The 144,179-nt window shown below is 39.0% G+C and overlaps 1 long non-coding RNA gene across 1 annotated transcript; it reads left to right on the forward strand.

Annotated features, from left to right (window-relative positions):
• Positions 1-922: 922 nt before the first annotated feature.
• LOC126047875 (uncharacterized) lies at positions 923-57,566 on the forward strand. Its single transcript, XR_007508724.1, has 4 exons — positions 923-997; positions 55,176-55,253; positions 55,408-55,465; positions 57,466-57,566. It is a non-coding gene; the product is annotated as an uncharacterized LOC126047875 (long non-coding RNA).
• Positions 57,567-144,179: the final 86,613 nt, after the last annotated feature.

A 144,179-nucleotide genomic window follows, 5' to 3' on the forward strand; every position in this document is an offset into this window, starting at 1 on the left:
CCCTTGATAGTCGAACGTTTATAATCTATAATGTTGATTAGCTTCCCAACAGGAAACTGTGGTCTGTGTTCATTTCCCTCCCCCCCCCTTTTACCACTGCTTCCAAATAATCCCGCATCCTTCCAGCAGAAAAGCCGGGGGAGCTTCTTCTAAAATGTTATTTAACGCGAAATAACGACGCGTTTGAACATCCACAAAGTACTGACTTCCAGGGTCTGTCCTTAATCTATTACCCCAAATAACATCGCACGGTGTCTTCAGGGCAGGGGTTTGTTCTCCCGGCTCTTCCTGTGTCCTATTAATAGGACAAATCCGCCTGCAAATGACCCTTCCTACATATATTTGGCGACAGTTTGCTTTGACTTATCGCTGGTTGCAAAATGGGTCCTTTAATTAAAAAAAAAATAATATTAATATCTCTTTTCCCTTTTAAGGCAGGGAACTTGGGGTGGAAGAGTCGCATGCGTGTATGTCTACGAACCAGGTTAGGCGCGGAGCCTTGCCCGCACCTTGACAACAGAAATCTGCTGGCTTTTATTAAATAAATTGTGTTTAGTTTTGTATTTTTTTTTTCCCCCGAGGAAATGTGTTTTGGTTGGAATGCAAAAAGCAGAGCGGCCATCAGGGACTTGCCGCTTATTTCCCCAAACTTTCTCAAGCGTTGTCAGGGCGGGGAGGTGAAAGCACTTATTTTAAAATCCTCCTTAAAAAAAAAGAAAAAAAAAAAGGCAAAAGCAAACAAACAAGAAAACCCCCACCAAACCCCTCAAACCCTCTCCTTTTTTAAAAAAGCCTCCTTAAGAAAAAAAAAAAAACCAACAAAAAGCCAAAACCCACCAAAACCACACCTGTCTCTTTTTTTTTTTTTTAAAGGTAAATTTAGCCTTAGCTGAGGGAGAAACCCAGCTCCTGCTGCCCCCGTGGAAAGGATGCCAAGAGGAAGAGATGCTGACAAAGCTGAGCTAAAAAACCTCGTTAACTTCATCGCTGTAACCAGGTACCGACGAGGACCATCGCCCACCCATCTCCGCGGGGCTGGACCTGCAGCCGGAGAGCTGCTGTGGGGGGGCTCCGGCTGCAGGTCCACCCCCCACCCCTGCTAAAAAGCTGTACCTGCTTTTTGTCAGGTCTCCTGAAGGGGTTGGAGGATGCATTTGCTGGAAAATGGGCCATTTGGTGAGGTATTAGGAATGAAGAAGAAACAGCTGGTAAAGATGAGCTGGGAAGCTGCCCCCCCCCCCCCCCAACCCCCCCCCACCTCCTTTTTTAGGGGTTAAAACCAGAGTGTATTTCCCCAGCAGGTACCTAAAGGAATAATCCTGTGGTTTGCTTTCCTATTCTGAGCTGTTGGCCCCTTTTCGTTTATAGGTAGGCGCGCGTGTGTGTGTGCTTGTGCGTTTTGTTTCTCAAAAGTAGCCACAAATGACTTGTTATTTATTGTTAAGATCTAAAAAAAAAAAAAAAAAAAAAAAATATCTGATTTTGCAGCCTGGTAAGAGAGAGCCCTCCTCACTGTCCTGGCAATTAAAATAAGGGTGTCGATTGGAGTTAGGCAATATCCTTTAATTTTAAGGGAGAAGTGCTTGAAATCAAGAATGCCTTTTTTTTTTTTTTTTTTGAGGCTCTTCCCCTTTAGTATTAAAGTCATGTAGGAAGAAGACTTTTCTCCTCCGTGCTCGTTTAGGCTAGCCCTCCCTTGGAAACTCCAGACCGGAGGGAAACAGGCGTGCGGATTTTGTTTGTTTTTTTTGGTTTTTTTTTTTTTTTTTTTTTTTTTTTTTTGGTGAGTTGTTTGGTTTTGAGGGTTTTTTTTTTGGTTGGTTTTTTTTTTTTTTTTTGGAAAGATGTTTGTCACGCTGCAACCATTATTCCGAGGAGCTTGCGACGTTTTCATACACCGCCCGGTTTTCAAGGCTCCTTTCTTCCTATCGCAGCCGGCTCAACTTGAGACTCCAGAGCAGAAATAAGAGGGGAAAAATAATCAAGACAAAATAATAATAATAAAAAAAGAAGCAACCTTCCCCCTTCCTTCCCCATCACCCCCAAACTAAGTCATCCCCCAAGCAAGGCTGCCCTTGTCCCGCCTCATCGCTGGGGGAAATTACCCCTCGTTCCGTCGGCACGTTTAGGAGTCATTTTAATCTGTCTGAACTTGGAAACAAAGCTGGTTTCCAGAGGAAATTTCCACTGCTGCTGCTGCCTCGCACCAGAGGGCGCCGGGAGCCTGCCCAGGCAGCTGCCTGCTCTCAAGTGCTGCTGGAAATTAACTCCTTGGGCTCTCTCCCTAAAGGCTTTCTTAACATTTTCTTTTAGAAATATACAGCCTTATTCTAACATTTTTTTTCCTGTAAAATGCAGTGTTTTGGTTTTTTTTTTTTTTTTTTTTTTTCCCCGCCCTTGTATTGCCCTTTCCCAGCCCTGCAAGGGCTTCACCATCCCGCACCAGCCCCCCGAGGAGTCTCAGGAGATTTACAGCTTCTCTCCCTCTCTGCTAACTTGGTTCTAATTAAGTCACTGGATCACGTTTGCGTGACATTATCGTGTTTTCCCTCATAATTGTCTGGGATAAAAGTTTGTCTGGCTGTGTTTAAGCTTAAAGGGTCACTTAGGACTCTTCAAACAGAACAACACTGAAGTACGGCACCAGAGGAAAAGAAGCGAGTAAAATGCTCACAACGATTTTACTTTAACACCTGTAGTGTTTAGCTTTGTTCCTAAAGGGTGCAAAGCCAACCCCTGGTATTAATGCTACACGGTCAAAGTTTTTTACACTGAGACCTAAGGAAATTCGAAGTTAGGTTTCCCATGGCAACTGTCACAGGGACATCATATTTGTGCCTGATGTGTTTCTGTGCCGTAATGACTGTGTCGGACGCTGTGTTGTTCAGCCTTACTTTTCAGACTAATCGGCTGGCATATGCAGAACTGCACACATACAAGATTGCGCCGTGCCTGGCACCGAGTACCTGCATGCTTTTAAACTGGTGAGGGAAGTTCAAAGAGTAGTACAAGAATATGTAACCTCAGCCCAAACAGCAAACACTTCAGGGAATTATAGAAGACTTTACCAGTAACAGGGGATTATAAACCCTAAACTTCATCAAGAGCATTTCTTGTGTTTATCTGCATATGTAAATATTGTTGCTCACCCACTGAGACACAGGTTTCATGGCAATGTAGGTTGATTATTCACTGAAAAAAAAACCAAACAGGAAGGTGATCTGGAAGGTTTTTTTCAGTGTAACATGTTTTATCCATATATGGGGGGTGTGTGTGTGTATATATACATGTATATATAAAAGTACTAACCAGAAATTACAACAAAGAGCAGGTGGGCAAATCTTTATTATTTCTTTATTTATGTATTATAGCAGTCTGTTTCCAAACATCATACTCCAGATTCTGATGAGCAGTTGACTCCTTGAGTACTCATTCTTGCTTGAATATTTAGGAAGCAGTTTAGCTACTTATTCCATACACCTCCCCCTTACTCGCTGAAACATGCTCAGCTGAAAACTACAGTGCAAATATTTCAGAAACTAGTTGCTGCTTACATATTAAAGACAAAAGATGCAGGCCTGAATGTTGATATCGGATGACTCCTGTTCTAATACGATGCATACTACCACATTAAAAAATGCTCAGACTTTTTTTTTAATCTAACTTTTAGGAAGCACATAAACATGTTTTCTTCATGACCAATATACTTTTGCTACATTTAGCAATACCAAACTAGATCAAGAACGCATCAATGTGGGGTCTGGACATACGCACAGTAGGTAGTTTCCAATGGAGCTTATAATTCTAAATAAATGGTCAGGATAAAAATGAAGAGAAAGAAAGTATTATTATTATTCCCATCTGAGATTTGGGAGAAAATTAATTTCATACTAGCCAATGCTTAAGTTTCTACAAAAATATTTGATCAAACCAGCAACTAAAAAAAAATAATCACCTTTGTTGCAGCTCATTGGCTTCATTGCAAGTTTAGTTTTCCTTTAATTTTCGTTAAATATATGAAACTATACAGCTAACTAAGAAATATTATTATTTTTCATTCCTGTGTTTTTTTTTTTTTTTCTTCATTTCAGCTTTAGATGTGACAATTGAAAGTCAGCTGTTTGAGATAAATGTCTGTGGTCAGATAAATCCAGTAAATGCAGTTAAAAAGATGGGCAGATATGCAGTTTGCCTGGGTTATAATTTTTCACTCTGTGAGGACTGATGTCCTGATGCAGTTGATATTTTAAGGGATATCAAACAAGCATTTTGGAAAATACACCACTAAGAAATGCAGTGGAGGATACTTTAGAGAAAATCTTTTGCTGTTACATTAATATTTAGGGCACTGTAGCAGAGGAATATCTAAAAGAGGAGGGGGGGGGGGAAACCCCAAACCAAAAAACGGAAGAAGGAAGAATAAACTAAATATTAGGACATGCCATTTCCATGTTTCCTGAAAACTTTTATCAAGAAGCTAAATATGCTTTTGCTATTCACATATCACTTAAGGCTCAATAGAAATGCAAAATGCATGATCTAAAAAATTATTTAAAAAAACAAGCATAAAACATGAAAACCAACCAAGAAAAACATTTTAATACTGGAGGCTGGTGGAAAAATGCAGTTGAAGAGAAATGGTGTTTGTCCTTGTGTTATTTAAGTTAAAACATGGATTTAAAAAATTTATGGTACTGTTTCTTCATTTATCTCATTTGATTTGGCATCTGTCAATCATAAAAAAAGAAAATAGATCAAAGGCTGCTGAGTTTACTCAAACTCAAATCCCTTTAAAGGATCAGATTTTATCACTTACTAGTTTACGTTGAGTTTTATCTTTGAAGTGTGTGCATAAGGTGAGAATTTTTGTCTCAGAGCAAATAAGTGTGTTGGATATTGTGAGAAAGAATCCTAAAAGGCTACAGAAACTTTCCAATAACAAACTTAGAAACACACTGTGTTTCGCTGTGCCCAATGTGCTGTGCATGGTGGAACTGTGATATTCAGACCCCACTTACTGTTACCTGCGCAGAGGTCTCGATGGACGTTAATGTTTGGCCATGGCAGTGACTGACACTTGATAACTTGCTTGAATTTCTTTTTTTTTTTTTTTTTTTTTGTGGGGGGGGGGGTGGGCTTTGGAGAAACTACTTGACTCTTAGAACAAAATAGGAAAAAAAATATGTTAAAATGCCTCTTGGCCCTTATGCCGTTTCCATTGAAGTTGATGGTAAAAATCCTCTTTGACTTTACTGGGAACAGGACCGAGCCATTTTAAATGCTGTCTTGTAATATAAATCTTTTAAGTCTTAAATATTTCCATACAGTGGAGCAAAGAAGTCTCAAACGTCATCAGAAAGACTGCTTCTTGTTAGGCTGTTACAATGTACTATTTCTGTTCAAATAACATTTACTAATATGAGAGACAAATAGATTTATACAATTTGGAAGTCTGACACTACAGTTGGGTGTTCACAGCTTTTATACATTATGGTATTTATGAAAATAATTTTAACTTTTCGGTTGCATAAAACAAAGCACAGATGTTTCCCAGCAGCATTTCCTCATCAGGCCTTTTAGCTTAGCCTTACTGGAGTGTAGCGTAGGATTTGGTTACAGTTAAGCTCAAATCAAAATATTCTAAGTGTACAGAGGCACTACGTGGCAAGGCAGGGGTAAGAAGAGGGAGGAGGGACATGGAAGGAGGAAACAATCTTCTTCTCCAGCTGTCCCAAGTTTTCCACCTGTGAGACCTCAGAGAACTGTAAGTTCTTGTCTTTGGATCTTCTTCACTCCTTGGTGGTGGCTTTAAAAAGGTTTAAGTGAGAGAACAGTAGCAGAAAAAGCCCTCAAAATATTGTACTCTGGAAAGGTCGGGGAGGTTTCCTTCCCTAGATGTACAGGGGCTCCAGGGTTCAAAACTGAATCTCTCTGTGCTCCTGAGTTGCTGTGATGTCCTGTCCAGCACCCTGTCTTCTTGCCCAGGGACACAATGAGGGAAACACGATTTCCATGACTTGTTTGTTTGTTTTTCCTTGGAGTTAGCTTGGCTGGTTAAGCACAACCGAACAGCATTCATGTAGTCATTCAGGTCTTATCAGTGATCTTCTAACAGGGGAGTATTGTATCAGTGACAATTTACCTGATCTTTTGCCAAATACCACTACAAGTCTCCTTTTTGTTGTTGTTGTGTGTGTGTGGGTTGTGTCCAGCTGTGGTCTCTTGTCAGACACTTAATTGTAAGGTCTTCGGGAGAGGAACTGTCTTTGTAGTTGGTGTCTTTACAGCATCTTGTGCAGTGGCCCAGGTTTACAAATGTTGGTGATAAGCTGCCCTCATCTGAAGAAAGATGGACCGATCTTTTAAATACATACTTCCAAGCAGATGATGATTAATAAAGGGAAAAAAACCCACCAAAACAACAACAGAACAAAAGTGGGAGAGGGCAGTATACATTTTGGTGAGAAAGGAGACTTTCATTGTCTCAGGAAATATCTGCTGCTCTTTGTAGAAATGAATGGCCTAAAAATGTTTGAAGGTGTGCAGCAAGGGAAATCAAGGCCAAAAATGTCAAGCCATAAAACCACACGAAGGAAACATATATTTCTGTGAGAGGGTTTAAACTGTGGCCTTTTCAGAGAAAAAAGAAACACTACCAACAAAGCCATGATGAAAGCAGAGAAAACAGAAAATACGTCTATAATGGTACTTGTGCATTTCATAGCAGTTGAGTAACCTTTCTGTGTGCTTTGGGCCTGATCTTGAAGAACATCTTAACCAGATACCTCTTAGGACCACAGTGGTACCGTATAGATCAATTCCACTTGTGTGGGTCAAAAGGGGTCCCAACTGTTAGAGGATAACTATCAGCAGAAGCTCAAACCCCTTTAAGTCAATAGCAGCTAGCCTCCTCCAGTCAGAGGGGTGAAAATGCTATATAATTGCGTCCTGAAATTGTTTACTGATATCTACCTTTAATCACTGAAAGCGGTTCAGTCTCTCTTTGGGACAGGAGTGAGCTTAAACATTTACAGCTAGTGGTTACAGCCAGTTGTGCCTTCCATACCTTCAGGACCTGAACGGCTGCTGATTCAGACTTGCATGAAGATGTAAAAACTGACCTTCACATCAAAACAGTGGGAAAACACAGAGATGGACATGACAAATACCAGAATAGCTCATAGGATTATAGATCTGCACATAAATGCAAGCATAAAAATGACCAGATTTTTACCAACAGAGCTCTTTGGGCATAATCTAACTGCACTAGGAAGAAATATTGTATTTATTGTTCAAGTTAGTGTGACAGTCCATTTTGACTCCAATCTTTTCCTTAAAAGAAAGAAGGGATTCTCTCTGTGGATATTAGATCGAGTGGGATGGAAGTAGAAATCTGAGTGAGATTTTCAGGTAGGGAAGCAATGCCAGACTGGGCCTGTACACATGCACTGGCATCAGCAGAGTCTCTGTGACTCGTTTGTTGTTGCTTTTTTTTTAGTACCTTGCCTAACCATGTTCGTATGCACAACTGGAACCCCAAAGCACTGTCAAGTAACACAAGTGCAATAGGAGAATCAATACAAAAAACTTTACGTATTACTTGTTTTTCACCTAATATACATCTGAAGCTAAAGCTGCCAAAGTTTTCCTCTTTTCATTACTTCACCGTGGCAAATTCCACTCCTATACCTTAATGTCAGCCTTGTATTCCATTTTATTGTTGGTTTATGGCAACTTTATTTTAGGTTGAACTTACAAGCACAAATACCACCATTTAACAATGCTCCTCTGTCTACATTTGTGATATTTTCCAGTGCACTCCAGTGGAGCAAAAGGTAAAAAATATGGTAAAACAGCCTCCTGTTTTGATGAAAAATTGCTAGCAGTTATAACGTAATTAACTTAACCAACAAGGCAATAAAAATTAAGTGCCCTGTTCATGAGTGATGCATATCCCACATTAAAACTAAATTTCCTAGAAGTTATACACTGAAACATTTTCCAACAGGTCTTTACTGTATAACATTCATAAAATTTTGTATTCAACAATATTGTTTCCTTGGGTCTTTTGGAATGCAACAAGAGGACTGTAATTGAGAGAGAAGCAGCGATATACATGACCAAAAAGTTGTGCTCCACCAGTGGGAAAGCTTAGGGAAAATGCTAAAAGAGTTATACACTACATTTTTCTCTGACCAGACTTTACTTGAATGATCAAACCATAAAGTTGTTATTTTTTGTATTCCTGAGGAAGTAATATTTTTGCTATTTGTGAGTGACTATTTGTAAGTTTTACTATAGTAGTAACTACCTATCCAATCAATATATTTTTTTAAATCTCTTTCCATCTTTTGAACAAATATGTTTACAAGGAAAAGTCCAGTTTGTTTGGAATCATGGAATGATTTAGGTTGGAAAGAACTTTGGAGATCATCTGGTCCAACCTCCTACTCAAAGCAGACCTAACCTACTAAGCTGGGTTGTTTGGGTTTTTTTTTTTTGTTTGTTTGTATTTCAATAGCAGCATTTTATGGCAATAGTTCTCTCCGAAGAGCTTGTTCCAAACTGATTTCCATTTACTAGATTTCCCTTTTTATCTTGTCTGCTATGAACATACCCTGTAGTTACCTTTGGAATCAACAATCCCTGTTCTTCTTTTAACAGTTCAAGTTCACTATTTACTCTGCTCTCGTGTCTTGCATTGACAATGGAAAAGAATAGAGACTAACCTGAAGATCTAGGGTAAAATACAGTTTGGAAAATGTTGCTTTCTCCTGTGTCAGAGGGTTTATAATACCATATTCTAAAGTATAACCGTACCTTCAAATGAAGATTATTGCTTTGATGCTAAAGGTAATTAAACCATTCTTCCATCTTTAGGCCCGGAAGAAAATTACTTAGTTTTACATATATTTCCAGAGACAATGAGCTGCTGATTTATGATTCTTCTCAAGTTGTAGGAGAGCTGAACAAAATGTAAAACTAAAGGCCTAGCTTTGCTCTCAGCTGTTCTAATTCCAGCTCAGCTTCTCTGCTGTTGATGAATTTATTCCAGTTTTACACTGCTGTGAACAAACCAGAATTTATTGTATAGTCTGCATCTAAGAATTGGACCATTTTCTTCTGTTCTCAGAAGACAAGCTTTCTCTTAGTTGGTCTGTAGCGTCTCACCCTTTTCCTTATAATTTTTTTTTCAAAATGTGTATTTTCAAAAGAACAATGACAAACTTTCTACCTGAAAAACTGTGTTACACACACAGTCTTGCAAACTCTTTTTTTTTAAAGAGAAATCCCTTGCAGACCATGAAAATGCCCTGTTGAAGCCTGAGTAACACTGCTTTTAAGCAGTCCTGGACTCCTTTTATTTAGTTTTTTATTTTTAATCTTGCCTTGTCATTGATTTAGTGAATGCTTTTCTTTGTATTACAGATTGTACAGATACATAGAGGAAAAACAGTGAGACCTGCTTTGAAACACTCGGAACCAGCTTTTGCAGAAGAGCCCTTTAAACTTGGGAAGGATCCTGTGGAGGATTTGGCCGTGTTTAGAAACCATCCAAAGTAGCTATGACAACTTAATGTTCCAGGGCCAAGATTTTGTGCACATACCGAATCTCTGACACTATCCAAGATCCTTATCCCATGTGAAGAGGAAACTGTAGAATTAGAATTGCCTAAAATAACCCCTAGAGAGTATTGCTGATTCTTGAGAAGATTTTTTTTTTTTTTTAACATCTTAAAGACAGCTTTTTCTTAAAAGGTCTAAACCAGGAAACTTGTAAAAGAAAAAAAAAATAGTAAAATGAATAAGGTATCCCCAAACTCTGAAAAAACTCTGTTACTTGCTGCAATTTCTTTAACATTCTTAGGTCAGTTAAATGGACTTGGACTATCTTAGAAACCTCTAAAATATACTAATATAATTTTATTGGGTTTATATTTTAAATGGGAGGGGTATCTAATCTGGGTTTCCTCTCCCTCTAATCTGGATCATGTGGGATTAATTCTAAATGCATCCGAGGAAGGAGCACTCGGGGAGGCTGTTCTCAGCCAAGGCGGGTGGTCAGAGTCCGAACCATCACCATTTACCTGGTCCAGGCAGTTCAGATGCTGACTGTATTTTTTTTGGTATTACGTATGGAAGTGAAGCATTCTAACCGATAAAAATCTGCTTTTCTATGTGATGAATATGTTGGCTACAGAGCCTGCAACCTGTGCTTTGTGGTAAAAGCTAGGCTCTGTATTAATTCTCTTAGTTATTGATTTTTAACATTGTTCCTGCTTCCTGTCCCTGCATATGCATAGCAATGAGATTTTTGCATCCTGGCTGCGTCTGATCGCTTTCTGTTTCTCTGTACGTGGCCGGGTTCTGCAAGACAGGTTTTTCGGAAGGAAGAGAGACCTGGAAAATGCATTACTAAAGGTACTGATTTAAAAAAAGAGGTGAGTAAATGATGTTTTGGTTTCAGCAGCTATGCTGAGGTTTTAAACATTGGTTCAGGTAGAGCCAAGATCAAACATTTTAATAATGGCCTATTAACATAACTGTCTTATACAAAGTATTTCTGGCCACTTTTAATGAAAGTAAAGAGAGTGAGTAATGTATCTGAATAAACAGATGGTAATTTTCATTATCCCTCCTTTCCTCTCTCCTTTTACTAGCAGCCCCGTGAGTAGTTACCTGGAGAACTAAAAGACAAATAGTCAAATCTCCTCTTTAGTGAATTTGGAACAGAAAGTGCAAAATAGATATCCTAACTCAGAGGCAAATGCCTTAACCTTTGCCCCGTGGGGTCTTGCCCTTGAATGCTCTTCATCTACTGAATTAGTAGAGCCAACACAGTTTCATCACTGAAAAAAAAATGTTCAGATGTGTTTGCCAGATTTGACATGAGTTAAAGATTGCTTTGATTTGTGAAAACTGCATTTTTAGTGAATAAGTTATTATCCAGGAAAAACTCTCCACCATGATAATGGTTATCTGCAAGTCAGTGTTAACTTGGCAACCTTAAAGTTTGGCAGCAGATTTTAACTTTACATAACACTGAGTTATTATTAATGTACCATATTGCAGATTTTATGAAGTTTATCAAGTTTTCAAGTGGTGTTTTTTTTTTTTTTTTTTTTAAGTCAGGAAATGCAAAAGATAGGCTTTTTACAGGGGTGTGACTTTATGCTCTACATATCCTGTACATTTAATGATTATTCACTTAAAATAACAATCATTAGGTTAATACACATATTTAGTCATCAAAGACATGTAATATACCACCTGAATACAAAGAGTCTCATATTATCTTTCAAGATCTTTTTTGTTTTCCTAATTTATAAAATGACCAGTGTTAATATTGCATTGGCACTCTGTTTTTCTTTATTTGACACCTGACTTAAAATGTCTGACTGGTCTTGGTTCAAGGTACCTGTCACACAAGTTACAGAATTTCTCTCAGTGAAGATTGCTTTGTTTTTAAATCAAGTGAATCAGAAAAAAAAATCTGTAAAAGGCTACAAGGTGCTTGAGGATAGTGGAGGATGCACTTGGTGACAGCAGTTCAAAACAGGGATGGGTAAAGTGGTCTGAGCCTGACACGTATATAGGGATGACACATTACTTGCTTATTCTTTTTGTCTTTTTCTGTTGACTAATCTTTTTATCTGACTCTCTGGAGTTGAGGTATGCTGGATATACTTTGGCTTTTCAAAATGAAATACTGAAGTAACCCACATGTAACTATAAGGAAGAGCAAACTGTCATTACTAACAGAAGGCACATGAAGAAAAGCCCTTTCACATCACTTTGTTTCCTACTCAAAGCTGTTTATCAAACTGTGTAAGATTTCCAGCTTACATTATTTTTCTGAGGAGCTTTATACAAAAAGGGTTTTTTTTTGTGACAAGGCTAATGAGGTCCTATAGCAAAAAGATACTAAATATCAACACGTAAACAGATAATCGGGCATTAATGTTCAATGTGTTGATTAATTTCTAAATGCATATTAATTTTGTGTATTTTTCCTATCCCTTTACTAGAACTGAAAGTAGGACATCTGTAAGCCCAGTAATCAAACAAATTAATTAAACCCCTTTTTAAAAAAAGACTTTGCATGGCAGTGGTCCGACAGGTTCTAAAATAAGTGGGTGTGTTTTCTCTGCTTTCCAAAGCTGAAGCTGATTCTGCTTTAATGTGCATCATGATCCTGTGAAGCAAAAAGCTTCACCGGTTGCCTTTTTAGTGCAGCAATCAAATGCTGCTGCCACAGAAAAACTAGTAAAGCAGTTCTGACGTTCCTGTGATCCATAAGCATTGCCGGTCTTCCCACCTCCTTTTTTGGAGGACACAAATTTATTTTTTTTATAGTTGGAGTTGAGGGACAAGACAGCTTGATAACATGCAGAGGTAACAGAGCTTTTTACATCAGAGATGTTGGAGATGTTCTTTTTAGGACCAGTCCTACATTAGAAAGTTTTGCTCACACAATGATGTTAGCCTGTGTTTGGGAAAAAAATAAATAAATAAAAAAAAAAATCCCACCTGCTCAGTGGAGCTCAGCCAGCAAAGTTCCTGGTGTGGACACAGCTGTGCTGCCGGGAGAAAGCTGCTGCCAGATTAACTTGTAGGGTTCAGAGCCTAGTGTAACTACGATGGCACAAAATCTCCTTCAGTTGGCAAACCTTGCACCCATGCTGCAGAGCTTCACTGTCGTGGCTGTGCTGGTGTGACGCTCACGGTGACTGTAACTGTAGACAGGTCCTAGTGTGAAGCTTACTTAGGCCAGTAGTTGAGATGTACCTCGCACGAGAACAAAGAGGAGACAAAGATACTGAGAACGGGATGCTGAGAACACAGCAAGAGTCATTGGCAGGGCTGGCAGTAGGTGTCCCTTTGGACTGCAAGAGCCCCTTTGAAAACTTCCCACTCCATAAATCAAATTTCCCCCCCCCCCCCCCCGGAAGTTACATTTCTTGTCTGAGCCAGTTTCCACTGGCTGCAGGAACATCTGCCGATGTGACTAGGTTTTCTTTGCCTCAGAAACACAGTATTTTTGCACTAGCAGCTTTCTTATGCTAAAGAGTCTGCCCTAGGAGGATTGCTCTGTGTAGTAGAAAGGAGCCGGGTCTTCGGCCAGATCCCAGTGGGACTGTAAATGGCCCTGGTGCTTAGCAGATACTACACTGAGCAAGAACACTCTCTGCTTGCTTCACAGTCACTGCAAAAGGACTGCACAAAACCATAACCCAGCAGTATATCAGGTTCAAAGTATTTCTTCTGTCATCGCATGCATCTGCCTTAGGTTATCAGAAAACCACAGAGAATTACACCAGTGAGGAAATATTCAAAGGTCAGCCCAGGATCAGTCTGGGTGACAGGTGATGATTGTATTTTTTCTAAGCTTTCTGCCTCTGATACCTGTTGATGTAGGAATGGTTGAGTTCCTGGGAGCTGGCAGCTCCAGAACCCTGTAGTGTATATGGACTTGTTTGGTTACCAAAATCAATTGTGCAATGCACTTCAGCATGGAAAAGAAGTCACTGAACGATGATACAATAGGCATGAGTGGAGTGAAGAAGCTGAAGAGGGATTGGTTGTTCACTGGGTTTTTTCCAGTATGAGTAGAGGGTATCAAATAGAGTTTAAATTACTCAATACATAGAAAATACCTCTGGTTCCTGAGTGGAGTCAGTTGGAGGCTGGATGAGTACTCAGGGCAAGTATTTGTATAATTGCACTGTTCTTAGACTCTAGGCCTTTGTAGGGCAGTTGTTTCTACTGGTTTTTCCTCATTAGGAAATCCAGATCTAAATGCCTTCCTCATCTGCCTCTGGAGGATGCTGACAGAGAGCTCCTCTAGGGACAAGGAGGTGAGGCTGCAGATGGGGAGGGTATCAAGAGTGAGAAAAGATGAGGAATGCTGCCAGAAATTCAGTAAGAAGTTCTGGAGGAACCAGAAGAGGGGCTGCAGCCTAGCACACACCGTGTTCACATGCACCCATTTTCCCTTGTATTGGGAAGTGATGTGGGGCAGCCCTGTGAGCATGCCCACATCTACTGCTCCACAAAGAAGTTTCCAGCTCGTGTCCCCAGTGGACCAAATTCCTTGTAGCTTGGAGTTACAAGCTGGCCAACAGGGGTTCCTCCCCAGCTGTGTGATGGTAAAAGGGAGCCTCTTGTGACGGTGAGAGGGGCAGTCACTTGGTGGTCTAGTTGCTGGAAAAGGGAGTGAGGGGAATATGAGCCTGTGCCACAGTTTTGGGGGCACAGTGTTGGAGGCACACTGGCCAGGCATCGCTGGGGCTTACAGTAGCGCTGGGTGGGAAGTGGCCGGGGAGGCTCATGAGGCAGAGGAAGGAGCTCTTCAGGGTCTGGTCTGGGTTACTCTTGCACAGGAGTTACCCAAGACAGACGATCGTGGGATTCAAAGTGTCCCTCGTCTTCCAGAGTACATTGTGGGATGCGCAGTTGCTGCTCACGCGGTGTGCTGGGTGAGCAGCACGGGATCCACTCAGTCCCACGAAACACAGTCCCACCAGCCCACAGACTGTCGCTATTAGGGACTGGCTGAGGGGGATGGAAGTGGTGGCAGAGCTTTCTCAGCAGCCCGCGCTGCTGGGGCAATTGTCGCCTTTGGCCTGTCCTCAGGAGGGTCTTGGCCAGGGGCCCGGTGGAATCCTTCTCCAATGTTCTAGAGAGGGCTTCTCTTCCCGCCAGAGAAGCATGCATTGGGCTGTGACTTGTAGTTTTCACATCTGCCCCTGAGACGAAGGTCCGCGCTTCCTCGTGGATGTGCCCAGGGAGGCGGGTAGCAGGTCTGGAGCCTACAGGGAAGTGGGGCAGAGAAAGAAATGGTCTCCCATGGGGAGCAGCCCTGATGCCAGCTGGGGTCTTCTTCGGTTGCCCTCTGCAAGGACCAGGAAAAGTGCTAAACAGCCATTTCGATGAAAGTATTAAAGTATCGAAACTATTTTTGTTTGAATGTTAGTAACCAGTCATGCTAGTTATTGATACTGTTATCATACAGATTTGATAACGTAAATATTTAACATCAATATGTTATAGTGTAATGTTTTGACATTATTGAAATGAAATTATTAGTGAGTCAAAGGTAGTACTTTTGACAAAGTTTTCAGTTTCCTATTTCAATTGATTTAAAAAAAAATAAATCCAAGTATCAGAATTTCTGAATTAATTTTCTGAAAAACGAGTTGCTTCAAAACGATATTCAAGTCGTAAGATACAGCAATCAAACAGAGTATATTAGTGGTTCTCTTATTGGGAGCAACCTGTTTGTTGGCCGGAGACTGACAGGTCATCAAGTCTGACTGCAGTCAGACTAGCTTTTGTAAACGGGCAGAGAACGTGGTGTAAGGTCTGCTGCTTTCTCACCATGGAGGAAATGATCTAGCACCAGCCTAGAGAAATGTTAGCACTCCTAGAAGCTCAGAGATGGAAGAATGAACCACAAGAGAACATGAAACAATTTTTTTCCAAACTAGAAAAGCCTTTGCCCCCAAGTATTTTTAACCCACATATTTCAGAACATGTCAGACAATTGATCAGCAATCTGTTGCTGAAGTGATGTATTTATCTGATGCGTGGTTTCACTTAGCAGCTACAACACGTACAGCAAAGAGTTGAAAAAAATGAACTGGAACTCTATGCAACATCTTTTATTCAAAACAGATGTATTATTTGGTATATGTTTAACATTCTCCACATAATCCCAACTTGATCCCTTAACCATCATGCATTAGAGTGTTGCTTTTAAAGAAGATGAAAATGGGCTGCTAAAATGCTGCCCATATAATCTGAATTATTTTCAGTCCTGTTGTTAAAGCTTAGAGATAAAATTCTCTTTTGAACTAAGGTTGAAGGCATTGTGTTTGATATATTGGTATAATTCCTGCAGTATAAATACTCATAAATTAAGTTAGTGGTACGGTATGATTTCCTGTAATCTGTTTCCAGAATCAATATTTTATTGAATGAACTTCTTATTTTAACTTCTCACTTACTGACCCAGTGGCACAGCTGTAATGTGTGCTTGATCACTCACTCTCCTTTATTTTTTTAAAATCAGACTTGACTATGTGGCAGTGTAGACAGGGCATGTTTTTGGAAGCATTGCAGTTAATATTGTGTGGAGAGAGATTGAAAATAGCACTGTCGTGCCCTAATGTACAGGCTCCCATCTAAACATCCTGTAGTAATTTAGAAAATGGCTATGTAACATTACCCCCATTTTATGGGCAGGAAAACTGAAGCCATGATTATTTCCTTCTTAAAGGATGCTTAACTTTAAGTACCTAGTATTACATTTACTTTTCTAAATGTGGGTTTTATTTTTTAAAATCCTTTATACATAGAAATTATCGTTTAATTCATTACCCAAGATTTATTGCAAGCTTCTGCCAGTGAGTGTGTAACTACATGCACACCAAAAGATTGTTTATTCTGAGCAGGTAAAATTATCTCACCGATGGCACCCTGCTGGGAATGTGTTAACAGCTAAAAGCAGCGGTACCTGAAGATGCTCCGCAGTAGATTTGGTGGCTGGGGTGGTCACTGACATGTGATAGCTCAGCCTTCTCCTCTGGTTTTTGGTCCTCGTGATTGCCTGAACAAGCCAAACTTCAAGGAGCATGATTGCCACGTGCTGCTCTGGTTTTAGCCTCCTTCAGTTTGTGTTGCAGTAGCATAAGTTATTTATTATTATTAGTAGTAGTAGAATTAAACCTTTTGCTGTATATTCTCCCCAGCAGGCAGTACTTGATCTACTTCTGATGCAGAGGCAGCAAAAAAGATAGATGGCAATTCGGAATTGTTCCCTCGGTTGACTTTCAACAAAATTATGACTGCAGAGAAGCAGATTTGTGTGCTTTCTTCCCCTCATGTTTCTTGTACGTAATTATACAATTTCCACGTAACTCTCTACAAGCCAGCTGTTGCCTGTATTTAGAAGTTACCTAGTGCAGTCAGTCTTCTAGACTAGAGGGATCGGTAGTCAGAGGCACTTCCCCCTATTCGGTAAAACCCAACGAGAGCAAGATCAGTTGACTCGTTAAGAATATAGAAAGGCAGAAAACAATGACATGCATCTGAGGAACATTTTAGATGACATTGTGGTTGGCTAAAATAAAGTACAATAAAAAATGAAAACTCTATGATGAAGACTTGAAAAAAGCAACCAAAAATACTCAGTGTCGGTTCTGATGGTCTTACACTTAATGGTTTTCTGCATCTCCTGTGAAAGAAACTTTGTTCTGAAAGCAGAATTGCAGTTTTCATGACTTAACCATTCTCGATTATAGAGGAAAGTTGGGTGTATGAAATCTAACATCTGAAAGAAGATCCAAAATGTCCCTCTTCCTCCCCCCCCCAATAATCTCAAAGTTACAAATATAATTTTTCCTTCTAGAAAACCCTGTGATTTTTATATGCACTTAGGACTTAAAATATAATTAATATAATAAAACAGAAACTTATTTAATAAAGACTTATTTAGCACATTTATACCAAATCATGATACTTTCTTCAGCAACATCAGCTTTGTAGTAACGCGTAGCTCCTGTGCTATATCCTTTTCAGGAACACAAAAATTACTAGTAATCACCATCAGTCCACACATACCTTCAGGTACTCCAAGTTGCCCTGGAGCTTTGGGTTACTACAGCAAAACGGGTTGCTACATCTTTAAGCTGCAGAGGCAATGATTTTATGGTCTCCCTCTCTTCAAACAGTTCCTTGCTCCCTTTTTTCTTTGCCCTTTCTTGTTCTGTGTCTGTGCTTTATAGGCTACACCACAATTAAACATACAGCAATCCCACTGTGGGTTTTGGGGGTGGAGGGGGGAATGCAGGGGAAGTACTAGCAGGAAAATTGCTCTTTCTGTGGTGGCCAGAACAACTGTATTAGTTGGAACCACTTTTTTTTATCAGTGTTTAAAAATTATTTTCTGATGTGGTAAAAACTATTATATAGATGGAGTTCAAGGAGGTGGAGGATATGTGAAAGTGTATTTTTATAAGGGGAAAACTGGATTGTTTTATAGTTAGGGGTTCTGTACTTAAAATGTCTCTACAGATGAAATTTCCAATGTCTTTGTCCTCAGACATTTTATTCCAGATGGGCAAACAGAGAATGAGCAAGAAGGTTTAAATTGTTGCCTTCATAGATGCAGTCTGAATACTTTTACTTGCACATCTTGGTCTGTAGGTTTATATCTGGATGATGCCACTATAAAACTCTGAGACATCACAGATATACTGCTTATCCATTTGTAGTCCTATGACTGAGAAATCACCTGAAGCCAGCGAATAGTAACTTTATATGAGCATGATATGAACCAGCCATCTAGCCTCATTTTGCTCCGTAGAATTGTCCAGCACATTGTTCTTGATATCTCCAAATAATTTAAACTCCATGAAGGCTGGTGTCATTTACCAATGGAGTTTAAAATGGAATTTGCAAGATCTGATGTCCCTGAGGGCAGCTGTGTAGTGCTGTAGCACGAAGGAAACAGACCTCTAAAAGGTGCCAGCACAGGAAAAGAGCAAGGAAAAGGCCAGTCCTGGAAAATGCGTTGGCCCAACAAAAAAAGTGCAGTAGTCTGGAGAAAGAATGAATTGGAACAGAATAATATTATATCAGCTCTGTGTGCTTTTAATAAATAGTTGGAAAGTCTTCCACAAGGAGTTTCTGTTCAGTTTTATCTCATTCAGGGATAGAAGTTGTTAATTTGGTCCCACAAAGAGCTCAACTTCCTGAGCAGGCATATGTTAGAAGTTTTGTTACATTGGCATAGGATGTTTTATTTTTGTAAAACATTTCAGATTTATGTTCGCACTTCAAACAGAATTAAAGGCATAGGGCCTGACGCAGAGCCCTCTGAAGTCACTGATATCTGCACACTGGCTTCTATGAGTTTTAGAGCATGCTCTTTTTTTGCGCTCCCTTTTTTTTTATTATTAATTACCATTTATACAACACTTTTAAAAATTCAGACAACTCAAAGCACACAAAGAATTTGCACAGCCTATACAAGGGGACAATGCAATACAACAGTTCAGGATAGAAAGGGAAGGATACCACATCCGACAAAATCCACCCCTAACTTCCCTGCCACTTGCTGACTAAGCATAAAGACAGTTTTCCAGCTCTGCGTTGACTGGATGCAACTGCCATCTTACTGCCTGGGTTCATGCTTCTCCTGGTAAACCACTATTCATCTAGTCTCCAATCTACAGCATAAAGGAACCAGATAATCAATGACACTCTCATCTGTCCATATTTAAACATTTATGGGATAGATGTTGACAGATGATCTCACCATCTAAACTCCCTTTGTAGTTGATGGAAGGACAAAGACACTTCTGCCTCGTATTTTTCCATACGCATTTGCAAATAAGCAAATGTATATACACATATCCAAATTTAAACACTCACAACGGTTATTTTAGATGGTATCATGACAAAAGTTAAGGAATAGAATTAGATGTTCTTTCCTAGGCTTGATTTTTTTGCGTGTGCTTTGCCAATGCAAAGAAAAGCCCATGTGCTTTGAGCAGCCAGAAGTATGAATCTATTAGAACTTCAGCAAAAATATGTACAGCGGATACAAATACAAATAAAATTCAGGGTAGGTGACATATTTCCTGAGTACATATGGCTGGATATTCTCTTTACAAACAGCTGCTATATTATGGGTGTGGGAACATCTACAGATAACTGAGCTGAAGCTTCATTTTGGCCACATTAATAAGGTGTTCGGCATCCTGCTCCTCTTCTGGGCTTTTGCATTACTGGACTGAAAGCTGTACCATCATTACTGCAGAAAGAGATTCTTTTTTGTCCTGTGTCCAGCTGATCAACTTTCCCCTTGTGCTTCATCCTACAGTCTCCCTCGGAAGGAGAGCTGCAACCTGGGAGTCACAGACCCCAGAGAGTCTTAGTTTCCTGAGACCGGATGGAACCACTGCTATCTTTGTACAAAACCAATTGTCTTAGTATAAAATCAGTGTCTTGTTCAGCCCCAAAAGCTTTTCTGACAAGGCTAAACTCAGGAGAAGTCTCAGTCCTCCCTCAACGCCTGTGATTTTGTCCATCATGAAGGTTGCAAAAACAGCTGTCCTGGCGCATCTGGGATCAGGAGACTGATTAAAAACCTGGAGGACACTTCCCAGTCTGAGCTTTCTGTCATGGAAGCAGGCACCGTAATGCAAACCTGACTGTTCTGTTGAAAAAAACAAACCACCAAAACCAAACCAAAAAAACCCGATGGAAAATGTCTTTGTATTCAGTTGCTGTTTCCTAGTTGTTCATGAACTGATGGAGCCCTCTCATGTTTCATTAACGTAATCAGTGAGTCGTCATTGTAAGCTGACGAGACAGGCAGATAGATTTGGAGGAGTTCTTGAATGAAGATAGAAGTAAGTGTTATGTACTTGGGAGATCTGTGTTTGACTGATAACAGCCTAGTCCAATTTGTAGGCCTACGGCGTATCTACACTGGAGTGAAGTGCCATGACGTTTTTTTATTGTGAGCCTGATTGCTTTGGTAGGGTGAGCCAGCAGAGAAAGTGAATAGTGGGAAGAAAACCAAGCACAATGAACTGGCCCGTTCCTGCAGGACGCAGTGTCTCCGTGGGCACGGCTGGGTTCTGCTGCTGCCCGTGATGGTCCTCTCCTGGGCAGGGGTGACGTGAGGACCTCTGCACCCCACAGTTTCACTGTACAGCTCCCGGTGGGACAACAAGTTACGACTGAAAGCCTGTAATTCTCTCCTCTTCCTCATGTCTTGATGCAGAAGAGAGTTCACCAGTCCTGCCAAAAGAGAACTTTCATTGGGGTAGTTAAAAACTACTCATTTAATCCAAAAGTCTCACATTACAGCAAACCGGCTGTGTTGTCCACAGAAAACTGACCATGTTTTCATTTAAGCCATACCCTATTACTGATGTTTTCATATTTGTGCTACATTTACATAAAGTTTACTGACAAAATATGTCTTTCCTCTTGCGTGTTTATGTGTTTCATGGTTCAGCACATCTGTGGAACTGTTTAGCTATCAACAAAACTAATGCAATACAAAAACTCTGATCTCATTGTGGCTTTCTCTCACCAGCTTGGGTATTATGCTTCAGTTATACCTAAAGGTAGGTTTCAGCTCCAAGCTGTTCCCGGCTCTTCTGCCTCCTGGGGAGGAGCACGCATCTCCTGAAGATAGTCGGTGTACAACCGTGTCCTCGTCAGCTGCAAGAGCCAGTGAATATGTAAGAATGAATGCACCTGGAGGTGGGCAACCTGCTAAGCCCTGCATTAGACACATCCATTTGGAGTTTTTTTCTTAGCAGGGATGCAGAATCCCCCTTTCTAGTGCTTGCAGAGCACTGCGTGAGGATGGATGGCTAGTTGCCATTCATCCTTAATGGGAGTCGGGTGTCTCTTATACCTCTGAAAAATCATCCCAATCTGACTGGAGAAAGTGACTTTTCTCTATCTTAGTAGCCAGTTCTCTCACCATATTATTTCACACTTTCTAGCACTGTGGGAACGTCATGTTCATATGTGAGGGAGGAATTTAACTCTCTGAAAGCACCTGGGTGTCATCAGTTTAGTGATACTGTTCAGATAAGGAAAGAAATGCTACATGATGGTGCATATTCATGCTTGTGATAAAACAGTATCACACCAGCTGCTGTACAAGCTTACTTGGAAAATTATCTGTGGAGCAGCTTTCACCTTCATAAAGGCACACAGGAGAAGAATTGGTTTGGTTGTATTAGCATGAGTCTTCAAAAAAAAAAGAGATATGCAACTGATTCTTAGGTTTTAAATCTTCATGGGTGGAAAAGGCATACATTGATCAGGACAGAGACACATGTGAACCAGTCGAATTGGGAAAAAACTTGCAGTGGCTCAGTATATAAGAGCTGATTAAACCTGTCCGGGAATGTCCTGGGTTTAGGGGCCAGTCGGCCTGGAACAGCCCACATTTACGTTAGTAAACTCCCGGTCCCTAAACCAGGATGTTTGCCTGCCAGTTGCCTATTGGGAGCAGTCCCTGGGACATTTCAGCTGCCAAATTGTGGCCAGGAATTATTGGAAGAGTTTTAGTTGGCCCAGGCCAAGCAGCGCCAGTGAATGTGCTAACGGCACAGTCAGTCCTGTCCCAGGGCACACGAACAGCTCAGGCACTGAATTTATTAGTCTGTATGTAGCTACCGATTTCCACGGTTCCTTGGTTCTTAAGCATGTCAAGGCCATGGTCTTACTTATAGGCATTAGTCATTGCTTCACTGCTGGTGGCTCTCTCTAGAGCTCTGAGGTGTATTTTACTTACAAATCATTGCATATTTTAAATTCTGTGATGGTGAAAGTACAGCTTTGTGAGAAGGTATGAAGTTCTTCTTGATAGTAAGCATGCTGAATTGCCTTTCTTTTTGAAAAAAAGCAGAGAAGAGACAGTACCAAACAGGTAAATCATACCTGACTGATCTCCTTGACTTCCAGGATAAAATCACTGGATTTGTGGAGGAGGGGAGAGCACTGGATCTCACTTTAGCAACGCCTTTCAACATTGGTTGTTGAATGACAATATTGTCGCACCCAAGTTAGGGCTTTATGGTCTGCACGGGTGGACAAATAGATGCATAAGAAAATGTTTGGAGGGTCAGGCTCAGAGGATAGTGATTAGTGGGTCGTACTCTAGCAGGAGGTGAGTGACAAGGGGGGCACCACAGGGGTCTCTCCTGGGACCAGTCCTGTACAGCAGTGACCTGGAGGTGGTAGAGCGCGCGTTTATGAAGTTTGCAGATGACACCAAATAGGAGGGAGCAACTGATACACCTGAGGGCAGGACTGCCATCCAGAGGGACCTAGACAGGCCGGAGGAGTGGGTCAACGGGAACCCTACAAAATTCTACAGGAATAAACGTGAAGTCCTGTACTCGGGCAGGAAGAATCCCCCTGCAGTGATACAGGCCGGGGAGCAGCTCTGCAGGAACGGTCCTGGGGGTCTTGGCAGACAGCAAGCTGAGCACAAGCCAGTCCCGTGCCCTGGCAGAGACGATGGCTAACAGCATCCTTGGCTGTATTAACGGGAGCACAGGAAGTAGTTGAGGGAAGTTACCATCTTCCTTTACCCAGCATTCGTTAGACTGCACTTATAACGCTGTTTTACCCACCCCTCCCGATACAAGAAAGGCGTCAATAAAAGGAAGCGAGTTCAGTGGAGGACCACCAGGATGGCCTGGGGCTAGAGCACTTGGCTAGTGAGGAGATGCTGAGGGAACTGGACTTCTTCAGCCAGGAGAAGAGATGGCTTCAGGGGCAACTGAGGGCCTTCCACTACCCACAAGAAAGTTATCAAGAAGATGGAGCCAGGCTGTTCGCGGTCGTGCGTGGTAGGAGGATGAGAGACAAAGGGCCTAAGTTGAAACAAGAGATGTTCGCGCTGGATATAAACCCCCCACTTTTTCACCAGGAGGCAAGTCCAGCAGTAGAAGAGGCTGGTCAGAGAGGCTGTGCAGCCTCCGTGCTTGGTGGCTTTCAGGACCCAACTGGGTGAAGCCCTGACCAACCTGGTCTGACCTCGTAGTTGTCCCTGCATGGAGCAGGAGGTTGGACTGAGGTCCCTTCCAACCTGGATTATTCTGCGAAACAGGGTCAGACCCTCTGAGATTCACTGAGGCTCCCCCTGAAAGGTGATTACATGCTCGGCTCGTGACATTATCAGTGAGGTGACGGCTTTTTTACAGCATCATCCCTACACAAAGGCTATAAATGGATAGGAAATATGTGCAGATTTAAAATGTTAAAACCACAGTGTAATAAATATCTGTTTAATGTCAGTGAGTTAATGCTGAGAGGGTGAAACAGAACATCAGATGTTCTTTTTTTTCCCTAAAGCCCAACTAACTTCACAGACAGAGGATGTCATAGAAGCAGTTTGTGAATAACCTATTTCAACAGCAGGATTTGTGGCTTGCATATCATTGTGGTAACACTACTGCAGCTGCTCTTTCAACAGTTTGGCTTACATGTATGAACTTCACCCAGCAATTAAAATACATACTTTGAGTAGTGTGGTAATTCAACATGCAAAATTTCTTGGGTGGGCTGCAAATCCCTAATTATATGTTTTCACAAGTCATTAAAGTTTCTTAACATTTTTGCATAACTGTTGTTCTTACTCTCCTTTCCACCTTACAGTGTCTCAACACAGATTATTTTTTAGAAAGCTAAGAGCCAGGCAGTGGTTCCAGGGAAAAAAGAACAACTAAAAATGTTTCTATACCGTATTCATTTAGTGGCGGTGCCTTTTACTGTAGTACATGGGACTACTGATCTAATGTAACTTGATATTTTACAAGAATATGAAACATGAGCCCCAAACTGTCATAAGATATGAAAGCGCATACGCCAGACCTAGAAAGTACTGTAGGGTGATAACGTGCCAGTTAGATGTGTCCATTTGTGCTACTTGCAGTCAATGGCAGACAGCATTTCCATCCTTCCTTCCAGATAAACCTTCTGTACTAGTTATGAACGACAGACTGAAATTGTGAATTACTCAGCCTGTTAACCCAGAAAAGCAAGGGCCAAGTTCCTCCCCTTACCTGGCATGAAGCATTACTTTTGAACTTAGTGGGAGCTTCTGGGCTATTCAGTGTAATTAGGGTATCCCAGACAGGCTGGTATCTTCTGAAAATATTTGCCACTATTCCCATTTTGAGACTGTTGTACTGATAAAAGGCAGCACTGACCCTCTGGGGTGGCCACTTAGTTATTAAGAAGTAGCCTAAATGTAAAAGATAAACACCTCAGAACAAGTTTCAATCACTAACAGCCCAAGCTGAATTTGAAAGATGAGCCTAAAGTTAAAATATCATCCATCTCATAAGCCACCTGGCCGTCTTTCCTACTTATTTAAACACAGTTTTGTACAGGCCGTTCTTTTGGGTTTTTTTCCCATTCAATATGGACAGACTTGCCTCTTTTTCCCAGCTCCTGACCCTCCAGTTTCTGGAGGGATGTGGTCTGACCCGGCTGTGCTGCATCGCTGGAGGGGGGGATGAATTCTGCAGCCTTTGATCACAGATCTCCTCTCCTGCAAAATTCTTCTCTGACAGGCTGCTGATGACTCTTGCTACCGTGATTCTCTGGTTTTGGTGTGGCCATGTGTTCAAGCATAAATTGGTAGGCCACTTGGGCCTAATCTATCATTTGATTTTCCTGCTTTTGGGGATACTGGGAAATTTAAATTTACTTACTTAAGTCATACTATGGAAGGATGCAATATAGAGGTAAGCTGACTAATGTAATAGCTGACTGGCCACATCTTGTTAGTAAAAAAAAAAAAAAAAAAAAAAAAAAGTATCAATATTTGATGTAGCTTTTGTGGCCTTTCCACATTGTGTCTATTAGACATCATATTTCTTGTATCTATTAGCTTATCACTAGGAAAAAATTGATTTCTCTTCATTGATATCAGTCTAACAATCATAGGGAAGTTAGAGTGCTAAATTAGGCATACACTTGGGAGTTCTGTATCAAAAAAACCTGTAATACTCATAATCCTCCTCCACTTCACATAGGGTTGCTCTTTCAAAGCCAGATGTAACTCATGTAGCTATCTGATCCTTGTTTCCTTTTGAAACGTCTATCTGTATAATTATACCAAGTCACACAGCTTTAGTTCTCCCCTAATTGAAGTCAGTAGCAAAATTTCCATTGCTTTTAACAGAGAAGGAACAGCTAGTACCAGTGCTAGTTAAAGTATGTAGAAATTTTTCAGCTGGTTTTAGTGGAAACTGGAATATGAAACTCCATCTGAAGTTCTGACCCATTTAGTTTGATCTTTTACCAAAGACGTTTTTCCTGCAGCTGATGTCCAGGTTACATTGGTTAAGGTGTTCCAAATCTCAATTGCTGATTACACTGACTAACCTTGTCTGTCAGGAGAAGGCAAAGGAAATATTGGTGTCTGGCTTTTCAGTCCTTCCTCTCACTATTAAATTAAATGTCTTTCTAATAAAAGAAGGCTTGACCCAAAGGCTGCTGAAATCAGTGGAAAGACATCCACTGAAAAGGGTTTTAAATAAGGCCTACCATTTTGAAGGCAATTAACTCACATAGAGCCATTCCTTCGTGATGGATATTTGCAGCTGGGGCTAATAATAGTCTTTAATGTCCTTTCTGATGAATCTCTTGTAATATGTTTAAGATGTCCACTGTTAACTTACATTCAAGCACTAAATATGTTTATCTCTACTGGGAGTTATCAGATGTAAACACATAGAAATGCTGTGACTATTAACCCCTGCAAACTAAGATCGTTCTGTAGGATCAAAAACTCTGGATAGAATGATTTCCTTTTTTAGCATCCTTCTATGGAAAGAAGTTTTTGATCTTGAAAATGATCTTTATCAGGGTCTCTGATAGATACTGTCATTCTGGTTCTTTGCTTTTGCTTTTTTTTTCGAGCATCTCTACATATTGTATTTGCAAAAATTGCGTATTGATAGAGAGGAGTTTTGAACATGTGCTAGTCATCAACATATTAAACAACGCAAATTTTGCTTGCAAGTAAATTTCTGAATAAAGTTTTACATTTTGCAGGGTCACTTCCTATCTTCCTCTTGTATATCTATTTCTGACACCAGCAAAATCCCACTGATGACTGGGAGACAGGCCTGTACGCTCGCAGCTATTCCTTGCTCCATATGTAGAGAAGAGGAGGTGGATACGTTACTAGAATCTCTTCCTCCTCCTCCTCGTCCGCTCTGTAACCAGTCACGTTTTGCAAAACTGGCATCAGCTGTGAAATTAGAATTGTTTTGAACTGATGGAGGGGTTTAATGTGGGCCCTCTCCCAAGCAGAAACACGTTTTGAAAGCTGAACTTAAAGTCTCTTTCTGAAAGCTGCATTAGTATTAGCAAACACTCTTTACTGTCGCTGTGGGATACAGCACTTTAAATCAGCTATTTCACGATGGAATTTTCCTCCCCTTCCTCAGAGGCTGTGAACTGTTCAATCTAAGTCAAGCAGAGCATTGGCAATGCTTGCAGTCCCCTTTGGCAGGCGAACAGCAAATGACTGTCGGCTGGGATTCTGTCCCAAAACAACTATCCCTATTGGAAACCTTAGCTAGAACAAGGAGCGCCACATCTGTAATCTATACGTTTCTCCTGCAGGCCTCCTAAAATAAGAATGGATAAATATAGAAACCTGCCGGGGCCAGCATGTAGGGACGAAACTTTTATTTGAAGGTGGGGGGAACAGGCAGATGATCATGTCACTGGGTTTGAGGTAAATCCCAGCCCTGCTCCTAACGTGCTGTGCAAACCTAGGTGGCATTTGCACCTAGATGGCTTTTCCAAGTTGCCCTAGAAGGGTCACCAGAGCGGTGAAGGCACAGCACTAATGTTGGGGTGAGGAAATACGTGTCTGTGTCAGACGGTGTTGCCTATTTCAGTGCGTTACCACATCCCACTCTTGAGGAGCTCACAACACTAAGACTAGGAGTTTAGGCATGGGAGGTTAGTTTTCTGGAGACCATAGTCCTGCTCCTGCCACATCCCTTGCTTGTGATTGTAGGAAAGTTGCTTCTCCATTTGGTATCTGCTTCTCTCTCCTCCTTTCACTGGCTAGTGAGGTAGCGCAGGGATGCACACACAACATGCCGCAAGAAGTCTCCACCTCAGTAGTCTCATAAAATCTCTAACATTAATTTGCAGAAAATTATCTGCTTGGGCAAGTCTGGGCATTATGTGCTACTCATGGTGATACATGTGCTCAGGCAGTGCTGTTGGATGCAACGTGGTTACTGATGGAGAATGAAATACAGGAAAGCAGACAAGGATGCTCGCTTGAAAAGCAAAGCAGCCCAGCCCCTATTGAGGCATATGTGTGCTGATGTTATAGAGCTAACAGAAGGCAAGATCCCTATCTGCCTTTTCATTACTGTCCTCAACTGCAGCATCAACCCCCAGGCAACATGACCGCAATACCAGTGTCGGTATCAGAAAGTAGCAGGAAACCCAGCTGGCGTCTGCTCTGAAGGATGTATGGTTTGGGATATTGTCATAGCCTGGATTGTGGCTTTTACAATAGGAAAAAAATCACTCTAAGGGACTCCCAAAGAACCCAGTGACTCTGAATCATGCACAAATTGTCCACTTCATCCAGACAAGTCATAGAAAAAATTGGCATTAATCCCTGTGTTAGGGTGAATACTTGCAAAATGAGGATAAGTAATGCTTTCTGTGGGTGAATGCAGGTCTAATTCATTGTGAACCCTTTGAAACTCTAGAGGGAAGGCACTGCAAAAGTACAGCACATTAGGTCATGGTTTAATCCCAGCCAGCAACTAAGCCACCCCCGTGGGATGGGGGAGAGAATCAGAAGAGTAAAAGTGAGAAAACTTGGGGATTGAGATAAAGACAGTTTAATAGGTAAAGCAAAAGCCGTGCACGTAAGCAAAGCAAAACAAGGAATTCATTCCCCACTTCCCATGGGCAGGCAGGTGTTCAGCCATCTCCAGGACAGCAGGGCTCCAGCACGCCTAACGGGGACTTGGGAGGACAAACGCCAACACCCCGAATGTCCCCCCCTTCCTCCTTCTTCCCCCAGGTTCGCGTTCTGAGCATGACGTCCTGTGGTCTGGAATATCCCTTGGGTCAGTCGGGGTCAGCTGTCCTGGCTGTGTCCCCTCCCAACTCCTTGTGCCCCCCCAGTCTCCTCGCTGGTGGGGGGAGAAGCAGAAAAGCCCTTGACTCTGTGTAAGCCCTGCTCAGCAGGAGTGAAAACGTCTCGGCATTATCAACAGTTTTCAGCACAAATCCAAAACACAGCCCCATACCAGCTACTACGAAGAAAAATTAACTCTATACCAGCCAAAACCAGTACGCATTACCATCTGAAAAATTGGGAGCTGAAGGGATAAAATATTTGAGACAGCAGAACTTCTGTGTATGAAGTATTGCAGTGGAATCTGCTGGACTGAGACTTGGCACTCGCAGAGATAATCACTGGAGCTGAGGCAGGGTTAAATGTTGAATTAATACACATGATAGGTCACTGTCCTTTACTCTTTCCTTCTGGGAGGAAGTAAATAAATGTGTCAGTTTAATCTAGCACATTAACCTTCCTCTTAATCCTACAATTTACTTACTAGGGGATTTGTATAATCTACCCGATAAATAAGGATAGTAATTATTCCTGCTACAGAGGCCTGTGAGAATTATTTGCAATGAAGCTTGAAGCTGGATTTAAAAACTGTTTTGGTTTTGTTAGAAACACAAAACTCTGGCCAGGTTTCCTGGAAAATTCCACGGGGCCCAATGCAGGTGGAAGCTCATTTTCTGTATGTGTATGTGTTTGCTTCACCAAAGTGCAGATCCAGAGTTGCACGTGGTCCTGAATACCGGAGAGGAAGAAGCTCTAGGAATATCTTTGTAGGAGCACACTGGAAGAACAGCCTTGTGCTTCACTGAGGTCCAGCCACTGCACGATCCCACCAAGAAATCTCATGGTGGAGAAAAGCAACACAGCCCCCTCCATCCCTGATCTGCTAACAGGCCTTATTGCCTTCTCCACGCATCCCTGGATGCCCATCAGTCGTATCAAAGCTATTTCTTTAACCTCCCTTTCAGGAAGGGGAATGATCAGAAATCTAATAAAGATGATTAGCAGGACTACAAGGGAAAGTCCTACAGGGCTTCAGCGATTCCTTTGAACTGAAAGCCCTTTTCCTCTCACAGCAGTGAGTGAAGCCATTCCTTCCCTGAAGATAAAAAGCTTCCCAGAGTTTAACACGGTGCCATTTGAGGGCTCAGGACATCAAGAGCAGCCTTTGCATTCCCCTGAACTCCTGTTTTCCTGGATTATGTAGGAAACTCTTCACTCCTTCCCGAACACTGGATAGTACAGGCATCAACTAGCACATGCCTCATTGCAAACACAGCCAAGATCAGCAATTGAAAATAAAATAGTTCTACCTCCTGAGAAGGTTTTTATTTTGCTACAAAATCTCTCATTGCTAAAGGTGTGTTTGTAGGTATGAGAGAGACAGAGAGGTCAGGTTTTATACATGTGATCATTGTAGTCGCTCTTCGTTGGTCTTACTTCATTGACATAGATTCCCTAAGCACACGCTCACACACAAAGCTTGATTTAGGAACTCAGGGCGAAGGGACATTTGGACAATTCCCATTATTAATGTCGCTCCAAGTGTCTACACTGAATACACATCCGCGGAGGACTCCTGGCTGCCCACATTCCCATCCATCTGTTCAGATGGCAGGGTGCCCACGCAGAGACTAGCTGGACTTTTGTCCCAGGATACTGGTTTTCTGCAATAGGGGGGTCACTTAGGCCACACTTTAAACAACTTTAACACCGTCTCTTCAGCAGGACAGCCTTCCTAGTGGGTAATTAATTGAGCTTCCAGCAGCGTCTGTCAGCTGTTTGCAACAAGCTTGTTTGCTTGACTAAGCAGCCACGATGATGCTAAGCGCTCTGTTTCCTACCAGGTCTGAAGGGTGGGGGACTTGGCTGTATTTGAGATGATTATGCATGAATCAGGCTTTTGACTGCTCAGTTCCTGTACCTATGCGTGAGCAGACAATACGAGAAGTTAACTTTGAGCTGGCCTTTACAGAAACAGGAAACCGAGCCTAGGGCAACTGGTCAGAATTAAATGGAAGAAATCTCAGTACACAACGGAGTCAAAAAGGTTTAAAGTTATAAATTCATTCACAGTAAGGAAATTGTTGCAGCTGTTTTCAAACCTCTGTGCAGCAGGGGATTCTTTTCAGGAACTGAGGTGGGGTTGTTTTAGTGCGTTGTCCTATAGTGCCCTATACCATGGCAGCACAGTGCCTTGTAGGTGGGATCTCCTAACCGTCCTCAGCTAACAGTGTTTCAAATATATCTGTAGGTAATGTGATAGACTCCCGTACTCAGTCTTCTACATCTAGAAATAGAGGCATCAACTCTTTCAATAATAACCCCTCAAAGTATATGCTATTTTTACTATTATTTAAAGACTTCAGTAGCTTCCTCGGCATTTATGGCACCTGCCAGGCACTTTCTAATTACTCATTCATACCATGAAAAAAACCCCACCCAAACCAAAACCCTGGTGTGCTTTGTAGACGAGAGAGCGCTGTCTTCAGATGTGTGGGAAGCTGACTGTGATACTGCTCTAACGCACCCATTGCTCATCTCTCTTTTGAAGCAAAGCCAACTTTATGAGCTACTTCAGCTAACCCATTTAGAAGCCCTTTCACAACTGTTATCAACAGTTATTTTCACCTTTAAGTGGGCCAAGCAGGGGTCTGGGACTTAGGTCACCTGAATGAACGAATGAATGATCTGAGGTGTACAAGGAGGTTATTGCTTCCACCTTACCTCCTCCTGCCACCATGTCAGAGGACCTTCCGTGGCTGTGCCTGGACCCTAAGGGCACTAATAGGTCTTAACTGCCCTAAACAGCCACACCTGGGCCCTCCCTCTGGGCAAACTCCAGCTAGCACTCCAGGAGCCCTATTTAAGCTCAGCTTGGGGGTTTGAGTCCTCTCCTGAGCTGTTTCACTGGGCTTCTGCTCTGGTTCCTGCTCCTCCCAGTTTCCTGACTGGTCTTCCTGGATGGACCCTAAAGCTGTGTCTCAGGTAGCGTTGTGTCTAGCCCTGCCTCTGATTCTTTTTCCTGGCTAGAAAATTTGTTATAGGTAGCTCTGCTTCTAGGCTCGTTTCATGCTGTTCCTGACCGTGCTGTCTGGATGGAGCCCAGGCCAGCTCGTCACCTCACCTGGACTGGGAGCACTGGCAGATCTGGGCACTGCCACCGTCCCAGCCCCCTCGCACCCTGAGGGGTGAGGGAGTTGCACTGGGGTCACCCTCAGCTGTTGGCTTGTCCACCCCGGGAGTCCGGCTGTGGCTGGACTCGTGGTTTTTCGTGAGCTGCTTTCCTAAGGAGAGCAGGCCCTGGTGTGGAGGTGTTCTGTGTCTTAGGAGGGATGGGATGGGGACTTCTTTGTTTCTTGCAGGAAAGAGCATTTCTTGCTAATTCTGTCAAGAAACACTCACAGTTGGCGGAAAGGCGCAACAACAACAAAAGGCATAATTCAGCATCTTCTCTGATTTAGGGATTGTCTCTGAATGAACTTTTTAACGATTGTATTTGTTCCCATAATACCCATTAAATGCAGATGGCTGATTTATTTCCCTGATGTTCCCATCAGGATGCAGCTCCAAACTGTGCGTGGCAGGGGGATTACCGTACTTGTTGGGTGGTTGAAGTCACTTGCACTTTAGCCTCTTGCTGCTACCTGAGGCATATGATAATCACCCAACAATGCACCGCCTGTCATCTTGTATTGCTTAGCCGTGTGTCCTACTTAAGTGCACCCTTGTCAAAAGTCGCTTCGAATTATTAGCAGAAAGGCCACCCAGGAGACAAAGATCCCGCAAGCAAAGAGTACAGAGCAAGACATTAATTGGGCGTAACAGTGCTATCGGTGTGCTCGACAGTTTGTGGGCAATATATGTGATAGTGTAGTAGGCTAAAGCTTGTAAGGACTGTGCGCATTGTTAGCTTTAGCCAAGTAAAGGAGTGTGTGGGTCAGGGCAGCTATTATGCCTTTCCCTGGCCAAACTCTGTAAAACCGGAGCTGCAAATCCATCAGTCCTGTGGCTTGCTGTCACAGATGCTTGAAGAAAAGGTGAAAAGACTGGGTTTAATCATCTTCAATGTTTTTCTTAGTTACAGTTCGGGTGGGAGGATCACCAGCAATCGCTCCCTTCATCTCCTCAATGGATAGAGAGAGAATGACCAGACATAGAGAGAGAATGACCAGACATCGCTTAAATACAGCTGTGGACTTACGGTGGGGGAAAGGGCTGAACGAGTCTCTTGTCAGAAGAGCCCAGCGCAGTGTGCGGTTGCCCCATCAGGGCTGTCTCTGCCTCGACAGCTGAGCTGCAGAGAGGTTGCCGTGGCTGAATGAGAGCATCTATAAAGGATCACGGAGATACGTGTTTTTGTAAGATGTTCGTGTAGGTTGTCTCTGTTGATGTGATGGTGTTGAGTCTGAACTGCAGGAGCTCAGGAGGTGCAAGGGGATGTGACGGAGAGGCTGTTTCACAGGTGAAATAATGACAAAAGAATGGAGTTATGAAACCAGATACAAAGAGTACCAAAAGCCAACCTAACTCAAAGGAAAGCAGTCAGCTATTACTGCAATTCCCTGAGGCTCTTGACATAAAGGAAGTGCAAGTGACAACTTCCATAATGTTCTGGGCCAGGGAGATTGCAAACAAATTGTAATTAATACTTGGCAACTAATACAGTTATTGTGGTCAGCCTCTTGAGTTAATGCAATTGGGGATTTCTGCACCTGTACAGGCATGTGACAAAGGCAGTGATAACTGACTTTGCACTATTTGGTGACAGATGAGCAAGTCGTGAAATGTTAGTTTGGTGATATAAACCAGAGGTTTCGCTGCAGGAGAACAGTTGCTTTATACTTTGTCAATACTGATGAAGAGAAAAATCAGCAAGTGTATTTTGCTGTTCTTCATTGTGCTGATTACAGACCTTTTTAACCTGATGCTTTTGACGGATTCTTTAAGTGGGTGGCCACAATGCAGAAACAGTAATAATATGTATAATCTTTCATTAAAGCTTAGGTGAGGCCAACGTACCGTGCATGATCATGAACAAGTTGGCTTGGTTCCCTTTGTGCAGAGCACCAAGGTAGGGTTGTTGACGGATGGTGTGCTGCGTTAGGCATGAATGAGGATGAGACAGTGGCTTGTCTTCAAATGGATGTGAAGGAGGGGAGCGTTGCTGCTGTTTGGGTTTGGGACGGGGGAATTGCTCTTTTTGCACTTTCCTCAGTCCACATTAATTCCTCATTCTGTTACAGAAATCCACCTTGCACCACCTCTAAAAAGGATCAGGAAAACTGGGTAGGTGTCATTAGAATAAAATGGTTGGGGATACTGGACAATAATTATCAAAAGTGTATACTTGCTTCTGTAACTGGAGCTTTGTTTACGGAGAGTTCATCTTTTCTTTGGTGCTGAATTTCTTCAGGGGACCTCATTATGTTTGAGAGTGTCTCCTGAGAGGTGTAACTTTGGGCTTGGAGTAAAGGTGGGGAGGCAGGGGGGGGGAGAAAAAAAAAATAATCTCTTCTCCCATATATGCTTCTATCTAGAGCAACTGAGACCCTGAATCAGTAGGTGTTTTGGGCAGTATCATGGAACAATTAATTGGCTATAATTATATGAAAATACAGACTCAGATGCAGGATGCTGGAGTAGCTCCTTTATTCAAGTACTCTTGGTTTTTTTGTCAACATGATACCCATTTTGAGTGCAAATGGCAACTAACAGGCTGAGCTGTTAGGTTTTTTAATTTTTTTCATTTTATTGTATTTTTTTATACTTCGGCTGCCTACTGTACACTACCAAACTTGTATGTTGTGATTTGGGGCTGAGCAGGACAAATGTATGTGTTTAATACTTTAAGAAAGTAGATCCTTAATACCCAGCTACTAAAGTGTTTCAGTTAGTGGTGTCATTCTAGCATCAAAGGTGGAATCCTTATTTGAGGACTTAAGGTACTATTGCATTGGGAGGTGGGAGGTGTATTGGGTTTGACATACAAACCACTAAAAAGCCAGTGTAGAAAGATTTCTCTTAATGTTTTAGATGTTTTGAATTGTAAGATACAAGAAAGAGTATGCACTAGTTTTAAGAGGTATGTGATCAAAACCCCAAAAGACTTGAATGACGTGGCAGTGTACTTAAGACATTTTTAAGTTATGTACTTGTATGTATTTTTTGGTGAAGTGTTCATTTTGAAAACAAGCTAGTGTATTTAGAAGGGGAACAAACAATATCTATTATTATTTCTTTTCTATATTCTTTGCAATGTTTCTAGAAGGGAAAGGATTTTTCTTTCAGACTTTCATTCTCTCAGCTTGCTCTATGTGACCCGTGAAAAATTAACCAGCCTGGAATTTGGTAACAGTGCAATGTAGCTGGTTTCCTTAACTCCCTGTCAATTTAATAACATCATGGTTAATTGACAGGAGATTGTTGCTCTGGCCTAAGGAAGACCTTACGAATACTTTTTTTTTATAATAAGGATAGACCCATAGCGTACAGCTCTGTTATTGTAGTTTGTCTATCAGTCGAGATGCCAAACTTGCCTAAGGCAACTACTTTTTTTATTTGCATTAAACAAAGAAGCTTTTGAGGCACATTTGTAAGTCTGAGACCTCACTTGCCTGACCAAGTAAACAATGTCATATGTGCACTTTGCCCCTCTGACAAAGGAGGGGACTATCCCATTGCTGTGTTACAACCTATTTAGATCCTTCCCATGGGATGTAAGACTACACAACTTTTCCTCTTACGAAGGTCTCTTGTACCGTACAGAGGCGGACTCTTTCCCACTTAGCCCATACAGTAACCTTAGATACCTCCTCCTTATGGATCTCCAGCATCTACATGTTTGACCCCTATGCCTTCATATTTGCTGTGGATTGAATTTATTTTGCTGAAACTAAAAGCTTTCAGGTTATCTTCTTGCACACTTTAAAAAGCCTTTTAAAGAGAGTGCCTTTTGTTCTGTTTTTGCACAGGACGTGGCAGAATAGGATCCTAGTTCAGAACTTAGAATATTGTTGGTATTTTATTGCTATATAAATACCTAAGCCCCTCAGGAGAGGAACGGGGTAAAGGCAAGATAATTGTGCTTATGGTACTTTGAGACATGTGACTTGTTTAGTTGAAATATCGTAGTCCAAAACCAGAGATTTCTATGCAGAGGCATGGCTAAATTGCAGTAGAAAAAAATGCGTAATAGTAGATCTTTATGTGAAAAGGCAGCATTTCAGTTTAAACTGAGGAAAATCCTTTCCATTGGGGTCAAATTTCTAAGTGCACATATTCTACCTCTCCCCTGCACCTTTACTGTTGTGTCTAAATATTTCTAGATAAAACCTTTTTTTCCCCCCACACTGTAGTGTGTCATTTAGGCAAGAATGTGGGCTTATCTGTGCAGTTCCTCTCCATGCAGCTTCTTCCTGATTACAGAAAATCAACAAACAATAAATACTTGCCATCTCTAAAAAGAAAAATCACTCCCAGGTTAGAGCCTGAATTGGTTAAAAAGGTGATTATAAGTCATTCAAACAACTCTGGTTCACAGTAAATGAAAAACTGGCTCACTGTCTTAATGTCTTCAGAAAACATTTTTGATTCAGAGGTAGCATCACTGTATTTCTTATACAATAAACTTCATTGCCCCCCTCTTTATAAAAGTTATTTGAAGTAGCCTTTCACTTAGGGCTATATGCTTAGTGCCTGATTTTTCTCTCATTATTCTCCTTAGTTCACTGCTAGTAGGTAGCTATTGCAATTCTGTATTCACATACATCCCGGAGCTTTGTTAAAGCTTTAATATATGAAAAGTGACATACTGAAGTACAATTATGACAGCTGTCTTTGTAAAGGAATGGTGAAGTACATTATTACAGCACAATGTATTTCACCTGAAAAGCCTCCTACAATGTGGTTACCTGCATAACTGCTGGAGTTCTCTGTGGTTATAGCTCTTTTAGTTTGCAATCTCTGACATTCAAAGGGAGATGTGGGTGTTGTAGGAAGGCAGCTGCTACCTCAGGTCCTTTTCAGATATGTTTTAATACTTAAGTGATGGATTTCATTTATTGACTGCATCCATAGAGAAATTAAATTCTTTTAGGACCTGGGATGCCCAAGCCAACTTGAAGGCCAATGCAATGTAATGCAGAACTGGTAGCATAGATCTCCATTCCCCAATATGCTTTAGTGAGTAATTATGCAAGAAACTGCCTTCAAAAACCTTCCAGAATGGAAGTGCCATGGTAAAAGAATACTGTAAATGAGTGGGGGTTTTTTTTTCCAGATATAGGCTAGTAGTCCAGTATGTAGACTTTTTTCTCACATCAAGAATGGTACAGCAGCTAGAATGTGGTACTATAGGATGCTACCTCTGAAGTAAAGGAATAATGCTGGGAAGGGTCATCTCTTCAGTTTCTGTGGGCAGCACCTGCAGTTAGACTGGCTTAGCATTAGTGCAAATCCATAGGATTTGAAGTTTAAGCAGTATTAGATGGCCAACACATCTAAACTGCTCAGCCACAGGCACACTTAATTAGTTTGGATCAAAGCAAGCTACTTTCTTAAGACATTCCACCTCCATATCCTAAGTATGCTAAATCTGCTAAACTGGGCATGTCAGGTGGCAGCCTTGCTGTGTGTGGGAAGAAAAGCTAAGGACAGTCTTTGTTATTTTATCCAAAAGTTCATTTGGTAGTGCAGCATCAAACTGCAAAGTATCACAGAATAAAGGCTTGCTGGGTGTGCTCTAGTTCAGATGAAAGATTTTGAGCTCAGGGCACAAAATGTTGGGGAGTTACTGGCTGATCTGATTGTAATGGTCCCTTATGACTTGTATCTCTGGTCACTCTGGTTTCATCAGCTCTGCCTGACAGTAAGCCACAGGACAAAGTGAATCTGAGTCAGATGTGAGCACCTTATCACATTTATATCAGATTAGTCAGGGAGCAGAACGTGGAGGTTGTGTTCCTTCTTGCTTTTGAGCCAGCTTAGTGTTACACCTGCAGGAGGACAGAAGGTACCTGACCCAGTGTGACGTTAGAGTATGGTGAACAGGTAATTGGGCTGGCAACTAGTGCTGAGTTGACGTGCCAACATTTTGGGAACAAATTTGAACTGGCAAAGCGTGCGTAGCAGACAAGTGTGTTATGTCATGTAGGCTGTAGCACTTTTTTATCTAAAGGAGCCCCAATGCCAGAGTGGCTTTACTGTCAGATCCTGGTCTGAGGGCTGTGGGTAGATGGATGGACCATGCCTTGATTGCATAGCTACCACCCGGAAAATTCTTGTGAATTCTCATTTACCAGGTTTGTCCTGGTCACCAGTGTTCACATACCAGCACAAATTCCTTGTGTAGAAAGCCAAAATTGTAACTAATTCTTGAGCTATTTACTTGTGTTTCAGGAAGCACAAGTTCCACCATACTTGAGTGCTGGTGGCTCACAACTGAGCTTTACACTGGAGTAGGTACAGACACCTGAGCATCCCCCAAACTGTGCATAAATCCATATATCTGTCTTTTCTGGTAGAGTCTGCTGGGAAGAGCAGAAGTGGAAAATTGCCTTTCCTTTTCAAAGAAGGTAGCTTCACAGGGGATTTTGACTCTGAGTTTTTTTCTCTAGGATCTTTTGAGCTTTGCTAGTCAAGATCCTTACTGACTATATTGGTTAATAATTCATTTCTCAACATTTGGCCACAAGCTATGGTAATTTGCATGACACCCTTTTGTAAGACTTATTGCAGTCTTACCTTTTTTCCATTGTTTGTTTTCAGGAGGTAGGTTTCCAATCAATAAAGTATGAACTAGTAAGTTCACGAATCAAAATTCACCCTGTGTTGTGCTATTGTATAAGTCTTTTCCCACAATTCCAGACATAAATATATTGGATTGCCATATCAACTATGTGGACTATGGGCCAAAGACCCAAACAGCAAAATGAAGCAAAATCCCCCACAGTCCTATCCAGTATGATGGTAGAAGCATCGTTTGGTGCAAGTGACAGATCTTAATCGTCTTGGCATTCAAAAGTGTTTTAATAGAAAACAAACATTTAAAAAAATTTAAAATAATATCTCCCTTGCCACCTACTAGTTTCTAGTACTGCATGTGCTGTACACATAAGCAGTCCTCAAGGGAACAGGGAGCTTTTTATGGACAAGAATTCAGATTTCAAGGACTTGGAAGCATGTATTTTTCAGATATACTTAGCAATTCTTACAACACTCCAAATCCTGTTTTGTTTTAGTGTGGGTGTTTGTTTTGGTTTTGTTTTTGTTTTTTTTTTTTTTTAAAGGCGCTTGAAACTTAATTTGGTGTCAGTGGCTATAGAAACATCAGTGTTTTTGGGGTTGGTTTTTTTCTCCAGGTTTTCAGAAAATAAGTGTCCATTTTTCTGGTAAGAAATCTGAATCTGAGTCCTTTCAACTCCAGAGTATATAGATATTGATAACTCTTCCTCATCAGAATATTCTAAAATAAAAAGAAAAAGAGAACATTTCTTCTGCTTGGAAGAATAATGACTGAGCTTTAAAAATCAATAACAGAAGTTTGTGCCAACAATTCTTAATATTTTGGGATATTCCCTGAATACATTTATATTCTAATACATTTATTTAGTTTTTCTTTTCTTTCAAGCCTTGTCCTCTTTTGCTTACTGTTGGAGAAACACCACTAAAAGTTAAAGGAGAAAGAGCATGCCAAGTAGTAAAAAAACAACTCTGAACAGAACCTCTATGACTTCTTTTGTGCCAAAAAGTCCATTATAGCTCTGGAGCTGGTGGTGAAATAACTTTTTGTGTTGCACTATTCTTGTGCAGCTACTAAAATTCTTCTTCATTTTAAGAGCTTAACACCTGCTCCACTTTCTGTGAGCTTCCATGATGGTTTGCCAGACACACGTACTCAAGCGTAGGCAAGGATATACTGAACTGACTGGAGCGCCATACGTTGGCTCCTTAACAATAGCAGTCAGATCAATGTGAAGTTCGAAGTCCTCATGAAATACCTCCTTTTCTGTTGCTTTCCGCAGCATAAATCGCCTGTCAAACAACTCAAGGTTTGCGGCAACTTGTGCTTTGTTTGTACAGCTGGCTGGATCACCACATGAAAGGGGTTTTCTTCTGGAGGCGGGGAAGGACTGAAGGAGGTTCAAAGATAATCAAGACCAATATTTTTGAACTTAGATATGTAAATTTGGGCTCCCATGTTGTTTTACATCAGATTTGATGAATACCTGCTGAATTTATCAAAAGCTGTCATTATTTAGTATATTTGAAAAATATGCTGATGCTTTGATTTTGATGTTTTGCTATAAAAACCTTGGCCTATATTCTAGCTCTTTTCTATGAGGTGTCAGCATTGAAAATACAGGCTCAAGCTGCTTGATTGTTCTAGGATTGAAACAAGCTCTGAGGCTCCTCAGCAGTGCTGTACCAATGCTTTTTTTTTTGAACGTGGGAATGTATACACACGTGGCGGGTAAGACAGGTCTAGGAATTAACCTGAGGAACAACGTTGCTGAACTTCTGGAAGCTTCTGAATGTCCCTGCCCTGGTCTGTGGCTGGGATGTCACTTGCTTAGAAAGACAACTTGCCATGTGTCAGGTGTAGCGGTGGCAGCTGTAGCAAGTGTCTTCCCGTGTTCTTTACCGAGTTAGTTGGTAAATGCAGCGTGGAGACGAATCTCAGCCTGGCCTTCTGCAAGATGTTGTAAGAGCCCCTCTGCAAACTACCTGTGAGGCAGAGAAGAGATGGGCAAGATGAGCAGGAGGTCTGTATCCAGTCTTTGCTTGTTACCCTGCCACCACCTCCAGGAACATCTGGCAATCATAGATGCATACAGATACACCCATGAAGGCCTTGGGGAGACTCAAAGGCTTAATAGCCAGAAGGAGCGAATATAAAGTATGAATTACAATGGGAAGCTACATTATGGACACATTGCAAAGATAGGGTAGGTAGAGAACTTGACAGTAGAAATGAATAAGAGTCTCCCGTTTGATCTCCTATGCATCGGAGGTGAACAGCTGTGAGGGGGCGTCTTGATAAATGTCAATAGCGGAATATTGCTGTCACCGGTTGCATTCGCTCTCCTGTCCAGAGCTACATGAAACAAAACGGCAGTGGAACTATTTGCAGCTGAGAGCAGAATGTACGTAGGGAGGTGATGTGCCGCAGAAGCGGCTCTGTGACAGCGGATGTGGGTAGCTCGGGCTGTATGGTATTGACGTTTGGTGCTAGCGTGAATTCACATTTTGCTTGACAACTGTCAACCAGCTTCATAAGCTGTCTTGACATTGATTTCTTGAAGAAAAAAAATGAATGGAAATATAAAGGAGTGTAAGGTAGATGAACTTAACTGGCTCAAATACAGCATAAGCTAATGAGTCATACCAGTGATTTAAACAATGTGCCAGCACTCCTGGAAAAAGTACAGGCAGCCTTAAATAGTCATTGGAAAAGCTGAGGTTGAAAAATACCCAGTAGTTATAAACAGGCTGCCCCTATGAATCTGAAGACATGCAACCTTTCAAACCTGGTAGCTCAAGGGGGATGATGAACTTAGCCTTGGATTACTTGATTTAAGAATAAGAATCACTGATAAAGGCAAGGGGGAAAAAAGTTGCTATTAAAAAAAAAGTCAGGATTATTATTTTTTAAGCAGACATAGGTAGAAGGGGATGCACAAAATGTTCTGTTAACTGTTTGCTCTGACGGGTGTTTCTTGAAATAAAGTGTAGGTGGCAATCAGGTCCTGCAACTTAAGGGCTGGTGGCATAATGACTTGTTTGGGATATCGTGAAGTGTCTGTGATTTGAGCTTAGAGAATGGGATCTCCAGTTTGTTAATAGAATAAAGGAATCCATATCTATACAACGCCACTGCATTCAGAGTCCTCCGAAGAAATCTTAAACAAGGAGAGGTGGGTGCTTACATTTGTTTGGACACGTTCTCATGCTGCTCAGAAGAAAACTTCTCTGCTGCTGCTGTGGGTGAAAATGGACACACCAAATAGTGCACGTGAACTACTCCTTGTATTTCTTACAAGGGGGTAAAAGTGACCCTCTGTTCCCATGTTGTAAAGTGAATGGTGTCCTGGTCAGATTAAAGAAGACTTCTGAGGTTATGCTGTCACAAAGTGGGGTATGAGCAGTTTGACAACTGTACAGAGTTCACTGGGTATTTGAATAGTTACGAAAATGATCTAGTGGAATTATGGAGTCTATTTTTTCTATTGCAAATGGGATATTTCTATGCTGACACTCACTTCAGAACAGTCCCGTCTCAAAAATTCGTGGTGAAATGGACAGTTAAAAGCTTTTATTCATGCTATGGAATTAATAATTGCTGTACTTCACCATGTGTGCTGTAATTCTTTTAATAGCTTCATTCCATTATCAACTATTTATTAAAAAGATTTCACCACAGATACAGGCTTTATGGAGATTACTGTGCACTATACTTAATTACCAGATGTTCAGTATGTTTACAGTATATCTGGTATTCAAGTAAACTTCTCTGTGTGAAAACCATCCAAAATGAACAGTTAAAATACCACTGTAAAGCTTTCTATTATCATAACTTGAAATGGAAATTCCAGCTGGGCAGTGTTATGAAACTAAAACTACAAAGAATTTCAGCCTTACTTCAAAACAACATTATTAAACTCCAGTAAAAATGTGGTTTGCTGTCTGAATTTACCTTGTACGTTCAGTCCATCAGATAAACTATCACCCATGTGATTTTCATACTCTTTTAGTTAGCTTATTCCTGTCTTTCATCAACACTGTATAAACTCAACTGTATGCCCAAATTTGTAACTGAGCTGCAGAGTTTTGTGGTTAGGGGGTTTAAAATGAAGAGATGCCAAAGCCAAGGGCAAGTGTATTGCATTGTCTCTGTTCCATCATGTAGCGTTCTTAAAATGCTTTTTTCCATGCAATTTTTTTTATTACTCTTTAACTCCGATTTTTTTCTAATTTACCCCTTTTAGGAACATGTGACTAGCAAAGATCTCCAAGCCTAACGCCAGTCTGTTGTAACCTCACCTCACCACCTTGAAAGTAGAGAGGTATTTTGCTCTTCATATCTCAAGAAGTTGACTGATCCAGAATCTTTCTAATTTTGAGCCTAGTTTTATTCCTATTTTACATCACTTTGTACTGGGCTGACATTGTTTTTCATTTAAATGATCCTTCTCCTTCCCTATTATTGATCTCAAGCAATGGTAGTCTTTCAGACTCCCTGTTGAGCCTTATTTAATCCTAGGCTAAGCAAGTCAAGCTGTTTTCCAGTCTACTTTGTATTCCTCTGCTAACATGTTTTTCTGTTTTTCATCTTCATGTGACCAGAACAGCATACAGATATTCTGCATGAAGTCTCATGAGTGCTCTTGTAATAAATTTCATAATTCTTTTTCAGGGAAATGTTAATGAATCCCAATATATCTTTCCATAGCTGCATCCTATCAGCAATTCATAGTCAACTTGTGGTCAATTAAAATAACCAGAGGACCCTGTTCTCATTTCTACCTTAAAAGCCACTAGCTTGAATCCAAAATACTTGTCCCTACACTCTGTACAGATGTAGCGCTCTGTATTTCACCCCCTTTCTCTGATGTCACCAAGCACAGCTTGGTGTACTTGATTTCTCCCCTCCCAAATGTGGAGCTATGTGTCAAACTGTCATTAACATTAAATTTAATCCTTCTGCAATTCTCTTTCTATCACACTTGCACTAGTTACCAAAGCCAGCTCTGAAGTTTCAATGATTTCTTGGCAAATACATCTGTTATTCACGTGCTGGAGTAACTGAGTGGAAGAGCCCCAGTAAGGGCTGGAAGGACCCAATTCTTAATATAACCTAATTCCATAACAGCAGTAATAGCTATTTCTGCATATACTCAGCTCCATGCTTCTGTCTGTGCTTGTTTCTGGCAGTAGCAGATCCATCCCATTGTTTCAGCAAAACTTTTCACAGATCTCTGCCAGTTTGAAGCTTGACCAGTTCGCTTTTATTGTTGCTCCTTCTCACTTCTTTCAAGCCCGATGTTCGTGAGGAGCAAACAGTGCGTCTAACCTCTCTTTACTCTCATTTCTGGTTTTGGTGAACTTAAGGGGCCTGGACCTGCTCTAAATGACATGCAGAGGAGTTTTACTGTCGTCCACTTTAAAGAGAACTGAGCCAGGACCTAGGTTAGCAGTGAGCCGTGGCCGAGAGCCACACAGCAATCCCTTCAGCCCCAGGTGCGATTATTCCTCGATAAGCTGCATAATAAGGACATGAGGGTGAATGCTGGGGCAGTGCATTTCATCATTTTCCTGTAGGCTTCTCATTCACATAATAGGTTTCTTCCCTTGTCACGACTTTATTAAAAAGGATATCACCATAGATACAGCATCTAAAGGGATTATCACATAGTAAATGTAATTACATATTTCTCAGCGTGTCGCCAGTATTTGGCAGTGAAACATAATAGATTTGATCCTTGTTGTGAGTATCTTCCAATGCAACTGCTACAAGTCTCAAAGTATCAAATTACCCAAAATAAAAAAAATGTAAAGAAATCAATGCATAGAGGCACAGCTAAATTCTTACTAGCTTGTGTTTCAAACATTTTAGCTTAAGGTCTTGCATTTGCTTTGCAATGGATGTGGAAGCGGTGTAAATGCACTTCAGAGGAATTATTTGTCTACATCCCAGTGGGATAACTTTTGGTTGCATGTGATTTGTGCTGGAATAATTATTTTAGTAGTGTAGCAATAAAGATGAGCAAAAATACCGCGCATCCCTACCTAAGCTATCCTCTCCAGTTCTTGCCACTAATTAGTTCTTGAGACTACCTTGCTACTTTTGGTCTTTTGAAGTAGCATAATCCAAAATGTTCACTACTCTTTACGATAATGAAAATAGCTGAAGTCATAGTCACAAGATTGTTCCTCTAAACTTTGAGACACAATTTAACCAGAATTTAAAGCATGGTCCAAGAAATCAAAACCAAGCGACAATGTTGTGGTTGTTAGCGTTTACACTAACAGCATTTGTACTAACACTGTTGACAGAACTCAGGTGCTATCCCAACAGAACAAAAAGGCAATTTCTGTTCCTGAAAGATTACGGAGTTGTAACATTTTTGGTTATTTTTCATATTAGTATTGGCAATGTCAATTATGACTGAAAAAATTAATTATATTTCTAATTAAAAAGTAAAATCATTCTAATGCTTGTGTTTTGGAGAAAGTTTGAAAAATCCAAGACAAAGGCTCAAAAAAAAAAAAAAAAGAAAAAAATTATGAAATTATTCTACAGTGGCTTTTTGTTTGTTTTCTGGAAAACCTCTGTAGCTCAAGCTACTACAAGGATTGCTTAATGTCTAGGATTGGCAAGACTGTGTTGTTTCTAAAAGGATGCGGGTGAGCTGCTGTTGAGAAATGAGGTAGCATGCTACTCGTGGTGGGGGGACAGGCAGGGTGGTGTAGGCACGGAGTTGTTGGGATACTGGCAGGAACAGTAAGTAGAAGTAGTGTTTTGAGAAGTTAGCTGGGATGCTATAAGAAATTTGGAAATGCTGCTGTAGGGGAGGGATGTATGCTCACAGATGTGCTGGAGGATGTGAAGAGGAAGAAGCAGGCTGAAGAACATGACAAGGCACAAAAGGAAAAAGTGAGGTGTAGGAAACTGAAGAGAGGAAAATGTGAAGGGGAGCTGTTGAGGGGTGAAGAATTGAGGGGAGAGCGTGAGAGAAGTAAAACGGGCAACCGCCTATCTAGGCTAGCCAGAAAGGGGGACAGCGGACGTGGCAATGCTCAAGTCTCCAACCCTGCAAGGGTGAAGGACGGGAGAATTTGTATTCACCCAAGTTATGGCAGCCAGCTGTGTCAAGGGGTATGTATCACAGAAATGATTATCCTGGAGTTTGTCTTGGGAAGCCTCTCTTTGCAGCGCGCTCAGTTGCACGCAGGGTTAAGTGTGGTACAAGTTTTGCATGGGGTGGGGGAACGTAAGCTTTTTCAAAGGAAGAATGGCTGTAATTAGTTCATTTGGAAAAAAGACCCCTCTGGGAGGCGACTTCCTCCCTGCCTTACTAAGAAGTAGTGTGAGATTTGCTAATTTCTGCATAAACTGGGAGTGACGCGGTGAGTCATGCTGTACGTGACACCCAAAGCCAAGCTGCATGTGGCATAAATGACAGCAGAACAGGCCCTGTAGTGTTTTGGGCTTCATGAGCTGGGGGAGCCTGACAGCTTTCTCTAAGGCTAATTCAGCAGTTTCCTTCCAAACTGTCAAGTCTACATTTGTATCTACAACTCTCCATTTCCAAGGCTTATGATGGGGTATTTTAGGTGTCTGTAGGAGGCTGCATGGAATAGAAATTCTTTTGCATCTGTGGTTCCTTGTGGCTAGTTTTTTCCTACCTTTCTCTCTTCTTTTGTTTTCAGTGTGGTCTAGTTACCACTCGTAAGATCTGAGACTTCGGCTGCAGTAATGTTGTCTCTAACTGGAGTAGTGAAGCTTTTGATTTAGATTTGTCAGCATGTGTGGAACTAAATTGGATGTACTAAACGTGTTCATCTTACCATTTCACAGTTCATTGTGCTTAAGCCCTCACTCAAAACTAGAGTGTCTTGAAACAAGGTTACCTGCTTCCATACCGCTCCATTTCAGTCTCTTTTTGGCATGGCATCAGGACAAACCAACCCGAGATATTTATCTCTTCTCATTTGCCTTTTTCCACCACTCCTAGGTGCAAAGGAGGAATGAGAGCAGAAGGCAGTCAGCACTGCTGTAGATGAAAAGTCAGGATACCAGCCTTCTCCTAGCCTTTTCTTATTTGCTTTCTGCAAAGGAAACATGTTTTTCCATCACTTTTTCCACTCCTTCATAAACAACAAGCAAACCAGAATAGTGGCCATTGGATTTTATTGGCTGATATTTTGGTGGGGTTGGGGGGGGGGGGGGGGGGGGGAGCAACTTTTATCATCTTCCTGCGTTTCAAAGCACTAGCTCTCCAGGGTAGTGCACTTAGGAATCTTGTATTCAAACCCTACCTCTTTAATGCAACCTCTACTTGCCCATTAGTTGGGGTGACAGAGGTATTTCTGTTCTGTGTTCAGTGTAATGGGTCTCAGCTGAGTAGAGCTGCCTTTGCAAGGTTAGAGAATAGCATGTTTTGTCCAAAGTTTCCCTGAAAATGTCTACATGGAAGTCCTGCTTTATATCTGCACACTACAAAGAAACACTGAAAAAGTTGTGTCTTATTCTTATTTGCTACCATTTGTTTAGATTTCCTGTCAAACACCTCATGTAGTAACTTTAGGAAAAAAAAAGACTCAAGCATTTGAGAGTACAGATGATAGGCATGAAACCCTGATTTCATTGAGATCAATGCAACAACTTCCTTTGACTTCTGCAGTTAGGAACTTGTTTCTAATCGATACCACATTTTTGATGCAACTGTGTCCTCTTTACCACCTTACAGTTCTTCTTGACACTACATCTCAACCCAATGTCTAATGCAATTGAATCTAATGTTAACCTGAATTAAACTATTTTATTGAATTATGTGGACTTTAAAAAGCCTTCTAGATCCAATACTTGTTTTGGATTTAGATACTAAACAAACTATTTCCACTTTTTCCCCTATAGCCTGGAAAGAAAAAAAAGCTTCCAGTTATCTTGATATACTTGCATATTGAATAGCTCAGTTATTTACATAAAGAAGTTTCTTCAAAAGGAAACTGTGAACTCTGGAGCTACTTTTCCACCCTGTGTTACAATAAAACTTCCAACTATTCAATAACTTTAAGGTGTTGCTCCTACAGGAATATAAAGTGCACGTATTCCAAGAAAGCATAGCAAAATAAATCTGACTAATCCAGTGACACTGTATTTCTTGAAATATTTTCCGTTTTGCTTTATATGGCAAGATGAAAGAAAATTATATACTAGATACTCCCTAAACAGAATTGTTCGTGAACATGGTTTAAATGCCTCAAATCCACACACATTCAACACATCAGTCAAATGTCAAAACAGCTTAATTGCTTTTTTCACAGCTTTGATCCGACCTGTGTTTTATTGGACTGTTCACATTTTCTGTTATAATCACTTGTTATCTTTCCATACAGTTCTAACAAGTACCATCTTCATCAAGATTTGTCATTCAACTTCCCTATTTCATCTTTAATCTGCTAAATGAGCATTTCCTTCCTTTAGAAAAACAAATAAATCAAAAGGGTCAACTTGCTTTTGTGTCCTGAAACAAAGCTCTTTTTGTTTTATTACTGCCCTGTCATTTGTTATCCACAGCATGTTTGATATTTGTGATAATGATTTTTACATGGAATAAATTACATGTGCATCCTGATGAATAAAACCCCTGTTATTGCGCAGTTAATAATGCTGGTTGCAAACTTTGTTGATGTCTTACAAATATTTTCAGTAATAACACATCACGCTTTATTTATATTTCCTAGGGGGCTAGAGAGAAAGCTGTCCTTTAAGGACTCAGCAGTTTATAAAGAGGCATGATTGGTGTTATCCAAAGAGATTTTTAGACTTAAATTCTCCTGCTCTCAATTAAAAGGTATGACATAATTCTTTGTTCAACTTGCCTGTGGTTTATGGTATTTACATGAAACATAGCACATCGTTTAAAGCAAACACTGTAATTATGTATGCTTCGCCAAGTCAGAGCACAATAGTGTATGTGCGGTGTTCAAGACGCAGTTTGCTCTTTAGATGCATTATAACCTATTTGGCATGTTTTTTTTCCCAGTGTATATACTAATGGCCAATAATGGCCCTGATCCAGGAAAGCTTTTAAGCATGCACCTAACTTTAAGCAGGTGATTGGATCCCTGAAACTTGCTGTTCTTTGCTGGTTTGTGCTTGAAATAAACAAACACTTCGCCGCTCGCTGCCTCAAACCTTCTCTTTCCTGACCCGATCCTCCTGGCTCGCAAGGACCAGGTCCAGCAGAGTCTTCTCCGCGTTGGGTCCTCAGTCCCCTGTATCGGGGGGCTGTTGGGGACGCGCTCCAGAAACCTCCCGTGCTGCTTGTGTGCTGCTGTGCTGCCTTTTGGCCCAGACTGGGGAGGTTCAAGCCTCTTGTAAGGACCAGGGCATGTGAACGGGAGGGTCGTCCTTCCAGTAGCCTGAAAACGGCTGCTTCTTGACCAGGCAGACCACAGCAAACGCCCACCGCCACATCTCCATGCGTTCCTGCTGCTTCCTCACGTACTGAGTAACTCTCCCTCCTCAGCTTCCCAGCCTGGCCTTCCTGAAGAGCCTGTATCCAGCTATTGCCACGCTCCCGTTTGAGCTACCCCACCGCATCTTTGTGATCCCAGTGAGACTGTAGCCCCGCAATGGCACACCGCTCCAGTTCCTCCTGTTCTTTCCCAGTGCCGCATGTGTTGGTGCATGGGCGTTAGCCGCAGACCATCAATAGAGCTCGCTCTTAGCATGGTTGGAGATATATATACGCACATAAAAAAATCTATGATTTGATTTATCAAAGTGATTTTTCTGTTAGATTCCTGTAACAGCTTTCCCCCTGCTAGTGGAAAATGGCGCTTGATAGGGCCTAGAGCCTGAACTAGAAATTTAAACTAGATTAGAGGGTCATTCAAGAAGAACCAGTTAATGGCAGGGTTCCAAGGCAGGAGATCACTTAGCAAAATTAATCCAAGATACAATACCTCAGCTAAGGTAATACCACAATTGCTTACTTTTGCACTGCTTTCTTCTTACATTCTAGCTAAGCAAAGAAAATTGTCAATTAAGAAAACAAGGGTCCCCAGCAAGTACTGGTGTCATGTTCTCATACAAATATACTCTGATTTTTGTCTTTTATGAATGCAGTGTATCCAATTCTGAAAACTTTTTTCAGGCCTGAGGTTATGTTCTTAGGATGTTGGACTTGATGATCCTTGTAATTCCCTTCCAACTTGAGAGATTCTATGCCATATCCCTCAGGGTTTTGTGTGTACTATATGGAGTCTGCTTATCTGTCCAGTGCTTCATGTTTTTTTAAATCCTTATGGGCTTGGTCACTTTTGCCTGCCTTATTTACTTTTTCTTCCTGAGTGGAGAACAGAGGTTTAATACCCGTGGTCCCTTTCATGATGCAGAAGAAGCAATACTTGCATTGCGTGATGGTCACGACCTGCTGCTTGCCCCTGGCTATAGCTGGCAAGGAGCAGTCATTAGTTGCTCACTTGACTCTTCCTGCTCATTTTCTTTAGTTTGTTTTCTATTTCCTCAAAGTTCAGAGGTCACAGCATTTTTTGGGGAAATTTTTCTCTATCTGTAACTGTCTCTGTGTTTCTCTGTGACTAAAATGCCCAGTGGAGGAAGGAGAGCATGAGCCCATTTTGCGTTGTGTGTTACTTGGCTAGGTAGTGAGCCAAATATCTTGTTCAATGTGAGACAAGTTATGGAGGAGAAGAAGAGGACAACCAAAGTCAGGAAAGCTCAGATGCCAAGTGCTTTTCTCCCGGATGCATCTTTACTTTATCAGACAAAGTGCTCAAGTAGTCAGTGCAGGAATTCACCTGGTTAGATACGAGGTTTGTAAGCTTGGTATGAGCTCAGGCTCAGGTCACTGTCAGTCAACTGAGTTATAAAATAAAGAAACCTTCCATGCTTTTAAATTGAGGCCCATGATAAATATGGTTTTAAACGTGACACTTTAATAGGATCAAATCCTATGATTGGGTGTTTATAGCAGCACTGAAGAGACGGTCTTCTGATTTTAATAAAACTAAGTGCCCATTTCAACATCCTGATGTGGGATATAAACATGCACGTAAAGCCTTGCACTTGAAAACTGTCCACGTGACAAGTGAGGGTAGTCCATTGTTCGCTGTGGTTTTTTCCTATGAGTTCCCAGCAGAAAGGAAAGCTAACTTTATGGAATATTTTTCTTCACATTTGCTGGTTTTCATAATGGCAGGATGCCTTGATTTCCCCCCCCCCACCCCCCCCCCCAAAAAATATCAGAAATCTACAACTTGGATCCCTTCGACTCCTGGGTCTGTAGGAAATGGGAAGGGTATTCCCTTTCAGATCCTCTTTATTAGTATTCTGCCTCTGTCTGGAAGTTGTGCATGTGTTTACACAGTACTAACCTAGGGTACTTGAACTCTAAAAGTCTGAACTACTGCAAATACAACTTCTATCCTGAAAAACACCTTTATAAATGAAATGTTCCTTGAGGGAACAGCTGATTATTTTTTTTTTAATTCTCTATGAAAACACCTATATCAGCATATAACCCGATGAGTTAGAGCAGTGGAAGAGTGAAGAATGGCTAGAGAGCATTCACTTGAAAGTTTCATGAGATATTTGGCATTTCACAAACTGCTACCTACACTTTACTTTTGGCTTTCTTGCCATGCTGTCTGAAAAAAACAGCCCAGATAAAAGAAATGTGGGGGTTTTGTCTGTCTTTTTTTTTTTTTTTTTTTTTTTTTTTTTTTTTAGGATTGAAGCTTATGTAGTGGTATCCTCCTTGGGATGATATAAATGATAGTATAAGGACGTGATTGAGGCAAGCTTTACAAATTAAAACAATCTCTTCTATTAAATCCCAATTAACATAGCTGGAAAAAAACCCAACAGATACACTTTCAGACATACAAGTGCTTTTCCAGTTCTGAGGACATATAAGAGCCCATATACGTTAAGCACATAAAAGCATAATATCTGTTATGTTGGAAAAGAAGTTACTGTGCTCTGGTTCAAAAAAAAAAAAAAAAAAGTGTTCAAAGCTCAGTTCTACTCTATGTAACCGTACTGCGGCTGTCCTAGAAGTAAGTTCAGGTACTCGGATGCACTGAACTGGGTCCCTACGCAAGGACATCCCATTCTTCCACTCAGTGGGATGGGGTATGGGGTAAGATGCTGCTCCTTAGGATCCTGGAAATAGAGGCCCTGAGACAAGGAATCATTTTAAAAATGCACACGTGACGTTTGTTACTATGGTAGGGTGGATTTTTCGGAAGACTATCTTTATATTGCTAAATGTCTTTGACCTACAGGCTTGGAAGTAGAGGCCTCTGCATCCAGTCGATACGGGAAAGCAGTACCAATGCAGTTACCATTGCGGTGTTGGTTTTTTCACAATATGGTCGATTATCTGCTGTAATTCATGCCGCGAGGTTACCCAACCTCTTTCCAGGTGAAGACAAGCCCCCATTTTGGAAAAAAACCCTTTCTCTTTCTGTTTAGGCAGCCACATGGAGGCAGCAGTGGAAATTGCATCTGACAGATGTAAATACAAGGCCATAAAAGCAGGTGTTGGGAGCGCTGTGCCTTTAGGTACAGCCTTCCCTATGGTCCTGGCAGCTCCCCTGAAGCGCAGGCAGTGGCAACAGAATTATTCAGTGTACGAGACGATGATGTCAGTGGAACTAATCTATTTTAGTCTGTTTAATTATTATTTTTAGCTGTCGTACAGCTAAATCTTCCAGTATCAAAAACATAAAGACAGACCAACAAGTTAAACTTTACCTGCTTTAAAATATTTTCTTTAAATATGTAACACTTTCTTTTTAAAGTTAGCAATTAAGGAAAGTTGATACATAGACCATATAAAATGTCAGAATGCAGAAGTCGGAGCCCAGAGTAAATCTGAGTTCACAACAGCCTTTGTTCCAAGTACTGAACAGACATGCTGCAAAAAAAAAATTAAAAAAAATCAACTATTTCTTGAAGATATCAGCAATACCTAAGCACAAAGGGAAAGAGCTAAAAATAGACTTGTAGTTTTAATTTTCTTCTCCTTAGCTTTTTCCTGTTGCAGACATATCATTTATATTAGTATAAGATTGGACTTTTAGAAATTTAAACGTAGTTAAAAATGACTAGAAGTGATTTATAGCATTGGTCCAGAAGATTTGTTGGTTGTTTTTTGTTTACCCACCTGTTTTCTGACTCCTTGAATAATTTCTCTTTCTTTTATTTAAAGAAAAAAAAAAAAGCCTGCTGTTACTGAAACAAATAGGTACTGTAGAGCACTTGAGTCCCAGTCTTTGTTTTGCTGCCTGCATTAGGTGGGTTTAGGGGCCAGATGCACTGAACTTTGCAACAGACAGTCCTGGGACCATCTGTGCGGAGTTGGGGGGTGTCAAAGAAAGGCTGTTTGTGTAAGTCGTGGGAAACGTAGTGGCCTGCCTGCCAGTGTGCTACATGAATTGAACTAATTGAAGATTATACTCTAGAGCTTGCCGTAGCTGAGTGAGAGGATAATCCTTCATCAGCTGCAGTCGCAGCCAGTAATTGGAGCTTATTACAGGGAGGAGTTCCCCTGCAGTGCTGCAGAAACTGAGAGGCTTTAGTGTTTAATTACTATCTTTCAATAGAGATGGGAGGAAGGAAAAAAAAAAAGGGCCAGGGTAAGAAAGTCCGGGAATAAGGGGAGGGGCAGCAAGTGTAATGCAATTTCTGATAGTCTAGGCTAGACATTTAACAAGTGAGAGCGCCTTTTGTGTGAGAGAACAACATTCTGGAATGTATAATGAACCTCTGTTGTTTGTAATTAACCCCCGCATCACCACAAAGTCTTTGTTTGGGATATTGTCTTAAATGGATTGTTTTCCACACTTCTGGTACAGTTGAAAAGACTATAAGGGTCTGATGACTTGCCACATTAATGCCAACCTCGCTTACAAAAAAGGGGTTTTTTAGCTTATTGCAGTCCTGACTGGAGGTGACACTCCCATTTGTCTCCAGCTCCACGTTCCTATTGGAAACTGATGAAAAAGAATGTAAGGCCATACTCATATACATCCATGTAAAGTCAGTTGAATGATCCTGGACTTCTAGAAGCAAAAAATGTTGGTTATTTAGCTAAACAGAGATGCCGCTAGGGTTTTATTACTGGGTTTTGCATTTTCCTGGTATAAAATTCTTCCTTAGGTTAAAATTGGTGTGATGTGATGCACTTGAAGTCCTCATGTGTGCAATTTCTTCCTTTCCAGACAGTTTTCCCTTACCCCAACGCCTTCAATATTGGTACTAAGTAAATGAGTCTTAGTCAAGGAACTAAGATTAGCGACTCTGTTCCATAATAATCTGGATTATGGTTTGTGTAATAGTTTCCAAAAGTTCTTGATATTGAAAAACAAGTTAAAGATGCGACTTAAGCAAGGCAACCTAAACCTGTTTCATCAGTTTAAGGGTTGGGGACCTAATGGGCAGATCTGTCCATCTCACAGGCTTGTGTGTGTTGGTGTGTCTCTTTGCTTGTCGCTGTACTTTGAGAAAATAGTTTTGCTGGGTAATATATAAATAGAACTGGCTGACATCATTCCTGAAATACTCTAGCTTGAGGAATGATATTGTCTCTGCCTGGCCGTATTTGCAAAGCAGATTATATAATTACTGTTATATGAATTAACTGGTTGGTCGTGCTATTCATGGCACTTCTGGAGCAGAATGAATAAATAATGTACAACAGACACCTATCAGGGATTTGCAGCGTAGCTGATCTTTAATTAACACAGATTCCTAATGGCCACTTTGATGATTTATTAGGATATTTCTGAGATCCAACCCTTCTCTTCCAGCAACACGGACGCTTGAGTCCATGCCCACAGTGCTGGTCTTCCAGGTGCTGCTGGAGAGCCCACACAGTATCACAGATGGGGCATGAGCTCATCGCGACACTGGCCCAGAAATAGAAATCCTCACCAAAGAAGGGCAACTCCAGCCTTTCTAGGTCAGCCTCCGCCAAGCCTGAGGGCTCCCTGCCCAAACAGGTAGTGTAAAAAGCGACATGCGAGCAGCTTCGGGCAACTTAACTTCTAAGGAGGGCGAGCAGGACGCGGGCAGGCACGTAGGAGCACTGACCTTTGATGGACATGGGAGGCATTGCTGGGGAGAAACGAGGGCCACGTTATCTATGGTCTGAACTGTTTTTGATGCAGTTACAGATCTGATTACCTGATGCAGGAGCAAACCAGCTTTCTAAGGGTCATACAGGGCTATGCTCCACCCTGCCCCCCAGTTGCAAGCCACGGAAGAAAGGCAAGGTGGGGCAGAACAACCACAGGTTGAGGCAGAGAAGTGGGGTAAAGTCCAGACAGCACTGCATATAAATAAAGATCATTCCTTCTCAGTTTTTTTCAACCATATTTGTCTGCATGTTGACCACCTAAAGGCAGCTGGCTGGTGACAGAAAGCAAAGGGGGGCACATCCCTGTGGACACAGCAGTGTACTGCACTGTACTGCTGTGATATATTTGCTGTAGCACTCTTGGAATAGCAGTTATTTTAACTGTTATTTTAACACCAGCACAAGATTTTAGAATAGCTCCATTTTCCTTTTGCTGGTGCAAATTGCACAAATGGAAGTTTGTTTCTTTAACGGAAGTCTGCTAGAAAAAAATACAATAGGCTAACGTTGTTGTGATGTTACAGAAGCCATAAAGCATGGCTGCTGCTAGAAAAGTATTGCAAACCTCATTATATATGTTTGTATGTCAACAGATTATTCCTTTTCTGCACATATATAGAATGAGGTAGAGAAGAAGGTGTGTCGGTGGTTCTCTAGTATGTCACAAGCAGGTAAGTTCAGCATTAAATACAACTATTAAGTAAAGACAATATCCCTGGAAAATTCATACATCTTTCCAGAGATTACTTCTGAGAATGTGTATTGTGAATATATTTAAGTTTTAAGCTTGCATTCTTTTTTTATTGTGGTTTTTCTTTTACTTAGACACACAGCCAAGTACTCAACTGTGTGCCCAAGACAGACCTCCAGACTTCATTAGAATGTAAGTATGCATTCGAATTCATTAGGTCTCTGGACTATTCATTAATTATTTTCCTTGTGGCATTAGATAGCTAGCAAATAGCTGGGAAAAGTCACCATGCCATGAAACTCGCCCCCCTTCCTTTATTTTATAAATAGCTGTCAGGCGGTATGAAAGCTGTCAAAATAATGAAACAGATCAAGAATTCACAGTACAATTTTTTTGTATCAGAAGTAGAAACACAACCAGTGACCTTTTTGAAAAGAAAGAAGCTCTTTATTTGTCCCTTGTTACTGAACACAGGCAACAATAATGACCTGAATGAGACCTACCAAGTGTAAACAGAAAAAAAATGCATAGTGGATTTCTAGTAACAGCCACCCTCTGAATTTTAATTGGAAATTGTTAAATGCAGAGAGTTACCAATTTATTTTAACAAAATAGTATTCACAGACTCTCACTAGTTTCAACCTTGGCACCTGTTGAGTAGCTCTTACTGTGAAACAACTAATTTGGCACCAACACCGATTGAGTAAATATCAGGCCACAACCTCTTTTATTAACTACAAATATCCAAACACATCAGTGTTTGATACGCAAATACTGTATGTGGTATATCTGGGAGATGCTATTCCTTTGGTACAATAAGGTGGAAGGAAAGGAAAAGATTCATCTCCAATATCTTTTCACCAGAACTGTAGAAAAAACACTGTAATAGGTGCAATTGCTAACTGTCCAAAAGACCAATAGCTCTAAGCTCTGTAGTGGTAATAAGCATAAAGAAAGAAGGTTAATCAGAAATATGACTTCAAATTGATGCTATGAGGAGCACAAAAAAATGCCCCCCCCCAAAAAAAAAAAAAAAAACCAAAAAAAACCCCCAAAATATTCCCTGAGTGGCCTAGATCAATCCAGCCTTGGAAAAGCAAGCATGCAGCTAAACCATAACACAGCAAAATTGGCTAGAAAGAATTAGCTAAAAGGAATGAGCCATGCTCAAACCAAATAGGCTGGAATAAGGCTAAGCAGAAACCTTCCTGGGTTTGCTAGGAGAGTTGGCCGAGTAGCTGATGGCTCAGATAATTTCTCACTACAATCATTTTTCTGGTCCATCCTCCATCCTTTTCCTCATACCAGCCAAGAGAAGCTTGAAAAATGTATATCGATATGTCCGTGTGTGTATGTGACATTTACATATACAATACATGTAACTTCAATAACTTCTGTTTTGGAAACAATTTAATCTGATTACAGCAAAATAAAGGAAGGAAAAATTAGTCTATTCTCATATCTAAAAAGCATAAATAGCCCTTAAAAAGTATCTACAGATAGCTTGTAAAAGTGCTTATTTTTTCCATTTAGAGATAATTAGCCTGTATGCAAATAACATTTTTTCAAATATATTTATTCTGTTTAACATAGCATTTGCTTTGCAATTTTTAAATATCTAAATTTGTTTGTTTCAAAATCCAGGAAACTTGTAATAAGTACATGTTTTATAACTTGCAATGCTTTCTTAGGTTTCAATAGCTTTTAGGAATCGTAAGTTGCTAGATGAACATAAGCACTATTCTAGTTATGAACTATAAGTATAATAAAGAGTAGTAATGATTCTTCTCTTGCTTCAGGTTGGCCTGGGACTAGTCTTGTTTGAGCAGTAGTGATTCGTCAGATATATGGCAATTGCACTATTAAGCTGAGCTACACTCAGGCAACAGCAAATATTCAAACGAAGGGCATAATTACAGTTTGTTCCAGTAAAACTGACTGTTACAGGAAGTAGTTAGGCAGATTAGCTCACAGGCATGGCTGTGGTGTATTTGTCCCAGCCCTTAAACTTACGTGATGGAAGACAGAAATGTCTTCTTTTTTTAAACAATATATATTTTTAATTATGATGTCTAGTTTTTACAGTTGCAGAGAAAGAAGTTGAACCCAATTTTGACTTGTTCCTGAACATACAGATTGTAATCAAAAAAAGCACATAAGATATTTATTTTTACAAATCTAATTATTTTTAGGTCATCATATTTTGAAGACTGACTGGCACTTTCCAGTACATATAGTTGGTAACACCAGAAAACTCTGAGGCCATGTGGAGCCACCTCAAGTCTAAAACGTGCATACTACAACATCTCAACCAGGATGTCAAATCTTTGTTTACCGGCCTCCTTGTCTTCCTCTTTCATTGCAAGCCTTCGAAGTGGCTCCAGAACCAGATTCCTTTCTCTGGACACTCTCCTGTTCCCTTGTTTGTGTTTCTTGCAACTCTCTAGCTGAGAATTGTCTTAAACAGGGCTAATGTTACAAGGTTTTCTTTCATCCTTTTTTTTTTTTTTTCTTGTAAGTCCTTAAAATTGTCTACTGCACCTTCCTTCAGTACCACAGAAACCGTGTGGTACCTCCTGTTTTTTCACCCATCGTTTGTTTGTTCCCCTGCATTGTGTCACACCGAACATCTGAACCAGGCTTTACCTGTCCAGCTATGGGCTGCTGCTGCTTAAGGTGATTCCACAGCAAACAAAAATAAACAAAAGACCCCCTCAAACCTCGTTTAGTGGTTCATAAGAAGCATAACTGCTCTTCAGTGATGTCCTCTGATTCATTTCAAAGCTGCAAAAATGCAGTTTAACCTTTCACTGGCAATATAGCTATAGTGATTCTGAGAGATTGTTCCAGTCTACAAATATAGGGCCTTGGTATGTAGACCCCTTCTATATCGAGGAGCCAGCAGGATTCCAGTCCATGAGTAGTGGCCAAAATTTACTGCCTATTCATAGGGATCTCTATGGGTCATAAACAAGTTTTCTGCAAGAAGTCAGGAAACATATAAACATAGCATTGCCACTAATGAAATATTGATGTATTGATGGGGGGTGTGGGGTGTGTCTCTTGCTATCTGTAAGACTTAAAAGCAGCAGTGTATAGGATCAGTATGCCCAGATTTATTAGGTGGTTTTAAAAGCTCCCTCCCTCCTGGAATAATTAGTAAAATTGCAAGAAAGTCACTGCTCTCTAATAAATGTGTATTTTCTCAGCTATATCACTGTGACATAATATTTTAAATTAATCTGGCTAATTTAATCCTATAAATTTTCCTGGAACACTGCCTTAATCCTCACATTCCCTTTGGTTTATTGACTTCGTACTCAGAGGTTTCTGTTTATAGTGACTGCCCTGTTAAATGATGTTCAGCTGAGTTTTTGTCCTGCTGGTACTTAACCAGGAATGGTCAGTAAATTACTTTTACTAGTATCAACTACTGTCAGAAAAAAAAAGTCAGCCAACCATTAAAAAAAAATTAGGTATTGGGCTACACCTAAAAAATTTTAAATAAGTGTATTTTACCGATAGCATATGAGGGGGTGGGATGGAGACAGACACATAATTTGATTATAGATGCATGGTTTTACATGGTAGTTACAACTCTCCACTATATAAGGTATAGGAACTTTATCTTAGCATTTTGATATCCAGCTCACTAACATATCTGGAGCAGTCATTTTGAAAGTGATCGCTAACTGCTTGCTGCATTTTCTTAGGAAGTACTAGAATTTCTTGTTTTCCCAACTAGATAATCTATTTGTATGGTTGAAATTCAATTTTATTTATAACTGATACATCTTTTTAATCTTCCTGCTGGACTTCCTTGGTCACAGGAGATGCCACTAGTTAGGCACTGGCTTGGGAACTAAGAGACCGGCAGGCAACTCTGTGCTTGACTGCAGTTTTTTTGCTCGATCCTAAATAAATACATCTAGTGAGTACCACCGAAGGCTTGGGGCAGGATTCGGGTAACATTTCAGGTAACCAGTATTTAGGACTAAGCTCTTTGTTCAAATTCATCCAAATGGCAAAGAGCTATTAATTCAGAGCAGGCCAAGCTCACTGACTGCTGAAGATTTGCTCGAGCGTGGATTGTAGACTTTGGTTGCAGACCCTGGCCCAGTGATACAAAGGAAAATTATTCTGAACTTCAGAGGCTTACAGTTTTGACCTCGTTGATTGTTTTGACTGGATAAAAGAATCAAGCATTTGGGATTATAGCACTTAACTCTAAGATTGGTAAAGAATTTATGGCTTATTAACCAATTAAAATTTCTTTAAGCTCTTACAGTGTCCTAGCATGGCTGGGCTACTCTAAACTCCTAAGGAGACTTAAGCGTTTATAGTGTCTTAGCATAGTTAAGATTTCTTCCCTCATTAAAAAGGTCCCTTAAATACTTTACAAAGTGTATATGCACTGTAGTTGTTCCCGATTTCCTTCTTAATTTCTAAACAAGAAAAATCAATGCAAAGACTTGTGCAATATGAATTTCAGACATCAAGCTTTTACTTGAGAAATTCAAGAAGTGATGTTAGCCTCAAAGTTAGCTCAGGCACAATGAATGCATATGATATTTTTTGTGGAACAGAAACCTTTATCAAGTGTTTCAGGGCATCCCATAAGAGCTAAATCTTCTGCATTGATAAATCACCATTGTGTTGAATGACTTAATTTTTTTTATATTTCTGACCATAAAGCCCCTCATTTTTTAACTTAGAATTCCACTATATTGTTTTTCTTGCATTTATTTATGTACCTAAATTACTAAAATACTCATTAGTTCATGAACACATTAATCCTATAAAGTTAAGAATATGCTAACTTTTAGACAGGTCAATAACTATAAAGACAGGGTGAGAGACCTAAGTTAGGACAGACTGCTCAATGGCAGAGTCCTTTCCCCGCTAGTTTAGGGCATTTTGTTAAGTTAACAATAAAAGTTTATTTTAAATTGTCCATATGCAAATCCAAAGACTATGAGATGCTTAAACTGGGTAGATCTTCCATGCACTTATGAGAGGAGAGAAACAAGAAAAGAATAAAATTAAGACATTACTTGTCTCAAGGAGAGCAAGATTTGTAATTCCTGTACTGTTCTCCGATTTGATTTCTCTTCAAATATTCACTGATTTCAATGCAGGTTGCAGCTAGTAGCAGGTTCACAAACTAGAGGAAGGTCCTCATCCTATAACTGTTTTTGTGAATGAAGCCCTCTTAAGAGTTTCTAGGCGTCCAGTACAGGTAAGAATAGAGCAAAACAGGATCCAAAGGAAAGTGGACTTGGAGGGGAGAACAGCAAAATCTCTGATGAAGGCTCTTGCCCTTTCCATCTGAAATGAAACACCTTGAGTCTTAAAGTAAAATCACATGAAGAACTCAATAAATATATAGATCATATTGATATATGGTAGCATAATGTAGATCAATGATGAAAATGTTAGTTATACGTGTTAATGGGGGGAGTGGCTTTGCGGTAACAGTGGTGCAATTTAATGTTGAATTGGTGCCCATTCAGACCTCCCAGTTCATCCATCAATAACTTAATGTACGACGGGACTACTTTTTTATGACCTTTAAAGATTTTCTTCTCAGGTTGATGTTTCATAAAAAAGTTTGCTTGTGCGTTTTGAACTAGTTGAGCAAGGAAGAAAGCCACTTCAAAATATTGTTGAGACTGCTGTGCCTAGCTTATGCTTGACTTTTTCTTTAAAGCATCAAAATTGACTTGACTAAGAATTGTATTTGTTCAATTAAAAAATGCTGATTCTGCCCCTAATGGATGAAACAGAATTGCAGTTACCAGTATGATTCACTGGCAGTTCTTTTGGGTCTTCCAGATGAAAAGATCTATCTATCCCATAATGCAAAGTTAACACTGGGATGATTTTTTCTAAAGATGCTCCAATATATGCACACACTATTACAGCTGCTGCCAAATAACAAGCCTGCACCCTTTTCTTTTTATGCAAGATAGCCTTTGTGGGAAGGGAGGACAATGTATTATTTGTAAAGCAGCATATTGTGGATGAGGTAGTAAAACAGCTTTTCTTCTTTCTTCGATTTACTATTTCAGGCTTTGAGAAGATAATTTGAAATGTGTTTTCACCCACACAATCCAAAAGCTTCATAGAAATACACATACCCATACACAACTGAGTAACAACATGGGATGACAGTCATAGTAACAAAGGGTATCCCTCTTCTACAATAGTCTCCTTCCACGGCCCTTCTTAAACTGCTTGGTCTGCCAAGCAGCTTTCTTGCCTTTCATAGGCAATATCTGAGGCTAAAAGCATTCACAAATTTCAGATGCTAAAGTCGAGGTTCCTAAGCTTCAAGAGTTCACAGCTTTATTATTGCACTTTATATGCCTAAGTTGCAATTCTCAATTATCTTCGCTCCAGTTGTGACAGCTCTGCATTTCCTCAGATCATGTTCTTGAATCTCTAGTCAGAAAAGAAGCACTACATGATTAGGTGTCTAGCTGTGGAAAATATTATTATTATTTTATTTCTGCCATATAGGACCTCTAGAGCAGAAGCAGATGTAGTTCTTTATCCTCTAATGTCCATCACTTCTACAGCACTTCTCCACAGCAAGTAAACTCTATGGCTCTGCCCTGAACTGAAGGCCTACAAACTACCCCTCTCTGCTCACAATTTTCTGTTACCACAACATACCAGACATCTTCAGTTTCTGAATACTTGTGGGTGATGCTAAAGCACGCAGGGATATATCCCAGCTGTCCTAATGCCATCCAAAGTTGAATGTGAATAAGCACTGATATGTGGTACACTGTCTGTCTTTAATGGCTCAGCAGGATGCTCATTTTTTATCTGTTTGTGGCAGAATGAAACAGCTGTGAATCTATCAGAGGAGCATTTTGTCCTTGCACAAGTCTTCATGATGGGCAGTCACTTGGAGCAGTGCTGTGAAGCTTTGAATCTGGAGTAAACAAGGCTAATGTGATTCATGCTGTAATTGTACCTCTCTTTAAACATACATGGCATATCTGTAGGATGCACACAAGGAGAAAACATAATGTGTTTATATAACTTTTCAGTTTGACCACCAATGGTTCCAGAATTTCCACATACAAAAAGAAGCTTTCATGAACTTATGTAGAAAATTACCCCAAACCTCTCGGACCACAGCATTTATTGTAAATACCTGAGCTGGTACAGAAATGAGCCATGATAGCTACTTCTCACAGTCTTCACCCGATCTGCAACTAGTTCATTTGTTGGTTGCAGGTCAAAGGTTGGGCTGATGGTAGCTAGACGTTTATGACGGTCTGACAACAAAAGCTTTTTATTTGCGTGAGATGCCTTTGTAAAATAACAGAGTAATGCTCTGGACTCAGTTGGAGTGACTGTGTCTGTACGTTGCCCCTGTGAAGAAACCAGAGGTTATTAACCACAACAGGTACTAAAAAGCATAATGACTGTGCTAGGGCTTTGTGGAAGACGGGGGCAAAATCAGCTAAGAATACCGAAATAGGAAGCAATTGTAAGTTATAGAATTCAAAAAGGAAGTTCAGATAAGCTGGAATCTTATTCATTCTTTACAACAACCCTTATAAGAACTTTGGTGCCCATCATGATTCTGGGGATCCTGCCTGTCTTTTTTGTCATGGCTTATGAAGCTGAATATCCCAGGAAAGTCACAGTTTTAGCAAACTGCTATTTTGTGGTTGCAGAAAAGCGATGGCTTGTATATTTGAAAGGCTGGTGGTAGAACAGCCTTTTGAAATCATCTGGATATCGGAGTTGAAAATGCTGTGTGTGTGCCATATGTGGGTTGTCGAGCACTGCAGTCTTCCCTTGCCCCTACAGACTCAACCAATATCAGTCCAATCCAAGTTTCTCCTCCCAGTTGACTCCCTTTGTAGGCATCGCAGCTGCTGCTGTGGGGCTAGGTCTTGTTCTGATTTCTGAATTAATCAGCTTCTTCCTCTTTGTGGGTAGCAGCGGGTCACTAAAAGTACTGGAGAGACAGATACCGTGTTTTCTGTTCATGAATACGCCCCAGTAATGCCCAGACCAGAGATGAAAGTCTTGTCAGCATGGATGTCATTGCCAGTGATGGTTGCTGCTGAAACTGAAGTCCAGACGTGGGGTCAGGAGGAATCTTCCCCCCACACCAAATTGCAAAGGACCATTGCCCTCCCCTGTAGCCTGCTGTTTGCCCAGCAGTTCGGTCCTTGGGTCACCTTGAAATTTTATTCAGCCACTATATTAGCAATTCCTTCCCACCTCTTTCTCCAGCTTCTGCTACTTTCTTCCTGTACCAAACTGGCATAATGGCTTTAATCTCAAGCTTCATGCTTTCAGTGTGTTGTAATAGAGCATTATAATAGAATGTTTTGGGGCCAAGGGCTTGCAGGAGCACATGCCAAGATTGCGGAGCTCTTGGACCTGGACATCTACTGTACATTTGTCATGACTGCATGGGACTGAATTCAGGCCATTAGGCAGTTCTTTCCAATCCCACGTTGTAGTGAATTCACATAGGCCACAATTTTTCAAAGGCTTATAAGGAGCCCATACTGGGTTGATTTTCATGGAGAAAGTAAAAAAAGGTGTAATTCCTAATGAAACTATTCCTTCCTGCCAATTTCAGGGCAGTGCATGAGAACAAGTGATCTTTGCAGTGAAAATGTCTCTGGTTTTTTTTCCTTCCTCTTTCTTTTTTTTTTTTCTTTTCATGAGTGAAACAGAATGTTTTTCCCCTACCCTCATTCTTGGAAAAGGTTGTATTTCTTTAGCTGAAATTTTCCAACACATCTTAGCTTGAGGCACAGATATTGCATGGAAAATTTCAGCCTAAGCATTTAATGTTTGGCAAAGTTATAAGCAACTGGGACTTAAAATGGGAAGAGTCTGGCAACCTAGGATGTGCTAACAGCCTTCTTTCTAATGAACATGCTTGTACCAAGGCTATTAATAAACTTGAAAACTAGTTTGAAAGTCAGAATAGACTGAAAACAATGTTGGTGTCCTGTCTGAACTTTCTAGTCTTTATGGAAAAGTACTTTGAAAAATCATTGGAAAGCAAAGTTGTATGACTAAAACAGATATAAATCTAACTATAATTTTCTGGTAGGCTTAATAGTTGAAATATCATCTTCAGCTTCAGTGGTGATATTACCAAAATGCAGCGTAGCGCTAGAAAATCTACAGAAAAGGAAATTGAGAATGATCCCCAGAGATAAAGGAATGTGCAAGATGGAGTAAAGTAATTTGCATAAAAATTGTTAGATTGGTATTTAATTGAATTTTATTGGATCTTACACTTTACAGATAATGTCAGTTTGAGTTACTATTGTAGGTTATTATAGACTAGTGTACTATTAAAAACAAATATATTATTGAAACAAGTTTTGACAATGTGCTTACCTGGTAAAGTCACCTGTTTAAAGCACTCATGCTTTCTAGTGCAGTGAAATATGATAGCACTAAATAAAACCTGTTAAATTTGTGGTTTCCATCATTCTCATTATAGATCTCTCCCACAGGTGCCTAGAATATGTTTGCAGCAGATTCAGTCTTGTGCAGCAGGCCAAGTCACGTTACAATTTGGTGGATATTGTTGATTGATGCTATATAATTAAAGTACAGTCAGTCCTTTCCTTCCCTGCCTTACCCCCCCTCCTTGTTGTTCAGCTCTTAAACTAATACTGCCAGGTTAAAAATATCATGTTTTTAAAGCTTCTTGCATGTGTGTTACTATCACTGGTCTGGCATGTTAAAATGAAAGAATGCTAAACAATCTAATACATATCCCTGCATTTATGCTGTTTCTGTTTGTGGAGCCGATTAATTAGAAAACTGAAAGTGCAGTATTTGCCACAACATGATACAGATTTGGTTTACTAAATAAAAAAGAGTGCCTTGTGATGAAAGCTTTTACTGTGTCACATCTAACCAATTGTACAACACTATTCTGGGCTGCCTTAACTCCTGTGATGATTGGTTTAAGCCATTGTGTAGAAGGAAAAATAAACTGCCATTTTAATACATATAACTATGTTATTTACTGAAAAGTTAAGCAATGTTTTGTTCTTTAATCTAGCTGCAGTTTTTTTACATTCTCTTCTCTAAGTAGTGATTTTATCATTTTCCTATTCATTGCCGATACCCTCAAGAGTTGAAAGTCGTACTTGAGTTGAACCTGTAAGGTACTAAATTAATACAGAAACTTCAATATCTGTGTATGCTGTAGATTATTAGCTAGTGGTCACTATATATTATTGTCCTCTTGCATTAAAAATAAACCAGCAATGTCTGTGCATACATTTTTAATCATACTCATGCTCAGTTTTAATCTTCTGGCTCCCTTTGATTCCACGTCAGCACTGATGAAAATCATACAGATCTTTACTTATGCAGCAGTTAGAAAATCTGATGCTTTTGGCATATTCTTAATCTCGGTGACCTTCCTATGGGTCACAATATTCTAGTCCCTCTCGTGACACACTATACGTTGAAGTGGATCCAGTTATAATCAGTTTAGCAGTGTGCTGACTGTTGTGAATCATGCCAAATGCATAATAGTTAATGACTGTAGCAGCCACAGAACTGCTTCTGATTTTTGTGGAAATTTAGTTTTTGGTAACTTCTTTTTAACATTTCTATGTACTTGTTTGTAATTGCAGGTGGTTTTTAAACAAAAGTTTTTCAGTTCTGATTTTGTCTCCAAGCATCTTGATAGATTGTGAGCTCTATTGGGATATTTTGCTGTGTGGCTTATCTACACAGCCAACTCGAAGGGAGGATTAAAAAGGCTGAGCATGGGGTTTATTATAAACCTACCAAGATCTCAGATGGAGATTTTGCTGTTATTTGCATTAGTAGGTTTCAAAGCGATTCAACCCTTGGAGGCTGAATGAAAGCAGTGCTGGAGAAGTCTAGGTAGTCAGGCTGGACCTATGACCCCAACTGTGCAGTCAGATCTACTCAGGTGGACCTCCACAGCCTGCTGAAGCCCCTTGATATCTGTGGGGTTTCAGAGGTGTAGAAATCCACCTGCTTGGCTCAGCTTGCCAATGGCCCTAAGAGAGTAGCAAAGTATACACATGTGTACATATACGCAGAAACTCTTATGAATGTTAGGAAATCGTATAAAAAGACTGCGTTCTGTTCTGCTTCATCATTTTGGGGATTAAGAATTGATCCTTTCCAAAAATGAATAGATGAAGATTCTTTTACTCCTTCTGAAATAGACAGCAAGTCAGGAAAAAACCAAAGGCAGGAACTAAAAGTTTTCTGGGCCATTTTGCATAGTGTTGGGTGACATCAGGTCAAGTTCAAAACAAATGTAGAACTTGCCCTGATTACTGGTTCAGAAATTAGCGGTATTTCGCTTGCTTAGTTTCCTTGGAAACACTGGCAGGTACATAGGGAATTAGGGGCTCCCTGGACCAGCGATGGAAAAACAAAGACTGAGAATGACCTCATAACATGGTGTTTAAGGCACTGAGGGGGAGGTCTATGTTCTAGTTGGTAGTCAGAGAGCAGCTTCTGTTTTTAAATGAACGTATGATAAAATACTCTGCTATCTGCAGGACTGGGTTAAAAGGTGAAAGCCTCTTTCTCTCTTAGCTTTTTTTTTTTTTTTAAAAAGGTATGATCTACCACACTTTTCTCACACTTTTCTTTCTTTTTTTTTTTTTTAAAGGAAACTGATGCCTGTGCTTGGGAAGCAGTTTGGGACTTTTCTGTTGCAGATTTTAAGGTGTCTAAGTCCTCATTATATGCACCTTTCCAGTTAGTATTTCTGACATTAGCTAGTTTAACTAGTTCCTATTCAGTCTGAACCTGATTATTGGTCCCATTCCAAGTCAGTCTGAATTGTGTACAGCACTTAGTTGCTCAACTACAGTCAGAAACCTGTGTAGCCAGGTGTCAAAAAAGTAAAAACGAGAGGCATGTAATCCAGAATTGCAATACCTTATTATTTGGTTGCCCGCTAGTAATTCCAACATGAGGTGCTGAAGTCTGTTCTCACACATCTGCTTTTAATCAACAAAAACTATACCTATGTGACGAGAAGTTAATTCTGTGTGATGCAGGGTGTCAGACATCACTGACATTATCTATTTTAACTTTAAATCTCTTGTTGGGTTTTGCAAATTTTTTAAAAATTGAAAGGAAAAAGAATTAATGAAAAATGATAACCTAATACATTCATCTATGTACTTCTCCTTGCCTAAATTATTGCTTTTCAATAGCAAGCTTTAAGTATGGCAATGGGGTTTTGGCATGACACTATGCATAATTCTTATGTTTCTCCTTGTAAAATTCCCCTATGTTCATCATTTCCAGCTGATCCTCCCAAGAAATTTTGCTCTTGGCTCCCATTTTGTAAGTACAATGAAGTCGATGCCAATAGTTTGTGATTATCTAGCTTGGTACAATAGTTATGGCCTGTTTTTCCAACCTTGGGAAATAACTGAAACGATATTGATCTGCTTAAAGGCAGCCAGTTTAACAGGTACCATGGTCAAGATTCTAGTAGCTTTCTAAGTTCTGGGCTTCATGTTTTGGGTTTTTTTTCCAGTTTATCTGCCACATATGTAACTTTATTAAAAAGAAGGGCAAGGACAATATGCTGTTTAAAGATTTTTTTTTTTTTTTAACATGTGATTTCAGAATGGAAAGTTTGGAGCTGTTAGTGTCATGAACTATTTCAAATATTTTTTTAAGAAATACTGCTGTTATCTTCTGTTTCCTGAGATGGTGGCTTAGCCTGATATACCAGGTAAATGGTTGTTTCCACAGTTAGATAAAATCAGCAGTTTTTCTCTATTCATTAATGTGATTTCTATACAATGCAGAGTCACTCGACGAGGTTTGATTTGGAAGTGAACTGCAGCAAGTGAAGAAAAATGGGGTGGAAGTTACTAAAGGAAGTTTTTGAAAGAACTGTCTGCTGCGTCCGTGTGGTGTAACTCCTACCTGGTTTGCTCTGACTTCTGATCAGGAGGAGAGGTTGATTATACAGAATGGCAGCATGGCTCTCTGGGGCAGCTTTAACAGCTATTCAGACTTGAGCTCCACATCTTAATCTCCAAGCTGCCTAAGGATGGCTCAGCTCTTAAGGACTTGCATAAATGAAAACAGCTTAACACTGAAGAGAATCACTGCTACTGAAAATTCACATCCACCTGAACTATCACATAAACTATCGGTGGAAACATGAACACTCCAGTACTGGTTATGAAGTAATAGTTTACTCAAAAAGTTCTCTCCTAACTAGAGGTGGCATTTTCTTCCTTACTACAGATTAAAACCATGTCATGTTGAGAGATAAAAATGCAAGCTATTGATGTGTATCATTCAACTAAAGCTATACTGAACCTATGCTTACCTTTGAAAAAAATCATGAACTGAAAAAGAAATTCTTTATATGGGATATAAATACAGAAAAGGTCAGGCCTAAAGACAGTGAAGTAGTGAGCAAATGCTAAACAGAACTGAAATGTGATTTTAACAATATAATTTTCTATTTGCTGTAATACATGGATAAACATAGAACAGGTATCAAAAAAGTAGCAAGTAGGGTTGTAAACTGCTAACAGCTTAATATATTACTATGAAATTCCAACTACACACTTTGTATAAATAAGTAATGATTCAGCTAAACCAAGATTAAAGGCTCTACACAATTCTTGCTAAAGTAGATTGTACCTCAGTATTTTAATGCTGTTAGCAGAATTTTGTTGTTTACCATATTAATTTCTTCAAACACGATTAATGTCACATTTCTGCAATCATGAAAAGGCTTCCAGAGTCTTTATGTACATACTACTTCCAACAGGCAAAAAAAAGGGGAGATAAACTTAGTCTGAATAAATGAATGAAGACACTTTTACAAATGACGATAAACATGACTTTTAAATTATTAGGCCTTTCTGCACCATGTGGTAGAGCAAAACACTGCTGAAATCTAGGTTAAAAAAAAGGTAGTGTGAAAAACATACTGATTTGACATCTCTAATGCTTTCAAGTTTCTTGTGTGCTAAGATAAGAGAGTCCTAGAATGTAACAGTAAGTATCTTAGGTTTTCAGATTGATGTACAAGTGGTGACTAATTCTTATCTTTTATCTATACGCATAACATGAACAGAAGCATCTAATCAACAAAAAGTAAATACTAGTATCTTTATCACAAAACATTGTCAATTTATTTATAAAGTTTATAAGATTTGAATTATACACTGAAAAAATTTTAAACCATAGGTATCAGTATTTCCCAGTCAGAAGTGAAATCTTTGTTTATACAGTTCTTTCCATTTGTAGACACCTAAATCCACTTGAACGATTTTGCCTTGTGAATTGGGAATTAACTTTTCCCTGTACACTGAAAGGTTTTACTCCTAGCATTTGATCACTCCAAATTAGCTATTGAAAGAAAAGTTGTGTAAATTATATATTTTATAAATGAAATAGGAAACATTTGATTAGAGGGGGCAAGAGCTATATTTCACCTAGACCATCATAGTTCAGAAGACTGCAGGGTCTTTTAAGGATGCCATATGAGCAAGCTACAACTGTGCCCCAATTTATGAACTAGAACATCCATGTTCATTTTAAGTTGTTGGGTTTTTTTTCTTCACTTTAGCTAACTGGTTTCAGATAAATTCTCTTAGAAGTTTAGCATATATTAAAAATCACTGTTAAAAAATTTATTAGTCTGATGTCTTTTTTATTCTTAGATTCTAAAATTGATTTTTTTGAAAAATACTTTTTTTAGTCGTTTCTATATGGGCTTCATCCCAAGCATAAAGACCCTGGTCTAAGTTTTTGCAGATTTAGTGGGAAACTATTGACAGATGCATTGGGTTGAAAATGAAAGGGCAATCACCTCACCTCCTTGGGACTGGATGCAAAAGGAAAATGAAATGCACAGGAAAATACCATTGCTTGACACCTTTATGGCGCTTTGAATAAAGTAATTTGACAAATCCTTTAATAATGATGCATTCAGAATTGAGGTATCAAGTGTTTTCTTGTTTTTTCTTCTCTTTAATCCTGTCTTTCCAAGTTAAACCACCTTCCTTCCATTCCACTACTGCAGGGTGTGCTTGTCCCTGTTGGGCCACCATTCTTTATCCTAAAGCGGCTACATTTTGGAGCTGACGGTCATATATAAACCTAGATCCTGTAAATACCTGAAGACTTGTTGGGGAATCGCACTAATTACTTAGTAGCCCAAAGTCAGGGCCACATCTTGTAAACTGGTCTCGGAATAAAGGCGCTGAAGCAATGTAAGAATATTGTGTTTTTCAGATGAGTTTTAGTTCTTTAGCAGGAAATAAAGAGCCTTTCACAAGTTCTTCGCTGTGCAGCAAAAGGAGACCCTCCCCAAAACTATCCCTTACGGGGGTGTTTGGGGGGGAATCACAAAAACGCGCGTTCCGTGGTGGTCTCTGTACGTTACCTCCTCACAAGCCGCGCCGCTGCCGCCGCCCTCCCTTCCCCCCGCGGACGGCTGAGGGGAGCCCCGCTCCCCGCGCTTCCACCAGCGGAAAACCACGCCGCCGGCAGGCGAACTTTTCTTCCAGCCGCGCTCGGGATTAGGCTAAACTGCTCAATTAACCTCCCTCAGATTTAATTTCGGTCTCCCGAGCGCTCATCCCGCCTGTTCTCCCCCCCGCCCCCCCTCACCGCCTCACCCCTGCGCCAGCCCAACGGCCGCCCGCCGGCAGCAGGTGCACGGCGCCGCTCCTCGTTGCCTCCCTGAGCGGGGCCGGGCCGCTGGGCGGGAGAGTCCGATCTCCCCCGCCCGGGCGGCTGCCCTGACTGACGGCCCAGCCGAAGGTGAGTGAGGGTAAGGTCTTAGACCCTCGGCTGCTGGAGGCGGGAGGGCGGTTGCCCCCGGCCCTCGGTCCCGCCCGACCCCGCTGTGGAGGTGAGGTGAGTGGGGCGCGGTGATCCGTTCGTCCGTCCGCCTGTGCGGTGGCGAGCTTCCGCCGAGACGTTCGTCGTTCCTAAGTGTGGGAAGGAGGGCGGTGAGGCTGGCTGTGCAAGAAATTAGTAACGAGCGTGAGGAAAACCTTTACTTTTTTTTGGGGGGGGGGGGGATGACGACACACGAGCGGGGCTGCGAGTGCTTGCTCGGGTCGGTGACAGACCGGCGGGGGCGGGGGGAGTCCCCGAGCCGTGGCTCAGAGGTCCGGGTGTCGGGGATGGCGGCACTTCCCTGCCCGCAGCGGAGGGGTTTGGAGGTGAAGGCAGCTCCCCACCCGCCCACCGTGCTGGCGGGGCGTGGCGGGGGCAGAAGGGGGCTGTGCCGAGGTGAGGAAGGTCGGTCGCGTCCTGCTGGAGCCGCCTGTGGAGGCGGCTTGTTAGCGGGCATCGAGTGAGGAGGGTCTTGGAGAGCCCTCCCCAAACCCAACGACCCAAATAACAACAAAAATAAACTCCCCCCGCTCCACACACCCCACCCTGCCAAAACCAAACAAAGAACCAAAACATAAAGGTATGAGAGGAAGGTGTTTTGTCTTTCTTCGGAGAGGGGCTGAAGGCTCAGCCCGGGCTGTGCGGGAGGCCCGTCGGAGGGACGGGGCAGGTGGGAGCTGGCAGGGGGTCAGGGAGCAGCAAGCAGACCGTGGCACAGCCCTCATGGCTGGGAGGGGGGGGCCCTGTGCCCTCAGGTGTCCTCCCTCTCCAGGAAGGGGGATAAAGTGACAGGGAAGAAGACTCGGGAAGGCTTAAGGAAGGGTCTTTGCTGGTGGAGGAGGAAAGGGTGGTAGAAGAGGGCTGTGCGGTGGTGAGGGGGCGCGAAGGAGCTGTTTGTGATGGGGAGTACCTGTGCTGACTGAGCCAGGTGATCGGATAGATGCGTGTGGCATCCTTTGCTAGGGAAATTAGGGAGTGGCAAGGTTGACAGCCAGTAGTCATTTTTCTCTTCTGGATGGCCTGGTGACCTGCTTTAGGTAAGTCATATACTAATTGATCAGAAGTAGGACTTTCTTTCTGAGCTTTGACTTGGTCAGGTAGGGTGGAGAGGGAGAAGGGAGAGGAATTAATTGTCAATGACATTTAACTTTCACTTTTTTCTTAATCTCTCCCTCTTCAGGCAGCCCTTTGAATTAATAAATCTGAACATATTTGTAACTCCCAAGTAGCTGCCAGCAGTGTAGGAGTAATTCTTTTTTGATTCATTCATTCTTTCTATTTCTTCCCCCCCCCCCTTTTTTTTTTCTTTCTCCAATGGGACTTCACTGTGCATTTTGAAGGCTGGTTTTGATCTGTTTTTCCTTCTCACAGAATAGGGTCAGTAATGAAAAATACTTCTTCAGTTCTGTGGGGCTCAGTAATGATGTCTCTCCCAAGCTCTATTGTTATTACCTGTTGCTGAACTAGTCTGAGTGTGGACACTGTATGGTTTCTATCCCTCTCTGATCACTCTTTATTTATTTAGTCCTATGTAATGAAGAAATGGATGTAAAGTAATGCCAACTTACTAGTTTGTAGAACTTCATGAACTTCTCAATATTTGATCCCTCATGTGGTGTAGAATGCTGGTGAACCTATGTTCATATGCATTGCGGTAGTAGTAGTATATACCACTTTAAAATGGTTTTGCTTTAGTGCTAAATTTTTAATGACCTTAAATGTAACTCAGAAGTAACCTTAAACTGCTTTGCAGATGTTTTCTAAATCTCCTGATCAAATATTTCTAGTTAACTAGAATTTTAATTTGCACATTGTCTCTGACTTCACCACAGGTAAACATGTTATGTTTAATTATGTCAAATTAAAAATGCCTTTAATTTGAGTTGACTGGCCCCTGTAATCCACAAGTTAGAGCTGCTGCAGAAAGTCCATGTCAGCTATCCTTTCAGAAACACTGGACACAAGACAGTTTTAAAGCTTACTCTCTACCTGCTGGGAGGTAGTTTAATGAAACCTTGCCTCCATGTAGGCTTTTAGTGACAAAAATGACCATTAAGAAATGTAACTACATGTCAGTGAAGGTAGAGGGTGGTTCTTGGGGCTGACAGACCTGCAATGGTTAAGGGGGTGTAGCTGTGGAATGCCTCCCTGTCCCATGACAGCTTGGAGGACAGGGCTGCTTGTGAGGAATGTGGGGTTACAGCCTCCGCTACATCAACGTCCGCTCTGCAGTAGGTCTGTTTATGCAATTATCCACTGGAAAGTACAGTAATCATGCAGTGTGTTATAATGTAAAAAGAATAACAAAGAGCATATTTTAATTGTGGAATGAACTAGTTTAAATTTTAAAATAAATTAGGAGAAAGCTTAGATTATGAGATTTTTTTTTTTTTTTTTGGGGGGGGGAGGGTATTTCTGGCACAGATGCTCATTCCTAGCTGAATATAATTGTAAGTACCTAGAAGCTGGAAGATGTGATGTTGTGTGTGTTTTGAAATCTATACATTTTCCAAAAGCAAAAGGTGAAGTTGTAAAATGAAATGACCTGAAAATAACTAATGGTTTTTTAAAAATAAAACCACCCTGCCATTATTCTTTTGACTAGATTTTCAGAATTTTCATACTGAGACTGTACATGGGTGATGCTTTCTTTTAAATGCTCTGGTTTACAGTATATAAATAATGTAAAATTCAGAGAACTGGAAACTGTCAGACTGATGTTGTGTTTCCCTGTTCATAGAAAATAAACAAGTCTACAACCATAGGCTAGTGGTATACACCTTTGCCCACTACATGATTAAGAGATCCCCTGGAAAATGTCTCTCTCTTTCAGTTAAAAGAATGCATGAGAAAGATGGGATTGGGAGAAAACTGCTTGCAGAACAGTTGGGGAGAAAAAAACAACTTCTGATTTGATGTTCTAAAGCTAATTATGATGAATATATATCTATTGTGAAGGGTTTTTTCCATCTTGCATATTGTGTAGTGTATCTGAGGCTTATCAGAGGGTAGAGTTAATTCATATTCTGCATCAGAAATAAATATTTTAATTTTTTTAAAATAAATGTCAGTCTTGAGGAAGATGCGTATCTTCATGATAAGTGTTCTGGTGGGCAGAGAGGAGGAAGAATCTATATTTATGTAGAATGATGCCTTGATAAATTCGTAGCATAAAAATAGGACATGCAGCATTGCTAGACAGTGTAAAACTGCCCACCCACCCAAAAGTGGCTTACTGCTGCATATACTTTTATTATATGAAGGTAGGGATATTCTCATTTACAAATGGAAAGGATTACCCCTTACATAACTGCACCATCTGAAAATTTACCACTCTGTGGTAAAGCAGGCAGCAGCCAGCACAGAACGTTTTTCCATTTCAATAAGCTAAGCCAAATTTTAGTGTGGATGGAGAGCACATTTTTGGAAGCTTACTGATTTTTCTAATCCTGTGACCCGTGTGCCTGTAGGGAAATCTTCCAGGAATGCCCCATGTACCTACAGTGGGACTATATTATACCACCTTTGTGAATTGGATGGTTTCTTGGAAACACTGGTGGCTTGAGGAGTGAGACATAATGTTTTTATTAGATCAGATGCTCAGGTAGAAGGAAGCAAAGCAGTATGAAATTGAAGTCTTCTGTAAGTAGTGTTTGAATAGCTATGTGATTTCTGGCCCTGAATTACTGTACACCTCTTTATATCTAGACAGAAGAGGTTTTTTATAAACCCTGAAAAATAGCATGGTCCTAGTTTCAGGCATTGTATTAATTAACACATATTTTCTTCACTGATGAAGTAGTGGATGGGGTAGATGAGTGTTTCCCAAACTTCTTGCAAATGTGAACACTGTTTGGGCTCATCTGCTTTTATGCAATCCCCAAGGAAAATTTTACTACTGTCCTACTTTAATTGCTGGCAGCAGCTAAGTTCCTCAGGGTGTTGGGGGGAAAGGCATGAAAATCAGCTGTAATTATCAGCTGCAGGTGTAAACACTCTATATATTGCCTGGGAGGAACTGAGCTGCTGCCAGCAGTTTAAGGGAGCTGGTAGTTCCCTAGCTAATGTAAATATGTGCAGCTGATAATTATAGCTGCTTCTGACTCCCCTGGAGGAAATGAGCTGCTTCCAGCTGTAAATCAGGGTAATTTGGTTTTATTGTTTTTCTTGTTATTTTTTAATAGCTTAATTTTTTAATTAAGTTTTCCCCTACCTATTTATGACTCCCACCCTTTGAATCTTCCTGTTACTTCATTGAGAGTTGCAGTTCAGGTATGAGAAATGCTGGTCTAGGTCATTACTTCTGTTAAAAAAAAAAAAGTAGTAACTTGTGGTCAGAGGGCAGCATTACCAGAACCTCCATTGTGGCTTGTTGCATTATTCTACCAAATAATAGTTTGTCTTGCATAAAACAACGGATTCACAAGTCCATTTTTGTGGCTTAGTAGTAAAAGACCGTATATTGATGAGTGCATGACTTATTTCTGTTGTTAGGGAGAAGATCTGTACAGCTGAACAAGATTGGAGGATGTGTGATTTCTTTTGTAAATAATTCTTAATGTCTGCTAATACTTTCAGTAAAATAAACCTTTAGAATTTTTATCCAAGATATTTTGAAGTGATGAGGGAAGAAGGAATGATGAAAGTTCTAACTTTTACTTTCTGATACTTTCAGTAAAATAAACCTTAGAATTTTTATCCAAGATATTTTAAAGTGATGACGGAAGAAGGAATGATGAAAGTTCTAACTTTTAAATTAAATTTCAAAATGCAAACAACTTAGCTTGATCTCATAGCTGTTTCTCCTTTTATTTCTTAATATCATTTGCTGGTATTTTAACATAGTACACAGAAGCTTAGGAGAAAAAAATTCAATACTGAATATTGGTTGGCTTGTAAATAAAAAGAATTCACCTAGCTACCACGTATGCATGATCACAGCAAAACAGCAATCTAATTGCTGTTAATGCCACCTGTATTTGCTGGCAGCTCTCCATCATGCTGCCTGTGATAAAAACACAGGCTCTGAGTAGAATAATACAATGGAATATGCATTAAAGATCCAGCTACTGGTTTGCTAGTCTGTTTTTATTAGTGAAATACCTCTTTAGTTCCTAAAGAAAACATCTCTATCTGCATTAAGAATGGAACTGAGTATTTTCTAACAAATGAGGAAAAAAACCAGACGGGCAAGTGTTGATTTTTCTGCTCAGATTGGTCGCTATCTTCCTTCAGAATCTAGCCAGATATCAGTTTCTGTATAAGTGTAAAGGGGAAGCTTCATTCACCAGGCTTCCTTTAAAATCTAAGGAGTTTCCACTAAACATTTTCAGTAGTGGAGAAAAGGAAGGATCTCCCAATAGAGTTCATCTTGGTGATGTAAGGTATGGTCAAGCATGCTCTTGGCTACAGCTGTTTGGAGTTAAGTGATTAGCAACTTAACTCACTGTCAGTTAGTTGCCTTCTTTTGTTCTCTTTTGTTCTTTTTTTTTTTTTTTTTTTTAAACTTTGCCAAAGGCTATCATCCTTCTGTTCTGCTAACATAACTCTAGGTGTAGCTGCTCCAGCCTGGTTGAGTCAAAATTGTCTTGGGTAGCTTAAATGTTTTTAGTAAGACTTTTTAAAAACCAGATACCTATAGCTAGTCTGCTGAGTCTTACTGTTATCAAGACTCAGACAGCATCCTTCTTTTGCAATACTTTGATAGTGAATGGTATTTTAATGCATATTCTTAAGCCTGAATGCTGTCATTTTTTCTGAGACCAAGATGTGTTAATTTATCACTGCTTTGCTCGTGCAACAACAAAATTATCCTTGAAGTTGATTTTAAATATGGGTAGAAATGTATTGACATTTTTCATGAGGTAGTTCAGCAAGCATGCTTTGGCTGCACATGTTGGTTATTCGAAGGCTATATGTGGAAATGGTGCCACATTATTATTAGCAAAGCCACTGTATGTGCAGAAACAAGCAACAAATACTGCTTGGTTTCCACACAGTACACTAGAAGAAGTTCCTACATTCCAGGATTAAGTTATGAAAAATTCTTTTAAACTTTTCAGAATTGTCACTCTGATGAGCTTAAAATAGTTGCTTTCACTGTATATCATGGCTCTGTTAGCCAGTCATTGCCCCATTCTTCTCAGTGGAGGTCAGTGTTGGTAATTTCAATGTTTTGACTCCTCTAGTTTTCTCTGTGTACTGTTAAAATAAACTAAAATATCCTTTCAGTAGGAATGTCATGCCTAGCAATGAATGATTGCTTAACAATATATACTGACAAAGTTCTGCTGTAATCCAGCACTCAGTTGTCTTATTTATATAACATTTTTCACTTTCAAAAAGCGTGACAGCTAATGGAGGTTATAAAAACACTGCATTTGAATAATGTGCCAAGAGTGAAGGCTGTCCTCTGCTTAGATAACTTGGACAGAAACCGAGTTATCTATACTGTACTAGTGATACTGGGAAGAAGCATAGAAAGAGAGATAAAGTGGGTACATATACTCCATCCACAGGCTCCTTTTTCGCTTTGTAACAACAAAAGTGTTGAAGTGTTGAAATGGTTTAAAGAAGCTGAGGGTTATGTTGGCTTCTTAGGAATACATTGTGAATACAGAAGTACAGCTTCCATGTTTTTTGCTCTCATTCTGTAACCTTTCAGAAATGTTAAAATAACTTTAAGATGCTGAAATAGCATTGTTATTTATTTTGCTGGTGTGTAAAGAAAGTTAGAACTGGTCTCTACCAACAAGTCATTAGAATAATTAGCAAAATAGATATGCAAAAATTCCTGGGGAGTGGCATAGCTTCCTTCAGGAGCACATCCTGGGCACCAAATGCTGCATCAAAACTTGTACTATAGCTGTATGGTATAATATCTTTGGGTAAACTTGTTTGTACACTTTCATATGATAATGAAGTTTGAAGTACAAAAGCAGTAGAATGTGAGATCTTTTGAGTGGCACCTAATAAATAGGGCACATGCTTTCATCACAAGCTATATAGAATGCAATTCTAACAGTGGGCTATACATTTTCTAAATGTCTTCTGTGGTATGTTTTTTCAATGTTTGGGAAAGTGAGGGAGAGTTGAGAGAAGTTTTTTTTCTTTTTAGTGAAAAACATGCTGAAATCCTAGACTTTCTCTTTAATTCCAAACACCTGATTCTTGTAAGCTGGATTTAATGGCTTTGCCTTTTGAGCTATGTGTATTGGTCATCCCCCTGCATCCACCCCTTTCCCTAGCAAATCTTTGTATATTAGTCCTAATTTTTTGCTTCTGCAGGAGTGATGTTTGCAATGTATTGTACTTCTCTTCAAATAAATGAAGGGAAAATAATATGGCTGTTTTTCCAATTTGAATGGCATCATCTGCTATAAAACTGAAATGTTTCACTCTTTCGTTTGACCTATGCGTTGTTTAAATTTAAATTTGTCGTCTTGTTGGCCTAAGAGCAGTGCTTTTCATAAATTGTTGGAGGTTGAGAGGACAGAAAAAGGAATAATGTTGGGGTGTTTACATATGAGAAGATAATATCTTTTTGTGTTTTTTTGCTAGAACAGTTGAGGGTTTTGTGAGATCGTGAAATATGACATTAAATTATTTAGTTATAGTTGCTATTTGGTCTTCTAATTCTCCAATTACTGCACAGTTCTAGTTGCATATATGTTGTATGACCCCGAAGTGGTGTATTAAGGAATCCTCCAGTATGCAGGATGGCATTTAACTTCATTAGTAGGTATATAGTGAAGATGATGCTTCATTCTTTTTCCTCCACTAGGAAGAAACATAAAAGTCCCATGGCTAAGTAAATACCATGAAAAGCAAAAACATTAGTGTGCATTAGTAAAAAAGGCTGAAGCATTTAAGCATGGAAAGACTTGCACAGATTGGTGTTGAAGGAGAGCTGAGAGTAAGGCAACCGAAGAACTGAATTCTATAGGTCTCTGTGCCTGCAGCAATTGCTCATGCTGTCTGAGAGATGGCGTCGAGCCTTGGTTTGTATGCTATAAGGTGTAATCCTGTATTCCCCATTCAGCTGTGGATTTACTATGACATTTTTGGCAATCTGTTTCTATTTTCAGTTTGGGCAAACCCTGTTTCTCATTCACCTTTCTTTGTAGCACTTATTTACATTGTGATCTATTCTGATGCCTTTTTAAATTTTGTATTACCACTTTTATTTATACCACTGATAATTTTCTCCTTGTAGTTTATCCATACTTTAAGCGTGTGTAAGCACAATAAGGAAGAGGGCACAGTAAAGAAAAGCATCAAGGAGTGCAAGAGAGGGAGAAGACTACAAACAAAGTGAAAATATGAAGTACCTTGTAGGGTGTAGAATTTGAAGGAGGGGGATGGTTTGTAGATAGGAAGATGCGGTGTATTTCTTAGGAAGAAAAGATGACTATATGGGTGGAATGAAAGTCCTGAGATAACAGACAAACTAATGTTGTTACTAGGTAGAGCGGGCTAGAGTAGATATTCCCTTACACGGATGGTTTAGAAAGTGTGGAATATCATTAGCTGGAACCAGTTATTCTAAAACTCTTTGGGTTGTGATGATTGAAACTACTTTGAAAGCCACTTTCTCATTATGTCACAAAACAGAGTGAGTTACTTGTGAATCCCCCTTAGTACTCAACTGCAAGTTTGGGAACCCACAGATCTGCTTTATGGGACGTAAAAGGCAGTTTTAAAAGTTTTATGGCTATGGAACCAGTGTGGTTATCCATTTTTAATTATATATAATGCATGTTAAACTAAGTAGATAGTACTCATTGGAACTTCAGGTGCTGACTTCTATAGAAAAGCCAAGTAAATCTGATCATATAAGGAGTCCTTTTGAAATTAATTAGTGCTGTGTCATTGAACAAGATTACAATCTTAAAAAAAAATCTAGTTGAGGCATTGCAACTGTATAAAATCACACAAAACTGTTGACTAAATGTGAAAAACATCTTAAAAGTTCATATTGCTGTAACCAACTAGCAGAATTAATGCTCTAATCTACATTTCATAGTAGGCATGTCTCACAATTTCAGTTGCTGTTTTGTAGTTGTTACTGTGGAAGGACTTGCTGATTTGTAAGTTTGAGGAGGTGAGAAAGAAAAATAAAAATGTTTATACTTCATGTATTTATTTTTCATATAAAAAGAAATTGTATATAACAGATACAAAGTGCTTATGATGAATGTAGTTCTTTAACTTAATCTTAGGAATCTGTTGATCAGTGTCTTGAAAGTATTTTCCAAGGGAGAAAATTGATCTAAATATCTCTGAAATTAATTAAATCCAGAATGTCTAGCATATAAAGGCTGCTTATTTCATTAAAAATGTAGAAAAAATAGGAAATCATTACTTTAAAAAGTCAGTTGTTAAATTTAACATGGCCTGCTTCTCATTTAGCATTGAATCTTGCTGTATTTATGTAAGAGGTTTAAAAGGAAATTTATTTATTAGATGCAGATTTTCTAGGCATTGAATTTTCTCAAGTCTAAAGCAATTTGCTTATTTTATTCATTTTGCTACAAAGCAGTTTGCGGCAGCACTTCAGTTATCAGACAATTCTTTTCAGGGATTTATCACTTTTTTCATAAACATGTAGCGTAGGTTGGTACTGTGGTTTCTGCCTAGGAGCACTTGTTTCTGGCTGAAATAGTGAAAAGCAGGCTTTTAAAAATTACACAGAAAAGCTTTGCAGGTTAAAAGACCTTAATTTAAGATTTTCTTGATTTGAAGATTGGAGAGATTAATCCGGATTAACATTTATTCCTTATTTTAAATTTTATCTATTTTTAATTGGCAAGGAATTAAACCTGGTACACTTCTCTTAAACATTAGGATATGAAATCATTGTCCAATCTCTGTAACAGTCAGTTGGAGCAAGTTGTTGTAGAATTATGGAAAGCACAGCTGAGGAATCGTGTAAACTGTCATTTGAGTGTCCACAGCAGGATCAGCTTCAGTAGTAAGTTTGTCAGTGTTTGTCTTGAAACATCTAGTGGTAAAAAGTCTAAGGCCTTCCTGGCAGTCAATTCCAGTGTTTAACTGTCTTTAAAGTTAAAAATACTAAACTAATGTATCAAGGAAAGCTCTCTTTCTGCAGGTTGTTGTTGGTTCACAGAAGGATCATGCAGTGAGATGAAGCGGACTGTGAGGGGAAGATAGGGTGGTCCCGTATTCAGAAACCATGGTGTCCGGAGCTGTCATTGAGCCCCCTTTGAGCAGGAAGGCCAATGACTCATGCTGCAAGTTCACAAGTACTAAGCATACTTAGCTCTGAACAAGGTCAGAATAGACTGTGATCTCATGTGATCATTATTTTTCTGCAAATTCTACTTAATGGAAAACTAAAACTGGCAAAATGGATGGTTTACACATGCAAAATCTAAGTCTAAGTGCTGTAATGTACCAATATTATGGAATTCTGAAGGGATTCCCTGCATGGAAGTGCCCAAAAAAGAGGTCTCACTAGAAAGGGGTTCCCACCAAACAGAATTACAACTTTAAAATGAAAAACTGAAAACTTCAGGTTTTGATTATAAAAATAAGCTTACTTGCTCTAGGGGCCTGGTTTCCTAGCTGGATTGCATCTCAGGAAAATATCCAAAAACAGATACTTTTCATAAAAACAAAACAAAAAAATTGAAAACCTGTTTCGCTGCTGAGGAACAGCTTCCATGGAAAAATTTTGACGAGCTCTATCTCGAAGAAGAAAATAGAAACTTATTCATGTTTATTCCTGAGGCATCCAGAGTTAGGTATTCGATCTTTTTGAAATCATCAATATATGTAACTGGAGAGCAGTCAGTACAATAGATTTCCTGTGTAGAATCCAATCTCTGTATGTTAATCTTGGATCTGTTGGATAACACAAAGTGTATTTAATAATAAAGCCTGCCAGTTCTCTTCCCCGTCTGCTCTTCCCCTCTCGGCAGATTACCAGATTTATGTTTGATTTCTTGGATCTTTTTGTTAACTTTTTTTGCCAAAGAATTTGCTCTGATTGAGCTCACTGGAAAGAAGAAAAAGCTGAAGAATGAGTTTCATGCTCCTCTTTGTCATTAACAGTTCTGGTATTCTCTGCTTAAGGCAGTAACCACTGTACACTATTGCATTACTTGTTACTGAACACTGGCTATTCCAGAGAGGAATGTAGTGTTCCAGAGACCTGGTTTGGATGACGTGGGACATCAGGCTGTAGCAGGTTCCTACTGCGGCAATACCTTCTTCTGATCTGCTTTTCTCAGTTAATTCCAAGTGTGGTGATAATAATTCTGTCCAAAGAGAATGTGTCATATGCTCTTTACTAGGTAAAGGGTGAGATGTCTCAGGGAAAGACCGTGCAACAAATTATGGCACAAACATTAGAGCCAGAGCTAACGGTGTTCTTACCATTCCGTTTTGAAGCCTGCTCTAGGCTTCTGAACGTAAATGAAATTTTAAATATAATTTTAAAAAAATTTTTTGTTCAAAGAAGTTTGTTGGGCGGAGTAATACCTTGCAGTAGACCTGATAATGAAATGGGAAAAAGCAAGTGAGATTTCAGACACACAAGCTTTTCTTCAGGTCTGAAATACAAGTCCTTGTGTGCGTGAAACATTGTTTCTCTTTCCCAGTTATCTCTGTTTGCCTAATAAGAGTTGTTACTGATCTCTGCAAATTTGTCCATCCTACGTTCTTAGACCATAGTAGTTTCAGTAACGCTGTTGCTGCAATGGGTGCGGTGCGTCTCTCCAACTAGGCTTGCCTGCATGAAATTCTACAGGAGGTTCCCCCCATCCTGTCCCCCCATCCCCTTTGCCTCATTGAATAGAAACCTTTTCTTGTAAACTTGAAAACAACAAAAAACAATCAAAAGAGAGCTTTTGACAATCAGGAGGCCTGTACACTTTGCAGTCTTCCAGGATGGGCATTGCCAGCTGTGAGCTGCTCCTTTGTGGTGTCTTTAAAGCAGGATACACATGCTCTGCTTTACCAGACTTCAGTCCTTCTTCGCTATTATAAATAGGAATAGATGAACATGTTTTGCCTGATTTCAAATCCACTTAAAGTTCATGGGTTTAAAATTAAAAACAGAACTCAAATCTTACAAGGTTTGTGTTCTGTTAGGAGCTGGCCTTTTGCCAGTACATGTCTATTCATTTAACTTTTATCCCAGAATCAAATACATATCAGTTTGCCGTACTTGGTCATTTTTATTTCTTTATATTCTCTTCCCGATACCTTTTTTACATCTGTTCCATTGACATGAATTTATGGTTATTAGAAAGTTGCTAGCATAGGTGTTTGCTCTTTCATGAGCATAAGACTTTTGCTTTGCCTCTTCATTTTGTTTTTCACTGTTTCATTGTTCACAATGTGTGCCTTCTGGCCTATTCCTCCCTACATCCAAGTTAGTAAACAAAGGATGAAATCCACTCTATGTGAAGACTGTATTTTAGATTCTATATGCATTGAATATGGAATTAAATAAAACACTGACCACCCATGCCCTGTAGTGAAGTTTGTTTTATCTACTATGGTAGTTGTTCCAGACTGAGAGGTAAAGCAATCCCAGAAGCTGTACAGAACACTGAGGAACAGCATCTTTCCTAGTGCAAACATGCGATTCCTCCCCCCCCCCCCCCCCCCAAGCCTATAGTGCAGTTCTCATCTGTGCTGGCTTGCATTATGCAGGTGCATGGAACCCAATGCCACCCTGATGCAGGAGATAATAGAAAGCCTGCAAACTGACCCAAAATCATCTGCAGTATTGTATTTTATAGGTTAATGTAGTAGTAGTCTATTGATTCCATATAGTTTCACTGGCTGATTTTTTTTTTTTCTTTTTCCTTTCAATGTTTGCACCTATAAAAAATTATACCAGGGGAGTTTTTGTGTTTATACAAATAACACACACATAATTATTTGTTGTTATTAGCATATTGTAGTTATGTGTTAGCAGGCATTTTTAAGAGGTAATGTATTGATGTAATAAATTATATCCATGCTTTCCTTTGGTGAGCAGAAAAGTGTTTATTTTTCAGTATTTTATACTGTGAGGTGATTAGGGGAACCTGCTGTGATTGTAGCAGTTCACTTCAATATAATATCTTTGATCGAGATTATCTGTGAATCAGATGCAATTTTCTTAAGTTTATTTGTTTTTTACAGACATCTGATCAAAAGCCTATAAAATAGGTCTTGGTCTGTCACTTCTGATACTATGTGAAATAGACATTATTTGAATTGTGGTGTGAATTTCATGATACATATATGTTCTCTGAGTCTGACTGCAGGAGATAGAATTTTTAACATCAGTGCTTGTGATTGTGGACTTTGAGTGCATATTCTGTAATACGTACTTAGCTGTTGCTGTTTGAATAAATAAGCTTGCTATAACTCACCAGAACTTCTCAGGAAACATTGTCCAGCACATGTGAGTACACTTTTTTAAACTAGTGTGTTAATTATAGATGTATTTTTAGTAATATTTTTCTAGATTAAAAAGAACCTGTAATGCTGTTAACTCTTTATATTGTGTCCTTGCATTGGGTAAGGAGTTTATTGTTGATACCATTCTCTATTTTTAAAAAGGGATCATAATACACTATTTTACTTCAACCTGAGAAGGTAATAAACGGCAATTCTGCTTTTCTTAAAAAAAATAAAATAAAATAAAAATTTAAAAGGGTGCTATTACTCTTACAGGGCTGACAATTTCAGGATTAAATGTTTCATTTGAATACTTTTTAAATAGATTTAAGCAAAACTTTGTCAATTCTGTATACAATTGCTTAAGAGATATTTTTACTGCCATAAGCAGCAGCATCAAAGTATGTGAAAAGCTGCCTTTAAACAACAGAATTGGTCAATATTCAAATGCTCATTAAAATTTCCACTGGAATTTTCAGTGGCTGTGTTAGATGAAAAATAAACGTTGGAGATAATCTTACCAACTCATCTTATTTTTCTCAAATTTCAATACTTTAAGACAAAGCAATGGTGGTGGGAGAGGCAACTTAAATTACATTAACACTTCATTTTGGGATTGAGAGTTTTCTGCTTTAGCTGTAACTATTACTAATATCCCATTTTTTTCCTGTTTTCCTTCCCACTGGGCGATGTATTGCATGAGGTCTGTAATCACAAATTCCACCTTAAATTTTAGAGAAGGGTTAAACTGAGTGTTGAGAGTTTTAGACATCTGTACCACCAACGGCAGATTATTTTATCCCCACCTCCCACAATGTTTTAGAATTCCACCATGGTTCTTCTAAGGCCTTTGGATCAAAATTTGGATATAGTTACTGAGTTTAAATAGCAGATCTCTAATAAGAACTGTTCTTCACTATCCTGCCAGCTGTTCTGTACTGCAGTCTGTGCAACTGATTGTAGTCAGTATATGTTATAAATCACGTTATTTGTCCGTTGCCAATTTTGCCCCCTTCTCAAGAAAGAAGCTGCCAGTCTGAATCTTAAAAGACCCTCTGTGGAGAGCAGAGAGCTTATGGTAGCCTGGAAAAGGGCTTCTTTTCCGCTTTTAGGGGTGAGTGAGGGGATCAGCAAAAGAATCTATAAAGATAGGGAGGGAGAGTTCAGAGCCACTGCTGAAGTAGGGGGCTTTCAACAGCTGCTGTTTATTTTGAAGATGGCTCTTGGTTTGATGTGCAAGTATGAAAATGATGGATGTGGAACTGGGATGAAGTTCATCTCTTTAAATTACAATTAAACAAGCAATTTCAGTCACAAATTATGTGTCACCCTGACTATAATCTACCCATTCACTTTACAAAATAAAGGAGGCAGCTGATTAAATTTAGCCAGCATGTTTTTTTGCTTGCTGTCTAGACAATTGGCTTCATTCCCATTCCTCCGGTCTTAGCTTGCTTTCTTGGTTGTAGGCCCACTAGGCCACTTAACCATTCTGCTGTCATTTGAACAGTGTGTTCATGAGGTTGATAAAGAGTATGCAGGGATGGGATTTTTTTTTTTTGTCTTAGGTCTTTAACAAAGAACATGGTACTAGTAAATAAGCACACAGAGGGTTTCTGCTAATGCCGAGTCCTGTTAGAGTGAAAGTTTATCAGCTCTAGAATCAGCTCTCTTTCTACTTTGGTGCTCCTAGAACTCAGATGAGCCCTTTCACCTTACATTATTGCAGAAGTCGACTATGTATTCTGATATTGTCTCTTTCCAAGTGTAGTTTTATGTACATTAGAAGTCAGCAAAATAAAGAAACACCCCCCCCCTTAAAACAAAACCAAAAATGAATTAACACCCACACACCCACCTCCCAACGCCAAACCCAAACTGCAAATAGAGACCTCACTCTGAGCACCTGTCTCCGGTGTCTTTGGATGTGATTGTCCTGTACATTTACAGTTTTCTAGGGGTATAGGCATTTCTTACTATGGCATATTGCAGCAATATTCTCCTACTCTAAAATAGTCTATATGCCACATTCTTACTACTGTACTGGGTTTATAGTATCCTGAAGATTCAAGCTATTTCTATTGTACTGACTGTTGTTATTTCTTGTGTATGATTCCCAGGTTAGAGCTGAAGAGTAATGTATTTAGCCATGGGGTAAATTGGAGTTCAATTCTGAGTAACGTTTGGGATGTAACAATTTAACAAAAAAAGCGCTTGAAAATTTTAAATGTTCCTATATGCAGTCTTTTGTAAATGGGGTCAGCTTTATGGTTGGAAACAACTGAGTGCAAAATGTATGAGATTTGCCTCAAAACAGTACATTTTTGACAGTACAGCATCAAGCCTGAGCTGTGTTCAGGCTTTACTTGCACCCAGCCAATATGGAGAGCAGGCAGAGCATGTGTGCACTTGCTTGCAAAGGGCTGTGTTGATACACATTTAACAACGTCTCACAACTCCAGTGGCCACAGCAGAGTCAGTAATTGTGCTGCTTGGTGCATTTTCATAACATACCACTAGAACTCAGCTACAGTTCATTAAGGGAAGTTACAGTCTAGCCAGGAAGCAGGACTTCCTTTGTGGAATGGATACATGAAGGACTTGAAATTGAATTTTCAGGAGATACCATGATCATTCAGATGAAGCAGAGCTTTGTGTCCAGCCCATCCATAATCAAAAGCCTAATTTTTTTTCTCTGGAAACCTGGGCATCCTAGTGGATATCTTTTTACCAGCTATATTGTCAGCTTCCATTGTGGTTTTGGTTTTTTTTCTTTTTTTTTTTTCTTTTCTTTCTTTTTCTTTTAGAATTCCCCATCCAAAATGCTGTATGATGTTTGTCCTTGTAACTTCATGCAGTTTTTGACATGACACCCGGAAGATGCATGTCTCAAGCGAATACTTGTGTATTGAGTATCCAAACAGAAAATTTATCATTCATCTTTTTTAATTTACAGGGATTTGTTAAATAATCTGTAGCAGCCAATAAATAACCTGTAGCAGCCAATTGTTTCATCCTTTCAGGGTCTACTGTCCTGATTATCTGTGTGGTATGTGATGTGTTTTTGAGTTATTGTTTTCATTGGTTGGCGTTTTGTTTTATTTTGCCTTCTTTTATTCACATGATCAGCACAAGGCTGGGCAGAAGCCATCTGCTGTGTATTTGAATTTACTATACCTGCTACGCTTTCTTTTCTGAATCTGGCAACCTGAAATGTCAATGCCATGAAACTTTTCTCAGGTTTGTTCTTTTTTTTTCTTTTTTTTTTTCTCTCCTTTCTTTTTATCCTGCTATTGTTTCTACTAGGCTCCTACTAATCGTGCTGGATGATCTGTATTTTCGCTAGCTCAGACTAGTGTGCCATTTTGCCCCACCTGTTTCAAAGTGAGTTCATACTGCAGTTCCTCTGAAAACCATGTGTTTAAATCCTCAGTGATTTGATGGTCTTTTCCGTGTTTTTCCATACGGTTATGCAGATTTCTAGTGTTTGGCCTCAGAAATGCTTTGCAAAAATACTTGCACCCTTGCAAAAAGTCTACCTTTTTTCTTCAGTTAGCATTTTAATTGCTTTTAATGCGTCATAGTTATTCTTTATTTTCTTTCTTCAGAAAGAAAAAGTTAATATTTTTCAGGTGCACTTTGCACTTCTTACATAAAGGAGATGGCCTCTATGTTGCCATTTTTTGGTTTACGAGTTGGACACATGCTTCTGCAGAGGTAGTTCTTTGACTTTTGTTAATAAAAAGAAGGCATTGTGTGGCTTCTGGATATTTTCTGCAAATTATATAGGTTCAATTTTATGCGATGAAAAGGAAACACTGAATAGTTTGCTTCTAATTCCAAACAAGGATTAATGCAGTAAGGAAGACAATATCCTCTTTAAAATCTATTTTTGTCTTTCCCTCCACTTTTGCTGTACAGCTTCCAGACCTTCCCCCAGACCCATCCTGCCTGGCTTCCTGTTGCAAATGTGAGGAAACATTTGCACGTATCTTTACAGAGAAGCTTTACTTATCTGTTGGTCATTCCACGTAATTTTCATAGCATTATTTGCAGGTTAGACTCTCCAAATAAAAAATAAAATTAAAAAAAATCAGTTTCGCTGCAACAAAATGAGGTTTTTAAATTAATTGGAACTTTTTTTGGCTTGGAGGCTAGTACAGGCTTGCTTCCAGTGAGAATAATGTTTAAAACTGTGTGTCATGAGGGGGGAGGAAAAAAGGCTACTCTTGAACCAAATTTCATATTGTGTTGTGTGAGAGATACCACATGTTGTTACTTCATACAAATGTTTTCTCCCAAGAAGCAGAACAAAGTATGATATTCAAAAGAACATAACAATAAAACATATGGATTAAAAAAAAAAATCTGTCAGCTTAAATGAGCAATATCATTCTTCAGCTCGCCTCCAGTGGGTCTGAGATGTTCATAGGCTGTTTTAAAATATGAGGAGTTCATTCTAGGACAAAGAGTTTTCTGGTTTTTACGTTTTCCTGTGTAAATCATTGGGGGAGGGGGGGGAGAAAAAAGGGTGGAATTATGCTCTGGACGCTGATGCCTTTGCATTTTTGGCATTATGCCTTCTTACTGTTTTATTGTCTATTTTGGCTGAACTTGGAAGTTCCAACCATGGTCCCTGCCAAAAAGAAAAAAAAAAAGTTAGGTCCTTTAAGGATACTGAAAAATGGAGCCAGTTTTTGAATCCTTCATGTCCTGTAAGCAAATAAAAATGAATCTCTATGGAGCTCAGACGTTACTTCCTGTTCTCCTTTGGATTCCAAGCAGGAATGGAGCAATTTTTCTCTGCATCAAAAAAAAGAGGAGGGAGGTGGGGGGAATTAGAGGGCTTCAAAGCAACACAGGAGAAATCTTCGAGAGGTTTCTATGCAGCTAACTTTTAAAATACGTGTAAAATGTTTTACACCTTATGTAATATATGTCTGTACTTGGAAAAATGTGCAGCAACACCCCCTCCCCAGCCCTGCCCCTGAGGCACTCATTTTTTAAGACTGTGGACATATTAAAAATACACATGATTTTTGTTGTATATTTCCCTTTCTACTGGTTTTTTAACCGTTACTTACTAAGCTTGCAAATATTTCTGTATTGATAGCATATACTAATTTCTTAAGGCATGTGAAAGTGATCAAGAAGATCCTACTCGATGTTTCCTAAGGAGACCAAAATGAGAGGAGAAGCAGGGGGGGTGAGGGAGAGAGAGAGATATGCTCTTTTCAGATAAACTAACTAGCATTTTGGTATAGTGGTCTGTATATTGTGATAACTGGTTCCATGGGTAATGTAAAGATTTCAGCTTTTAGGTGCTGCTACTTTTGAATGAATGAATAAAATATTCTGACATAAAAGATAAACTGCTAACACAAAGTAGACTTCTGGATTTTTGCCACTGTAAAATTAGGAGTAACTGTAACCCAAGCAGACTAGCCAAGCTTGAAATTCACTGTGGACAAATGTTCTTTGTGCATAATTCTAGAGGAAACTATTTTTGGTAGTGAATGAATATATGTAATCATTAACACATGACGGGGCCGCTGTAAAGGCACAAGGCTGAAGCATGAATGCTTCCAGCACCCAAGAGGTGCTTTTGTATTTTATTTAATAAACTGTCTGGAATGTGCTATTATTTTACTTTTTTGCTTTCTTATTTCTTAAGTTTACATTAATAAAGCAACTTTTAAAATTATTTTTTAGGAGAAATGACTTGATTTCTTTTCCTCAAAAGAGGCAAAATTATGTAGCTCAAAAACAGTTATTCTGTTGCAAGGAAATAGAGGAAAGACAACAAAGAAGAATCTACTGAGATCCCTGAACATCCTTTTATAGGCAGTTTTCAGTGTGTATATTTACTTTTGCTTGTCTGGGAGAGGTAAATTGTCTGAGAGGCACTTTGGATTTCTGGATAATGGTAGAAATTTATTATTCTTTTTGCAGAGAGTTAAGTCTTAGAGATCTCATCATGCTTCTTGCCGCTGTTTAAAGGCTTCATTTGATTTCTTATCTTGGTGTACAAAGGGACACAGAAGTCCTGTCAGCCTTGTAGACCTGATTATAGCAGTTTTCTAAAAGTAGCTTTTAGCACTACCATGTCTGTTATCTCACTGAGTTTCTGGCCTGAGTTTCAAGGAAGATTTAGAAGTAATAGGAAAAAACAGAAATAACTTTACTGCTGCCCAGAAGATGGCTAGATGGCATGGAAAGCAATCTACTGTATTGTACACAACTGAAGGCTAGCCCCACTTGTTGGCCAGCGAAAGAATGCTGTAGGTAATCTAAGTGCTGTCCTTTTTCTGTTGGGTGAACAATTGGGTAAAAGCCTTATTCTGTCCCTTTAATATGTCTTGTGGGCTATTTACTATATTTACAATAGGATGGTAGGTAATGCACAATGGCATAGACTAAATATGTAAGCCTGTGCTATTTCTGTGGAGCAGTGGAAAGATTCAGGAGATTGTCACTCTCTACCCCACACTCCCCTTCTCTGTTGGTCCTGAGTCAGATTGTCAATAACCTGGCTGAGATCCCAAGTTCCATGGAAGTCAGTGGGAACTTTATCTTACTAAAATGGATGATCTGCATAGCTTGATTGATGGCCTAGGCCTGTGTTCCTTTATCTGTGACAAGGAATGAGGAAGTTAGTAACTTTCTAATGGATATGGACTTTGTTTTTTTTTTTTAAAGGCTGAACTCAGAAGGGTTATACAAACAGTAACTAGTGGGAATAAGATTTACTTCTAGGTGGAGTATTAAATATGAGCTTTACATCTGGAAACATTTACTGGATCAAACCCTATCTGGGATTGCGAGTCAACCAAGGAGCACAACGGGAAACAAAGAAAATGGCACTAGTAACTCAGAATGTGTTGTGTTTTTTTTTAAGAAAGGGAATAGTTCTAAATTTCATTCATGCAGGTTAACATTTATGATTTTGCTTGAAATGCATAATTTTCCACATTAGGGTTGGTATAACAACATTCTCACCTGTAATGTTCATTTTAGCTGTTCTGTTGTCTGAGACTTTAATCTTTAGAGCCATTTTCGGCCAATGATTCTTGACTGCTTTCATAAATGCATAAAACTAGGGTTTGAACACGTCCCATCTTCCATGCACCACAGAAATTTTGTGGTAGTTCTCTCTCTTATTTTGAAACTCAAACTTTAAGACTACAAATTGCAGTGCTGTTTTATTAGACTTCCAACTTAATTTTGTAATTTCAGAGAAAAACATCTTTGAAACAAATAGTACCCCAAACTTATATTTTAACCTGATTTCCTAAGGAGATGAGAATTATTCAACTGTGCCATGTCTGTTTTTCATGTGCCTGTTAGTAACCTCTGAGCTGATTACCAATTTTAACCAGGTTTGACAGAGGGTTGGCCATTTTGATACTGCATTGTTCACAAGGCCTGCTTAATAAATTAAGGGTTTGTGCAGCTCTGAAGCATCAGAAATGCAAAATGCTCTGTTTAGTCTCCCATTCAGAACAGGTACAACTGTAGGCCACTCCGCATGTGCAGCCTTACCGACTGATTAGCACAATGTTACAGCTACAGCATAGGCCAGTGCTTGCCCAGCAGGTAGGCAAGACAAATATAATTGGTGGTGGTGGTAAGCATAGGGATTATTGGAAGGATTTGGGCAATATTGTATTGGGGGCGGAAGAAAAGCATGGCTGATCACTGATAAACTGAAATCGTTAGAGGACTATACATACGCTCTAGTTAGGCAAGCTTTTAATAGAAGTTTGGAAAAAGGCAGTCTGAATAAAGGAAAGAACTTGCATTGTTATCCTCATCATGGATGAGCTCAGCCCCTATCAGACACCCCAAAAAATCTTTCTCCTAATTGTACTGTCTCTCCTGGAGATTCTTTGGTGTCTGTAAAGGGCTTTGTTCATGCTTCAGCCTTACTATGCATTGGTCAAAAAAGTCTACCTGCAAACACAGGTAGAAATGGAGTGTCTTCAGCTCAGGTGCTAATAGAGCTTTTTAGGTGTTTATAGATCTGTAGCCTACACATTGCTGAACTAAATTTTCTAAGTGTATCTTTCTAAGATAAAATGTTCCTAGCTAAAATATGTTTGTGCCAAGTTCCGTTCCAGATCACATGCTTATGGCCAGGTTCCATAACCTGTGTTGTTAAAGGGACAAATTTTACTGGAATTTCTTAAATTCGTACCACCTGACAGTTACAGATTTTGTAAGGGTATTCTTGGGTAATATTAAGTAAAAAAAATATGCAAATTCTGCTTTCTTGAAAAGGTAGGATACTCTTAACATTAAAATTATTTTCCTTTTTATATACTGCCACACATCATCTGTCTGATTTTATAATTCTTTATATTGGAAGAACTAGCCATCAAGAGCAACAAAAGAAAGTGGTTTTAATGACAGCTTGCTGGCAGTGTTTGCTCTCACCCTATTTGTAGTTACAGAATGGATTCTGTTCTAACTATTCATTTCTCTCATCTCTCCTCCAAATTCCATATTTTAATGCAAAGTGTTAAAATGATACTAGGAATGGAAGGCATCATATACTGTTCAGGGATGATGCAGTTGAATTTGAATGAGGCTTCCTTCTAAGAAGGGTAGATTGTCTCTTGAAGAACGAGGTAGGTCTGGCACGTCAAAAGGTGCATCCTATATGGGCCTAACCAACCATCTTCCCAGAGGCAGTACAGTCCTCCCCTGAAGAAGTTTTACATTGTCCTGCTCTCATGTCCACTGAGGTCATTAAATCCTATTTTGCAGAGTGAGAGGTCATGTAATTGTAGTGCTGTTGGGTTTTGAGTCTAGGGAGAAGAAAAAAAATAAAATCAGTGAACTAAGGAAAAAGGAGAAAATTATACAGGATCCAGGGACAGCCCTAAATCACTGCAGCAGATCCTGTGGAAAAAGATATTTTAGAAGTATCCGTTGGAAGAACTGTGTGCTTTGGCCTTACTGAGGATGGATGTTTGATGGCAAGCCGAGGGAAAGCAAAGCATGCTTTTGAGTTAGGCATTCAGAAAGACTAATGATTTATAGCTTCAGCTATGTCCTACACCTTTCAACAAAAAGATCGTATTTCATTATTGGTGTCACCAGTACAAATGCCCTGCTTTCAATTAAAGATGTGTATTACTTAACCAAACCAGTCCAGCAACAGCCAAACACCCTGCTCACTTGTACTGCTGATTCTGACTCAGATCTGAAAAGATAAAATCTGTACTTAAAATCATCTAACTCTTTCACAAAGTAAATGTTTGATGCAATCCAAGAAGCAAATGTTGTACAAGATCATCAGGCTTTGGTTAGATCTAACAGTGATTGGAATTCCAGTCCTCACAGTTGCAGACATCTGAATACTCATCTATTTTTGCTTTCATCTCTTGGATGTAAAGGGACTGTAGTAACATTGAAATAGCATTGGTATGTGGAGAACTTATGCAGTGAATTTAGTCTGTATTTTAGGTATGAGTAGAGACATTGTGTTTCATACTCTTTCCAGGCTGGATGTGCTGATTCTGAACAAACTAAAATGATTTTTTTCTATAATGTCTTGCATTTCAGATTTCATTTAAAACTTGTTTGATACAGTTTCCCTTCTGCTGCCTACCTACTGAAACAATAGTTCAGTGCTTCACTGGAATTTTTATTGTGATTAGACAGCAGATTTGCCATGATAGCTGTTCTACTGAGGCAGAAATTGAGGGAAGAAAATTTTACTTATTTACTTAGAGGCTACAGTCAATGGTAGAAGTTTTTGTAGAGGAATACTTGTAAATACAGGGTAAAGTGAACTTATAAAAGAGGCAACAGTTTGCGATAGTTACAGGAAATTGCACCGATTGTTCTGAAAGAATTGAAGTTTAGTTTCCTACTCCAGTAGCAATATGGCTACCATTGTTGGCTGCCATTGACACAATGAAAGTTTGATTCCATTCTGAAGTCTCAAGTGTTCCTTATTTTGCAGAATTATTAATGTCATTAGGAAGGTAATTAATGCAATCTGTTAATAATGGCTGATCTTCCTTACATTCAATTCTAATATCTCTTATTACATAGATGGTGACAAAGTGAAACAAGGAATTGATTTGTATGGGAGAGCTGTAGCTCTAATATTAGAAGCATTTTGTTGAAACAGTAAGTGGATATGTTCATGTGTGAAGGTTTTTTAATGGCTGGGATTTTGGGTTATTACAGCTTAAGATCTTCAATGAAATATTTGATGGTGCCTTTGGGAAGGGTGTCAGCTGTGATATTTAGTATTCTGTTTCTCTTGTACCCAAGTGGGAATATGATACTCTTATAAATCAGGTTAAATACATCAAGAGGTTTAGAATTAACTATGATGTCATAACGTCTAAAAAGTGCTAAACTGGAACAAATCATGCACAAATCCTTATCACAAATCCTACTTAATCCTTTTTATATTGCTTGTTATAAACAGACATGTATCACTATATACACAGATTATACATGATGTATTATTATATATATTCCCCTATAGAGAAAATTTAGTCCACAGGGGGTTTGGTGTAGCCTTTGCCACAGGTATTTCTAGTTACAACTTGGTGAATATGGCATGAAGAATCAGCCAACGTTTGCTTAAGTAAAAACTGAGAATTTGCTTTGATGTTCATGACAATTTATATTAGTTTTCTAAATATACCTATAAAAACAATATTGTGATTATGATAACATTGATGAACTGAAGGAATAATTTCACTATTATTTGAGTTGGTCTGCGTTTTGCACAAAGGTTTTTGAAGACTTTGGGATCACTATGAAGTCTTTACTTGTGTGTTAAATGGCTTTACTTTTTCATTGAAATGTGGCATAAAACCAGAGAATAGAAAATATGGTGTTATGTGAGGTGACCAATCATCACAAACAGTATATAAGCATAATCAAGGCCAATAGTTAACAAAACTGAAAACCCAGAAACCCGAGATGAAACAAAAGAAAAGAGCTGTCACCTTTCCTTTTTTTAGCACACAAGATCTTTAGTCATTTTGGATTGATAGACCAAAATTGCCAATATATCCTTTGGGGATTTTGCCTTTCGTTTCTGTACAAACCTAACTGCAATCTCTTACCAAATCATCACTCTATTTATGGGATGCATTTCCTACTAGCAAGTGTCTAACTGACCTTTCTGAGACAAGGGAGTTGTGAAGAATAGTTTCTCATCTCTGCCTATATGCTACCAATATCCTGGAACCTTTCAGTCCATGTTTTGCTACTTAGTCTGTAAGGTTTCTTAAGGAAAAAAATACACAATAGTTATTATGAAATGGCTTTTTGGGGTCATTTATTTTATTTTGTTTCTCTAAGAAATAATAGGTTCTAATTCCTGGCGTGCAATATTCATGCAAAATGGGAAAAACTCAGTCCATCAATATGTATTTCGGGGGCTAGCTTATTTGCAGCTTGCGTGCATTTTGCTCGGACTGTGGACTGTACTCAAGTTTAAAACCAGGTATAGACTACAAAATACTGTGTTTATTTTATGCAGCAACTGTGCTAAAATCTGCTGGCAATGATTGCATATTTTGTAACTTTGTAAAAAATTTTAAAATGTTAATTTTTACTTTTGCAGAATTGGCCAAAGTACTCAATAACAGTCATGATTTATATTAATATTGATCATATATGTTTAATATCCCCAACACAAACACTTCTGCGTTGCACTCAAACTAAATGCCTAATGTTATCTCTCTTACTATTGCCCGACATCCTTTGGTCATGTCCTGTGCTTAGTAATGTAACTGCGTGACAGGTGTCTCATTTTCAGCTGAGCCATGGAGAGGAAGGGTATTCACATGACCACTCAAAAATGCTAATACTGGCCCAAAGAAGTTGTGTTACTGTTAGATGATCAATTTGATTTTCTTTGTTCCATTTTATACACAGGCGTTGCTAAGTTAGCAGTATTAACATTTGCTGCTAATTTTGAAATTGAAGTCCATTAAGAATTGATGAAACCAGTGATTTGTTTCATTCTTTAGTTAAAAGCAGAATTGTTCTCTGCAACCCTGCCAGTTTAAGATCAGAGAGCAGTATTTTGACAGATGCTCTTTTGTGTTTTATATGTCAGTAGCAGGTTTTCATGCCCCTCTTGTCCAAGAAAGCAGAAAATCAGCATGGAATTCCACTGGCTAAATTGCTTTTTGTAGTTGCAGCCAAATGGTTTATTTGCTTCGCGTTTTGTTCAGTTGCAATCATGTCGATGTAAGTGCTGTCTTCCCCCATCCCCCAAGACATTATTTTAATGATGTTGAAAATCCGTCCTTTCAAAATGCATTTATTTAAAAGATACGGCGTGTCGTTGACTGACAGAAGCAGTTGATTGTTTAATGTTACTCTGAAATAAAAAATTCAGGTGAGAATTGTCTCAGTTTTTCTAAAAATAATCTCTAAATCTAGCATATCAGGCAGCAAGCAGCATCAAGGCATATATATCTTCCCAAATCAAAATCTGGCATAGGACCTCTGCTTACCCGATGCAATTTCATGAATACCTTTCCTGCATCCTTTGCTGTTTCTTTTCCCTGTGTGTGAGATTCCTCTGTCTCTTTGCTTTGTATGATCATTCTCTCTGTGCCTTTGTTTACTTTTTGCCATGCTGTTTAATTGCTTGTTCTGTGTGCTCTCTGACTTTCCTCCTTAGAAGATTCCCAGCAACTATATCTAGTATGTTGTTTTCTCTCAGTTTCAGAGTGCAATTATTCTCTGTACTCTTCAGTAATCTACTGTGTCAATGAAGCCTTTTTCTTTTTCCCCCCACTATAAAGAATTATAATACCTCTTTGCCAGGGATCTACTCGCTTTGCCACCTTTCCCTTTGCATTTCTTCAAGTTCTTTTCTTCTTCCAGTACAAAGAGAAAACTCACTTCCTTTAAGAGAATCGTCATTTAAGAGAGTTATGGGTAAAGGCAGGCTTTGTGCTTGTAGGCAAAGGCAGATTTTGTTTGAAAATTACAGAAATAACAGCTGAAATAAATGCTTGCTACCACTTACTGCTTCAGTAAAGAAATCATAAAGGCAGCTGTAAAGCGTAGGACTCACCTCTGCTCTTATCTGAATCTTGGCTCTTACCTGAATCTGTGTGGAACCCAAAGGACTTGTAGTAGCAAAATTCACTCTTCTCTCCCTCCCCTGCTGCATTTTTTTTTTTTCAGAAGCAGACTTACTAAAACTCATTGAAAGAGTTGGTAAATTGCATATTACGTCCTGAATTTACCATGACTGAAGCAATAAGGGTAGTAAATGGAGGCAGATAGGCAGGCAAATTAGAAAAACTGTAACGGCTCTCAGATCCTGTTGAACTTCTATTTCACTGAGAACATGAGTCTATGAAAACCTGCTGAAGAGAAGAGGAGTAGGCTTCTAAATTGCCATCTCTCTTCAGGCAGTGAAGTGTTGTTTTGAAATTAGAGCAATATCACATAAATGTGAGCCAGACTTCTATGGTAGAAAGGATTCTTAATAAGGTAAGTTAAAAATCTTTGTTCACTGATGTCAGATTATACTGATGGGTACACTCTCTAAAATATATACAGGGACTCTCAAAGCAAAGTTCTCTAAGATTTGTAAACTGTGTGCATCTCATTGGCCATCTTTTGTTTTTTAATTGAACAACTGTGCATTTTTTTAAAGCATGTTTAACCTAATTGTTGTCAAACTACATGTATAACAGTGATTACTTTTACTGCCTTAAATGCATCTGAAAAATAAGATTCTTTGGGTTTATTATGTTATTAAATTATATGAAATCTGCTTCAGACTGTGCAGTTTTCTCCCCTTTTCATAACTAGTAGGTCTGTTCTTCATGCTGCAGAGCAGAGAAGGTTTCGTGTTTGTAGTTGATGTCATCCCAACTCAGGGTGTTTTATAATATGAGACTCCTGTATAGCCTGCAGATGAACTTTTAAATTGTCCATTGGAGTCACTGAAGCTGTAGGAACCACAAAGTATATCTTGGTTGCACTAGATGGGGTGAGTGTCTGAGCTTGGGGGAGCTGGAGCTGTCAGTCACTTGGAGCCTTGGGGCCCCCTTGAGCATGTGTTAAATGATGATACTGAATTCTTGCTATTGTAGCTGCAAGTATATAAGGCATACATTGTTACACGTATTGAACATAACAGTACTGCAGTTCATTTTGTTAGATGGTTGTGAGCTTAGTGTCCTCTATCAGTTAACTCAAAATCTCTGAGCAAAGCTTGGGGGAACCATATCTAAGTTTTTGCAGCAAGCAGATTTTACCTTAATGCAACAGCATTAAAACAAAGTAATGATAACGGGGAGTTCAGTAATCCAGGTTTTGTCACAGGTTTGAGGTTAAACCATAATCAAGTAATTTTACTTTGTTGAACCTATACATTTTGCATGGCTAAAAATGAAGTCAAAGATGTACTGGATGTTGAGGATTTATGTACATATGGGGGAGTATGTGTGGTGTATTTATTTTGTGATGATTTGTAAGCCTCAGTTAAAAAACACACTGTAAGTGTGAAGCTTATTTAGTATTTGGAGAGCAGTGATTCTTATTCTGACTTTAATACATTCACTATTTTCAATAAATGTATTTTCAAAGAGCTTATTTGTTCTCTTCCAGTTTGGTATTTTGGGTCAAATTCAGGTCTAAAGTGGGCAGGTGCAGCACCATTGAATTGATGTCTGTATGTGGCCTTTCCCCTTTGAATAGCTGTCACTCTTTCATTTTCGAATGGAGTTACTCTTTTCCCCCTTTATGTCCATGGAAGAATGGCCTTTTAACAGTACTTATGAGTCATATTACGTAAATAGTAGTTGAAAAGCATATTGATGCTGTATTTTACTACTGCATAGGAAAGCCAGGAATATTATTTTGATCCCGAAGTGATTACATGTCCAAACATGCTGCAGGGAGTTAATAATTTTTCCTAAACACACATAGACTATACATAGCAAAAGAGCATCTTTATAGATAATTGGAGGTTAGCTGAGCTCCTTTCTACGTTGGTCTTTCTCTGTTTTGCTGCCATTGACTTTCCTGCTTCTTATGAACTGCAAGATTTGCTGTTCTCTTTGTTTCTTCTCCAAGGTTTGTTGTGGAAGGTGGCAAAGATGAGCTACATGAGCATGCGGACCACACCTGAACGAAACGTAAAGAACACGTGGCAATAATGGGATAAGTTTGTAAGGCTATAATAGCATAGGAATATGTATAAATTATAGAGACTGTTAATATGTTCTGGAGGGTTTTAAGGACTTTGTTTAGCTGCTAAAAAGTAGTCATTCATGATAAAGCACAACTTGTAGCTTGCTTAATCCTTTGCTTAATGTTGACCTATTCTCTCACTGGAGGAATAAGAAGATTCCGAAAGCCCCAGAACCAGTTTGAGCCAGGTAAAGGAGACTAGTAATAACTAGCCTAAAAAACAGGAAAGGGAAAGAACCTGCATAGAAACAATAAAGAGGACCTAGTGGGAGAGAAGATGACCCCAGACCCAAATATTGCTCTTGGACCAGACTATGGTGTGAGGGGTGAGAACTTAGATTGTAAGGGTATAGTTGCCCAGGGATTTTAGTGCTTGGGATCCCTACCTGGAGGCACCCAGCTTGAGCTGTCTAAATTTGTGCACCACAGATAGAATAGGTTATGTTTTTTATTTTGAAGGCCTTGATTAGAGATTCTGCTTTGGGGAACCTAGGGTCGAGCCTGAGGGAAGCAGCAGTACCTGAGGGGGGGTGTGCGTGTGCATGTGCGTGCGTGCGTGCACCCTCTGCTTGGTGATGATGTTCTGGCTGTGTCTGTCTGGCCTTCTCCAAGATGATCCTTCCACTGTGTCTGTAAACTTAAAGAGTTCCCCTGCCGAAGAGGGCTAACAAAACAGATGTACATATGTCGCAGGTGTTTCCTGATACAAGATAAATCCAGAGTAATAGTGGAAATCTGTTCAGATTGTCATGAGAAATTGCTGCTGTAATTAATTTTGTAATTTGGGTTTGTTTAGACCATCCACTTACACCATGGTGGGTATTTCTTAGCAGTCTTTAAGACTCATAAAATATTAAATGAAAAGTCAAGGAAACAAGCAAATGCTGGTATCTGATTCTTTGTCTTTGCCATTAATACCGAATGAAAGCAAACGTGCGGGATAACTTATTTTACGATGGAAGAAAGATTTTTTTTTTTGCCCTGTAGATACTATGTTGATTAATGACATAATTCTGAATTTCTAGATTAACATCACAGAAGTAAAGATATGTCACAAAATTTGAATATAGAGACTTGCAGCAAAGAACACTGAAGGAACTTAATTTCCTTAACTGCAGCATCACAATGATAGTGACACTTTTGGTTGGTAAACATCTTACAGCTGCATATGTACTTCTGGGACAGTTACTTAGTTGTGCCAGACTGCTTGATGTTCTGGAGGGCTAGAAAGAATTGTGTTCATTTGGGGGATCTGGGGGAGGAAGAGGAAGAAGAGAGGGCTGGAACACCTTTAATTTAAAAAAAAAAAAAAAAAAAAAAAGGCACTTATTAGTTTGGTTCTCTGCATACTGAGAAACAATCCTATTCCATGTGCTGATTTTTGTACAGCTTATTTTCTTGTCACTTCCATAATAGACCTGTTACATTTTTGGGGTCTCCTTCACTTCTGTCTACAGTAGGTCCTGGGATCGACTTTGTATTTCCAGCTGTTGTTGGGGAAAAACATTGCTTCTCATTGAGGTATTTGTTGGCTTGTTGCAGTTGGTCACTGTGTGGGTTTGGGTTTTTTTTGGTTTGGGGTTTCCCCTCCCTCCCCCCATATTTTTTTGCAGTTTTACAGCATGTCTGGCACCCAGATTTTGGATCCATACTGTCTTTTGTCCTCAACAGACTATTTTTCCATGTGTGAAAGAACACTTCTGATACTTATGATGCATGTATGTAATTTGCTGCAGCCTTTTTGCATATACAACAAAGATTCCCGATTTCAAAGTTGGTCCTTAATCAAAGTCTGGAACAGCAGAATTTCTTGTTTCTCAATGGTTATTAGGCATGTTATTGTTATCTTGCAGAGTTGCTCTCAGAATCTTACCTGGCAGTATCCCTGAAGGCATTTTCCAAGCCTTCATTAGAAATTATTTTAGTAACCACAGAATCTGGAAGTGCATATGTCTGTATATCATGTTTATACTTCCTGTTAATGTTACATGAAACGATGTTTGCCAGATGGCACTGTGAAAAGCATTGATTTGCAGTATTGATAGAATCTCAGTCCTTCACTCTGTTGCTGTGTATTTCTTCTTTCTGTCCTCTGCGTGAATAGCAAAAGTTGCCATATGCAATCTTAAACCCAGGTCATCTATCATGTAGTTTTGCAGTCACATGGTTGAGAAATGTATCTCCATTTCAGAGCTCCTTTTTCAAGAACTTTATCAATGAAATTTAATGCAACTTCAGCAGATTTGGAGGGTAGGAGGACATCATGAAAATAAACCAATGTAAAGGCTTGACTTAACGTTTACATTAATGAACTTGATTGAACTGGATTGACCTCAAGGGCACCGATTTTATTGTACCAATTTGACAGAGTGCTTTTTCTGGTCAGCTTCACATGTGACTCACCACAGTGGTATTTTTTTTATGTTTCTATTTTGAGTCTTTAAATTACTCTGAATCTGTTTGTGGCCTTCATTCCACATTGGGAAAGAACCCTATACAATAGTCAAAAAACTCTCATGTGTGAAGGTAGTATTTCTTTTCATCACGGTTAAAAGTAACTGCTATAGTTAGCTACTCCAAGGCTCATCTAAAATCAATATAAGTTTTCCTGTAACCTAATGTTTCTCTGCTTTGTGTTTTACACTGGAATTGTTTTTTGTTTTTTGTTTAAAAAAATTTTGAATAGTTCGGTCAATGTAATTGCACTTCTGTAAACTGTCCTTTGATTTCAAAAGTATTTCTTTACTATATATCATCTTATTGTCATGAACTGCAATAGCAGTACCTAACTTAAAATAGGTACATGTAGAGGAGGACTGGAAGAAAATACTACTGCTCATGTGCAGGCTTTTGTGGGGAAGAGTTGGGAGCAGGATTTGATCTAGAAATGCTTTGGTTTTGGTCAATATGTTAAGATAAACCTTAATACAGAAACAAGTTTTCAGGAATCACAGGTCTCTGAGACCCAAAGAGAAGTACGAAGCAACAAAGACTCACTCTTGGTGGAGGAGGATCAGGTTAGGGAGTACTTGAACAAACTGGACATCTCTAAGTCCGTGGGGCCTAATGGATTGCACCCATGAGTGCTGTGGGGTCTGGCTGATGCCATTGCAAGGCAACTCTTGATTATCTTTGAAAGGCTGTGGGAATCGGGGTAGGTTTCTGAAGACTAATAAAGCAAATGTAACCCCTGTCTTCAAGAAGAGGAACTATGGGCTGGTCAGCCTCACTGCAGGAGGTGAGAAGGTATTGGAACAACTAATTCTGGAAATGATTTCCAGAAATGTGAAAGGCAAGAAGGTTATTGGAAGTATTCATCATGGTTTTATGAAGGGGAAATCATGCTTAACCAAGCTGATAGCCTTCTGTAATGAGGTGACTAGTTTGATGGGTGAGAGGAGAGCAATGGATGCTGTTTACCTTGACTTCAGTAAGGCTTTTGATGCTAGTTCTCATAATATCCTAATACACAAGTGGATGAAGTATGAATTAGATAACGGGACAGTGAGGTGGATTGAAAACTGGCTGAATGGCTGAGCCCAGAGGGTTGTGATGAGTGGCTTGAAGTCCAGCTAGAGCCAAGTCACTAGTGGTATGCCTCAGGGATCAATACTGGGGCCAGTACCATTTAACATCTTCATTGATGACCTAGATGGTGGGACAGTAAACCCTCATCAAGTTTGCAGATGATACAAACTGTGAGGAGCGGCTGATACGCTAGATGGTTGTGCCACCATTCAGAGGGACCTGGACGTGCTGGAGAAATGAGCATAGAGCAACTTCAGGACTTTCAGCAAGGGGAAATAAAAAATTCTGAACCTGGGGACGAACGATCCTGTGCACCAGTATATACTGTGGGCTGACCAGCTGGAAAGCAGCTCTGCAGAGAAGGACCTTGGGCTCCTGGTGGATACCACGCTGACCATGAGCCAGGAACACACCCTCTCAGTAAAGAAGGCCAACAGCGACTTGGGCTGCATTAGGAAGAGCATGGTCAGCAGGTTGAGAGAGGGATCTTTCCTTAGCCCTGGTGAGACCATATCTAGTGTGCTGGGTCCCATCCTGTGCTCCCAAGTACAAGAGAGGCTTGGACATACTGGTGTGAGTCCAGTAAGGAGCCATGAAGACGACTAAGGCACTGGAGTATCTTTACTATGAAGAGAGGTTGAGAGCTGGGACTATTTAGCCTGGAGAAGCTTTGGGGCTGGTGGGGGGGTCTGATCTTATCAAAGTGTATAGTTACCTTACAGGAGGGGATGAAGATGAAGGAGCCAGACTCTTCTTGGTAGTGTCCAGTGATAGTATAGAAGGCAATGAGCACAAAATAAAATGCATGAAATTCCATTTGAACACAAGAAAAAAAATTTTGTTCTTGTGAAGGTGGTCAAATACTAGAACACGCTGCCCAGAAAGGTTGTGGAGAGTGTCAAAATCTGACTTTTCGACACTTTCCAGGGTAGCCTCCTCTAGATGACCCTGCTTGAGCAGGATGGGATCGCCTAGGTGATCTCAAGAGGTCCCTCCCAACTCAAAGATTCTGTGATATGCCTTACCAAGAAAACAGTCACTCTTGAATTGGCAGTTGTTCTGGACTTTTCTTACAGCACATGCAAATACACAGTACGACATGGCATCTGCTTAATATCATTGTTTAGCAATTTATATAGCCTTTGCCTTCCTCTACCATGTCTGTTAGCATTGCAGCACTTTTGGTCAGAATTTTTATGTCAACTTCTAATGCCCCTTGGTAATTGCACTGCTTTCCCAAGTATTTCTAACTGTGGTACTGACCAATTCAAAACCGTGAGTTTAGGAATTACAGAAAAGTAGTATAAAATGTGATCTTGCCAGGCACATAATCTTGTGTTATTTCAGTGACTTAGGAGGAGTAAATATTGTTCCTAGCAGGTAGCCAAGTATATGAGTTGAAATCGAGAGATTTCTTTAAGAGCTTGACAAGGCATCTTTTTCCAAAGAAGATACTGTCATCTTTGGTGTGCAGAGAATATGTGCACTTTCCTATGGCAAAATAAATATCCTCAGAATATTGGGCTGATTTGTTTTCCTAGGTCAAAGCTGTAAAAGGGCACATTCAGTACCTTCCTTTTTGTTTTCCTGCATTTATGATAAGCTCCGCATAGTCCCAGAGTTTTGTGTTCTCTTAACTACAGGTGTGAAGGAAAAGAGAGAAAGAAGGTGAATTTGGTCTTTATGCGTTTTCCTTGGTGGGTTTTTTGTTTTGTTGGGTTTTTGTTGTTGGTTTTTTTGTTGGTGGTGGTTTTTTTGTTGGTTTTTTTTTTGCCTTTTTTTTTTTTTTTTTTTTTTTAATTAATATAATGAAGAATAGTGTTTTCTGGTTTGGTTAATGAACTGTGCATCAGTTTTGCTCTGTTAGCATCCCAGGTCGCTTTCATCTTAGAACTGCACCAAGTGGGTTTAAGGAGGTGTTAAATAGGAATAGTAAATAAAGCCTACATTTGGGTCAAAATTCATCATTGCAGATATCTATCGTTTCACTACCAATGCAACCTTGTTACTGGAATCTGTTGGGAACACATTCCTGTCTAACCTAAACAAATCTGCTTTCTCTTAGCAGCATTTTGTTAACAGATGTAGCCCAGAGACTGAACTTTGCAGACTGTGTATTGGAATTGAGATGTTTCAGTTAAATTGAATAAATGCTAACAACAGTTAACTAGTTGCACAAAAAATATATCCTCAAATTGTGAGGAAATAAAATTACCATTTATGGTTCTGCTTTTTTGTCTTTTTCAACCTCGAGCATCTTGGGGTTGTTGATATTTTGAAAGGGAAAGTGATGCCATTTGACTTTTAGTTCTTAACATCCACAGTTCTTCTAAATCTTGCTATAGATGGTTGCATAGAAGGCAGTGTGCCTATTTGAAAGCAGAAATTGTTGTCAAATAGACTTACATGATAACTTTATTTTTTCAAAATAACTGGTTTTTTTCAAAACTGTAGTGTTTGAATAAACATTAAATGAACAGGTTGATAAAGTTGAAAATTCATGTTAAAATTGCTCCAGGCTGATGTAAATTATATGTCCAGCACTTAAGCACTTATCCTGTTCTGATTGACCTTGACAGCAATTACAGAGGTCATAATTCTCTAGGGGGAACTGGAGTCTGAACAATTTACCCACTATACTAGAAGCAGAGAGACTTGTACATGCACACAACTACGAGTCTTCCTTTTTAAAGTAAAACTTTCTGTGACCATTGCAAATAAAACTAGTTTTCACTTATATTGAGTTCTTTTTTTTCTTTGCCTTTTTTTTTTTTTTTTTTTTTAAAGTTAGCACGTAGCAACAGTATTCTGTTGTGTGTTGTGCACTACTCTTCAGTGTGCTGAGGAAAGATAAACAGCTACACAGGTAACTAGTCCTACTGGAGAATGGGCAGGGAGTATTAGAACAATAGCAAAGGTGAGTATTTAATGGCTGCTTTTAGGCAAGTATGGTTGTAGTTCAGGAAATGTTTCTTTAGTATGGGGTCATTAATGGTTGTATATGGTAAAGCAAATGTAGGACCAAACAGGATTTATGTTTTTTTATTTTAACTATGTATCCAGTTTGTGTTGTTGAACATGCGTTTTTATATACAGATTGAATTAAAATAATAAACTGTTAACAGTGCCTCAATCTCAGTAATCAAATAGGCTGTGTAAATTGCCTTTTATTAAGTTTAGGCACTATCTTTCAGTACTATGTTTTTGTTAATGTTGATTCTCTTTTCTCTACTGCTCTTTCACTTTTCCATATTTCATTTTTTAATTGAAGTAATTTACTTTTCTGTCCTTTTCACACCAAAAATATAATGTGAAGGAATGGTGACATATTTTACAGAGGCCTCTTCCAACTCATTTTTGAAGTGGACAGTGATGGATTATTTTGAATGCCAAAGTAAGAATTTTCATTAGATCAGGTGAAAGCAAATAGAATTTAACTTTTCCTTCAACTGTTGTAATCAGAGCATCTCCATTGCCAAAGGGGAATAGCTACCCAGTACAGTTTCCATAGCAGCAAGTTGAACCAATAATGATTTTTTTCAGTGTAGTGTGTCTAATTGTAGAAGGTGAAACTCAAAATGCGTGAAGAGGACTTCCTTCCCTTTCTATAGGGCCCTTCATATAGTTTCTTTCTTCAGAAATGTCCAGACTTTTACTTCCAAATGGGTTGAAGGCTGTAGGTACTTCTCTTACTGAATCTCAGGACAGTTTTGAATATTCTATCAAAAGGATTGTAACTAGTATTGAACATCTTTCACCAGTCCTCTGCATGGAGCAGGATTTCTCCTAGAGAATATAAATTTTTTTTGAACAATTTCTTGGCACTTTTTTTTTTTTTAAATAAAAACATGAATAAGAGAAATGAGAATATTTTCTTTTGGGACATTAAGAGTCTCTAACACTTGCAGTTCAGATAAAGAAGAGCCTAGTGCATTCAGAAAATACATTTTTAATTTTTTTATTTATTTATTTTTTAAGTTTAAGTTTTCCTTCTTCGAGATGGTAACCTGTAGGAAATAGAGGGCATCGGCAGTTAATTCCCACACATATGTAGTTCAGATCCTCTTCTGAGATTCTTCATGAAGATGCCAATTGCGGTGATTAGTTTCAGGGAGGTATCCAATGACAGCAAGGATTCAGCTACCAACTCCATGAAAGTTTTGCATTCAATTTTATACAGTTTGTGTATCAGTAGCAACTCAGAATGGATTTCTGCAGATACCCTGGAGACATGTGGATCCTAGCTCCGTTAGCATTCCCATGGTTTATTCATGATATGTAGATGTCTGTCTTTGTCAAGGCGTATCAAATGGATATCAGAAGGGGTTTTTTGCAATTACAAAGTAATTTTGGTTGGCAGGTTAAACTATAATAGCTAATAACTTCAGGTTTTTAATTTCTTTTATGTTGACCTGCCTAGAAAATAACATTTATGTTCTTTAATTAAAAAGAAGTGAAATGTAAGCTAGCACTTCCTAATTAACTTTGTGCTGGAGAATGACTACAGGTGACAATGAGAGATTCTTAGAGATTTTTAGGATGGTAAAAATGTATTCCACAACTCACGTTCTGTATGATATAGCATCCAAAAGAGATCAAGTAATGTCTGCTGGATTTTAGTGATTTATACTGAAAAGAACCCATTATCCTGTAAATATTTCAGTAGTTTGTACAAAGTTAATATAAGGCATGTATTTTTTATGACTTATATTAGTATAAATGTTTACTGAGGGTTTCATTCAGATGTAGTATCATTTTAGTGTAAACTGTTAAGCTCTTATTATATAAGATCAATATTTAAGAATTGGATTTAGATATTTAATTTTACAAGATACATAGCTTTACCAAATATAAAAATACTCCTTCAGTGTTATTTTTCACCTCTAAATCGAGTACAAGTTCATTGTCCCTTGGATGAAAAAGTAACATCTTTATTTGGGCTCACAGTACTTTTCATAGGCTACAACTAATAGCTTTTTGACACGTCTTCTGTAACTAAAACTTTTTTTTTTTAGAGCTTGAATTGAGTAAAATATCAAAACTTTGAATGAACATAGACATCTTATGTGTTCACCCTATAAACTGAATTTCAGTAGTCTTCCATTATTTTCAAATATTGGTGGAGTACTCTTTAAATTTCCAGAGGTATGAGGTCCAAGTTAAAAATAAACAGTTGCCAATATGTTCAGTAGCAGAGGAAGGAAGCTGTCTATAGCAAATTGGTTCTGTCACTGTCATGAGCAGATTGGCCAGTCCCTAAATGTTGTCTTTTGTTCTACTCCATTGACTGTGAACAACTCTAACTTCGGTTCTGAAGATTTATTGCCACAGATAAATTTTGTGGCAATAGCCTTTTGATCTCCTAGACCAAGATTGAATTATAATGCATACCAGACTGTTTCAAGTTTTGAGTTTGCTGCTTTAGAGCTGTTTTTCTTAAATAACTACTTTCAACATATCTTTGTTTTAAAATACCTTAAACTTTGTATAATTTGCTGTAGTCTTCAAGTAGATTTAAGATATGATTTTGTACAACCAACTGCTCATTAAATATTTACTCTTAATTGATAATGCATAGCAAGAAGTTATTTTTAGGTTAGGCATTCATAAAACTTTAAATGTTCATAGTTGAAGGAAACCAAATTTATTATAGCTTTGCAAGCATATTTTCCTTGTTTTATTTGTATGGGATTATTTTCACTTACATGACAGATGGGTATATTGGCTAGAAATTCTTTATCAAGTAGTACACAAAAATATGTGGCAATGTACAGTGCCAGGATGATAGATAGTGTTTGGCAAAATGCTTATGACAGTATGTTTCAATCATATGCAGACTTAATTCTTCTCTTCAGATCTCACTGTTGAACTGGATTAGTCTAAATGAGGTCTGCATGTTTTTTGCCCTTTCTGTCATGGAACAAACTAAATGATAAATGGCACACAAGAGCAAGGTGATTGATAGCATGACGTGGAAGGCATATTTGTGTTCAAACATTGCAAGTGTGGATGTTGATGGAATTTTTTCTTTTTGCTTCTATTTCTTAGGCCTTGCATTAGGACTGGTCAAGTGCCTGACTCAGATTGCAGTCTGGAGCACAAGAAAGCTATGCCCAGATTTCACCATGATGGCAGGTATGTGACATGTCCTTACATACCTATGAGAGACCCTCTTCTTGGTGCTCTACTGTTTTTTTAGAGTAGGTGCAGCATGCCACCACAATTTCTGCCATAAAGGTAGTTTTCAGTACTTGCTTGATCTGGCAGTCTTAGAACAGTGCTTCTTGCTGAGCAGACCTCTGCAATTTTACCCAGAGCTTATCACTAAAGTTGGATCGAATGGCCTTTCCTATAGTTGCTGGGTTTACCTTGTTATATTCAAAACGTTTCTTGCTAAAACATTATAATATGTCTTCCAAAAGATGTATTTAATTACTTGGAAAGCTAGAAGAGAATCTAGATTTTTAAAAAAGTTACCTATTGCAATTTAATTCAAGTGATAGAGGGAATAAAAAGGAGAGAAAGGTGCCGCAAACACTAGTTTTATTTGCAGAGAAAAAGGAGTCTGTGCAAACCTGAGTAAATACCAATTTGAGCTAGCTGAAGGAATGGTCTAACATTCACATACGTTTAGAGAATTTTTTTTCATTGCATTATTTTCTTCTTTTGCCATAATTTTGGAATTTGTGGCTTGTTATGCCTTTTCCCCTAATTATGCATCAGCTTTTGATGGAATGGCAGTGAAGTATGAGGAGGATCTCTTTTTTCTTTTTCCCTTTTTTTTTTTTAAAGCCTCATTTAACAGAAATATTTCTCATGCAGCTTAATATAAAATTTAATGTAATATAAAAATTCTGTCTTTCTTGTGGTTCAGTTCATTTGCCTTGTAAAGAAGACATAAACCATCTTTTTCACAAACTACATTTTTCTCAGAACAATTTTAGTTATGTTCTTCTCCCAGTTGATTTTTTCCATGAATATCCCTTTCTAAAATTATGTGCCTGAACAACAAACCAAACAAATTTGATTATCATCCTGGAATATGTGCAGAGGGTTTTTTCAGACCCTCATGTACCTTTTTGTTCTTTATTTTTATATTAGATGAAAAAGATTAAAAATATTTCTAATGATAAGCCAGTATAAAACATACAAAAATCAAGTAATTAAGTGCTACTCATCTTTTGTTACAAAAAGTGGTCAGCGTTTCATACTCTAGAGCTCTGTAAAGAGCAATGTTATAAAAATGTGTTTTCCAAATTTTTTTAATATGAGAATTTTCAAAAAAGGTTGGGTCTGGTGTTCAAAAAGTCAGATTTCAGAAACTAGCCACCTCAGATACCTCAGACTGAATGTAGGTTTTTGCTGTATCTTTGCAGCCATCTAGGGAAATTAGGGTAGTGATAAGCTGTCATAGTAACAGAAAACCTCAGACTTCTGTCGCCTGGTTTTAGCCACCTGCAAGTTTGTTGCCTCCCTCTGAAGTCAGGGGGAAATGGGTGACCCATGCCATCCTGAAATAGGTGCCCTCAGTAGGCAGAATGAGTTTGCCTTTGGAATGGCTGGCTTGGAATAGATGCCTAACTATAAAGGAGAGTTTATATGCCTAACGTTGTGATAGATACAGGTAACGAGGTGAATCCCGTTTTGACTGGGTTTAGGTTCAGGCTCTCAATTATGCTTTCACTTTGTTGTTTTAATAAGATGTTAACATTGGTGAAATTGTTTGTACTTGTATAATCCAAACCCAATATTATCTCCTATTTTTTTCCTCTTTATTCTCATATTTGTCCTGGTTTATACTTACTCATTTTCCCCAGCTGAAAAATAGCAGCAATACAAAATGCAGATTTACTTGTACTTGAAATCTACATATGTATGCTTATAAGATAAAGTAAATGTTTGGACATGTTTCACACATCAAGAGTGCATAGTTTCCTTGGTGATGTAATTCATATTGGTTGTATATTCTGCTTAGTGGTATGTATTCAACCTTGAAGTGTAGACATCTCTGTTGTATTCAAAACTGTATTGCAAGCCTTAACTGATTTCAAAGTTACATTCATACTATGGTGTTGCATTTATACTATCAATTGCTGAATGGTATGAAGGGCTTCTTGAAGTGGTTAGATGATCGTATATTGATTCCATTGTGAAGAATAAGTTGTTCTTATCCCAAGAGAAGACAAAAACTTTTTACAAAAGTAGGATAAGTGCCATCTTAATGCATAAGTGATATCATGGATAATAAAGGTGATAGTATATGGTTCCTATTACTTGAACTGAATAAATCAGGGAGCATTGTGACCCCCTGAGTTCATGGTTTTTGTGCTGTTTGGGATTCTAGCTCAGTAACCAGGATATTGACAAGGTTTTAAAATACACCAACATCTGTTTGCAATTGCCTAATTTTGATGGTATATTTCCTGAAGAGTTATGGTAATATAAAGAATTGTGAGAGGATTAAAAGATTGTTGAAATTTCCAGCTAGCCTTCTCTTGCTGTGTTTTCTTTTGGATTCATGCAATCACTTGCATTAAGGTCAGCTGTTTTTAAAGTACTTACAGGAACAGATTTTTTGAGTTACAAGAGTCTTTTGTGATGACTCTAAATGTCAATAACTTGTTTAGCATAAATGATCAACATATACAAAGATTCCCAGGCTAGCTAACTAGCTAGCACACAGAAATGGATTAGCCTTTGTGACTGCAGAACAAATAATGTAACAACAACACACAATTAATTACACATTTCAGCACTATAAATTTGAAGAGATGTGGCTAATAGATTGCAGGACTGCTTGTTGACTTAATGAACATATCAGGAGTGTTGACACCTAGGGACTAGTGAACTGATAAATTTGAAGATTATCTGCTTTTTCTCAATCTCTGGTCATTTACTCAGCAGCCCACACATTACTGGCCTGCTGCTGCTGTTACTAGGTTCTGCCTTTCTAGGACAGAACAAGACAAGAGGAAGACTGGAAAACAGTTCTGGTGGCCTTTTTTTCAGGCTGTTGATTAAATCTAATTGTAAGTTACTAGGATAGTAGCTATGATGTTGATCCTGTCACTTGCTGAGGGATCCTCTCTCTTACCTACTGTATGTCATATTGGGAGGCTCAAAGAACTTGGAGAATTCTGTTATAGCCAATGAGGAAAATATCAAAAAATTAATAGTAGAGGGAATAAAATGTTCATGTAAGTAGGAAAGCTGTAAACTTACCCTAATTTCCCTCTGCTGTGCTTCTTCAGATATCTTTTCCAGTGGTTTTTGCCAGTGTGTTGCCTTGCTTCCTTCTCCTCCCCCTGTCCTCACTCTTGTATAACCTTCCCCTTCCTGAGGAGCTTTGTATTTTCTTTTCCAGCACATTTATAATCGTTTCCTTGTCTCATTCCTGTCTCCTTGCTTACATTCTTTCCCTGCTCCTGAGACCTTTAAACTCATTCTCTTATCAAAATTAGGTCCCCATTTTTTTCCCTGTTTCAGATGAACTCCAAGCCATTTGTTCTGTCCATCAGCCTAAAACCCACAGCCATCTACTCACTGATGGCCAGTGGTGCTAAGAGTTTGGGATTGGGGGAAGGGCCACGTTCTTGGGCTAGTCAAGGGAACTGGCAAAGTTCAAAAGCTGCAGCTTCTTTGTTGGAGGAGAATGAATGTGAGAGGCCTCCTTATTGTTCTTTGTTTACTCAGGTGGTATGGTCTTCATATTTTGACATCTTTCTATCTCACCTGTGAAAAAGGTATTATGGTCTGTATTCTTGAGGAGCTAGGTAAACACATATAAAAGAATTCAGCAATTACGAAAACTACTGTATCCTGTCTCGAGACATAAGTGAATACAATAAAAGAATATTCGTAGTTAAATGATGGAGATCTGTGACTGCTCTCTCGGAACATGTGCTGTATAAACTGCTGGAGACACTTAACCAGTAAAAAAGAGCAACATGTGTGATAACATCTTTCCAGCTGTGGTGCCGCAAAGCATATCAGAAAGTAAGGCTTATACCAGACTAACTCCTGGAAGAGCAGGAGTTGATTTTAAGCTAAAAATCTAAGGGATTATTTTGTGTAATGGCAGAACATCCATTACAATCTGCTGTAGCATAAATGTATAAATTTAATATGAATGAAATGGTAGACTTAGATTAATATATAGTATGATGCATATTCTTGTCACAAAAAAAATGTACCTGTGTTAAGTTAATTGCTGGTAAAAACAAAGGTGTTCATGATTCCAGCAAGTGAATTACCTATCTTGTCTTGTAATTGTTAAAACTTCCTAAAGGGCCTGCCTCAACTTAAGCATAAATGAGGTAACTGACATCTTTCTCAAAGAGAACCAACACTGGTGTTTCCTAGTGTCTTTACCCTTTAGTCAATCTTTTAGATGACCAGAATTTTTAACAAAGGATTCTTATTTTTGGGTGTGAGAGTATGACATCATACATGCTATTCTGAAAATCTTGTCCCTGGTGCTTAGGAAATTCCAGATAATTGCATTTTTTGCCACCTGTATTTGTCTTTAACCTTTGATAAATTACTGTGTGTGACTGCCACCAGACAGGGTGTGCCTTTCTAACAATGCTTCCTGTCACTCTAAAGATAATGTCTTATTGTAGCCTGTTAATGATGTTTTATGTTCAGTTTTACCTGCTCTTTAATATCATTCTGCACTAACTGAATGACTTCCATTAGCATCTTTGAGAGTTTGGTTAAAGTGTGATCCGTTCAGTATATACTGTAGCCCTCAATTACATGTCTGGAGGAAGTAAATTTCTTATCTGGGGCTTTAGGAAGAGGCTTCCAAGAGCTGCATTTTGATCAGCCTAAGGAAGTAAGGAGAAGTTTCAGTAGGGCTTCATACAACATTACAGCTTCATAAGGACTGAGAAGAAAAGTCTGTTTACCATTTCAGAGAAGGCTTATCACAGGGAGAGAAGACTGACTGCTTCTTGTACTTAATTTTTGTTGTAACCTCCTCTCTGAAAGAAGAAATTACACCTAGATCTTGTGAACTGAATGACTCTTGCAAATTCATTAGGATAAATTTCTCAGTGAACAAAGAAATGAGACACAGCCTTGGATTTTCAAAAGACAAAATCAGGTTATTGTTACCTCAGAGTGAATACTGATAATACTGCTGGCTCCAATCTAGAGTCTTGGAGAACACTGCTTGATGCATTAGTATTCATAACTCTACTATTTCATGCTCTGCTGAGTTTTTCTCCTCCATAAAACACTCCCACTCTCTTGTGAGAGAAAGGTGGATTCTGGAAGAGTGATGGGGAGGGACCACAGTGTTTATCTGCAGCAAAGGTCTATTTTTTTCAGTAGGGTTTGTCTGAGTGCTGGGCCCAGGTTGGTGTCACCACAGTATAAGCTGCAGCTTCTCTACTATTCCTAACCATCTGTTTCATTGTGTGCATTTAGGGAATTTGAAAGGTGCATAGTGTTGTAGTCACATGATATCTATGTTTAATTGCAGAGAAGAACTGGCCGAAAGCCATTTGCATGTGTCTTATTTTCAGTGGGAAGGTGTGACTATTTTATACCTCAAAGTGGAATTTCGGGTTTCTTAGTTTGTCAGATCTGCTATCTTGTCTTTCTGACTGATTTCAGTTACTTGCAGTTCTTTTTGGGAATCTGCGCTTTATGGTGTGCTGTGTTTGAAGAAGGCACTTTTAACATGAAGTATCTTGTAGTAAGACAGTGGCAGTGGAAGGAAGGAGTTAGATAACATACACTTTGCATAAATAATATTACTCACTAATGACTTTTTCCTGTTAGTAAATAAAACACAGTTTTGGAGCATGAGGCTTTTTTTGTTAGTGTTCATCTTCATTCTTATGTTCTTCAGCATTTGCATGCTTTGCCTGTCCAGGTCAGAACTGGTTTTATAGGCTGGTTGGAAAAGAAACCAAAACTACCTCTTTTGGCACTGGCTTTTAACTCCTAAAGAAGTGGCACGTATTTTGCCATGCTTTTCCTTCCTGCCTGCTTTTCCAGACAGATTGTGACTGAATTAAACCACCATAGTTGTAGAAAAAACATTCTAATGACTAAGTTAGTGCACAGTATTCCTAAATAACTACAGAGCAGCTCCAAATCTGCCACATGCCCCAAAGAAAAAGAAGTTTAGGATGGAGCCTGCAACGTCTGCCATCCTGTCTGCCTCTCTGGTTACAATTTCCTGTCTGCGCTGGCCCAGTTGCTGTCTACCACCAGCTGTCGTATCTGAGAGTCAGTCTCACGGGTTTGTACGTTTGGTTTTATGCTCATCTCAGCTACCAGAGAGTCAGAATGGGAAATGAGAAGAACTTGGAGCTTGTTCACAATCGTGAAGCTTCTTGTCTGTCTCTGGAATTACGGTGTTAGAAAGCCAGATCTCCATTTTGGTGGTTCTTTTCCCATCTTTCGATGTAAGAACTGTAGAAAATCAGATCAGAAGGCTATTAATGAATTTTTTTTCCATCCAATCCTGCCCTGCTGCCCCCCATGTGGGATAATTCAGACTGGCAGAATTACACTTGTTTTCGTATTTAGCTGTAGTTATTTTAAATGAACATTTTTCTTAGTCAAAGCCCAAGAATAATCAATTGCTCTTTCAGAAATGGCTGTGAAACACTGAGAGTGGCACTCACATGCTTACATACAAGCACCTGATGACCTTATTTTACGGCCTTGGCTGTGTGAGACATCTGCAGAGGGCTGGCAGATATAAAACAGACTTACAGGAGGTCTGGCAGGGCATACTGGGTTTTTAAAAATGGCAATAGACACCCATAATTCAGCACCTGAATCGTGCTTCTCTTGTCACTCTGTCAGGTTCACATTCTCCTTTCTGACACTTTTAAAAGCTAACCCACAAATCTTTGCAAACATTTGTAGCACTGCCAACAAGGCCCCTTTTAGCCCAAGGTGTGCTTGAGTACTGCTGTCTCACTAACACCCCCAACCTCACGCACAGCCTAACACAGATCCTGTGAAAGTTTGGTAGCCAGATGTCCTGGTCGTGCCTTCAGCGCACTTGCCATCCTTTTTAAATAACACCGTTATTGTCTCTTGCTATTATCTGAGACCACTTTTTATAAAATGGATGGCAACTCTAGTTGGAGCTGGACCTAAGCTGGGGCTCCCAGCCTTCTCCACTGATCTAGCAGGTCTTAGTATACTAACATAGGTGGCAGCTGGCACAAGGCAGATGGGCATCTGTGTCTCAGGGTTGGCCCACAGGCAAGCCCTCCCTCCTGTTGCTGTACAAGACTGCCAGTGGAGCAGTTGGGCCTTCATCATATTCCCGGAGCAGCACCTAGGGACTGGCTGCCATTTTCCTTTGAGGAAGTATAGGGGAAAACTTGCGTTAGCCAGAGCTTTGAAGTATATCTTCCTGCATCTTTCTTTTAAAATGTGCTTACAGAAAAGTCAGAGCAGCTTACAAACTGTATACTGAGTCTGGTGTTATTTGGGGACAAATTAGAACAGTGAGCTTTTTCTGATATAAAACCACAAAACCACTGAGGTCTCCTGGTTGAGATTGGATAAAAATAAATGGTTTGAAAACAAATCTCTGCTTTGCTTAGTATGTCACTGAAAGACAAATCTTTTGCTTCAGTCTTGTTCTTCATCCAGCAACTTTCAATGGCTTTTTGGGTTGCAGTGATTTTGATACTGATCATGCTGGGTCCTCAGAGAAAAGTCAGATTTTCTCTCACATCTGAGGCCTGGTATCTTCCTCTTTCTTTTTATGCTGCAGTCTATCTGTATCCTGTGTTTCTCATACTCCCTCCTATTTCACCTGCACTCTTCAACCTTTCAGCAGTTGAACAGTCTGTGCAACTCTCAGAAAAGGAGATTCCTGCTCCTTCCACCTTTCCCCAGCGGTATCAATCTGACACAAATTGCAGTACCTAGCACAAAGCAAACGGGCATTTTTACCTCTGCCAGCTGCACCCCTCCAGCAAAATGTAATAGTCAATAATGAACAATATATTATGAACAAATGAAGGAGATGCCTCTACCGTCATCAGATGATTTTAAGAGCTAAGGTGGTTTGGTTTTTTTTTTGGTTTGGTTTTTTTTTTTTTTTTTTAGTTTATGGCAAGTAGCTAACTCCTGTCATCAAATGCAGTTCATTTTAATTCCTACCAGAAGTCAAAAGCATACTGAGTGTAAGACATCTTTGCTATTCTCAAAAAATCCACAAGCGAAAAGATTTTCCTCCATACACCGCTCCTAAAAAGCAATATTCCAAGGCCTCTGTGGTCATTTGATATCTGCCCAAGACTTTTTATGAAGACTCTGTCTTGGCCCATCTTGAAATAAGTTTAGATGGCTGCCCACAGACTTAATGACAGAAAAGCAAATACAGGAGAAAGTTCTCAAACTCTTGACAGTCCAGAAAAGTCCCCATCCCTTCCTCTGTACTGTGGGAGCTGTGGTAGAACTGTTCCACTGGAATATTAACAAAGCTGGGCACCGAGAGCCTGGCCACTGTTCTCCTGCTTTAAAGTGTATATTCAGGCTGGTTTCTGGACATTTTGTGGGAGGGAAAGCTGCTGTATGACAGACATATATGGCCTTTTCAGTACTAGAGAAGATAAGGGGAGTCAGAAAAATCTGACACAATTTGTGCTGTTGTAAATCATGAAGCAGAAAGAAAAAAGTTGACACCTCTATGAGAGATTGCATACACTTAGTCTGGCCTTTGTTTTATTCTTTAAGAGATGATTCCCTGCCACATTCTGGTTGCTCCTGTTAAAGATAATTTTTTAATTCTTTTTTTTTTTTTGGCAGTGTCAGCACTGTCAGTTCAAAAACTAATCTGCCGGTAAATCAAGATGCTCTATATTTGAGTGCTCTGCTGTCTTAAAGAAAGCCAGGAAGACTTCTGTCTGCGCTTACCTTAATCTTACAAAGGACATCACTGATCTTACTGGAGTGGCTTCAGTAAAAAGGAGTAGCACCGTCTTTGTACAGATTGACTTTGGTCAGGACTTCTGCCTGTTCAAAAAATAGAGTTGCCAACCATGCTGAGCTGTGCTGATTTGTGGGTGATGGGAGAAGGGACATCCCAAGCAGCTGACTAGCACGGCTGGATTTTGTACCTGCTAGAAACAAAATATTGTCAGATAAATGCATGTAAAGCTGGCTCGTACATCACATGGAGCTGCTTTTTTCTTGTTCTGAGCTCGGGTATAGGTGGTATGCAAGCAGATTTATGTCATGTGGCAGTGCTGGATTCAGTGTTCAGCCAGCAGTTTTGAGGCAAGAAGGCAAAGGTAGGTTTCCCTAAGAAAAAAGAGACTCTGTGTGTGTACATGTACACATGAGAGAGAGTGCGTGTACAGTAGCTACATACTTTGATAAGCCCACTTCTAATGGCAAGAATAAGGCATGCTCTAGTTTCACTTGTCTCTTTTGCCATATTTCTTTCCCTAGTATTTTATGGGATTTCTCTGTTGTGCAGGGTATTTTCCTCTGGTAGTGTAAGTGGTCCAATAAATAAGAGGACTGGATATCTTGCCTGTACGGTGATGTTCTTGAAGAGATGTATAGGTTATGGGTTGCTGAGATGTGGCTTGAAGGACATGATGATATGGGTTGTGTCTGATGAGAACCGTAGGAGTGGACATAGGTGACTCCCAGTAAAGGTGTTCCTGGCTTTGAGGTCACCTGAAAGGTCTTGGCAATTAGGCTAATCCTGTAACCTCTCCTAAAGCCCTGTCATGAATGAGTGATTTAGATCACTTAAAGAATAATCATTGAAGGTATTAGCAAAAGTGATTTTAATATGATGTTGTAAAAGTGCGACTTAACAAGGTTCAATGGCAAGGTTCACTCTATTAATTACTGCACGGAAGAAACATGCAAAGGAAAATTGAGTTCACATAGAGACTGGAGATGCAAAAGGGTAAGGGAGACCCTTCCGTTGAGTCACCAGGTTCAGAGTGGACTCCCTTGCTTTCTAAACTCCTCAGAGAGGAGTCTAGGTGTGGCTGTATCCAGATTTAGTCCCAGACTTGGTCAATGGTTTATGTCTAATGGAATTAATATAAAGGGTAAGGAAAACTTCCTGTTGATTTACTATGCCAATTTGTCAGGGAATGAGTGATTATGGATCCTACGCAACTTTGAGGTAGCAGCAATTCAAGATTTATTAGTACTACTATGGTAAATCACAAGATTAGGTCATATGATTTTTAACAGTACTTAATCATTAGCCAATTATCAGAGTGATTTAATAAAATTTTCTATAATCAACACTACAAAGTTTCCTAAATTGAATTGCGGGCACACACACACACACACTCTTTGCCGATTGTAGTAAATTATTGGTACCAAATAATCTTTGCAGCTTCGTGAAATCTGATTGTAGGGAATTACTCGCTATTCTCCTTCATCAGCATTTGCCAGCAGATGGTCTTTGACCCCTTCTTCTTTGTCAGCATCTATCAGCAGATGATCTTGGAAATCCTTGCAAAATCTACCCTGAGAGCCCTCCCACCTCAGGGAGATACTGGGTCACAGCCTGCTGCAATCCCGGAGAGCTCAAAGGGTCTCACTTAGAATTGCTATTTATAGGATCGTGAGATGATTGACTTTGGTCAGTATATTTCCATTCTGGCCACAGTTCTTGTTGAGTAATTCTGGCACCTTCCAAGGCGGGCAGCAATCCAGGCAACAGAAGTTTCAGGTATGGTTAGGGAATGCCTAATTGTCACAACTTACTGTACTGTGACCAGGACAAGAAAGTACCAGATTGTCCCAACTGACTACACTTTTAGCCAGAACAAGAACACAATGTTGGCTGGTCCTGACATCACAACGTGGCCCAGGGGGTCTGCACCAGCACAGCCCAGTCCAAGAATTGGCACTGATGGCACTGCAGGGGGTAGCTGTTAATCTATTTGTAAGGCTGAACTAGGATGTAAGTTGCAGAGGGAAGAGCTGGATAAATTAGGGGCCGTTGGTTCAGTGTCCTCAGGCTGCAGGGCTCGGAGAGAGTAAGGAGACAATGGGTCTTATGGTGAGAAGTAATGAAAATTTCTGCAGGACAACAGTAGCCTTATGTCTTGTCTTAGAGGAGAATCCCTTTTACCAGGGCTTATATACAATAGCCATTAAGCTTAACTTTTGGATAAATCAATAGTTTTGAAAAGCTAAATATCTGCCTGACACATCCATAAGACTTAAATAGTGCAGGAATTAAAAACTAAGTCATAGTATATCTCTAAAACATTGTGTTTGCTTATCCAAAGGTGTACATTAAAAATAGTATTATAGTGTGACAATAGAAACTTGTAGTGGATTTTCTCTATGATAGTATTGTTTTCTTTTTCCTACCTGCATTATTTTAATTGATTAGATTGGGATTGTGAACTTCAAAAGAAGATACCTGCCTTTTTTAAAATGGCTGTTGAAATTGATTGACCAACAACTGGTCAATCTAAATTTAAACTAAATTTAAAAATCCTTATTCATTATTAATAGGTATTGCTAAAGACTTAAATTCAGTATTAAGTTCAGTATTAGCTTTTATTTGATACAAACCCCAGCATTGCATTTTCTTGCATATTTCAATGACTGATCTATCATTAATGAAATAGTGTGGTTCTTCATACATACCTCCAGAGGTGAGATTTTGAAGTATAGTGGCACCAGCTAGAGGTATTCTAAATTGTGAGCCTATCTTGCAGAAGAGAAAATGGTGACAGATCTGGCAAGTATGTGGCACCAAAGAGAACTGCAAACTTAAGCCAGTTTATTTCCTGTCATGTCACCTGTTAAAGCAGAATTATAGTTAGTTAATACTTTTGTCACAGAGAAGCACAACATTAATTTAGTCCAAGTGATACTAGTTTGGTTACATTGAACAATTAAATTTTAAAAAAGCTATGAAGCAAACCAAGGTGGGAAACATTTGCTTTCTATTTTTTTATTTTTGAAGTGACATAAATATAGAACTGGTACAATTTGTGAACTGTGCTATAAAAATAGAAGAATAAATGTCAGCCTTCTAATGTTTCATTTTGATTTGGGAAGTTTGAAATATTAATGTTTCTAAGTTCATTTAAGGTACCTATTTGTGAATTCCTACCCATGTTGCCAACCCCTCCATGCAATATTTCTACTGGCAGCTGTTTTGCAAATGTTTTTAACCCATTTAATGCTAAATAGTATCTGAGTTGTTAACAGAGAATTTCTTAGCTGTATAAACATACTGTTTGTTGTGTGCAACCTGACACAGTTAACAATTTATTTTTTTTACTTCAGATAAAGACACAATATACAAAGATTAAATAACTAAGCATTAAAGCAGAGAGTAAAATAAACAGATTTACTTGTCCTAGAATGGAGCATTATGAACTAGAATTTCAGAATGAAAGGAGAAACTGTAATGTGACAGAAGTAGTATGTGGTTAATACATCTAAGGCCATGCAACTAAACTAACTAAATTAGGGTATTTAATATCCTGTCTTGGCATAATTCCAATGCCTGTTATGTATTTCAGTGCAAATTGTTCATGTATATTCACTTTAAGACTATTCCCCACTGTTTTGGAATATTCTCCTTCTCTTCTTCCATTTAACTAAAGTTACATGTAAACACTAAACATGAAACTCAGAAAGACAGCTGTAATGATATTCCTGGTGATTTAATAGACGGCACAGCTATCAAACACTGATGCCCAAGGCTAGAATTTGCAACTAAATCTGCTAATTAGGTTAAGAGCTAAAATACCAGTAGGTGCCTATCTGCATCTTCAGGCACCTAAGTACCTTTAAAATATAGCCCCTTAGTCTCTCTTTCATTTGTAGAATGGCAATTATAATAATTCCTCACTTTGCAATTATACTATGAAGACAAAGATTGTGAGGTGCCTAAATACCACTATAAAAAGGGGCCAGCAAACAAGAGGGTCCTACCTAAGTCTCAATCTCTTTTATTCTTGGCTAAGCCAGCCTGTCTTGCTGACATTATAGTATTTGTACTAACAACTCCGTTAATGGTAAAGCACTGCTTTATCTTTTTGAAAGCATAATCCATATAGCAAGAAGGAGTGTCAAGATTCAGAGAAGGCTTATGGAAGGAGCACACTGTATTTTGCACTGCATGTCCTTAAATGGTCAATATTTCTTACTGTCTTATAAGCCATCATTTTTACATGAGTTCAGGTGGAAGAATTGCGACTCTAATGACTCTTAAAACAGCTGTCGATAGAAGTGGGTTTCTACTGTGCTAGTTGTCTAAGAATGATTTTGTATGGACATTCACTGGGATTTAATTATGTTCTTACCAATTCCATCATACCAACTATTGCTAGCATAGCTATCTGTCACATTACTTTTTCACTGTCAAGAGATAGAGGTTATGTACTTATTTGCATGGGGAAAGCTGTAAGGAATATCTGCTTTACATTTGACTCTCCTTCTGGAATGGCAGGTTATTTTCTACAGCAACTCATGAGCCTGTATGAAAGAAATATGGTTTAAACTAAATGGATAACTTCACGTAAGTGCAGTAATAAGCAAAAAATAAGAGTAATCTAAAAAGATGTCCTGAAGGACTTATAGAAGTTTCCCTGTCTGTGGCTTATATGGGAGGATCGTCTTTGTAAAAGAAATACACTTAGACTGCAGATTTTATAATGACTGTATGAAATTAATGGCTTATTTTAAGGAGAAATTACAGCAAATTCTCCTTGTTACACTGTTATAGATCTAGCATGATAAATCTAGAAGTACTGTTTTGAAGATAGGATTTACCTTAGATTAATTCTAGCATAATTAATCCGTATCTGGAAACAGAATATGGGCAGTTGTTTTCACTATAGAGAATAATTTTTTTTCTTCTCTAGTGATGGGGCCTTTTCTCAAAGAAAGAAGTTATTCTGATCATGCTACATTGTTTACTACATTTAATCAAACCATTTGAAGGTAGCCGTTAGGTCACCGGCCATTTTATAAACAGAAGGAGCCAGTACAGATTCAGATAACTTTTTGGAAGAATTAGTAATTATTTTAATTACAGCAGCTACGTTATAAGTTACAATAAAGAGTTAGTGCACATTCCCTTACAGATTCACATGCCACATCTGCATTTTAGAACATAATTCTGCACATGAATAGTTTAGTTATTAAAGGGAATAAAAAGTTATATTCAAGATTTTTAAAAGCTGATTTTAAACTTCAAATTAGGAGTTAATTTTTTAAAAAGCTTGCCCACAGCAGCTCTGTAGTTGAAAGAAATACAGAGATTTTTAGTTTCTCAAAGTACAAATGAAACTCTTAAATACAAAACGAATACTATGTGAAAAAGTCACTAAGATGATTATTGTTTCCTAATATGCCCAGCAAGAAAACTATTTCCCAAAGGTTTGCAGACTTGAAAACTATTTGTGTTTGACATCTTCAGTGTACATGATGAACATGAAAAGTAGGATGGATTCCTGCATGACAGGCTCTGCCTTTGAAATATGAGATGACAAATCATTTCATTAAACCAATTAGTTGGTACAGCCTGGGAAATAAATTAAAAAGTGCATGTAAAAAAAAAAAATGCAATCTAGAAGTTATCCAAGTAGGTTCCTAACTGGAGAGCTTTGATAGAGGGGGAGGTAGACTAAGTAGAATTTGGAGGGAAACGATGAGATTATTCCCAAACACTGAAACAGGAGGCAGCAATAGAGAGTTGGGGCTGAGGTGGAAAGAAGCAAAGCAACTATTTTTTTAATAAGGATTTTAAAGAAATATTCTAAAGTTGTTCTGTACATCATTTGATTCATCTAATATATGATAATCTGTTACAGTTGTTAGTTTATCAGAAAAGTTACCTAGAAACAAAAAAGAAATATTCATTTTCCAAACACAAAAATTAATTGGAAGTGCAGAGAAGCTCCTAACTGAAGATAAATAAGAATGAAAGAGGTTAGTTATATGAGGGAGGATATAAATAAGGACATACATAATAAGAAATATAGAAATGAATTAGTGGTGTACAGAAAGTGGACTGGGAGGTTTTTTTCCCTTGTCTTCAGTATAAGAATTTAGCAACATTCATAAGACAATCAGATGTTACAAACAAAATACTATATTTTTTTCCTTTTAAACATATATCTTCAGTTTAACGGCAGACTTTTTGAATTGGGTGTGCAAAGAATATTTCTGAAACGTAGAATGAATTGATGAAAATGTTGATGGCTGGTGGTTCACTGGTGCGCAATGGTGTACCTCCATTTTCTTCAGCTGAGGGTATGTCTCATAGTGCTTAAACATGTAGTTACTTAAAAAACCAAAAGAGACTCTATGGGATGCACGTAGTATAAAAGCTCCCTAGTGCAGGTCTAAACCAGATTTAAAATCTCAAAGAAAAAGTCTGTTAGCGGTAGTAGGTTGTACCCTGTTTGGACATTGCTTTTTGCTCTAAAACACAGGGTGGCCAGTGTTGGAGGTGGCGTTGGAAAAGTAAGGCAGCGCTAGCCTTGGGTGCCACAGCGCTGTGCCTGTGACAGTGTCCCGCTTAGGACTGCGAAGTGCCAGACTGTGGCCAGGTCAGAGGGGTGATCCGGCCGTGTAACACGCCTGCACCAGCCTGCCGTGCCCTGTGGGATGGTGTAGAGCAGTGGCTCACATCTGCTGCTCTGCTTGCAGCCCGTACCTTGCCGAAATAGCAGCTGCAGCTGAACGGAAGCCAGTTCCTACAGGGCAGGGTGAGCCTTTTGAATACGTTTGTCTAATCATGCAGTCCATTTACTGGGTCTGTGAGCTTCTTCCCAGAATTGGATTCTGAGAGAAGTTTTGCCCTTTTGTTTTCACGTTCAGTGTTTCACAGCCAATTCGGCTTTGGCTACTTAAAGGCCTCTAAAAAAATCACTTGAGTCTAACAATGGCCCTGGCAGAAACCTCTCACAGTCCACTTCTTCCCTTCTGGTTTGGGCACTGTGAGGCTGACCTATTACACCCCACCTCTAAGTCTGTAGTTGAGTTGGTTTTTTGTTCTCACTAAACTGAGGGGAACAGGGCTTAAAATAAAAATTTCTTTCAAGAAAGATATGGCAGAATCAAGATCAGAGTCAGCTCTCATGTAAATGACTGCAACTCCATCAATTTCAGTGAGTACATGCCTCTCCTGGGTTGATCCCTTCTCTTCTTTGCTATGATGGTTGGCATATTTGCTATAATCTCTCTTTCTCTCCAGAGAGGATTTTCCCATACATATGCACGTGTGTGTGTACATTAAAAAAATAAGGATTGATATCTTAAATGTCAGGTGACAGTGTATATCCACTCAGTTCAAGATGTAACTACTTACAGCAGTGATTAAAGATAAAGTGTTTATATAGAGAGTAGTATCTGACTGTAACAAAATTGTTTTGGGAGATTTACAGGGTGATGTCTGGTGGGTGACAGATCAGTGTAGGGTTGATACACTATTTTGAAATATGTGCTTGTCTCTGTGTATTCTATTCCTTAAATAGAATAAAGGAATTCTCTTTGCAGGTAAAAGGAAAAAGAAAAATAAAATAAATAAAAAATATATAATTGTAGCTTCCAGAGAATTCAGAGCAGGAAGAATTTTAACCTGTCAGCAGTGGTTGTGTTTGGAGATTTAACAAGCAACCAGTGAAATAATGTTCACTGAGCTACAGAACAGCAATATCTGGTAAAGAACGTCCAGCTTGAACCTTTAGAGCTTTCACTGCCCTGCTTTTCTTTTCAAAGCATGCTTCTTAACACTATGAAAAAACTTGAATATTGTTTAAAAAGTATTTTTCCATTCTCCGTTTGCAGAGTATAGCATCATAGAAAGTAGGATTGAAAGAGACCCCCAGATGTTATGTTGGCCACTCCTTTGCCCGGAGAGAGGATAAACTGTACTTACTTAATTCCCAACAGATGTCTGTCTAACCTGTTCGTAAAAACTTCTAATGAGTGAGATCCCACAATCTCCTTGGAAAATCCATGGCAATGCTTCGCTCTATTCATCCTTAATTTTTTCTCCCCCCACCCCCGAGTAGCCTAAATCTCCCTACATCATTCATTTTATGTGATGATCTGGAATGCACTGCTATTTGCTTTTAGAAAACTGTATGAGCAACTTGGCTGCTAGATAATTGTTCAGTTACTTTGGCAGTCTCGTACTTCAATCCTGCAACAGGAAAGTCTTGCCAGTTCTTTGTGATTTTCATGTCTGTCTCATGATACTTGGTGTTTTTCCTGAAGCTACAGTTACTGAGTCACAGATCTTCACTTTTATTTCAGAAGGAAAAAAAAAAAAAAAAAAAAATCTAGTCGTGTCCCCCCCCACCCCCCCCACCCCCCACGAGGAAAATGCTTGCAAAGGCTTTAAAAAAATAAAAGACAAAGGAATTAGCAGCCAATTTTTTCCAGTGTGCTTTATAAATTTTTAGGGTTTTTTAAGTGCTTAGGCATTATTAGAATTTTTGATCCCACACTTACGTGAAGATCTGCTAACTTGCCTGGGTTCTGCGCAAAGCACAGAAATCAGCCCAGAGAAGTCAATCCTAAACCTTGGTAACTTAAAACTGCAAAAGTATTTTCTTGCTGCTTGCAGAATCAGCATTGTGTTGAATACTACACTGTCCTGTAGAGGCTAAGATTAATGGTTAATAAACTGTATTTTATGAAACCATGGGAAATGGTGTTTGCAATCATAGCATCATAACAATATCAAATCATGATAAGGAGTGGAGTGTTTACTCTAAAAGAATAGAAGGTTGAATTGGTCCAGAAAGTTTGGTAAACAGGGAACCCTACTCTTACAAAAAGGAAAATACTGAGATAAAGCGTTCAGATGTGGTATGAGTGTTACTTTATTTTCAGACATTTTTCATGTAAATGTGACTTTTTATGACAAATGAAATAACCTCATATACATGTAAGAAATACTAAGTTATAAGGATCTGTGGCTTAAAAGTAATGTTTAGGATTTTATAGATCTGCATTAAAGTGGAGTTGCTTGTTTCAGAAGAGTATTGCAAAGTTCTTCAGAAAATAATATTAAAGAAGGGGTCAAGGGGAGGGAACTGTCCCTCAGTTTGTGTATTATTAACACATACCAGATGTCTCTTTTATAGGTAGGTTATGAGTTGTGACCGTATGAATTTTAGTACAAAACGGGAACTTTTCAAGGTAGTGAAATATTAAATGCTCTATGTATTTTGTCTGTGTGTCATTTGTAGATTATTACGATGCTCAAAACAGGTTTGGGTTTTTTTTCCTCCCCCTGCCCCAAACCAAAATACATCTGGTGTTTGTTGGCTTTCTGTACATGATGGAAGGACTTAGTAGCTTTGACCCTGTTTCATTGTGATTAAGCTTGTTAAGATTTTATGTTTTTAGTGTCTGTTTTACAACATTTTCATTACTCTGTATTTTATTAAGGTTCAAGTGGTTTGTGTTTTTATGGTTGCATCTGGTCTGTATAAACCCTGCTCCAGTTTAAAAAGCTGCTTGCCTCAGTACTGGACATGAGGGAATTTTGCAGTATAGTGGGATGCGTATGTGTCAATCATATGTTCATACCCAGAAAGCTTTTTCTCCTGGACTGGCTCATAATAATCTTACTACCTAAAGTATGGAAAAGGGTGTGTGTCCATGTTCATGCCTTTGTGTTTGTTCATGCTTGCATGTATATGTTTCATATTTCCACATTTAAATATTTTGTAATGTTTGTCTTGAAAACAAGAATAGTTATTCTTGAAAGGTGGTTCAGAATGCCATCAGGGTAAATTATATAATTCAAATATGCTATTGGATTAATATATTTTTCTAGTAAGTGTCAGGAAGAAATCCTATTTATGTCAAAGTCAAGGACTCTTGAATTTAGTTTCCTATGAAGATGATACAATGTTTTTCTCTCAATAATCATGTAAGTTACTGATTTGCTTTGGTGTTCAACAGGCCCTGTGTTGTATCAGCTTCTCCTGCATATACTGTTTGATTTGATTTATGTCTAACAGGAAAAAAAAACCAACCAAAAAAACAAAACAGGATTCTACCTTATTTTAGTCCCACAGGTTATTATATTTCTAAAAAGTAAAATAAGAGAAATACAAATGTAAATTAAAATAATGCTGTATTAAATAACTAGTCTCTGAGACTGTAAATGAACTGAAAATAATGTTTCCCAAGTCTTTCTTGTTTTGATTATCATATCCCTTTTCAAGTGTTTGTTCTAAAGCCCTGAGAATTTGATGGCAGTCCTTACCTTAACCAAGACCCGACTTTCTTTAGAGGTATCCGCTCTGCAAAGTGTTGGCTGAAGTACTGAAATACTTCTGGTGCACCAGGATGACAGTTTGCAGGACTGCACAAACATTGAACAAGATGAAACATTCAGCATTCCCTCTTTAATTTTTTTCTCTAAAATCTGGTAACGTACCTGAGGAGGTAGTCAAGACTTCACTGTGAGTTCTGATGTAGACTCCTCATTAACTACTATATCTGAACTTTGCATCCTTTAGTTGGCTCTACCCTGGCTCCTATGCATCGAAAATAGCCATTCTGCAGCAGCTTTTCAAAAACCAGATTGTTCAAATCTTGTTACTGTTGAAGTACTCTTGAAAATTGTAACTCTTGCTCTTAGCATACCTCACAACTTCACCACAATTTCTTAGTTCATTATTTCATTGTTTTTTGGCTTTTGCTCCTCCAGCACTGACTGCCTGTCCATACCATTATTCCTTCTCACTTTCTCTGACAAGACAAATTTTGTTAATGACTCAAGAGTATTCCAATATGCCCTGTGTATGTAAACACATACACATGAACACATATATTTTTGTGCACACAGATGAGCACACAAACTTTTCACAAACTGTAAGATGGGAGTAAGAGGTATTAATTGATATTGATAAAGAAATTGCACTTATAGGGCTCTGGTGGTTTTTCATTTCCACCTTATTTGGTTCTTCAGGTCAGTCAATGCACTCAAGATTCAAAGGTGGTCTGTATCAGCAAGGTCTCTTAACAGCCTCACAACTCAAAGAAGGCCCTTTGCCTTCTGAAGGGCCTTTTCTGAAGAGCCTTCTGACTTTTTAGTGGAACGGTGTTTCCAGTGTTGAGGCAGCAGAAACACTTCCATGCAGTTCAGCATGTGCTAAGGAATGGGAAGAACTGATAGAATGGCTGAATTGGAAGAAGTCACAGAATGTGTGTTTTGGTTTGGATATAGAGCTGTACAGATGCTCTGTTTATGTTAAGATCTACCTGCTTTTGGATCGCTTCAGTTCTTTTGCATGAGACGGTAAAATGTCAGTAGCAAAAGCTTTTGTGGATTTTAGCTGGACAAAATTATAGCTTAAATACCTGATGCCTCACTGTGGTTCATGGAGTATGAGAGAACTCAGTTTCTCAAGTGCTTAGCCAAATTAGTGAGACTAAGAAAGGGCTAGTTTGATGCCTTGAAACTGCGAGATTCTTTTCACAGTACAAAGCATGGCATTTCATTTATGTGCACCTGTAGTTTGAAAAGAATAAGTTTATCTCTGCAAGGTTTACATCTTGTTGCTACAGGACAGACCTGACAATGAAAAAGCAAAATGAAGGCTAAAGAAACACATGCAGGCTCCTTGAAGAACTCTTGTCAGTGTAATCCTTGGGACAGATCTGCATATATTGAACTTTAGCTAAGGGTTATTGAAAAGAATGTCATGCTTCTGTAGAAAAATTTAATATGTACATCTGTAGGCAAGGAGACAGAACAAAGGTTGCCCCCATAAAGCTTGAAGATATTTTTTATAATTTGTTTTGTTTTGTGGTTGTCCCTGGAACCTATGGAAAATTAATTGTACCCCTGTCACTAGTGAGCTACATACAACTGTAATCCAGGGGCTAGCCAGCATAACTTTTCAGTTTAAGATCACTTAATTTTTCTTCTTAGAAAGTGCTTCTGTTACTTTTAAAATACAAGTACTATTTCAAAGGGTTTGCATACATAAAACAATAATCCATTTTTTTTCCATTGCTTATACCTTACCTTACGTATAAGCATGATATTTTATAATTTAGTAAATTGTAATGAAATACTTTATTACTTTCTTAAAGTAGAATGTTAATTAAAAATTAGTTACCATAAAAATATTCCACGTTGCACAACTTACTAAGCTTACTTTTTTTTGAAATTATATGATGTTGCATTTTATTTATTATGCTCTTAGGTCATGGGATAACATTTTACTGCTCTTGTGAATTTTATCAGAAAATGCACAAAAACCTCAAGAGGAAGTGGTTGCATGTAAACTTCAAGATACAGTATTGTAGTTTGACAAGAACAAATAAGAGATTCAGAAAGTTTTACTGGTGCTCAGAAATGTTTTTACAGTCTCTGTGATCTGGAAAAAAAATGTAATTTTTAAAAAGATGCAAATATTAAATGCTGTATTGTTATGGACAGCATTTTAGAGGCACAATTTTTCCGACCCAAGAAAAGTCATGTTGATCTCTAAATACAGGCCGTTGATGCTGAAAATTTTTGACTTGGAAGTGTAATAGTACCTGATTGGTTGGCCAAGAAACATGGAAAATAAGGTTCATATTGTAACAGTGGTAAGTAATACAACAGACTATCAAATGTAAAATAAATTTTCTGCCAGCAGATGGCAGCAGAATGGAAAAAAAAAAAAAGGCAGATAAATATGAGATAGTGGACAAAAGAACTCAGATTTCTAACAGCTTAGTTTCACTAGCTGATTTTGACTGTGCAAGGTAAGTTAAGGTTTAATTGGAAAGGGGAAATGTCCAAGGCGTGCTGACTTTTGATATATAGCCTTGGACTGCAAGGACTTGTACTGTACTTCTGTAAACACTGATTTCTGGTGGAAGTTTTAAGAAAAGATTATATCTGAGTATATTTACACTAGTGTTTGTCTATAAAACTTCTAACGTTTCAGTAGTCATATAATATGAAGAATTATTAATTCTGATGTCCTGTTGAAAAAACGTATTGTACCGAAGTGGACAAGTATTAATTTGAATTGGGGCTGTCAACTTATGTCCAGTTCAGAAAAGAAATAAAGCCTTTAAGCTGGTTCTCTCTGCACATATCTTAGTTAACATTTGATCACACAGTGTGATAAATTGCAAATAACTTATATTCTGTGAATATGTTTGGTATTTCTTTTTCTTGGTTGATGGGGGGGGGGGGGGGGGGGGGGGCTGTTCCCAGAAGAGGAACAAGGAGGAGTGAATGAGGCTTAATTTTCATCTTTATCTTAAAATCTGCTTTAGTACCATCTGCACTTTAGGGAGAATATGCAGCACTGTCATTGTTCTGCATGCTTTATGGTGTTCTCTACGATGAACTTTTATTCTTATTAAAGGCAACATAGGATTGAAACCATAAGTATGTGCCTTTTCATGGTGTGTGTGCATACAGTTATTTATACTATGTGATTTATAGTGTTGCCAGGTATGCCATTCCAAAGTTACATTTAAAAAATGGCTTATAAACAGGATTTGAGGAATAGACAAAAAATTACCAGTGACCCATCAAAGATGAAGAAGGTAAGGGGGAATGTTATTACTTCTATTTTCTTTTTTAATTTGTCCTTTTTTGAATTTGATGTGGTGGGGGGGTTTTGGGGGGGGTTTTTTTTGTTTTTTTAGAAACAAGATGTATGCATGTGAAATTAGAACTCTGTCAAAGGTAAACTGAAGACTCAGGAATTGTTTTAAACCTCAAACACTGCGTTGTATAGCCTTCTACTAGTTAGCTGGTGACTTTTCTGTATTGCTTTGTGCAAAGAAAACGGAGTAGGAAACTTATCTCTATCTACTTATATATCTATATATCTCTCTAGATCTGTGCAAGTTGTTTATGGATATCTTGATTAATATGGCACAAGCTTATGCTCTACTGAATTTTTGCTTACTGAGAGTTCAGTTTTATGAGGTTTTAGAAGCTTAGCATGATGTATTTGTGGGGTAAATAGCTTGAGACAGATACCAAAACCTCTCTGTTTTACTTAACACACACTCATCTTTTGCATGTATTATAATAACACTTGCATTGATTGTGCCACTATTATTCTAGAGATTTTAAAGTGCGCTATTTTCTTTTTGGCAGGTCAAGTCATCTAGAACATATTTTTTCACAATTTCATTCAGTTCTAAAAGCATGTAATGAAGTTGCTTGACTTTTATTGACCCCAGAGTAACTTTAAACAAGTTATTATCCTGTGCTTCAGACAGATTCTATTGTTTAAAGCACTTTTAAAAAGGAATATAATTTGGTAATTAAAAACATTACTTGCAGTTGGGTGGCTGTCTTATTGATGTGGTGAAACAGTAAGGACCTACCCTTACCATAATACAGTAAGCAAGGCACAGAGAGTATCACGCTGCAGTTCACCAGCCACGGTGTAGATGAGCAGCACAAGTCTGTGTTTCTTGCACTTGAATGTTTTTGTAGTGTTAATTTGAAATACCATCTATTAGGTTTTTTATCCATATGGAACTGGCACTCTTTAAATCTAGAAGCAAAGAAACAAGTAGTGGAAGTTGAGAAATGCCATTGACCCAGTTAAATATAATTACAAGGTTAGAACTGGGGCCAGCATATTTGAGTTCTGCATGTAACGTTTCACTGCTCAGCCCCTTTTGAATGGCATTACCTCATCTTGCATCCATTCAGGAAAAGAGTTACAAATCCCACAAGAACAGATCTAAGTTATCCAAGGTCATTGTATGAACAGAATGTGGAGAATTCTTCTCACGTTTTCAGTTACAAGGGGATGCTTAAAAATACATATGATGCAGCATTTTATCTATTAATGTTAGTTTGGTTTGGGCAAAATATATTTGTCAGACTTGATTCTTCTGCATTGTCGTTCCCACATGTTTCATGTGTCAGGTGCAAGTGAGTCTGATCAGAGTGTTAGGAGGAAGTAAAGTATAAATATGCTAAGGTGCTTTGTAAAATAATGGCTTTATGTGAGCAAATGACATCAATAGGAACAAATTACATACTGCTTCCAATGATGTAATCCAGAAAGTTTGAATTGCTTTTAATGCTTTCAGTCTGAATAAATTCCTTTTCTCTTGAGTTCTTCCCAGTAATCAGCTTTTATATTGCAAGCAGCAGGCTCGATCTCTGTTTATTCCTTCATTTTGAAAATTTTGTGATAGAAAAGGCAGGTAAAACCCCACCCCCCCCCCCCCCCCCCCCCATTGTATAGAATTATTACTAGCTAAGAAATATTTGAAGGTTTAGATTTTTTTTTTAAAACATTGATGAGTGAGCTGGAGCAGTATTCGTTTTTAATGTGCATGTTTTTATAATGCCTGCAAATAGTGACAGAGATAATAGGTGAAGTATACAATTGAAAAATCCAAGTCAGGATTTGTTGGTTTTGTGGTTTGTTTTTTTTTTTTTTTTTTTTTTAAAATCCATGTTCATTTTTCTCTATACAGACAGAAATATCAATGTAATGAGATGAGGCAGTGAAATAACATGTTGTGTAGAAATACAAATGAATGTGCAAATACAGATTTTTAGTATAGGTAACAGGTGACCATGTGATTAGAAATACGAAATACGGAATTTTAAAGTGGTTGCTAAAAATTAAATGGAACCTTTGATCTTTCTTGGATTTTTTTAGATCTTGAAATAATACTCATTGCCATTAAAAAAATTTCATAGTTGTGAGATCAGTATTTGGAGGAATCTGTGTTTCATTTAAGACTTTTCTGAGAATTATGTTACATTCTCTTTTATTTTACAAGTTTATCCCTGTAAAATGTAACTACAGGCGAGGCATTGTATCAGTTTCTGGCACAACAACTATGTCTTTTGAACTGCATTTGTCCAGTAAGGGCGTTGAATGTTAACAGTATTGATTAACATTTGTGATTTCTTGATATACACAATAGAAAAGTATTACTGAATTGCATCCAGTTATTTAGAGTGAAATTAAAAATAAAATTTCCTATAAAGACTGCTATTAACTTTCCAAGGGCTTTTCTCCCACCTCCAGAGAAAATGGATAATTTACATGCACCCATCTTGAGTAGCATCTCACCTTAGAAGGCATGCCATTGACTCCACTAGAATATTTTGTGAAGATAGTACCTGTTACGTATGAGTGAAGCCAGCAGGATACAGCTGACAAAGTATTTACTACTTCAGAGATAGTATATATTTTAGAGTTTGAAAGGAGAAGCTGTCACAACTCTTTTGTTATTTAATCTTAATTTGTATGGTTGGTTTGGGTTTTTTTTTGTTTGTTTTTTTAATTGAACCCTGTCACTTTTAAGAACTTGATCAACTATTTTATTATTGATTATTTTTTGTGTGTGTAATAGTCTCTGATGGCTTTTCCTAAAACTTGCTAATATTTTTACAAGTGTAACTGCTTGGTGAAATATAAAAGGGTTGTGAAAAGTTTTAACTATACTTCTCATATCACATGAGAACTGTTGAACATTCTTGCTAGCTTCATCTTTCCTTGAGTGAGCTTAAGTTACATTTGCATTGTTTTATCAAAATAGAATGAGAAATAAAGTTGCTTATTTCTTTATCTTTAAGGCAATCAAAAATACATAAGCAATACAAAACATGCCTATAATTCTGCAGGCATTATGAAGTATATTTCTGAAATTACTCAAGTAGGCAATGCTTTTTGGAATACTTTCTATTGCTATGGCTTATGAAGAAATTTATCTCAAACTTTTTTTTGCAGACTATATAAAAGCCTTCCAGTTTTCATTTTTTTCAATATTTAGACAACTAGACTAATGGAAAAAGACAGGACTGATTGATTAGACATATCATATAATGCCATTTAGATTTCCAATACAATGCATGTTGTGGTACAAGAGATAAAGCAATTTGCTAGAAGGCAAAATACAGGAAAACTGTTACATTCTTATCAGAAAAAGAGTCTCCCCATATGCTCTAAAGGATTAAGCTGAGATTGAAAAGAGAGAGCATTATCTTTAAAAGAAAATCAGTCTAAGGGATGAATCCTGAAATTGAATCCCTGCTGGCAGGTCATTTTTCCTGAATGGATACTTTTGCAGGACCCTAATTTCTCAGTGTAATCATGGCACTCTGGTGCTTAATCTGTAGATGTCCCAAGGAGGGCAGACACTGAAAAGGTACTGCTTGATGTGCTGGTAGAGCTGAAGTTTTGCAGGGTTGTCTGTCTGCCAGTGAATGCATGCACACAGACATATACATAGGTAAAATGAGGCTGATAAGTATTTCATCTTCTCATTTTCTGTCAATTACAATTCAACACCCTAACATTTACTATAAGATTTCAACTTTGTGAGTTTCAAACAGCTGCTACTACAGAAGGGAGTAGGGAGAAAGGGAAAAAACAATACTAAAATGTTTTATCCTCCCTTGGTGGAACGTGGAATTTCCTGCATTGTTCTCTGTGTGACCAGCGTCCGGGACAGGCAAAACTCGCATGTAGTTCACTAACACATTTTGGATAAATATTTGTGTTGGAGTTTTAAAACCTCTTTTTTTTTTTTCTTCCTATTTCATTGCTAGAAACAAACAGGAGCTGTGTGTCACTGAAAAAACATTGCTCAGTTCCCCATGGTTTCAAATCCCACTATATTATATTTTTAATTTTTCAGCATAAACCATCACATTTTGTGTCTCTTTATAGCTTGTTTTACATATTACTAATTTTAATGTTTCTTCCCTTCTGATCTGTGTTTGATCAAACAAGTTGTCCAAATTGCTCTGCTGTTGTCAGCAGAAACATTGGTATCTGGTATAGTACATGTGGCTTGATGGACAAAATGGTAAATTCAAGTGAACTATAGGGCTTGTTGCTTTAAATGTTGTCAGAATGGGCATACTTGAAGAGTGAGTTATGCCATTTTAACTGCTTGTATTTGGCTACTAGGTCTGTAAACCAACCTTTGCCTGACTGGTAACAGGAGGGGGGCGGGGACCAATTTTGTTGTGTCAGTAACATGTTCTTGTTGGTGTGCTGTTCCAGGTGGTAGGTATTATAATTATTGTTTTATCTTCTGCACCAAGTTGAACATGTCTCTCAAATAGAAAGCCTACAAAGGATTGATTGTTTCCATTGTTCTGGTTTTCTGCACCACTTCTGCTTTGTTTTGGCTTTCTCCTTCTAGGGAGTTGTAGGGGAAACAGTACATGAATGAAGTTGGTTATAGCTATTTGGTAACTTCTTACTGCCTAAATCTCAGTGACTTAGGCAATTGCTAATTACTGTTAGCTTTTAAAAAAAAAAAGAAAAAAGAGGCTTTTATAACTACACAGGCAAGGCAATTTTGCAGAAAGAAGCTGAGCATTCTTGAATTTAGACGATGTTGCTACTCTGAGCTTTATGTTTTGGAGCAAAACGAGAGCAGATAAAAAAAATCTTGGAAGTTTTTCAGGTTATTTCTGCCCCTTGTTGCTCCCTAAACAGTTTTCCCCTTTCCTGAAGTCTCTTCCACCTTTGAAGTAATATCAGTATCCTATCTGCCTTTTCTTTTTGCTTTGTTTCAGACTGGCTCGGACACTTTGGCAATATTTTCCAAAGCTAATAGCCAGTTATTGTGTGCATGAATTTTCATTCCTATATAGTATTTGGGATTCAGTGTTACCTAATCTTAGGTAGGATTCTTCTCTCTTATCAGTCTTCCTAAGAGGTGCTGCAGAAGGATGCCTTATTCCAAAGTAATAGATACACACAAACGCAACTGGCACTTCTATACAACCACGAAACCCTTACTTCTATGAAGCTACTGTGATGTGTCAAATTAGTTTGTCACACCAAGTGACCGTGTAGCTTCAGAGCAGTGAAATCAAGCTTTTTTCATATGTAGGTGGTGGTTTGGTTTTGTATCCCTGCACAAAATGAATTTTAGGCATAAAAGAATTTTCTTTGACTCTTGCAGGTTTGTGTGCTCTTCCTAAACCTCCAGTTAGCTGTTCTTCTTTGTTACTGTAGTCAGGTTGTCTCTTTATTTCTGATTCTTTTCAATTTCCACATCTGGCAGGCAGTGAGGCCTGGTCAGCAAAGCAGATGACCTGGTTCTGTTCCTGGCATTGTTGCTGTCTTGTTGGGGAAACATCAAGTCACTTCTCTCTGCTTCCTTTTCCCCTTCCTTGTAATGGGCATAAATAGAATGACTAAATCTATGAATGAAATAGCTGTATATAAAGATTTCTTTATTGAAGAATTTGTAGTCTTTGGAAACAAAATATTTCAAAACAGGAGAAGTCAAAACACAGAAAAAACACTCTTTGTAAAACCTTGTTTAAGGACATGCATCTGGTCACCTGGCAGCCTGCTTCATTTGCCTACCAAATAAGACTGCCTACCAAATATGATTTTAGGTGATGGACCCCAGTTTCAGACATAGAAATTTTTTGCCTTGAGCTTTTCAGTCTACAGATGTTTACACTGCACTTCTGCCTCAGTGTCTCTAGTCTGGATGTAATCAGTGATCTCATTTGCACTTGAAGTCTCCAGAGAAGGGATAAACTGTACATCATGTCCTCATCCATCTGTGTCCTCAATGATGTAATCAAATTATTGGTTGAGCGCAGTCCAGTTCCACTGGTTGACTCGCATGGCATCAATATCAGTGCTAAATACACTTCATTGCCACTGCTACACTGGCATACCCCTATGGAAATGTTTTGCAATGTGTTCTGCTTTTTGTCAAGGGACCTGTGGATTGCACTTATGTCAGCTGTCAAGCTTATAGATGTGGCCTTCGTGTTTTCCTTTACTTTCTTGAGATTATGGCTCTGTTTCTGAGCCATCTAATCTCTCTGAATGTTACTGGCAATAGGGTTCCTGACGTGCTGGAGTGTAGCTCTTAGCGGTCAGTATCTTGAGTAACTAGTAACTTCAATAACTAGTGACTTGAGTAACTAGTAAATGCAAAGTTTCTGAAAGGCAAATCTGTTTCCTAAAGACAGTCTTTTCAGTGGCCGAATAGCCACTATTGACGTCAGTCAATAGACTATCCAATTTTTGACACGGAACTCTGCAATATAAACAGTACACCTGCTGCTTCACAGTCTAGAAATATGAAGCTAATTTTTCATAACCATTCACTTTTATCAGGTGGGAGGATTAAATGCCATGGAAAATCTATAATAGTGCAACATAGTACAATGTACTGGTTTTACAGAGTTAAGGAGTAGGAGTTTTTTTGAAGAGAGAACTGCTCAGAATGCACCTGTGCGCTCTTTGCACTATTCAGGATTTACCTTGAGATCATAGATATTTCAAGGTAAAGTATCCACTCTTGTTGTGAGACAGCTAATAGACATTAAGGACAAGAGATGGTCTCTAGTCATACTGTCTTCTATTCTCCCCTATTCAGGTAATGACTTATGACCTGGAACTTGCTGTTCTAGAAACACTTTTAAAAACTTCAGAGCAGATGTATTACAGTTACCACAGACAGCATGGCTAGGAAGGAAAGTATGGGATAAGCATGCTGGCAAGTGTCCCTTTTCTCTTGACTTTTCTTGCTCACCCCCAGAAATTATAATATCAGTCTGGTGCAAAGCAAATATGAAATACTGAAACAGTTTGAGTATACTGGAAAATGATGCACTATAGTGATACAGACTATTAGTGAAACACTATCTGTTGAGTATGTATTTCAAAGAAATGTCAGTATAAAAGGACGCTGAAAGGAACATTAAGAGAGGGATCAGCATTCTGTATCTCTTTAGATCTTGGTAGAACTAAAAAAGGTGGACACGGGCTGTGGGCTGTCAGAATTAACAGGCAAAAGCATAAATACTGACTTCATGCTTACATTGCTTAAGTGGCTCATACCTGTGGACATGACTCCTGAACATAAATCAGAAATCTCGCCAAAATTTGGGAGGTCTCCTAATGCAATATTCAGTCAGCCCTTTTCATGCTTTAATAGCAACATTGCAAAATCTACTCAGCTTTCTCGTGGATTCATCAAGGTTGCCAAGATCAGCCAGGTGCGTGACACTACAAAATTGTGTTATGTTCTGTACTTTCATAAAGCAGGCACAGTAAAATTCTCAGTTGCGTTAACTGTTTCAAGGTAGCGGTAGTTTGAAGACCTCTATCCTAGTCTCTTGCCATACTGTCAAGACCTTGTTGTAGTCATATATAGGGAGATAATTTTCAATTCACTTGAGCAATTCATGTTAGCATATAAGATCTATAGCATTCTGATGAAAAAAGAAGTACAAAACTGGCAAGCTATCCTCTCTGGTCAAAAGAAACACGTAATGCAGAGAAAGTTTCCATACAAATAATATAATAAATTACCTACTTTACAGAAGTCTTGAGGACAAGATACTAAGATTGATACCTCTCAACCCCTCTTTAGAGGAATTTTTTTTAAAATCACCTACAGAGGAGAATAATTACTTAATTTAAAAGTACCTCTAAAAATATTGAACAGCTGGGTTTTGTGTGTTGGGAGCAGGGAGTGGATTTGGGTTGTTTGGTGGGGGGAAGTTGGTGAAAGTTTGCCTTCAGAGACAAAGGTAATCACTGCCTTCTCCTTATGGAAGAAGAACAGAAATTAGAGTTGTATCAGACATTGAGTGAAAGGACTACCAAGGTCAAGAATAGTAATTTTGAGATAGGTATTTTCCCATGATGGAATGTACCTTCTGTTTTATGGCATAGTCCTTGTGCAGAGAGATGTGATGATACGTCAAGATTTTATCAACAGTGGTTTGAAATAACCTGTATGACTACCTATGATTTTATCACTTGTGGGTAATATGGAAAGCCTGTTCTCATGCCAGGAAAACTTGCGTGGCACCACACAATGTCTTTTCTTCCTAATGTCTCATTTCTAGAGAAGTAGTATTTAATGATGTACTGTGACTCAGCTGGATGACTTGAGATGGTGAGTCTCAGATGATAATGCTCTGTTTTCCTCCAAATATGGCAATCTGTGAAAATCTGATTAAGCCAAAAGTTCCTAACATCACCGGGAAAACAAGAGCTTCCATAGGAAAGAAAAGATTTGTTAGAGATTTTTTTTTCCTTCTTCTTATCCTTACCTTCTGTGTGTAGAGGCACATGGGCACATTAGAAGTGTAGTTGAGGATGGATTTGTTCTGTGAGTATATATCCGCATGGACATGCCAGTAGCACATTTGCAAATTCTAGTATAGGTGAGGCATGTTGTCATTTAAATATGTATAGTTAGTGAAGACAAAATTGAATTAGAAGGTTAGGTAGAAGGTAGGATACATTCTACCTAGCTTGAGGTACCTAAGCTAGAACTTGCAATGAAGAGTATTAAGCACTACCAGGAGGTTATTCAGCTATTATAAAAGTATGTCATTTGACTGTAGGGAATTAGAGGGAACCCACTGGGAAGCATGTTCTTAGTTCGGAGACCTTCTTTAGGTGGGATCATTATGGGGTCTAAGATTTGTTCTCTGCCCATTAACACTTCTTACAAGTGGACTGTTTTGTTCTGCTGGATTCTAATGCACTGGTTAACACATTATTAAAAAGCTTTTTTCTAATATAGATGTATTATTAAAAATGCACCAGTTTTATTTCTGCAGGGTCTCCCCCTCTCTCATATTAAGATACCAATTGAACACAGAAAAGAAACTAACAGAACTTTGTAATATGTCCTCATGGAAACATGAATTAATTTTTTTCCTGTTTTAATTTTGTGCTGATCCATAGAGACAGTATATGATAGTTTAACAGACAAAATATCAGCAGTTTTAGGACTATGTTTGCTTTTAAGTAAAGTGAGTTAATCCAATCCATGTCTGTCTCAGACAGTAAACTACTTTCTGCTCTATTAGTATGGATTAAATACAAACTAATGCCATTAAATTCATTGGAGTGGAGCAGAGAAGAAAAATTAACTGTGTCATATTCCGTTTTTTTCCTCAGTCTTCCTGGCTTGCATGAATTTTAGTATCTCCTGAACATCTAGATATGTGATTGTCTACTCTATACCACAAAATACTGGTGATATAATTCAACAGCTATGAGTTTGAAAATTTGTGAAGCAATTTTTGGTTTTGCAAATTTTCCTAGTATCTAGCAGGTTTACAGTATGTTTGAAATACACTGCTTACTTGTGCGAAGTTATAATCCAGGAAGCAAATCAGTCTTTTCTAACAGGCTTTTATAACTTAGCTCAGCAAAGTTGAGCAGTAGAGTATTTAGTAGAAAAAGTATTGCTTGATTTTCTTCTTTAAATTGCACATTGGCTACAAACCATTGACACTAGGATTCCAGTAGGACAATGTAGGACTATGAGAATGCCTTTGCAAAAATTTTCAAGTGGCTGTGTGACTTTGCACAGTATTCCTATGCTTATTTCAAACTCGTGGCAAGGCTATTGTAAGGATATAGAACATGCAATATTAATAAAGAATTACTTTTACAGTACCTTTTTCTCTTTGCTCAGAAGATTCTTAGAATACTTTAAAACCCTCTTGTCTCTTTTTAGAAAGCTATAGTATATCACTTGTACATACAATTAGATTAAAGTGCACAATTCCTTTCACCTGCCACTGAAATACAATGAATCTACAGTGATGTGCAGCAGCTGTTTAAAATCACACTGCCGATCTGCACAAACTGCACTCTCTGGGACAGAAAGCGAGGAGTGCAATATCCAGCTGAAATTGCAGGGGAAGGTTGGGGGATTTTACACTGGTGCTTGGCCACTGCACCACAGTGACTCATATACAAGCTGGATCAAAGAGGATTGGAGTAGTCTGCATTATCCAGCATATGAGTTTTCTCGATAGAAAAGCTATTGCCTAATACCACCTTTTGGGGCCTCTCCAAGAATGAAAACAGTTGATCCAGTGTTATATCCTTAATAGTCTGTAGCCATGACAGCTGCAGCACCTTGTGATTACCTGAGGCCAAGCACTGCGATTTAAGAAGTAACTTCCCCTGAAGTGATTTGTTTAACAGTTTTCTAATGTGCTGGCATATATTCTTGGCAAAATCTGCATTAAAAGAGAATTAAAGTTGAGAATAGATATCAATGACTCCAGGCCACAAAACATTACAGAGCTATTTTAAGTACCCCAATGAGCAGGATTTACAAAACTGAGGGATTTTAGAATGGCAATGAAACTCTTAAGAAATCTGAGCAAAACAAAAGATAGATAAAAGTCAGTGAGATAGCCTCCTCTATCTCGTATTGTTCTGTACGTGTTCTTCTGAACACTGCACACAAGTTTCACGATAGACATACTTCAGAACCTTTATCCTCCCACTTTGCTTGAGAAATATCTCAATGCTCTTTCCTCTGTAGCATGGATTATTGTTCCGCCTGTTGGCCATATTCTCTTCTCTTTTACTTTTTAGTACTAGGTGATCATATGTTTGAAGAATTGGTTTTCTCATTAAAGAACTCGGAATCAGACTTATTTTGTTGTGATAATTATTTTTCATTATTTTTTTTCTCCTAACTGGAATTTTTTCAAGAATCTTTTTGTCCACTGCATTTTCTTCATAGGAAGTGCCTCTTTCAGGAGCTTTTCTCTTGTCCTCCATGGCAACACTGCTGGAGTTTGCCTTTGCTTGGAATGAAATCCTTGAAATAATCAATCCCTGAAATTTTTCATACAAACATTGACTCTAAAACGTTGTCCATGTAGGTTGGCTTGTTGGGAGGTGGAGACGGACACAGGGAGGTACAAGTGATTGTGCTTGTTTATGGTCAGTTTGCACCCCATTTCTGTTGTGACTAGAGAACTTTGCTTTTTAGAAAAATAATTTAATTGAAGGTAATGTCTTGATATCCTAGAAGTCTACAGAAGTAACAGCCATTTCAATAGCTGATAGTTTTAAAGGAAAGTCTCTAGGGAAGAACAGTTCAGCTGAATGAGAAAAAAGGCAGTAATTAAAGAATAGTATCAAAACCTACAAAGCCTGCACATACAATTTGAGTAAAGCTTGTATATAAGATTTCAGTGAGTTTTAACTTCACAATAAGTCTAATGAGCCTGCTTTGTTCTGCCAAGGGTCTTAAGAATAAAAGTGTTGGATTTCTTCAAGGACCGATTTTACATTTACTTTAGTTTGTAGACAGATTAATTTACTTCTGAGAAGGAAAAAAATAAATGGCCTGGGGGCATGCGTATTACTTTCCTGTTCTAAGAGGGAAACTTAATTTAGCAACAATTGGTATTTTTAAATTCCTGAACTGTAAAAAAAACCCCAGGTGTTCCAAGGAAAGAAAGAAAAAAAACCCCAAGCCCTTTAGAAGGAAATAAAATACCTGGAAAAGTTAACAGCCATACCTGATCATCTTGACTCCTCCTGCCTTCTGCTCTGACTGGACATTAAGAACACAACACATATCTTACTCCTGAGAGATGCTTATTTATTCTGTTTTTCAAAAATCCCAGTAATGTGTATTCCACAGCCTTATTAGGTAACTTCTTTCAGTGCATATCTTTCTTTATGCTCAGCAAGCTTTCATGAGACCTAACCAGCCAAATATTCCCTTTCTGTAAATTAATCCCATTAACTCCATGGGCTAGAACCCCGTAATATCCTGCCATGTGGACATGGTAAAATTGGAAACCTGCCGTCTTAATACCCATCTTCAAATGTATATGCACTTGTGATAACGTCTCAATCTTTTCATCTTAGAATAAAGATGCCCAGTTCACTGAACTTCATAAGTCCTGTTTTGTCAGGTGCTTATCGTTCTCATCATCTTCTGGATTCTCTCATTTGTCTAAATCTGTCTGTCATAGTGTGCGTTACCAGGCACAGCATTTCAGTTGAACTTGCCAGCTTGGTTGAAGGAGCCATCCCACTTCGATAAGGACAAAATCAACTCAAGTTAACTTTGTACTTTAAGAAACAGAACA

This window comes from Accipiter gentilis, chromosome 18, assembly GCF_929443795.1.
Source record: "Accipiter gentilis chromosome 18, bAccGen1.1, whole genome shotgun sequence".
Taxonomy (NCBI): domain Eukaryota; kingdom Metazoa; phylum Chordata; class Aves; order Accipitriformes; family Accipitridae; genus Astur; species Astur gentilis.